This window comes from Gossypium arboreum, chromosome 10, assembly GCF_025698485.1.
Source record: "Gossypium arboreum isolate Shixiya-1 chromosome 10, ASM2569848v2, whole genome shotgun sequence".
Classification (NCBI taxonomy): Eukaryota; Viridiplantae; Streptophyta; class Magnoliopsida; order Malvales; family Malvaceae; genus Gossypium; species Gossypium arboreum.
Window position 1 is genome coordinate 35152957 of NC_069079.1, and position 144179 is coordinate 35297135.

The window sequence follows — 144179 nt, forward strand, 5'->3', positions numbered from 1 at the left end:
TTAATCTCAAATCAGTTTGTACCAAATTCTTTCTATATCGTATATTTATGCTTGTACCAATCATAAAAACTACTCATACCATACTACCATTTCTACTTAACATGTTTAAGTTCATTACATGATTAATTCATTACTTACACATCTAGGCATTAACATTTATACTAATAAGGTTACCATTTCTCATTAAACAATATACAAATAATAACATAAAATCAATGTCTATATGTGATCAAATTTATACATGGCTTTTAGCTAATTCTGAGTCTGAGACTTCCTCGTTCACATTCAGCCTTTTTAGAGCTCGTTTTCAATTCATTTTGCATTTACCATTCATATTGCATATCATTCTTAACATCATCAAAGTAATTCATTATAACACCCCCTAACCTTTATCCGTCGTCAGAACAGGATTATAGAGCATTACTGGACTTTTTAGATCAAAAACGAACATTTGCATAATCATTTAACATATACATCATAATTTAATCATATTGTCCCTCTTTTAAACCTTCGAGGCCTAATTAGAAACAAATCAAGACCAATTCGGGTACTCTAGAAATTTTTCTTGAAATTTCAAAATTTTTCCTAGGTGCAGGGGTCGCACGCCCGTGTAGCCATTAGACATGCCTGTGCCTCAGGCCATGTCCTACCCCGTGTAACTCCTTGACTTAAGTCACACAGCCAGCCACACGCCTATTTACTAGGCCGTGTGCCTCACACGACTAAGACACACGCCCGTGTCTCTACGCGTGTGAAATTACCTGAGCATTCTGTTTTGAAATTTTTAAGTTGCAGGGGACACATGGCTGAACCACACGCCCATATGATAGCCATGTGTCTCACACGGTCCAGTCACACGCCCATGTGCCTGGCCGTGTGGACTCAAAATGAACCTTATACATCAAGTTTACCAACCCTGCAATCTTGAACAACAAGCAATTCAAAAACCAATCATTCAACCAATCCAAAACATAATTAAATACGTCTAAAACATGTCCAAACAATCAACCTAATGACCTAACCAATATAAATTCATAGATACTTTACATATATTATCAAAACAATTCATTTAACACCATACAAACCAATTCTAAGTTTATACCAATTTTAATTCAAAATAATCTATATTATGATCATTCATTTGCTAACTTAAGCATGCCATAGTTTAGCCTCAAAATAACATACATATTCATTTACATGAGTAACCAATATCATCTTATAATATCATATACATTCACTTTCCAAAATGACAACTTAAGACATCCTAAGTAAATGCCATTACCAAAAAGAAATATACATCACCACGTTATGAGATCGGGATTGTTGTGGATGTCGAATCGACGTTCAACTTTAACATCTAACCTGCGCATGAAAAACAAACCGTATGCTAAGTATGAACTCAGTGGTATTTCTATAATCCGGATGCTTTAAGGTAAATATTAAATCATATACATTATAACATACGATATGCATAATCATATAATTAATCATTTCATAGATAAAGCATTTATAACTCATTCAATTCTTTCCAAATTGCTATCCTAGATAGCTTCTCACAATATGAACACAATTCATATGTTTCGATCCATATTTCAATTCATCATTCAAAGTCAATCATAACTTTGTTTTATTCAATTTAGTGCCTAAAACTAGGACTAACATAACTCTCAATTTAAAGCTCTAAATTGAAATTCGATTTCACAATTATCCATTAGGGACCTCTTATTTCTTATTTCTAAATTCAATTTTAAATTTTATTCATTTTAGTTCCTAATGTACAAAACTATCAATTTAGCTTTGCAATTTAGTCTTTTTTCACATCTAAGCTTAAAATCTATCAATAACACGTAAAACTTTAATAAATCAAGAATGGACGTTTCCTAAAACTTTAATAGTTTTATAAATTGGTACATGGGCTAGCTAATTCAAGCTCTCATAACCTCAAAAACATACAACTTTTAATAAAAAAACTTAATTACACTAACCAAATTGTTGTCAAAAGCTTAAAACCCTTAAAAGCTCCCTTATTTTTCTTTTAGTGTTTAAATCGTTGTGGAAGATGAAGATAAAGACCATTCTACTCTTTCCTCTCACTTAAAATCCCTTTTATACTTAATTTAATCTATTAATTAACTTAATTAATCTTATCTTTAACTAAACAAATTTTAATTAATTAAGTTAATTAACATATAATGTCACCGTCCACTATCATGCTTTAAAATTGGTCTATTTACTATTTTAGTCCTTTTTTTAATTGCAATTTAAGTCCTCAAGACATTTTTTAATTAAAAACTATAGGGATTGAACTTTACAATTTAATCCTTAAACCCTAAATAAACACAATTTCAACTAAATTTATTATCCAAAATTCAATTCACCAATATAATAACTCTGTAAATTTATTAAATATTTACAAGCTCAGTTTACAAAAACGGGTCCCAAAATCGCCTTTTTCAACACCACTGAAATTGGGTTGTTACAATTCTCCCCCTTAAAAAATTTCGTCCTTGAAATTTACCTAGAAAGAGGTGGGGATACTGGAATCTCATTGTCTCTTTCGATTCCCAGGTCATTTCTTCTATGCTGTGACTAAGCCACAAAACTTTCACGAGTGGTACGTGTTTATTCCTTAGCTCTTTTACTTCACGAGCTAATAGTTCAACCGGTTCTTCTTCATAAGACAAATCAGGCTAAATTTCAATTTTTTTTATTGGAATAACATGAGATGGATCAAAATGATATTGTCTGAGCATGGATACATGGAATATGTCATGAATCTTTTGCAATTCCGACGGTAAGGCTAGGCGATATGCAACAGATTCAACTCTCTCGTTGATTTCATACAATCTGGTATACCTAGGACTCAATTTTCATTTACGAGCAATGCTAGGAACCTTTTTCCACAAAGAAACTTTCAAGAATACTTTATCACCCACTAAATACTTGATATCTCATCATTTCAAATCAGCATACAACTTTTGCATATCAAACATTGCTTTTAATATATCCCTAATCAACTTCAATACATTTTCAGCTTCCTAAATCAATTCCGGCCCAACGATTCTTCTTTCGTTCAACTTTGACCAATAGATAGGCTTTCTACATCTACGATCATATAAAGCTTTATAAGGAGCCATTTGAATGCTCAACTAGAAACTATTATTATACATAAATTTAACTAATGGTAAATAACGTTCCCAGCTAGATTCAAAGTCAATAACACGGGCTTGCAACATATCTTCCAATATCTGAATGACACGTTCTGATCAGCCATCAGACTAAGGATGGAATGTTGTGTTGAAATTTAATCTCACAAATAAATATTTATGCAATTGTTTCCAAAATCTTAAGGTAAAACGAGTATCTCAATTGGAAATAATAGACACAAGTATACCGTGAAATCTAACTATCTCATGAATATAAACTTCAGCTGGCTTTTAAAGTGGTCTATTAGTTCTTACTGCTAGAAAATAAGCAGACTTCGTTAGTCGATCAACTATTACCCAAAAATGAGATTTCTTTTGTTCGGTTAAACCGATAGACCACCACAAACTCCATTGTAATTCATTCGCATTTCCATTCTGGAATAGAAATAGGCTGTAACAACCTAAAAAGAACTTGGTGTTCGGCTTTTACCTGATGACAGGTTAGATATTTAGCGACATATTCGAAAATCTACCTTTTCATTCTAAGCCACCAATACGATTCTCGTAAATCACAATGCATTTTTTGCACCATCAGGATGCATAGCAAAAGGGTTATCGTGAGCCTCGTCTACAATCACTTCTTTCAATTCAGCATCATTGGGAACACAAATTTGTTTACAAAATCTAAGGAAATCATTTTCATCTACACTGAAAATTTTAACGATGCCTTACTAAACTAACTCCTTTTTCTCAGACAATTTTGAGTTAATCGAATCGATTTATTCGAGTTATTCGAATTATTCAAGTCAACTCGAATAAGAAATTTTGGATTTTGAGTTCAAGTCGAGTTGAATTTTTCCAATTCGAATAACTCGAATAATTCAAATGACAGATTAGTATAAATAACCTTTTGGTCCTTGTCAATTTTAAAAATGAGCAAATTGGTCTCTCTCTTAACAAAGGCTACAAAATAATCAAAATAATTTTCAAAATTCTAAATATTTATAAAATTCTAAATTTTGTATTTTTAAAAAATTATAAAATTTTAAAAAATCTAAAAATATATAAAAAGTTCAATTTTAAAATTTTATAAAATAATAATTTTGGAATCTAATAAGTGATTAATGATTCAAGTTTATAATACTAAAATATCTTATTTTTTATTATTTTTCTTTTAAAAAGTTATCAAATATATATGGTTTCAAATTTATGGACTCTAACATGGAAATAGTTATTTTGTAACAAGATTTAAATTTAACATTATTAATTTTTCTAATTTAACTAGAACAATTTCACTCGATTCGACTGAACGGTCACCCTTAATTCGAGTTATCCAAAAATCCAAATAAGAAAAGGCAAAACTACGTCGTTTTGATAAATGTTTATCTTTTCTAAAGTTAAAAGTCAAAACTATTAAGTTAAAAGGTAAAACTATTTTGTTTTGATAAATGTTACCCATTAGTCTTACATTCCTTCCCGAATCTCCCCACTTTCCCTTTTTTCTTTACTCAAAATTAATCTAAAAGCTTGTACTACGTTTACTAGTTAAATAATCAGCCTATGTAAACATAACATTGAGTATAAAAAATAAGATTCGTTAACTTGACTCGACTCGATTCAAAAAAAAATCAATTTGAGTTTGGTTGCTAAAATAGGATTTGTCAACTCGACTAACTCGAAATTTTTTGACTCGATTCAACTCGACTCGATTGAATACTCACCCCTAATAGGAGGTATTTAAGACTTTTGTGATCAATATAGATATGACATTTTTCTCTGTACAAGTAGTGTTTCCATATTTTTAAAACAAACACAATAGCAGCCAACTCTAAATCATGCATCAGGTAATTGCATTCATGCGGTTTTACTTGTCGAGACACATACGCAATCACCTTACCATATTGCATTAACACACAACCCAATTCATTCAACGAAGCATCACTGTACACCATGAATTCTCTCCTCGATTCAGACAAAATCAAGATCATGCCTTTAACGGTAGTATGGCTTCAATTTCTTCTTATTGGTTTGACATCTGCATAAATTGTAGATATAAAGGAACATTGAATTTAAATTACATTATAAGTGGGGATGGCAATTCGAATTGCAGATTCAAATATCCACAGATATTTGATCCATTTTTTGCGGCTTTGGATATTGTAGATTCAGATAATATTCATATTCAGATTTTAAAATTACCATCTACTTTGAATTCAGAGCTACTGCAAATAAATACATCGAATATCCAATAGTTTGCATTGCTTATTCAAACAATGAATAGGTGTAATAGCCTAAATTTTCAGTGGTGTCGGAACAGTGATTCGAGATCACTAAATCTGAAAAATGAGTAGAAAATATTAATAATTTAGTGAATATAAGTTAAGTGTGAAGTTAGGAAAATTTTTGAAATAGCGAATAGTGTACTAGAAAAAAATTTTCAAAAATTAGAATCGGAAATGAGATATCGAGAGTTTGAAATTTTTAAAACGAGACATAAATATTTTTATAAATATTTATGGAGTGTTAATAAGTTAGTATTAAAGTTTCGTTAAGAAATTTTAAAGTTTCGATAGTTAATTGAATAAAAAGGATTAAATTGTAACAAATGTAAAATTATGGGAAATGATTAAATAGCTTAAATGATAAAAGAAAGAGGGTTTAAAAGGGAAATAGACCCAAGGTCTATTTGGGCTGGACGGCAAGAAGCATAAAATCAACAGGAAAATTGATGAATTAAGGGCAAAATTGGAATATTGCAAAATTTACTTAATAAACCTAGGACTAAAGTGGAATTATCTAGATTTCTCATTATTTTTCTACATTCTCATCAGAAAAAACACCATAGAAGGGTTTTCTTAAGCTGGTTTTTCATATTTTTACTGCAAGTAAGTTCAATCCTTGATTATTTCTTGAAATTTTTGTGTTTTTATGACTTTTAGAACTAGGTCCACTTGTTGTATTCATTAGTTTTTGATTCTATGAAAGAAATTGGAAGTTGCTATGAATATGTGCTGGAAGTATATGATGATTTAGCATGGAATTAGAGTTTTAAATTGTTTATATGCTGTTTTTATTGAAAGAATTGAATAGAAAGTGAATGTTTGGGACCTAATGGTGAAAGAGTTTGAAGTTAGGGTTGTATGTGGAAATTATGAATTTAAATAATTGTGAAATAACTTATAATGTCTAGGTAAAGCATTAATTAGGAAAAATTAGCTTCATTAAGGGATTAATTGAGCAAGGACTGAATTGTATGAAATGTGAAATTTGGGGCAAAAATCGAAATCAACATTTGCACTAAAACAGTTTTGGACAGCAGCAGTAGTTTAACTTTGAAAAATCACCATAAATTTTATAAATCGAATTAGAAGATTAAAAATATATGAAATTAAATCTTATTGAGTCTAGTTTCTCATAGAAGAAACGGTGTAAGCAACGGAATTGTAGATCATGAGATATAATAGATTTTGTGAGAGAATATCAGAATGATTTCGGGTTCCCCTATTCTGAATTTGGAAAATCATCAAAAATTGGAGAAAAATAATTAGGGGCTTAAATTTATATTTTTAAAATACTTAATGAGTCTATTTTCAATAGAAACAAACATGGACATCATCTGAATTCTGTACGAAGAGATAATTAATTTTTAGTGAAGAAGGGTCAGAATTGTCAGACAGCAGAACAAGGGTGACTTTAAAGAATAAACTGTACTTATTGGCTGAACTAAAAATTCTAAAAATTTTTTGATAAGAAGATTTATGATTCTAGTTTCAAGGAAAATTAGCGGATCCTAATTTGGAGTTTTGTAGCTAAAGATAAAAATAATTTAGTGACTATGATACGGATGGACAGCATTGGAATATACATAAGTAAATAATTAAATTATAGATAATATTACTTATAAGCGGGTTGAAGATGAAGTCAATACTGATAAGTGAATAATTTTACAATGATAGATCGAGAACCCGAAGCAAGTCGAGGAAAAGAAAAAGTAGCTGATTAGTCCCTGAACTTTCACAAATTTTGCAAATCAACCCAGGTAAGTTCATATGGTTGAAGTTTAATGATTATATGTTAATTTTATGAATTATATAATGTAATATGTATGATGAAATATATTTATTGATAAATAGAGAATAAAATAACAACCCGAAAATCGAATAAATGATTAAATTGAGCGGAATGTCAGATTTGAGTACTTCTGATCAATGACAAGTGATAAGTGGTAGCCTCAGCTACACTTATCTGATCAGTGATAAGTGACAAGTGGCAAGTGATAAGTGGTAGCTTTAGCTACACTTATCTGATCAGTGACAAGTGATAAATGTGATCAGTGTAAGACCGTGGCAGGACTATGACTTCAAAAGGTGATAAGTGATCATACGCAAGACCATAGTTATACTATGGCAAAGTGAAAGTGAAGTACTCAATTTTTTGTAACCATTCTCTAATTTGGTTAAAGAATGATATGTGACAAATGGGCCCAAAAGAATTAAAGGAAATGGATAAGTGGTAGTAAGTTTATACAAGGGAACTCACCAATAGCTGTGGTTGACAGGTGAATTTAATAATTGTGTATATTGTATAAGTGTATAAATATTTGGTAAGATTTATGTTTTATGCCTATGAACTTACTAAGCTTCTATAAGCTTACTTGAGTGTAATCAATGTCTCTTATAGATTGACGTGAAAGTATACGGAGGATCGGATCAACACAGAGGATCACACTATCCAGATTATCTCCGGTAGCTTTTGTAAATTTCTTTTTGATTTATATGGCATGTATAAGGTTTGATGATTATATAAATACTAAGACTTGTTTAATAAATATACATTAAAGTAAAGAATGATGAATATGTTAAATAGTATAATTATAATAGTAGTATAATTTGGTATCAAATTGATTGAAATGAATTGGTTGGTTGGATTGGTCTCGGTTTTAAAATTTGCAGGGAAGGTTAGATATTTATAAAGGGGTTATATTGAGCAAAAAAAAAAACTTTGGAATTTTGCGAAAAATTTCCTATGGTTTCGATTTAATTCTGGTTTAGTCTCGAAGTATGTTTTGGGCTTTGGAGGCCCATCTAAAGGACGCCATGACATGTTTTAGTAAATGAATAGTATTTAACTCGTATTAATGGAAAATTAATTCGGTAAACTCCTGTAATGCCTCCTACTCTATTTCGGCGACGAATACGGGTAAGGGGTGTTACAATAGGGATTTGGATTCAATATCTGAATCCACTAGTTATAAAATGCTTATAATTTTGATTTTATATATATAAAGAAAAAGAATTTTAGTAGATTTGAATAATCAAAAATTATTCAAATTTAGATTTTTATTAATTTGAATGTTCAAAAATTATTCAAAAGTTTGAAATTAATTTTTTTTTTAGAATTTAGATAGCTTACGATAATAGTATTTAACTCGATTTTGATAGTAATACTCAAACAACTTGGATAATAAACAAATTTGGATTTTAAGCAAATTTGTGGGTTCAAATAATTAAAAAAATGAAGATATTCGACCCATTATTATTCCTAGTTATGAGATTATATTAATTAAATTAAACGAAATCAACAACATAGTACATAGTTTATCGAAGTATTCAATTCTCTAACAATTATTCCTCATATCAATACCAAATCACTCTATCATTATGTTGTATGATCATAATGCTCAAGCAAACTAATAAATTACAAAATGTCATAGGTATAAAACATTTAGAAAGTAATAGATTTTATGATTAAGAGTTCTACTTTTATCTTCTAGCAAGAGTGAAAGTGAGAGGTTTAGAGGTTATTACAATGAATGGAAGTAGATACCACCCCTGCAACATTTAAATTACATGGCAACCATTCACTTCCTCATTCCCTAGTCTACACCCATTGCACAATGCTCTATATAAGCAAGCCAAAAGGACAAAATCCCAACTATATGTACTGACCATTTATAAATTTGATAACAATGGGAGATATATTATATGAACTAAGTTGCTAGACTTTTTTGGCATTTGTATCAACACAGCGTCGACCAAGCAAAAAATGTATGCTTAAGCATGACAATCAATATCAATAAAGGTTGGATTCTCTAAGAGCTACTAGAATTACCTTTTCAACAAATCTAACTTCATCAAAAGCCTGTTGAAATAAGATAAAAGGTTGATATCACTATAAAAGCTTCGTAGAGGATATGCCTTGATTTGTGCTCAAAACTTCCCATTACAAGACACTCATCCATTAGAAGCCCCGTCAACAATATTACATCTTCTAGTTCTAGTGTTATTGTCGCTTCACCGCATGGGAGATGAAATGTTTGAGTCTTTGGTCTCTATCATTTAATTAGAGCGGATAAGAATAATAAAATGTAAGTAACTCTGACAATCTGACTTATATGGTACAAACTGAAGTTTGTTAATTGAGGAACGATTCTCTCATCATGCAAATTTATATTCATATGACCACGAAGTAGAGTTATAAGAGAATATTCCATTGTCATTGCATTTCAACCAACATCTCCTTTTTCAGGTTTCAATAAGTTGAAAGTCTTTATGGTACGATTGATAGTTGTACTTGGAAGATACTTATGTATGTAAAGTTTAGGATAAAAGGTAGAAAACGATTTATTTTAGTTTAATATAAAAAGAACTAACTAATTTGATTGTTTATTTATAAACAAGTTTATGCTAAAATTTTTAAGTGAAAGTCGACAAACGCAATGCAAGTGCCAAAACTTCAGTTTTGTGTCTATTAAGTTTTAATTAGGTTACTTATTTTTTAATTTTAAACTAAATTAAATTACTGTTATTTTTAAAATTTTACATTAAATTAAATTATTAAAGGTTTATAGCCCGCCCAACATGTTGCATGTTAGGATTTTTTAATTTTAAATTAAATTAAATTATTAAAATTTTATAATTGTCACTTTCAGTGATATCGATTCGAATATTTGAATTTATATTTATCTTTAAGAATACAATGTATAGTACAATTGTAACAAATATTAATAATGAAATATATAACATGAAAGTAAAAAAAAATCAATTTTCATTTTAGTTTGTATTATTTTATTATAGATTTCTACCAATGGGGATGAGGTTTTGTAAAGCTCGTCATATGATTATGGTTTTTATTATTTTCTTTCATTTTATTGTGTTATTTTCAGATAAAATACTGAATTTTACCTCATAACTATTTAGCTCCGGAACGAAAAAAAACAAAGAAAGAAAAACTTGAGATTCCTCTCCCTCTTTCACCCAAACCTCTCTCTGCGCTGAATACAATTCCCTATATTCTTTCTTACTTCAATATGGGGTTTTTACCCTTAATATCTTAAATCCAGAAAACAATTTCTCTCTTTCCTTTTTCTTTTTTTTTTTAATTTCGATTTTTCTGGGGATTTTTGAATCTGGGTATTTCTGAAAATGGGGAAAAACCAAGCCTACAAGGCTATGCAAAGAGCCAGGCTTGGCTCTTCCTCTGCTGGCCCTGAAGAGATCGAGGATGGCATGGTTTGTACCCTTCCTTGTTCAAACAATTCTATATATAAATATTCGATTTATGATAGTTACCTGCACTTATTTTTACGTCTGGGTGCTTTTTATTTCTTGATTTATTTCCATTTCATTTATATTGATGGATGTGTTTCTTGGTTGGTGCGTCCAATGTTTGGGAATTTACTTTTGGAGTCTTCTAAAATCTTTTTTGACTTATCTTGTGTCAATTGTTAGGTTAAATCTATGTAGTTTATTCAGTGTTGATAGTTGGAACTTAGAAGTGGTTTAGCGAAGCATTAATATTATACTCTTACTAATTGTTCAAATATCGAGCTCAAATTTGTCGGGCGTGATGGCATAGAGCTTTGCAAATAAGAGTATGTTATTTGTTTTAGTTCAGTGTAATATTGATTTGATGATGAGTCGTTCTATGAGGGAGCTTATGGTTTTGGATTCATCACTGTTTTTTTCCTATTTCCTGCTAATCAATGTGATCAATGTTATGCTTCTTTCAAGTATGCAATCATTCAAATTCTTACAAATTTGTTTTTGGTCTATACCAGTTTAAGTTCTTTTTTTGCTTGATAGCTATTACGTTTGCTAACTTTGAGTAATTGGATGAAGTACTTAAGAACATTCTGCAAATCGATTTTTGATGAAAAAGTTGCTTTCTTTTATTTTATTTTATTTTTTGCACGAGATTGTAGAATTTTATTGGAAACGCTAGTTGTATTCTTAATAATATTCGCTTTCTGGAACATTTCTGATGAGGAGAATCGCAGGTGGATGGTTCTTTTCATTCACCAGAGTGGCATGCTGCTCGTTTGGCCAGTCTTAAAACTTCTCATACAGTTACGTGGGAAGAGTTCAAAAAGAAACAAAAAGTAAGCTACAGAAAAGTTTCCTCCCTTGCTAAAGTAAATGTATTCGATCTTATAATGATTCATACTGATTGAATCCTGTGTTTCTGTTATTAGACATGCTATGCAAATCTATATACAATGGAAAATTTGTTAAGAATCGATTCCATATTTTTTTATAAACTTAAACGACAAAATCTCTCAAAAGTGATCCAAAAAACCTACCTGCTTCCTTCTTAATTTTAGTTGAATGTAATTATGTCATTACAGAAAGGGGGGGAAACTATTTTAGCGGTCTATCAATTTTGTTCTTTTCAATGGATCTTTGTGTTTGAGTTAGTTGCTAAAATATCGTCCAATTAAGCATTATTTGTCAATTACAGCCACGATACTAGTTTCAAACATTAGAGGCTGAGCTTTATGCAACCAAAATTCAACAGCTGGGAGAAATTAAATCAAGAACAAAGATGAGGCACTAAGAAATTGCTGTGTCGAAATTACCTGTTCATTTGCTAAATATTATGGCCATGGAACTATTCTCCGAACTAGTCTGGTTGTTTAATTGTATTGCTAACCCAGCAGTTTTTGGTAATGATACACGACCTGATTCATAAGGTGGGTTTTAACATTGTTTTGTGTATTTTGTTGATATGCTAGGAAGATGCATTGAGAAAAGGGGAATTAGAAGCAGATACGGATCGAATGATGCGAGAGTATAGAGCTCAGCTAGATGCTGAAAGGGCAAGCAAGCTTGCACATGGTAGAAACCACTCCAGTAGTAAATCTAGCCATAAAAAGGGTATGTGTAAAAGGCCTTAAAAAGGCTGGTATTCTCACGCTTGTGATTTAATTACTGTCTTTTTCTTGCTCTCTAAGGGTGTTGAATACATTGCAGATAGAAAAGACAAAGATTCAAAGAAACGCAGCAGCAAAAAAAGAAAGGTTTGAATAGTTTCTAACAACTTTGTAACAGTAATTTTACGTTTTGTGTATCATCCCCTGTTATTGTTATTATTATGAAAATGTGAACTGAAGTGCACTCATTAAACCTTTGATTATATGAAGCGTTCAAGACGGAGGTCTTCTGAGTCAAGCTCCTCGAGTTCATCCTCAGAATCTTCGAGTAGTGATGATGAAGAGAGAGAATCAAGAAGATCCAAGTCCAAGTCTAAAAGAGAGAAGAAAAAGAAGCACAAATCAAGAAATAAGAACTCAAGCACCGAGAATGAAGAAGGTGAAGGTCCAGTCCCACTGTCAAGATTTTTTGGTAGTGTGAAGAGTTAAAATGGTATGTTAGAAGATACTAAATTTGTGTACTTGATACTGAATTTCTGCAGTAGAAAAATGATTTTTCTCCCATATTTTCCGAATGGATTGAAGGCTTGTAATGATGTTTAATTCCCCTTTTTTCCTGCTTCATTTCTACTTTGTAGTCGTCATTGATGGATTGTATTCATGAAAATCTGGTAAATTTCTTCCACCAATCTCTATGCCTGTTAGCATTTAATGGTACTCTCAAGCAATGGAATATTGATAGTTTGTGCCAATGATGTAGCATTTAATGTTTTGTTCTTTTGATATTAGTTTACACATTGTAAAATCGGAAGTAATGCTATAGAAAGCAAAATCTTCAGCATCTTCCATTTACAAATTAGAACTCATGATACTGAGTGAATGCTACAAAGAAAAACATCAATCCAAGAGATTAAGAGTGAAATCAAAGACAGCCTATACAAACACCAATGCAACGGTAAGTTTTTGTTTCCTATCCTCTTCTGGAAAGAACATGTATGTACAGGAAGAAATCAATCACCAATTTTCACTACGGCCATCAAAGCCACAATTAATAAATGGCATGTCGAGTAAACGACTCATTACTGCAATGAATAGTCTGGGTTGAATGCAAGTGCCTCTTCATATACTAACTCCTTCATCTGCGCCATGGTTAAGGCATGCTGCTCAAAGTCAAAGCTAAAGGGGATCATGCAAACAGGCTCATCGCTTATGTCATGCAGTGCCGTTAGATAGGGGTGAGCAAGGGCCTCCTCAACTGCAATATATAGGAATTACAATCACATGGCTCCCAACTTCCAACTCAGAATGAAACACATTGCAACAAATCAACTAACCTAATTATGACCATTTTGCATGGATTGGAAAACTTATAGTATAACACACGCTGAATAATACATGATGTGCCGCATAAGAGAGAAAAAGAATGAAAGAGACTATTCTTTTGCAACAAACTCACCAGTAATCCTTTGTTTAGGATCAAATGTTAACATCTTTTGAGCAAGATCAATAGCTAAAGGATGGACATTTGGGAACTTCTCAGAGAAAGATTGTCGGGGATAGTTAGGAAGTTGTTGAATGTATCTCTTAGCATTTTCATTCACGTATTCCATTTCAGCCTCTGATGGAGTGCCAAGTAGCTGCAAGGCAAAGAGTTAAGTGCACACAATGAAATATTAAAAAGCATTTTTTTAGTTCACCATTTCTTTTTCCTAAAATGCTCATTGCACCCTATTTAGCAACTTATTTGTTTTCTTTTTATATAGTTTATATGGGTTGCAGGATAAAAGCAATTTACCTCCAACAGCAATCGCACCTGATGCAAATGATCCCTTCCCGGAAATAATGGCTTCCGAATAAACAGTTCCATAAAAATGCAACCCACTGACCACATATCAATGGCTGCAGAATATTGTGAAGAATATAGCAGCAATTCTGGAGGACGGTACCATCTAGTAATAACATACTCTGTCATAAAATCACTTTCAGTGTTGACACGAGCCAGTCCAAAATCACATATTTTCAAGTCACAGTTTTCATTCACGAGAAGGTTGCTAGGTTTTAAGTCCCTATGTAGAACATTTGCAGAGTGTATATACTTCAGGCCACGTAAGATTTGATAGATGAAATACTGCAAAGCACAAGGAAAGGTGGTTAATTTGATTTCAAGGTACTTCTAGTCGTTGCTTCTATGACAGTATAACTTGGTTTTTCGCTCGGAAAATTTTAAATTAAGAATGTTAAATATAGGATGAAAAAAAAAGAAGGCAAAATTTACTAGTTTATAGAACAGTTATGTCAGAAAAATGGAGTTGCCACATATTCAATGTTTAAACAAACCCCCCTCCCAACCCAAACTAAATAAGCATAGATATTTGCTTTTAAACCTAAAGTGCATACTGTCTCACATCAAGTATGAACTTTTTGAAAATTAGAGGCTTGAGGCACAAAAATTAGCTCTCTGAAAGCCTAAGAAAGTTCTCTATAGCATATTTGTGTCAAGCACAATAGAAGGGTGATGATTGCTTTATAGCAACTGATATTACCAATTCAATGAAGTAAGGAGATAAAGTGATTAGGAAGAAGAAAAGTTCTGTACTGGCTAAAGGCTTGGATTGGAGGGAGCAAAATTAAGGATCTAAATTAGCATGGTCAACTAGAAATAGCTGCACAGTAAAAACTTTAGCTAGTAATTAAAGGAAAATGACTATCATTAAAAGAAACCACGTGTATTTATTCCAACCTGATAATGCTCTTCATTGAACTTTTGATTACAACAGATTAGCTGATGCAGGTCAGTGTCCATCAGCTCATATACAATATAAACATCATTAAAGCATTCCCTCTGAGGAGGTGGAATTACATCCCTGATTGCAACAACCTGCATTAAATACGCGGATGAGACCAACTCACAATGATAACAAAAGATATATCATTCTCTCCCTCCCTCCCTCTCTGTATGTATATTTATTTTCATATGCTATAATTAACAATATAAATAACCTATGTTGCCAACAGCACAAGGGAGAAGTGGTGTTAAGGCACCTTGTTGGCACCCCAATGACTAGGGTTCAAACCCTATAGATGTAATCCCCATCCCCCGCAACTTAACTGCGTACAAAAAAAAAAAAAAAACCTATATTTGTGTCTATTCACAACTAGAGAAAAGAATTGACACAAAGAAAGAACATGTTATAACTAAATAATGTCAAGGGTTGACATGATAAGCTAAGGTTTAGACTTTTAGAGAAAAACATTAGTGGTAGCATTACAGAACACAAATCAAACAATATATTTCATAGATCTTAACAACCAAACAACTGAATTCAGAAAGTACAACCATTGTAAGATGGAATGAAACTGTTTTAAAACTTGAAAGTGCAATTTCAGTTGAGCGCTTTGAGGTTTTTATTAGTAATCCAACATCCCCGTCTAAAATAGTAATAAAATATGCCAGAGTTACATAGAAAAGATCTTACTTTCTGTTCTGCGCTTAAGGGAGGTTCTTAAATGCTGGTCACTACCAATGTAGCATGAGTGGCATGCAGTCTCTTTGGTAATTATAGAAACGTATTAATTATGTCTAGGGAAAGAATTAGAAGCCACTGGCATATGAAATAATAACCGGGCATATATCCTAAGTAAGCATTTGATATGTTATTAATTATGTTGCTTTGACTTTTTTCCTCTATCCCCCCCTTCCCCCCAAAAAAAAAAAAAGTACCTCATATTGAACGCTTCAAAGTGTAAAGGAAGTACGGTTCTGATCCTCCAAATATAGCAAATAGCTTTAAAAGGGATTCGAATACGCCAATAACACAGCCATTGACAACAGAAAAGTAGTAATAACAAATGAATTGAATTAAAAGCCAGTTAAAAGAAACCAAAAAAAGGTTACACTGACTGACGTTCTCATGGGCCATGTAGCGAAGCAGCTTGATCTCACGAAGAGTTCTCTTTGCATCAACCTTGTTACCAAACGCATTCACTATCTTCTTTATTGCCGCGCTTTCATTTGTCTCGGAATTCAACGCAGAACTTAAACCCAAATAATTGAAAAGGATCAACAGGATGACAAATCTTTAACTAACAAAAACCAATCAAATAAGAAAGAAACTAAAAAAGAAAACAAGAAGAATATTACCAAACGGTGCCGTAGGCATCTTCACCGATGGGCATAATAGGGGGTTTATATTTAGCAGTGACCTCGAAAATGTTGCCGAAAATGTTATACTGAGTAAACCTGCCGCCATAGCTAGGAGTGGCGGGAATTTGCATCCGGGGAAACATTAGAGGAAGTGCATTTTGGTAGACAGGTTGCTGCGGCGGAGCTGCCTCCGCCATCTGGGTGTCGGGCGGCTGAGGTCGCCCTCCCCCTTCCATTCTTTTACTTTGCTGGAAAAAGAGTAAGCAATTGGGGTGGTTGAGTAGACTTCGGAAGGATACTTAGCAGTCAATTGAACTGCTTGTTTGTTTTCTTTTTCTTTCTTACGCTGAAATTTATTTATCGTCCTTAAACAGTAAGACTGGCGCTGGCGTGGCGTGGCGTGGCGTGGCGTGTAAATTCTTATACGGATCGGTCCGGGTTGAGCCCGAAAACTCGTTTTCGCCGGAGCTTGGGCTGGCCGTGTTCGCTGAATTCAATATTTATTTTATAATTTAAAATGTTAAAATTGAAATGATTAATAATTCCGGTAATTTTATAGATCAAAATATCAAAAACTAATATTTTATTTTTCAAAAATTAAATGAGTAATAATTCAAGTCGTTTTAGTTATAAAAATCTTGCTTAAGTTCTTGATGTTTGATGAATGAAATTTTTCAGTTTTAATATTTTAAATATATTTGATAATTAAATTTTTACTTAATATAAAATTTTCAATTTTCAAGATAAAAGTATTAAACAAGTAAATAGATGGTATTTTAATATATATATATATTAAAAATAAATTGTTTTAAAAGACTATATAAATTATCATATTTAACTTCATTCCAAATAAATTCAAAGTATATAAAATATTATATTAATAAAATTAAGAATATAATTTTCAAAAAACAAGTAGTTTTACCAAATAACATAGTAGTAAACGTTTACTAACTTATCAAATAAATTTTAATATAAAATTCATTACTATAACTTCAACATTTAATTTTCCAATTTATCCAACAACCATTTATTATTTTCATTATTATTTTTGTAGAGAGTATCTCTATTTTTTATCCTTGATTAATTTTGATATTTTTATGCAAAAATAATCTTGATGTTCTTTTAAAAGGATAAATTTAAGCCTGTAGAGATAAAACATAAAAGGACTGTAAATAAAAATAGATTTTAGAGAATTAAATAGGTTTTAAAGCTTTTGAAGAGAATAAATTTAAAAAACTGGTATAGTAACCCAGATACCACCAGATAAGAGCTGTGCCACTTACAAACTTCTTATGGGTTTTAAATGAACAATTTGCCAATGACAAGCATTTAAGAGTGTATGCAACAGAGATAACATGATGATAGCACAATTCTTAATGATACAGTACTCTTACCTGATCTTTAGTAATTGATATAATTATTTTTGTACTTCATATTTTCTGCTTGTGCTGGGTTTAGATGGGGGAACCACCGGTTTACCAACTAAATTTGCATTACTATTACTAGGCAAAAGTCTCAACGCCATTGAGTTTTCCACAGTGTTGCTCTAAGTTCTGCTCTTCCCCCCTCCAATTACCGATTGGGAAAGCAATTCCTTTCTTGAAGATCTGGAAATCAAGCATCTATCACAAATTAGTAACACATGAATGATAACTTGCGTTTTTTTCTCCTATATCAATTTTAAAAATAAATGTCAGAAAAAAGAAAATTGAGGTCGAAATGTTGACCTGATTAATCTTCAAGCACACTATAGGGACATCAATGATCAAACAGCAAGAGAGGGGATTTGTTTCCTCTCTCTTTCCCTTTTAGGAGGGGGGAGGGGTATTCTTCAATTGTTTCAGAAAAAAACATAGATACGACTGCAAGGCAGTACAACCTACCATTTCGTGTCAGTACCACGGCAAGCTTTGTATTTGACCTTAAGGCATTAACATGGTAACAGCTGTGTATAATTTCTGCAGTCTCTTAACATAGAAATAGGACATAAAAGTCGTCTTGATATGAATTTGTTGTCATCTGAAGTTCTTCTAAACATATCTTCAGCTATTTTCTATTTTTTAACATCATTTTATTTTCACGACATGTAGGATCTTTAGTTTATGCATAACTTTATTAGGCAACATTTCTGTCTTATTTATTTGCACAAAGAAGCTTCCTTTGAAACTAATGTCCATACCTTTGCATTGCAGTTTAAACTTTAAACCATTTAAGAGGTTTCATTTTCTAAATCTTACACCAGAATGAGTTCATAAATGTAAAACCACTTAACATAGGACAGAACATGGGAGAATACATGACAGGAATAAGTTGTAACATGGGACAGAACATGGGAGAATACATACCAGGAATAAGTTCTACCATGCAAATGCTGGAAGGACGTATGTTGGATATGCATCATATTTGGCTGCAAGGGCCTTTACAGAGGATATATCTGCAACTTGTCCAAAACTATCCAATCCAAGTTCAGTTGCATGGATCCCTCCAGTGGTAAATGCTGACTGGATTCCAGCTGCATTTGCACCCTTAATGTCATGATGAAGAGAGTCACCTACAGCAATAGAATCAGAAGCTTCCATACCAACCATGGCCATGGCTGATTCATATATTATCTGAAAAGGAAAAACAGGTGTAAAAAAATGACAGTTCCATAGGGAAAATGTTCGTCGAAATACAAGATGAAAGAAACAGTGATATGAGGAGAAATAGTGGCACACCATCCATTAACATTTGAACATAAAGCACTCATGTTACATGCTTAACGGGTTGCCTTCTGATGCTAAAGTGCAAAATAAGATAACCATCCACTTAATAAAATTAAATAGAATAATCATAGAGAAGATAATTAAGTCAGTTAAAATAACGAAACATTATCTGACAGTATAGATCTATCAACTGCATTTATTTGAACATATAGGCATAGTTGCTTGGATATGATAAGTTTTAAATCCTAAACAAACCCACAAACAATACCAGTTACTGACTCAGCTAAATTTGTTTAACAAGGTGAAAAATTGTGAATTTATATATTAAGATAAAACTAGGAGGACAAAACAACCAGGTAATAAAATCCTATGACAATCACAAAAGAGGTATTATGTCCAAATATTTAAGATTGGTAGAATAAACTTGAATGCCTGTTTATTAGAGCAAAGAACAAAATGGCTATATCACCTTATCTGGTTTCCCCATCCATTTCACTTCACCACCAAGCTTCTCATATTTGGCTGCTAAGGTACCTAACGCATAAACCAAAATGAAATTAAATAACCCCAACCACAAAAATCCAAGGGCATAGAGGGATTGCAGGAGCAGAGAATCCATATAACTGCTGTTTTTTCATTAAAAATTTGAAGATAGAAAAGGTACTTATCATGACTTCAGAGGAAAAAGTATATTATTTTAAAAAAAAAAATTGTAGCGTAAGAGCATCAATCATCTAAATAAGTGGCAAGATTCAAAATTTTAACCGACAAGAATCACCATAAATGAAGTTGGTGTAAGGTTTCTTTAAGAATTCAAATCTTACAACTCTTTGGATTTTTTGGCATCCAAGATAAGTTTAACTTCTTTCATGTTCTCCATAGACTGAAGGAATAAGCAAATTGTTGAAAGATCACAGAAAAACCTTTGTCTAGAGGAAACTGCAAAACCTTGACAAAATAGGCCTTAAACAAACCTTAGCACTGCCTTTGAGAGTAAAATAAACAGAGATCTCAACTTAATTATTTCAAGATGATAAATCAAGTAACATTCCTGGAATATAAGAGTATGCAAAAATGCACACCCTCATTGTAAGATGAAGTGCATTGCAAGAAAAATAAAACCATTTTTATGTCTCTTTTAATTATAAAATACATTTTGGTTCAGAAAAACTTCATCAAAACGTGAAAGAGGAAAGCCATTTGCACGCTCATGGGAATAAATGTCAGAATATTGGTAGGAATCACAAAAAATGAATTCAAGAAACCAACCAAACAGATTTAAAACCATAAATATTCCTAAGTATATGAAATTTAAAAAGAAAAAAGAAACTTAAGTGAAATTAACACGTATAAAATTGGTAAGCATTTAATAGGTGTCAACACTGTGAAGGCAATATAACTGGGGAGATCAGAAGAACAACTGAAATGACATAAACAGAAATAGAATGACCTGCATTGCACAACTAAAAAGGAGATGGCTTTGAAATGCTAATACAAATAAAATGTATTTAACAGTAGAAGATGATGATGATTGTCTGCTTCTCAGTTATTGATGTTTTGTTTCTGGTTCCCGTAGTGTAAATGTAAATGTGGTTTAAAATTACTGCTATTGTTTTTTGAGTGAAAACTTATTGTTATTGTTATTCAACACACTGTTGCTGTTACGTAAATCTTTACCGCTTACCAGGCATAATACTCAAAGCTCTAGCTTCAACAGTCACAAAGTCCGGATTAGCTACCACCATTGGAATCTTTTTAGTTGCACAATGCTCTAATATTTTCTCAAGACCGTCAAGACTCATAGGACGTACCAAACCTGAAGGAAGCCCCAACGCTTCGGTGCCATGGGCTAAGATAAAATCAGCTTCTTCAACATTCTCAATAACTTGTAAGCCCAAACCCTACAAGAATAAATTGATATTTTACGGCATGTTAAATCAATCAAGCTGGCCAGCCATGAAGTCTTAGTACAACTGGTAAAGCAATGGAGAGGATAAAAGTATTTGTAATTGGGACACCAATGCATGGACTAGGTGTTTAAATCCTCCTTGAAAGCCAATGGCTGAAGTTGTAGTTTTTCAACAAAAGTCATTCAGTACATGGGGACATGTTTTGATAGTAAACAGGCTCTCAGTAAAGGAATTATTTGAGTTTTGGTGCTAATTAATTTATTAGGGCCTTTATGCAGACATCATTTAAATTCTTCAACCATAAATCCTAAACTTTGTAACTGGAATCTTCTCTGACCACAATCCTTAAGCACGTAAACTTTCTAATCTTCTTAAATGAGTTAGTAGCACAAAAAGCATTCATTTCATTTTAAAGTTGAAATGGTTTACACATCTCGTAAAGTCTCTTTCATATTAAACTGTCCATGGCTATTGTCAAGCAAACACAAAATTATGGCTTGATTATATTAGAAGCTAGTCACAGAAAAAGGTAGCAATAAAACAAATGTGTACTTCTAGTGGACCACAGCAGCTATATTGTATTTGTATTCAATTTGATGATATGCATATGATGATTACAAACTATCCAGAAGTCAGAAGGTAAGACTTTTAGTTTACAAGGCATCTTGGATGTTTATTAGATAGTAATACAGCATAAATTAGGAATATGTGGTTTTAATGCTACAACCTTCAAATGAGAAAGAGGAGAGAGACTACATGAGATTTCTTAAACTGGGGATGCTATTTGTGTAAAGCAATAAATAGGAAGAAAGAATAATTAAGAAACACTCAAAACAGTTTGCATACCTCAAGAGATATAGCACCCCTGTCACTCCAGGTCATATGAATGCAAGACCTTCCAAGAGCAGCAAACCAAGCATTGTCCCTCCTGAATGTGATAAATACTGACAGGTAAACTCTCAAGATGTATGTTACAGGCTTCCAGAATAAGAAGTTAAAAAACAAAGCAGTATATAACACTGCAGCTGCAATTGCATAATATAAGCATAAGAAGGCGCATCTGGAAAATCCATAAGACAAATTATTTTCATTTTAAGGTTAAAAAAGGTTGCATAGTTTCTTTTCTTTTTCTTTTTTAATTGAAATTCTGTAAAACAGGAAATCTTTATTCATATTAGAACATTGCATGGAACTCAACAGGTAGATGAATTTTGCAGTATCACAAATTTGGTCCAACTAATCTAATGCACAATGATTTTTTTTTTAAATGTGTTATAGATGTTGGGGATTTCTCCATACGTAAGAATAAGATAAATAGGGGCAAACCTTTGCAAGTACTGATGTGTTAATTCTCCGCTAGTGATGGCTCCCACAAAGAGAGAAGGATCAAAGCCTAGGTTCTTCAATTTCTCTATTGTTGTTGATGCACGTCTTGAAGAATTACTTATGATCACCATCTTGGCACCAGTTGTTGCCAGCTTTTCCACTGTCAGCCATAAGGATTGTATCTTTTAGGGAAAAAGGATCGATAAAGCACTAACATGCATCTCACCTAACATGTGAAAAATTCAGTATATCAGCAAAGAAAAATCTAACCACACTGGTAAAACTCAAATGAAAACATACATGTTGAAATCACGCCTGGGTAAGGTTGCTTGCCATCGTGAAGGACACCAAATTGATCCAAGAACCAAGCCTAGGAATGACCACCAAGTTAACCAAAAGCAACGAATATCTTAACAGTATGTATTAGTATGAGCAAATACACTCAAGGTTGGCGTAACTACCTACATTTATGTATTACATAAGTTAATTTTAGAAGCCTGTTGTGTCAACCCAGCTATGTGAAATTTTAGAATCCAATCAGCAGTTCCTGGTCAATAAATCCTATACTATGCAAGCAGCTACTCTCAAGGGAGATTAAGTGGAAGTTATTGATGAATCAAATATTTCTATCTGTGACGCATTTCTATGAAGGTCTACGCGTATTTACAATACGGATCACGTTCCTTAAAATAAATCATCCAAATTAAGTGATTGCTTGACATTCAAACCGGATAGTTACGTTTGGTTCAAAGCAAAGCATAGATTTACAATCGAAGTTTAAACTTTTAACCTTGCAAATTCTTGCAAAATCAATTTTTGATTTCATCTCCAAAGGGATTTTTTTTTGCTTTCCATTTCCAAAAGAAAAGGCAAATAGCATTTGAGTTGCATTGAAATTTGAAAGAAAAGCCTAAAGCAAAATGAGGAATTAAATTGTTCAGAAGTTACTGTCAATGCTAAAAACCTATATGAAAACACTTCAATTGTCCAAATTATAACTAAAATTAATACTTTGATTAGCTAAACGCGACTTCGATCAACAAGAACTTAAAATACAAATTTGGGAGGGAAAAGAGAAAAACTTGGAAATCAACTACCATTTGAGTACCTTGAAACGACGCGTTTCGGCAAGGTGTTGAAGGCCATTGAAGGTCTGAAACATAGGTTCAACGGAAGGAGCAACAGAGCATTTCGCCATCATCTTCCTCTTGTTTCTTTCTTTTGTTTTCGATTTTTTTTTTTTACTCGTTCGCTCTACGACCTGCACTCTGAGGTGAATAAATTTCGATCTTTTATCAATTCTTTTAGAGGCTGATTTTTCCTCTAACTATGAATTTTTTTGCATTTTGTTACTTAACCTTTTTCTTTTACTCGTTTTCTCCACTTAACTAATTTTCTTTTCTTTTTTTCATTTGGGTACGTACAAATTCCTTCATTGTAAAATTTTAGGTTAAAATCTGTTTTTAGTCCCTGTACTTAAAAAAGTTTAAAATTAAGTTCTCCAACTATTTTGATATAAAAATCTTAGTCAAATCATTAAAATTGTAAGTAGTTTCCATCAAAACTTGTTAATCTAGCATGTTGATTAAGCTGCCCACATGTGACATGGAATATGATTGATAAAAGATAAATATGTTAAGTTGATACAAACCACTAATGACAATAATAACTGGATTAGGATTTTTAAATTAAAAAAGTTAACTTTTGAAGTATATGGGCAAAATGTTAATTTCTATAGAAGTACAAAGACTAATAGCCTAAATTTTACTTTGAAAGTTAATCGTGTTAAAACATATATGGCATATACCCAACTAATAAGAGTGTGCCAATTGTCTGCCTTTTCTATGTCATTGACGATCCGGTTATCAATTGTTGATGAAGTGTTACTATTAACCAATCATTAACCAATGTTAGATCGATTGTTATCAACATTGACTTTTTTATGTCATTGGTGATGTGGCTATTAATTGTCGATGAAGTATTACTATTAATTGATCGTTAACCGGTGTTGATTAGTTGTTGATCAACATTAACTGATTGTTGATCGGTCAACTTTTAATTTGGTTTTTTTTTAAACAAATTTAGTTTCTAAATCAACATAAATTAGTTTGAGTTTTTTGAAGAATATATAATTTTCATATAATCACATGTGTTCTCATTTGTTTTATAATTTGAGGTTGATCTTGTTTGGGCTAGGGTGGTATTCAAGTAAAATTATTTCAATAATAATGATTAAAGTCCCCTTTGGATGCAAACTCGAATGTGTGCCATGACTTTTTATCTAAATTTTTATTCAAATAGTATTTAATGTGTTGTTTGGATCTAACCAATGAGATAAGATTGATCGAACACACTAATATTTTTTTACTAGAGATGAAGGCTTCCTTGGATGGCCGTTAGCTCCATTTGTATTTAAACCATTTTTTGAGTTTAATCTCATTGATGAGGTGTTTGGATAATACCTTTAGTTGCCCAATGGATTGATTCTCACTATGCTACACATCCACTGAAGGTCTTTGTTTCAGTACACTCAACGCAACCCTTTCTATTTTTTTAACCTTTCCTTTCTAGTTTTTTAAGGTTTCCTTTCTATTTTAATGTCTAAAGTTGAAAAGCCCAAGCAATCCATCTTTAGATTAGGTTGGATAAATACTTATATTATATAATAAATTAATAATTCTTATAATTTATAGGATAATAAGTAAATAACAATTGAGGTGTTTTAATATTATAACTATCAGTTAAATAAGTATAAATATTATAATTGATAGATAATAAATAAAATATCAAAAGATACATTTTAATATTTTATTAAATGAATTTATAAATTTTCATATTTTAATAATTTTATTAAAGTAAAATAATTCAAAAACTTCTATTATATATCATTTCTAATCTAATGTCTTTAAAAGTCATTTTCTTTTCTAACATTATTGCTACTGATTCGTTTAAATCCAAACATATATCCCACCATTGCTTCTAATATCACCAGAGGTAAAGACACCATCTATCTAAACTAAGCAGAAACCTCCAATGGGTGGTTAATGAGTATTTTCTTTATAGAAAAAAATTTCTAGGAATTGAATATTTTATTTAGATATTTTTCATTTTAGTTTTGTTATTTGAAATTAATTTAATAGATGGTGAAGATAATAAATTATGTGGAGGGAGATAGTGTTTTAGCATTGAAAGCTACTTTGAATAGCGAGCTCACTTTGACATTTTATGAACATTGTGTAAAAGATTTTAATGTCGGCAATAGACCAACAATTTATCTAAACTCAAAAAGATGGAAAAATGCTATTGTTGTTTTTTTTAAACTAAGAACACAAAAAAATTATAAAAAACCACAATTGAAAAATAAGTGATATACATTAAAAAGAGAATGGAGATCATGGAATGAGTTGCTTCAGTAGTTTACTCGTCTAGGATAGTGTCCATTTAAGAAGACTATTAATGCTACAAAAAAATGGAGGGCAAAAAAAAAATACAAGTTAGTATTACCTATATTAAAACTTAATGTGTTGGATTCATTGAAATAAATAAGTTACACGGTAGAAAATGTCTGGTGACGTATTATGTATGAAACCTTCGATTCGAATGAATTTAAAAAGAAAGGAATTAAATTAAGATCAAATGTGTTAATATGGTAAATATTAATTAAATCATGATCAAATGAGTTAATATGGCAAATGTTTGGTAACATAGTGGCTATTGGAGAATATGTATGAACACCTTTGTATTGGTAGATGCTACACCCATCGAGGGATCTAATGATTCAAATAAACATGATATCAAAAATGAGGATATTCATAATCTTGAGGTAGCTATAAACCCTTCTCCTGAAACTTCTACTTGACGCAAACGAGTGCTCAGGATTTGTACAAGATAAAGATAAAAAAAAATCAAAATTCAATTAGAAGATCAATAGAAAAGATATTAACTACTCAAATTGAAAAGTTATGTGAGAGTATGACTACTCAAAAGAAGTTTGTGAATGAAACTGTTTTTATTCATTCTCAATACATTGTTTTAAATTTTAAATGAAATAGATGCATTACATACTTCGGAAGATGAAATTTCAAAAAAGACAATATTTTTTTTTGTCACCAAAATATTTCAAGTCCTGGTAAAACGAGAGATGTTTCTAAATTTAGATCCAAATATTAGGACTTGGTGGCTTCAATGTGAGTATGAAGAACAAATTGGTAATGCACATTTTTTATCATTGCTAGCAACATCTTCATATGATTTTTAACATTTTCAAACACCACCTTCATCACAAGATCTTTAAGGTTATTAATGTGATATAGTTATGCTCATTATGTCTTTGAAAAGCTTGTTACGGTATTTTGAATTTTTATTTACTAAATTACTGTATGATACTTAATGTGTTTTTATATTCTTATTTTAAACTTAATGCGTAATTCTATCGTATAATAATTCTTATGCATGATGATATAATATAATGTTGTGTATGTTGAAGTATTTTTATTAAAGTTTTTTTTTCTGTTGGTATGAAATGCCATAAAATATACTCTTTTTTTTATTTGTTTACTTTTAAAAGTTATGGATGATTTAACAATATGTACAAGTGTTTTATATTGATTATGATAATATAGAACTAAACTAAGAAGATTAACAAAGAATAGCCACAATTATTACACAAGCCAAGCAAAATATTCATCATGAATTGGAAAAGAATGAAGTGACTAGTTTATTGGTACATCATAAAACTTGTTTCTCAACAACCTTGTATAGATTCAAATTATACAAGTAAAAAATGGGTGGATGAAGTATTAAATAGGCATGATAGTTGTTGCATGAATAGTTTTAAGATGCTAAAACATACATTTTACTACATATTACATTACTTACAAATAAATTATGGCTTAAAGCATGGGAAGATATCTACAATGGAGAAGTCAGCAATAACCTTATATATTATTGGAAATAGAGAGTCAAATTGGAATGCAAGAACGCAATTTCAACGGTCTGGCAAAATTTTTAGTTAGATTGTTACTGATATTTTGCATATATTTTCTCAAACGGGAATAGATATGATCAAACTTACTAAAGGTCAATATGAGGAAGTACCAAATCATATTCGACATGATACAAAATATTAGCCTCACATTAAGGTAATTTTTACATAATTTATATATAATTTTTATAAATTTATTATTGATTTTAATCATATTATTTATATTTTTATAAGATTTTATTGGGGTTGTAAATGAAATACATATAAAAGCATGCATTTCACCCTCTCAACAAATACCTCATATTGGAAGAAAGGTGAATCAATACAAAATATTATGGTAGTTTATGGCTTTAACATGTGTTTATTTTCTGGTTGAGAAAAAACGTGTTATAGTATTTTTTTCCAAGCACTTAAAGGTAGTACTTGAATTTTCCACACTCCCAACTAGGTTAATTTTTTTTTCATTAAGAATACTTAAAAACAAATTTAAATTTTTATAATTTTATACTTTTTTTATTTTGTAGAAAAAGATTGTTTTATGGATTTAACATATCCACATCTGACTTGTTTTCTAGGGCCATATATGTAATACCCTCTACCCGTATTCATTGCCGGAATAGGGTACGAAGTATTACCGGAGTTTACGATTTTTTTTATATGCAATATAGCCCCTTTATAAATATCTAACCTTCCCTGCAATATTAAATCGAGACCAATCCACATCAACCAAACCAATTCAACATATTTTCAAGATAAATTCATGCATATTTATATGATAACGTCATCACATACCCAAAACCAGGTTTGTTAACCATACTAATGGCTAACTTTACATCATTTCACGTTAACATTTACTTTATTAGCTTATATATGCCATTGATTTTCAAAATAAAGTTTCTTTATATACCGAAATCCTGAGGTTGATAGTGTGATGTGTCTCCGACCAAATTTGACTTCCGAGCTCTTAACACTACAAAACAGGGGAAAATGAAACAGGGTAAGCACTTTGTGCTTAGTAAGCCTATGTAACAAGAATTATACTTACCTAATATTTTCAATACAATACAATAAACATTCATATATCCATTCAATGCATTATTACCCTAACATGCACAAACTCAACATTCAAGTTAGTACAACAATTTCCATGTACCAATAATATATACTATGATTGATGAGCTCATTAATACCATGATTTCCATTTCCTTATATTTTTTTTTCATATTTATCCCGTTGAATTTCTTGGAATTTTCGATGGATTTTCAGAGGTACACTTTTAGTGTACATTTCCGGGTCCGTCAATTCATATTCATGTGCGCACATTTCCATTTCAGAGAGCACACTCTTGAAAACCTCATCCTTATAGCGGGATTACCAGTCCAGGCTAAATCCCCTGTAATATAAACTCATAGAGTATTTTCGGGATTACCATCGAGCTAAATCCCTATAACGACAATTACTCTAATAAGCTTGGATCTAAATTACAGTCCAAAGCTAAATTGAGACTCGATTCGGATTACCCGTCCGGCTAAATCCATTTTACACATATTCTTCGGAGGGCTATATCAGATAGGATCACCCGTCCGGCTAGATCCTTTTACCGTCAATTCCTTTTCGAGATCCATCGAAATTTCCTTTTATTCAACCGGGATTTCTTCCTCTTTTATCAAATATATCAATGTTTCATAAATTTTCATAAAATGAACTTTCAAATCATATTCACATCAATAACATACATTTCAAGCGTTTAAGAATATAATTCAAGTTACATGAACTTACCTTGATACTTGTTCGTGTACAAAAATCTACTAATCCTGAACTTTTTCCTTTCCTCGATCTAGCTTCGTATTTGAATCTTCTGGATTTTGAGCAAAAATTATGGAATACCAGCTTAGAGAACCCTCCTATGGCGTTTTTAGCTGCTGGAATTGAAGAGAAATGAAGAGAAATTTTCCTATTTAGTCCTAGTTTTATTTAGTTAATTTTGCAATATTCCAATTTTGCCCTTAATTTATCAATTTTCCTGCTGATTTCATGCCCTTGCCGTCCAGCCCAAATAAATTTTGGGTCTAATTGCCTTTTAAATCCTCTCTCATTGGACACTTAAGTTATTTAATCATCCCATCCACTTTTACACCTTTTACAATTTAGTCCTTTTCATTTAATTAACTATCCAAACATTAAAATTTCCTAACGAAATTTTAATACCACATTACTAACATTTCATAAATATTTATAAAATTATTTTCGACTCGGTTTTACGAGATAGAGGTCCCGATATCTTATTTTACCCAATTTCTTCAATAATTTCTTTTTCTAACTAACCACTAAACCGGTAAAATTTTTCTATCAATATTTTCATACGATTTTCCTATCATATCAATTTTCATGCAAAAATATTGAAATAAATTTCTCCTTAAATCGGATTTGTGATTATGAAACCACTATTCCGATAACATTGAATTTAAGCCATTACAATATAAGGGAGTATGATATCATTTACTTAATTTTCGTCGAGATATAAAAAAAATAAAATTTTAATCTTGCACATTTTTTATTGCGCTTTATGATTGAATAAACATTTGAAGTGTGGACAAAAAAACGACCGATATTATAAATTATTCAATCGAAAAGTAAGTTTAAATTGTTAATGTAACAATAGTTTTGCATAACTACATGTGGAAGCATGCGGAATCAAGTGATAAATATTTAGAAGAATTTAAAAATTATGCTTGACATGTCAACTTCTAAAAATTATTTTGATCAAGGTGAACCGAAATTTTCTAATAATGAAGGTGACATTAACATTACAATGTTAAGAGAAATCATTGTTACTAGACTAATAAATTAGCCTTTTAAAAAACTTTGTATCTTAATCTAATTCTCAATATTAATGAAACTTTATATATTTTATAAACATAGAGGAAAAATATAGTTGGCTAATAAATGCAGCATAAAAATTATTTTCAGGTTAAAATTGAATTTTTATATTTTTCATTTAGTAAAATAATATAAAATTAAATTAAATTTTAAAACATTTATATAAACATATAAATTATAATATTAAAATTTTATATGGTAAATATCATTGATAAATATAAGATAATGATCAATAGATTTGCATTAATGTAAATATTAATTTAAATAAAAATAGTTATATGAATAATAAAAATATTTTATACACTTTTTAATAATAATTTATGATAATAATTTTATTTTAAAGCTTTTAATATATTATTTTTAATTTCATCGCCCATTCAAAAGAGTCTTAAAAATTCGAATTTATTCCAAAAGCCTGAGATGAAGTCCACCTCCACTTATTCCATTTAGTTATTGGTTGAAAAATATATTTTTATTATAACCCATACATTATTACACGTACTTGTTAATCAATTCACAAAGAAGTAACGCAAATGAATTTATCTCAAAGGTTTTTTTTCATGCAGTTGTAACTCCATTTATTTTGTATAACTTGCTGCAAGGTGAAATTTTTTTCTTAAGGCAGCACCCCAAAATTTCAAAGATGTTACAAATACACTTGCATGGAAGAAATAAATGATATGAAGGCCTAAAATTAGAATAACTGAATTGTTCCATATCGAGTAAAAGTTTTGCATAATCTGGCAAATCTTTGACCGTAAACCTTCCTCAAAAACAAATATATAAATCTTAGTTTGCATAATTCTAAATGGATTCATGATCTACATCAATCTTTAATATCATCTAATTCGAGTGGACATCAGCTCTAATTAAACGGTATTATGTTCAATGTTTAAGGTAACTTCGATGATTTAGTTGATGACTGAAGATCAATTACAAGTTCAAATATTCTAACATTATGATATAAACAATATAACGCAAAATCATTGACTTCAAAACCTATTAAATATAACTTTTAAGAGTGTATATTTTTATATCGACACCAATTAAAAAAATCCTAAATATAACTTTATCCGTCTTAATACTTATTTGTCAGGGATTGTTACACTAAAATAATACTTATTTAAAAAAATAACTTTACCATGATATTATAATACACAGAAAAATACTTATTTATCAGGAATTGTTACATCATCATCGACAAATCATGATCTCCAAACTATTGATATACTTTTTATATTTAAAAATCAGAATTTACGGTATTTCTTTTTTTAATTTTATTACTTTAAATAAAATAATTATGCAAAATAATCGGTGCGTTAAAAAAATTGTTTTTTTTTCTAATGGATTGCACAGTCAACAATCCACGTAATGAGTTTACCATGTTGACGAAAGTGAATCTTCATTTGTCAGAAACCTTGGTCTTTGTATAGCTCCACTATCGCCATGGAACCCATTTTCCCCTTCTCCAGTGTCATCTCTGTCTGACCCCATTCCACCTACAACTTCCGATAGAAAGTCTAGGAAGGTTTTCACAGGCGCCATTATTGGCATTTACCAAGCTTTCATCATTCTCCTTAAGAAAATACTCTATTGCAGAATTAGCTTACCTTCCATATCGCATCAAGTTCTTTTGTTTTCTTCCGGAACCAATATAAGAATTCCAATTATATATCATCCATGTTTTCACCATGGGAAGAAATATGAGCACTGCACTATTCCCGTGGGTTTGGGGCGGCAATGTAGTGCATTTAGTTTACTTTTTGTCTCACGCTACAATATTACTATAATATCTAATTTCACCGCTATCGCTATTTTTACACTAATCGCAGATAAACCCACCACTTATTTAAACTCACCCTTAGCTTCTCCTTTACTTGCTCTATTACGTTGAACCTCTGTTTTGCTAGTGCTTTTGATACTGTTTTTAGGTTTTAGAAATGTCCCAAATCTCCTAGAAATTTGTTGTTAAAAGTTGCTTTTGTTTTTTATAGGTATTTTTCTACAGTTATATTATTATTATTATTATCAGACAACACTTTCCTAATCCTAACTTAAGCCATAGGGCATAGACAATTCATTCAAAGTATATGTCCTTTTTCATTCAGAGACTTGTTTGAATGATGCTTTTAGATTGTTTTCTTAACGAAAATGATGAAAGTTTAAAATTATAATGTGAATGTGAATATCAATATTTATTATTAGTATTAAATTTTTTTGGCAACCTGTATTACTGTAGTGTATATATATGATTTGATAATTTACTATTTTGAAAAAAACATATTTTAGCAATTTAAAAATTTTCAGAATTTTATTATTATTATTATTTGTTATAAAATTTAAATTTTAATATATTTTTGATTTCTAGAAACTATTTTAAATTTTGATAATTTTTCCGAGAATAATTAATTTACTCATTTTGATATTTACACTAATTTACTTTCAAGATTATTCAATTTTTCGAGTTTAAAATATTTACTCAAATTAAATTAAAAAATATTACTTATTTTAATTAATTAAAAAATCAAATAAATTAAATAACTTCATTCTATTATCTCAAAATTAAAAAATTAAGTTGTTCCTGCAAGAAAGTAAAATTTGAACTTAGAAGGGGGATTTAGGTAAGGAAAAGAATTTCGAGCTACGGGCTTTCTCTAAGGCTAATTCTTTGGACATTGGGCCTTGAAAAATGAGAGCTTAGGTAATTATATTGGGTCGTTAACACACGACGCCGTTTAACAACATTTAACAATATCAAAACATTGTAGTAGAAAGTGTAGAACCCTAACGATTTGAACATTCTCGACTCACTCTTCCCACTTCTTTGAAGTCTTTCTACTGCTGCAAATCCCTTTCTTCCCCTACTTCAACTTCTCCCCTCAGATCCCGATCTAGGGTTTCGCCGCCAATTATTTTTTCGCATTTCGATCGCTCTTTTTTCTTACCTTAAATGGCGATTGCAGCACAAGCTCCAGATATTCTCGGCGAGCGTCAATCTGGTCAGGATGTTCGCACTCAAAACGGTACCTTCTCTCACTCACTCACTTCCGTATATTTCCTCTTTCGTGCGTCATTTATTTACAAATGTTTATTTTCTTTTCGTTTTTCATTTGGGGGGCTTTTCGACAGTGATGGCGTGTCAAGCAGTTGCCAACATTGTTAAATCCTCACTCGGCCCGGTTGGACTCGACAAGGTATCTCCGCTAGTTTCTATTTAAATGCCGAATGAAATCGCGCTTGCTTTCGCTTTAGTTTTGTATTCATTTGCTGTTTTTAGAACAATTATTGTTAGAAATGAAGTAGTTATAGTTTTAATTTTAGTTGCGAGGTCGTGCTAGTGATGTTGCATTTGCTTTAATGTTTTATTGTTTGATTATTTCAGATGCTTGTTGATGACATTGGTGATGTAACGATTACTAATGATGGTGCTACGATCCTGAAGATGTTGGAAGTAGAGCATCCAGCTGCCAAGGTCGACAAATAGCTGGATTTTGCATGTTACTGATAAGACTTTTACTGTTGGCAAGTGACATCACCTGCTGTAATATATTTGAAATCTCCTTTGGCAGGTACTTGTAGAGTTGGCTGAGCTTCAAGATCGGGAAGTTGGTGATGGAACAACCTCTGTTGTTATTGTGGCGGCAGAATTTCTCAAGGTAATTGCATCTGTTCCTCTACAGGATTTGATCCATGCATGGAACATTCATTTTAGACTGAGTTTTCTTTTTAAGAATCTTACTTATTTGGTGATATGTGATTTTCTTGCAATTTTACAGAGAGCAAACGATCTGGTTAGGAATAAAATTCACCCAACATCTATAATTAGCGGCTTCAGAGTGAGTAACTTTATCTGTCTAGCAGAGTCACGTTTTTTTGGTTTAGAATATATCCATGTGGTAGAATCTGAACATGTTTTTGGATTCTTTTGTTTGTGCAGCTAGCAATGAGGGAAGCATGCAAATATGTGGAAGAAAAGTTGGCCGTGAAAGTAAGCATCTTATTGAGCACCGTTTGAAAAGTGATTGAATATGACCTTATATATTGTAAAGTATGAAGTTTTTAAAAATTGATTGAATTTTATTCAGTAGATATTTATTATTGCAATGTTATATAGCTTTGGTTCCTTTTATTCATCCTATGTTTTTCTTTACTAGGTTGAGAAGCTTGGGAAAGATTCTCTCGTAAACTGTGCCAAGACGAGTATGTCCTCAAAGCTCATAGCTGGTGACAGTGACTTCTTCGCTAATTTGGTATGATTATTGCCTCAGTTAAGTAATTAGATTTTTCAACTCTCCGCAATCTGGCAACTGGTTTAATCAATATATTTACCCTTTCTTTTTCCTGACCTACTTAATTCTTTTTCATAAACATTTCAAACATATATCTGTAACTTTCATTCCCCTTCCCACAGCAAGGTTTTCTGGTTTCAGCAGTAATGATTCTATAGTTTCAATTTTTACTATATCTTATTTCCTTGTTGTAGTCATCAAATGTTTTCGTTCCTATCTTTTATGAGATGCAAGGGATCAAACCTGGGTAAGGTTGTCTGTTTAGCTCGTATATTGATTTTGTTATATACAGGTTGTAGAAGCAGTTTTGGCAGTAAAGATGACCAATGCACGAGGAGAAGTCAGATACCCAATCAAGGTAGGTATTTTAAAACATTTCATATTAAAGGTCCTTGTTTGAGCTCATGCTGTGAGAGATTGTACATTGTCTTTAATTGGACCTTCATTTAGTTGTTTTATGTCATTAATTCCTTTTTCTTATTTCAGGGAATTAATGTTTTAAAAGCACATGGAAAAAGTGCCAGAGATAGCTACCTGCTGAATGGGTATGCGTTGAACACTGGCCGTGCTGCACAAGGAATGCCCTTAAGAGTTTCCCCTGCCAAGATTGCTTGTCTTGATTTTAATCTGCAGAAGACAAAAATGCAGTTAGGAGTCCAAGTCTTGGTCACCGATCCTAGGGAGCTGGAGAAAATTCGTCAAAGGTGATAAGTCATAAAGCTGTTAACTTGTTTGCAGAGTCATGTTTGCAGCTTCCCTTGGTGTTTTATTATTTTTATTTTTCTGGTCTGAAATATGTAGAAGTTCATCAGATTATCTAGAACATGCCTATGGTAAATATTAAAGCAGACATTCATATACATTAAATGTGGCACTGACGACATCTATATCTCAACAGAGAAGCTGATATGACAAAAGAACGTATTGAGAAACTTCTGAAAGCTGGAGCAAATGTTGTTCTGACTACAAAAGGGATAGATGACATGGCACTCAAGGCAAGTTTCCTTTGTATTTGTTTTTATCCAACTGCTTACTTTCTATTTTTTCTTTCATTTTCTTCCTAAAATCTTTATTGCTTCATCAGTATTTTGTGGAGGCAGGAGCTATTGCTGTGAGACGTGTCCGAAAAGAGGATATGCGCCATGTTGCTAAGGCAACTGGTGCAACCATGGTACATTCCTACTCAGCTTAGAAATGATAATTATGTCATAACCATATAAGTTTTGCATGCTTTGTGCTACGGTATAACTCATATTCATGTTCTTTCCAGTGCCGAATTGATTGATGGTTATGATTAATAATCAATCCCTTTTCTATGAAGCACCACTGTTATTAGGGCACGAGGCACGCTCTATGTGCTACCTTTAGGTGCTAAGCACAAAAAAAGAAGCTAGCTGAGTGAAGTGCAATATGTATATGTGCGCTTTTCTATGTTTTTATATGTATGGCATAAGATATATAATAAACTCTAAAGTCTGATCTATATCTACAAAACATGCAAATTTTTTATAGGTCAATATGCATGATTTTCTTGTGGTCTCTGTCTGCTGTTGAATGCTCAAATATTGAGAAGTACAAAGTTTAATTCTATCCCTTTCTTGTTAGTAAAGGAGAAATAATGAAAAAGTCAAAAATAAAATTAAGTAAAGAGAACATCAATTAGGTGGGCCGTTTCATGCCTATTGCCTTACAAAGACATGGCTAGGCACACCAGTGATGCGCTTGATAAATGGGCCTTGACCGAACAGTTCTGAGTTGCTTTTGTTGTCTGGTGCTAAGGCGCTAGGTGGAGGTGTGCCTATGTGCACTCCCTGACAATGCTGTGAAGGACTGTATTCTTCCAAAACTTAGTTGTGTTAATTTGATCTAATTGGAAGTTACTTTTCTCAGGGCTGCATCACTTGTAACTTGACTTAGTTCTTTATCTTTTTCAAATTTATTGAGAAAATAACTTTTTGATTATATTTCTCTTAACTCATAATACTTGAAATAGTCTACTAAGAGCTTTTCTTTTTTAATGTTCTTCCTCATTGATGGATATGTAGGTTTCGACATTTGCTGATATGGAGGGTGAAGAAACTTTTGATTCATCACTTCTTGGATTTGCTGATGAAGTTGTAGAGGAACGCATTGCTGATGATGATGTGGTTATGATTAAAGGGACCAAGAGCACAAGTGCGGTATGTTATTAGCAATCAAACTTAGGAATCTAATTCCTTTTATTCTTGCTGCAGTTCAATATCATTCTGATATCTATGTCTTTTCTCCTTTTATACTTTTTGTTATGTTACTGGTATTGTTGCAACCATGTTAAGCGAACATATAAGTTTTGAAGTAATGTGCGAGTTTAGTTTATTCATAGTCTCATGTTGTCTATATGCCTTTTGATTTCCAATAACTGCATGACTTGACACTTCTCTTTTCATCTTTTCCAAGGTTTCCATGATCCTCAGGGGAGCAAATGACTATATGCTTGATGAAATGGAAAGAGCTCTACATGATGCTTTATCTATTGTGAAAAGGACTCTTGAATCCAACACGGTAAACTTATTCCCACTAACAAATGATTATTTATTAGTTGCAAGATCCAACACTTACATTACTGAGAGAATTGTTCAGTTCAGCTTAGCCTGTTGTATTTTCAATTGTTAAAATCTGGACATTCCAGCGATAACATCTTTTACTGCAATGTGGGTATTTTTCACTTGCTTTGAATTCTTAGTTAAAAGAGTCTAGTGGTGTCTGTTTTTTCATTTCAGTATTCCTCTAAGTTCAAATCAATAGGCATAACGTAGTAGGTGACTATTTATGCTTCCTGCTAAGCTCCTTTTTGGTGTTTGCAATATTAGGTAGTAGCAGGTGGAGGTGCAGTTGAAGCTGCTTTATCAGTGTATTTGGAGTATCTTGCCACGACTTTAGGATCACGTGAGCAGTTGGCAATTGCAGAGTTTGCAGAAGCTCTTTTAATTATACCGAAGGTAAATTTAGTATTGGCTAGGTTGCAAGTTATGCGAATTGATATCCTTTTATTGGCTCATCTCACTTCGTGCTTTATATGAGAAGTAAATAGTTACGCAATAAAATTGATCATGCACAGGTGCTTGCAGTCAATGCTGCCAAGGATGCCACTGAATTAGTTGCGAAACTTCGGGCTTACCACCACACTGCTCAAACCAAGGCTGATAAAAAACATTTTTCAAAGTAAAACATAGACAATATTATGATAAAAAAAATTTTATTTCGATAAAAGAAAGTACTATAGATAATTGAGAGTTGTGGCACTGAATTGTGATGTTCAATCTTGTCAAATTGCAGCATGGGTTTGGACCTTTTGAATGGAACCGTTCGTAACAACTTAGAAGCTGGAGTCATTGAGCCTGCAATGAGCAAAGTGAAGATTATTCAGGTAATTGGAGTAATCAGGCTGTTTTTATTTTTGGTTTACATTATCCAACAGCGAGTTGCTAATATGGTTCCTAAAACGCTCTGTTTTACCAGTTTGCAACTGAAGCAGCCATAACGATTCTTCGAATTGATGATATGATCAAGCTTATGAAAGATGAAAGTCAGAACGAAGAGTAGGGGAGATGGGACTTCCGTTGATAAGGATGATGGTTGTAGGTTAATACAAAGGAAGGATTGGGATGCGGTTTTAAGAAAATTGAAGCAGGTTTTCATGTGTTTTTTTTTTTGTTGCTATATATCGTTTTATTGGGTTTAAAACGAATATAATGTTTGTTTTCAGCGATTAATAGACCAGCGTTCCGTTTTTTGTTGTATGCTTGTGGCACTGCATTGCGTAGTGTTTTTTTTTTTTGATGGGGATTCAAGTATTTTCCTATCAAGTTTCAATACACAGAGGAACCTTACATTATTAATAGTATGATAGAGATATATGATGAATTCATATTTAAATTTTATGAGCACAAAAGTTTCAATAAAAGTTTATTGTTAAATTTAATAATCATGTAAATGAAACGTCTACTTGGGTTTTTAATCAAGCTTTATCATTTTAAGGAAACAAAAGAAAACACAGTAGAAGATTCGATTTGTTTGGCTCACCAAGAATTGATTTGGGTTTTAGGCAAATCATTTTCTTATCTGGTTTAAATTAATTTTTATTAATTGTTTAAATTTAATGGTTTAAGGGTCAAAAATTAAATTTGCAAATTAAGTCTTTTAAGAAAGAAAGTTCATTCTATTCAGTTTTTAGTGATTCTAAAAATATCAAACAGGTCATTTTGTCATCGTTAGTTGATCGACTTGTCATCGTTAGTTGATTGACTTTACAATAATGATGTGGTATGTCATTTAAGATATTGACGTGGTATGTCATTTCAGTAAAAATATACATACATTTAAGATTAAGTAAAATTATAAAACTTTTAATTTTCTTTTAAAATTATTAAAATTACAAAAGAAAAGAAAAAAGTACCATGAAAGAATTCAAAATTACAAAAGCTTGTAAAAGTCAAACAAAAGTCATCATAGAATTCAAAATGAATAGAGTGCCATGCAGTCTTCTTAGTAGAGAGAGTTGAGAGAAAGATAAAAAGAATGAAAAGGAAAGTGAAAATATAAAGTATATATATAAGGATTATAATTCTTAATATTTTTATAAATTAGAGTATAGTATTGTATTTGATTTAGACAAATAGTTGTTCAGATTTATTTTAGATGTATATATTTATTTTATTAATTTTAAAATATTTTTATAAATTTTTATTTTTGTTAATGTGGCATGCTAGTTAACATACATAATTTTAAGTTTTTTGCAAATGTAATATATCATGTCAACATTATTGACATGTTACATACCATATCAAAGTCACTAAAATTAATAATTAAATCGGTCAATTGACGATTTACGAAGAGTTCAAATATTATCAAATAAATAATAGATTCTAATTTTTAAATAGGATAGTTCTAAATTCAACTAGAATCCATGATCCATGGCCATAGCACTAGTCTTTATCCCCGTTAAAATATCACAAAAACTTAGGTAAAAATGTGAAATGGTAGAAGCACTAACAAAATAAAATAAAATGGAAGCAGGTAGGCCATAGTCTGATTGACATTATACATGACCTGACCTCAGCCGTATCTGTATTCGTTCAGCTGATCTCCAAGCTTTTTCTCCCGTTCTTGATTGCCGATTCACAAATGGCGGAAGCTGTCATCACTGCAGCCGTAGAAGTGGCTCTATCAAAGGCCATCTCCCTCCTTGAAGACCAAGTCAACCTTGCATGGGATTTCAACGACAAGCTGAACAAGCTTCGTTCCTTACTAGTTCTCACTCGAGCTTTCTTGCAAGATGCAGAGAGGAGGCAAGTTGATGAGGCTGTCAAAGTCTGGTTGGAGCAGCTTAGGGACATCGCTTATGAGGCGGATGATGTATTGGATGAGCTTGCTTACGAACATGTCCGCCGGAAGGTGGACAACCAAATGAGTAAAAAGGCTAGGGATTTCCTTTCCCCCTCCAAAAATCACCTGGCATTTTCTCTAAAGATGGCTAAAAAGGTTGAGAATATTAGCCTTTCACTGGATGAGATTACTGATCGGGCCTCCAAATTTGGGCTCCAACAAAGACTTCAAAATACGACGGCTCCAGTATTTAGTGGAGTAGGAGGAGGCACCAACTCCTTCCTTGACTCATCACGAGTTGTTGGAAGGGAAGCTGATGTCTTAAAAGTAGTTGATCTCTTGATTAGCTCAGCCACTCACCAAAGTTTGTCAACAGTATCCATTGTAGGCATGGCAGGCTTGGGTAAAACTACTTTAGCAAAGGCAGTGTGCAATAATGGGACAATAAAGAAACATTTTAAGACAATAATGTGGGTTTGTGTAGCAGAGAACTTTGATGTCCGGAGGATTTTGTTGGAGATGTTAGAATCTCTAACTAGAAAACCCTGTGAGATCAAGAACGAGGATGTTTTACTTCGAGAAATTCAGAAGGAGTTGAAAGAAAAGACCTTCCTTCTTGTCCTCGATGATGTGTGGGATGAGGATATTAAAAACTGGTTGGACTTAAAAGGGCAGTTTGCTGGGCATGAATGGAAGTAAACAAAGTTGCATTCTGGTCACAAGTCGTAGTGAAAATGTTGCATTAGTAAGGGAATCACCTCCTTATCATCGGCATCATCTTAAGATGATGATAGATGAAGAGTGCTGGTCCATTATCAGAGAAAGAGCATTCGGAAACTCTTCAATATCTCCAGAATTGGAAGTTATTGGAAGGGATATTGCTTGTAAATGTGGAGGTGTGCCACTGGTGGCAACTGTTATAGGAGGGACGATGTGCAACACATGGTATAAAGATGAGTGGGTCTCGCTCAGGGATAGTTCTATTTGGGGTTCTTTGGAAAAGAATGAAGGTATTGTTCGTGTTCTGAAATTAAGTTTTGATCGCTTGCCTTCCTTGTATTTAAAGCAATGTTTTGCCTATTGTTCCATTTTTCCTAAAGATTTTAGGATACAAAGGGAGGAACTGATTCAGCTTTGGATGGCTGAAGGCTTTCTTCAACGATCCAAAGGAAGTTCACAACTGGCCTTTGAGGATATTGGTAATGAGTACTTCAATGACCTGTTATCAAATTCCTTATTGCAAGATGTGGAGAAGGATCTGTACGGACGTATCATAAGTTGTAAGATGCATGATTTAGTTCATGATCTTGCCCAGTCCATTTCTGATATCAAACGACAAAATGTGTTTGATGATGTGAAATTGTGGCACTCTTTGTTCTTGAATTCTAGCTTCACCTTCATTGGAAAAGACTTCAAAGGATTGCGGGTTCTTAAATTTGGCGGTGCTGATATTGTATCATTGCCAGATTCAATTGGCAAGCTAAGGCATTTGAGATACTTTGATATCTCAAGAACTCGCATACCTAGACTACCCAAGTCCTTTACTCAGCTCTACCTTCTGGAGACGTTAAGATTATTGAGCTGCGAAATGCTCAAAAAACTTCCTGAAGGAATGAAAAATTTAGTTAACTTGAGGCATTTATATATCAGTCATGGACGTCATGTTCCTATTGGGATAGGATGTCTAATTAGTCTTCAGACTTTGCCAGTATTTCATGTGGGTACAGAAAGGGGAACTGGAATTGGAGAATTGGGTTTTTTAGTTGAATTAGGAGGAGAATTGGTGATAGAGGGTCTTGAGAATGTTATAGACAAAGAAGAAGCTAGGGGAGCAAAAATGTGGGAGAAGAAGAAATTACACAAGTTGCGGTACCGGTACCGATGGGACAACCGGAAGGAAGGGTACTGTAATCATGATGAGGAAGTATTGGAAGGGTTGGAACCTCACTCAAACTTGGAAAGCTTAAGTATTGAGAGTTATAAGGGGGAGTACTATCCATCATGGCTGTTAGGGAACTTTTGTGGTGAGCCAAATACTTGTTTTCAACTCATGAATATGGTTGAGTTGAGACTATTAGATTGTAAGAATGTGAATGATCTTCCAAGTCTTGGGCAATATCCCAGTCTTAAATTTCTTGAAATAGGAGGTTTATACCGTGTGAGGTGTGTAGGAAATGAATTTTATGTGAATGTTTGTGATAAGAATAAGCCAATCATCTTATTTCCAGCATTGCAAAATTTCATCCTAAGGAATATGCCTGAAGTAGAAGAATGGTTAGAAGTGGAGCCAACGATTCCTGTGTTTCCTTCACTACTAGTGTTGGAAATTGTAGGTTGTGACCATCTGAACAGTATTCCAAGAATGAGTAGATTTTCTTCTCTTGAGACCATCATTATTCAAAACTGCGAGAAGTTAAGTTGGAGAGACAATGAACTGTTTCCCTCTAGGCTTAAAGAACTAAGAATAACAGACCGTTGGAACTTAAGGTTCATTCCAAGTGTAGAGGGTGGTATCTCTTTTCTTCAACAACTTCATGTGATGTGGTGTAAAAAATTATGTAAAATAGGAGAGGGACTGCTCACCTCCACATGTCTAACAGATGTGGACATAAGTGAATGTCCTAATTTGAGGTCTGCTCCTTTCAATGGCCAATCTCAATCTCTTTTGAGTCTTCGATTACGCAACTTTGAAGAATTACTGGAGATAGAGGGCGGATTATCTGCAAGCACAAGATTGGAAACGTTAGAGATTGCAAATTGTCCTATTATGATTTCAATTTCCAGCTTATATGGTTTCTCTTCTCTTTTAGAATTAGAGCTGAATAAATGTGAAGCATTAACAAGTCTACCATCTGGATTGTCAACTTGTACTTCTCTTTGGCGTTTGTTCATCTACAACTGCAATAATCTGGAGTCAATTCCAGAGGATGTAGGACAATTGCGTTGTTTGGAGGAATTGCGTATTTGTGATTGCCAAAGCATGAAAAGGCTCCCAGAAGAAAGCCTTGGGTGCCTCACAAGTTTGAAGAGATTAGAATTGGGTCCCTTCTCAGAAGAGCTAGAGGAATTCCCAGGTCTGGGTTCCATCCACCACCTCCACTCTTCCCTTAAAGAATTGACATTGTGGGGATGGGATAAACCATGCGCTTTGCCAAATCAACTTCAACATCTCACAGCACTTGAGCGATTATTGATTAATGACTTCAATGGACTGAAAGTTTTGCCGGAGTGGTTGGGAAATCTCTCCTCCCTTCGAGAGTTGAGTTTTGACCGTTGTAACAATTTGGAGCATGGGCCATCCAAGGAAGCCTTGCAACGCCTCTCCAATTTGCAATTGTTTCGTATACCCGATTTCCCAAGCAATTTAGGGGTGCTGACCGATTTTGCGGTTTCAGGGAAAAGGTAAAATTGTAATATAATTAGTTTATAAGGAAACACTTGCACATATGGTTCGCTGTAATGGAATAGAGTTGTAAAGGAATAAAGTTATAATCAGTAATTTAATTGTTTGGTTGAATGGAATGGAATAGAATTGTAATGATATTCTTATGTTTGGTTGCACGTTTGGTTCGCTGTAATGGAATAGAGTTGTAATAGAATAAAGCTGTAATCAATAATTCAATTATTTAGTTGAATGAAATGAAATAGAACTGTAATTATATTCTTATGTTTGGTTGCACGTTTGGTTCGCTGTAATGGAATAGAACTGTAATGGAATAAAGCTTTAATTAGTAATTCAATTGTTTAGTTGAATAGAATGGAATAGAATTGTAATGATATTCTATGTTTGGTTGAATGAAATGATTTTATAATAGTATAAGAAAAAAGCTAAAATGATCGAGTACTCTTAATGATTTTTTTAAGTACATAATTATTATTATTAAATTTTACTAAGATTATTATTAAAATGATAAATAATTTAATCATGTTTTAATATAATTATTACTAAATATAATTAAATAAAATAAAAATAAATAATTTAATTACATTTTTAATATAATTTTATTAATATATGAATTAATAAAAATCATAACATAATCTTATGAGATCATAGTTACCAAAATTACAAATATTGATCCAAAAGTAATAATTATTCTCATTTTATATATATATGAAAAATATCAAACATTTATACACCAAACAAATCCATGTTTTAACATAATTTAAAATTTAATAACATACTTAATATAATTATTTTGTATTAAATTATATTAAAATATTTCATTTACTCCTTTTAAAATAATATACTATTATTATTATTTGAATCCATTGCTTCTCAAGTTATGGTCATTATAGTTGACACACAACAAATATATTTTGAAAGAAATGGTACATAGAAGGAAACCTATCCTTTAGGCTCCAATTTATAGTTAACTAAGTTTAGGAATTGACTAAGAAAAATACAGGATATATAGATAAAAATATCAGTTAAAATTCATACACTAGAGTCAATTCTAGGATTAATTATGTCCCAAAGTAACTTCATTATTGATTCAGTCTCATCCGAGTTGCTTGCATCGAAAAATGTAATAACAGCCAAGCAACCAAGAATCTGCGCAAGACAAGAAATTTATAACAAAAGCCCATGAAGCATAATCATGAAAGAGCTATCTAAAAAATCAAATTGCGATTAATTATCTTATCACTAGTGTTACTTCCAAGGTCTTAGATTTTAGTCCTCCCTGGGAAAGTGTAGTCAACACATCTTCATATGCTTCGTGCCCCTTCTCAACAAAAGTAGTAATCATTGACAACAATCCTACAAGAAGAATATGTACCAAAACCGTAAGCTAAATTTTAAAGTTGAACAAATAACATCTAATAAAATTTGCACTTCATGAAGGATGAACCTACCATTAATATGTGCTGCTTGCTTCATCTCTGTAGGCGAACCCTTTTTAATGAAATGCAAACATTGATACACTAGTGTTACAAAGCTGCAACAAGACGATTATAATTGTGAGCATTACCTGGTTAAAATGTATTATCAGAAAAGAAGATCGAATTTGCAAGTTTTAGAGACAATGGTTAGGTACATCTTAAGAATGAAATTCTGACTACTAAATTCTTTAACGTCAAGTTATTTATCATTTACACATTATATAAAAACCCTGAAAAGGAAGTAATGCCTACTTCAGCTCTACAAATTTTTGCTCTATGTTGAAAGTTATAGCCTTGAGAATTGTTGAAAGTGCTTCCTCTCTTACCGATGCCCTGCGTTTTAGAAATAAACCAAAAATAGTTTTAAATCGAGTTGTGATGCAATGTTAGTATCATGTTGAAACCACTTAAACAATTTAAATCTAATGAGTTACTAAAAGTAATTCCGAAACACCAATTTCAGACAAGAGAAGTATGATATACCTTTTTCCTGACAAATCTATGAAGTAATCAAGAAGAGTCTTGCGTGGACCCTGGAAATTGTGCAAATCACCTCTAGCATCACCATCATCATCAAGTAGAATACCTCTTCTTGATCGTTGCCCGCCTTCACCTACAATTAATGATATCAATAATATAAAATTGACTAAGATCAATTAAAAAAATTATAAAACTAAACCATATATCCAATGCATATGAATAACTCTGCTATATGCATATATATATTCAATGCATAATTGTTGGACTTCATTCATTCAAACAACTAGTATTAATTTTCAACATATTTTCACAAAATTTCCTTCTTACCACCTTACCATATAATTTCATGGCAAACGTTAACAAATCTCTCTCTAGATATATATATATATATATAATAAAGCATAGTTATCACTTATCACTTTAATGAAAAACAAAGGGATGTTAGGATGCTAGCTAGCCACTGTATAGAAGCAATATTTGAAAACGGAATTTCACTATTTTTCCTACTAAAAACATGAAACAGCATCAAGATACATCTAAAAACACAAATTATAATTGCAGGTTCATATTGCTTACAAGCTTCTGATTTGATGTATTCAGGAAAAAAGCAAAGATAGCAACGACAGCTTTATGATATTGGAAATCTATGTCGAGAAAGGATAATGAAACTTACTATTTCTCCTCTTGTCCGTTATCTTCTTTAACTGAAAGAGATCAAGTAAAACCCCAAACTTTTATAATTGCTACAAAGTTAACGTTAACTACTGCATATATAAACATAATGTACTTTAATACAACAAACGATTTTAAAAAAGGCTTACAAAAGATGGTAGACATATATATCAACAACAAAGGAATATAAAAAGGTAAAAAAAGAGAACTACGAACTCAACCAAAAAGATCCTTCAATTGAAAAGCACTTTTGCCAAATAGGTCAGGTCTCGAGCAGTATGATGTTCTAAACAATGTTATCAAACAGATATTCTCCTAGTTAAAGCTCAGGTTTCAAACATAGAGGGGACAAGACATGATTACTAATTTTATTATAATAGAAGTCAGATGAAGGTCGAAGAATATATAATAGAGGAAAGAGCATTGTATCTAACTTGCAAAAGAGAAATTTCGACCAAGAATTCAAACTTATACATAAAACTAGAAACCAACAGAAGAAGCAGATGAAGTACTTACATTGGAGCTGATGTCTACTTTGATAACTTTGATATCAGTTATAACATTCTTAGACTTCAGTTGGTTATTAACATCAGCCAAGAAAAGATCACCTTTCTTTGTTCCGGCGGAGGTAATTGCCTGAAAATAAAGGGAAAAACAACAAAACAAGGCCAAATTAATTCAAGTTCTCATAGCAGATAGAGAAATCAAACATCTTCCATGATACATTGTATCTAAAATATTGAGATAACCATGGTAAAATTAACTTGGAATTTAATTGTATTACCTTAAAGTCTTGGGCAATTTCACGAACGAGCCTTTGGAAAGGCAGTTTCCTGATGAGGAGTTCAGTACTTTTCTGGTACTTTCGGATTTCACTGCATCCAATGGAAAAATCATAAGTTCAATTCGTGTAAACAAGAATAAAAAAACGTGATTTGATGACTAACCGCAGAGCTACAGTTTCAGGGCGATATCGGTGAGGCTTCTTCACACCTCATGTTGTCGGTGCTGACTTGCGAGCAGCCTGAGAAACATATAATAGAAAAAAAAAGAAATTAAAGAAGATTGAGCAGAAAAAGTCTCAATCGAACTTAGGATTGAAAAGGGAAAAGAAAAGTTGAAAGAGGTGAAAGAACTTTAACTAAAAGGAATCAGGAAAAAGAGGAAAAAGAAAAAGTACCCTTTACAATATTTGGGGAGATGAAGACGAAGGGCGAATGGATGCTTGATTTGGGGAGGAAGAAATCTGGAGAGAATTTTGCGAAGAAGAGAGGCAGGCTATTCTGGTCCAAAAACTATGGTGTGGTAGGTATTCAGACCCCTAAACCCTAAATACCTAAACGGTGAGCGAAGGGAATGAGATGTAATAGTAATTCCGTGGAATCACTTAAATGGTGAATCAAACGACTGCTTTACTGTAGCGCGCGAAATTAGGGCAAATGGAATAACAATTCCATCCAATCAAACGTAGCGTTATAAGATATTTCGAGTATCGAGATTGCTAATTGTAATATAATTAGTTTATAACGACTGTTGATTAGGTATACTCTTTCGATCTTATATTTTTTAGACATATAAATAAAAGAATAAGGAAGAAAAAGCTTATTGGTGAATCAATTTAATAGTACGAATCTGGAACATTCTCTGCTCACAATCGACTCAACTTTAGAATAGATATCTTTTTACTAATAAAAAACATAACCCCTAACTTAAGCTCAAGTTTGTTCTCCTAACATACTGTTTTGAGCTGATATATATAGTAGTTGTGTAGTATGATCTATTTAGGTCAATTCCAGGTTGATTAACAAGTTAAATATAATTGTACGGACAATAACACAATTGCATTATTTTGGGTCGTGTTGAACTGGTGTTGTGACACCTTATAGCTTGTGTCACGACATTGAACACCAAATGCTCCCCCTCTCGGTTCAAAATTGGGTGTTGCGACATTGGTGGCTATATGTTCCCCTCTTGATTTGAAGTTTATTATTGCGATATTTTCTCTGAATGTTGTGACATCTGAGGCAATTCACTAACTCATCGACCAAGAATATTGTCTTGCACACTTAATCAACTTGTTAATATTTTTTTAAAATTCAGATTAACCTAACAGATCATAAAACAATATTAAAAACTCAATTTATTCAATTTAAGTTTAAAATTAAATAATCTAGAAATAAACATAAAAAACCTAAAATTACTTAAATCTACCCTAACCTTAAGGAAAAGAGCTTAATTTGTCACATAAAATAAAGTCTAGAGTAACAGTATTGCGTTTTCAATAGCAAAATGTATGGTGGTATAAAATTCCTAAAACTTTTTAAATAGCAACCAGTTTTATTCTTTTATATTTCAAAATATTCTTTTAGCTGAAGCTATATTTTCTATAACGTTTTCAAAAAGCAGCAATCAATGTAGACTTATCTCTAGGATAGCGGATTTGGGTTTAAGAGGATTTAGTCATAAGCAATTAACTACTTTTTCTTTATCACAAATACAGTAATTATACGTTCCTTTGTTTATTCATTGTTGCATGATATAGTGGGAAGGAACTGAGATGCATCATTGCCGATGATTTGGCAATTGGAATCTTACCTACATATTGGTAAAAGATTCAGAAGCTAATCTCTTTTATACCTTAGAGATAATGAAATGAGTAGGATACTAAGCACAAGTGTCCCAAGTTGACTGAAAATATACCTTAAAAAAATCTAGTTCATTCACTTAGATATCTATTTTCTTCCATAGACAAAAATGTTTTGCAATCTTTTACGCAGCTGCAGGGATTAAAACCATTCAAAGTGTAGGCACTATTTTTTACCAGGAAATGCTGCAGAGTGAAGTAGCCAAACTAGGCAGGCTCGTTCTTGACATTTGTGAAAATAAAATAAAATAAAATAAAATAAAAAATAAAAAATAAAGAACACACAGATTTTTACTTGGAAACCCTTTCGGGAAAAAACCACGGGCAAAGGAGAGGAAAATTCATTATGTCGAATTCGAATAATTACAAGAGAAATAGACTATATCTATTTATAAGCTTGTAAAGCCATATTTTAGTAAGACTGAACACCTTATTCCGATCAATATCAAATAGATGGAATTTAATAAGGTTTAAAAAACCTTATTCTAAAATAAAATAAAAGAAGTGTAATTCTATATGGATTCTCCTTTTATTTTATTTTACCACTGTATTTTATTTAAATAAGGATTCGGGTCACTTAATTCTAACAATCTCCACCTTGACACGAATTCTCAATGAAAAAGTTCTTCATCGCGAACTCTCAACGAACAAGTTCTCCACCTCTTCCATAAAACCCCTTAAGGGTTTAACTTCAACAATGAACACCAACCAAGTTTTAGCAATGCTCAAACTTGGTTATAGGAAGTGACTTAGTCATCATATTTGCAGGATTTTCATGAGTACTAATTTTGCTCACAACAATATCACCACGAGCAATAATATCACGAACAAAATGATACCAAACATCAATGTGTTTTGTTCTCTCATGAAACATTTGATTTTTTGTAAGAAAGATGACACTCTGACTGTCACAAAATACTGTGCTGATTTAAAGGTCTTCATTGAGTTCACTAAAGAGTCCCTTCAACCAAATAGCTTTTTTACAAGCCTCAGTAATTGCTATGTACTTAGCTTCAGTGGTAGACAAAGCGACTGTAGTTTGCAAAATGGCTTTTGAACTGATTGCACAATCTCTGATTGTAAAGACATAACCTGTGAGAGATCTTCTTCTATCAAGGTCTCCAGCAAAATCAGCATCAACATACCCAATGACTCTATCTTTAGTTCTTCCAAACTGTAAGCAAACATCAATAGTACCTCGTAAGTATCTTAAAATCCACTGAACTGCTTTCCAGTGTTCTTTACCGGGATTCGCCATATATCTGCTAACTGCACTGACTGCATATGATAAATTTGGACGTGAACAAACCATAGCATACATAAGAGATCCCACTACACTAGAGTATGAAACATGTGACATGTACTCAATCTCATCATCTGATTGTGGAGACAAAGCCGATGAAAGTCTGAAATGGGCTGCTAAAGGAGTATTAACAGGCTTAGCACTCTGCATATTGAACTTGCAAAGAACTTTCTCAATGTACCCCTTTAACTTAGGTACAATTTACTTGTTTTTCTATCTCTGAGAATCTCCATACCAAGTATCTTCTTTGTTGGTCCTAAATTTTTCATCTCAAATTCTTCACTTAGTTGGGCTTTGACCTTTCTTATCACTCCTTTATCTTTTACTGCTATCAACATGTCATCAACATAAAGAAGTAGATACACAAAAGAACCATCACTGTTTTTCTTAAAGTAAACACAACTGTCAAAACTGCTTCTTTTGAAATCATGAAAAGTCATAAAGGAATCAAACCTTTTGTACCACTGTCTTGGTGACTGTTTCAAACCGTAAAGGGACTTTTTCAGCAAGCAAACATAGTCCTCTTTTTCTAAGACTGTAAAACCCTCTGGTTGTTGCATGTAAATGTCCTCCTCAAGTTCTTCATGTAAAAATACAGTTTTTACATCTAACTGCTCAAGCTCCAAATCATTCATGACCACAATACCAAGCAAAGCTCGAATCGAACTATGCTTCACAACTGGGGAGAACACATCTGTGAAGTCTACTCTTGGAATTTAACTGTAACCCTTTGCAACAAGCCTTGCTTTATATCTGGGTTCTTCAACTCTTGGAGTCCATTCTTTCTTTTTAAATACCCATTTACAATGAACAACCTTTTTACCTTTAGGAAGTTTCACAAGATCCCATGTTCTATTTTTGTGAAGTGATTCCATCTCCTCTTCCATAGCAAACATCCACTTTTCTGAGTCTTCACAGCTAATTGCCTCAGAATAATTAGATGGCTCTCAGTTTGCATCTATATCTTCAGCCACATTTAAAGCATAAGTAACTAGATCAGCCTCGGCATACTTCTTTGGAGGTTTAATTTCTCTTCTAGTTCTGTTTTTGGCGATAAAGTATTGCGGTGAAGAAGCAACCCTATTCTCAATTTTTGTACTGGCTTAAAAAGTTGACTCTGTATTAATCTGATGCTCCACCTGCTTTTGATTTTCTTTATTGGAAGAGTCTTTAAGAGATAAGTTAGGTAGCATAGCAGTTTCATCAAAAACAACATCTCTACTAATCACAACTTTTCTATTTTTAGGACATCATAACTTATACCCATTTACACCATCTTTATAACCAAGAAAAACACATTTAATGGATCTCGGTTCTAATTTTCCATTATCAACATAAGCATACGCAGGACACCCAAAAATCTTTAAATCAAAATAATTAGCAGGATTACCAGACCATACCTATTGTGGAGTCTTTTTCTCAATGGCAACGGATGGGGATCGGTTGATCAAAAAACATGCAGTAGAGGCTGTTTTGGCCCAAAATGACTTTGGTAAGTTGGCATTTGACAACATACATCGAACCTTCTCCATGATCATTCGTTCATTCGTTTTGTAACACCATTTTGCTGTGGAGTATGGCGAACTGTCAAGTGTCTCACGATCTCTTCTAACTTGCACAATCTATTAAACTCATCAGAACAGAACTCTAAGCCATTGTCTGTACGGAGGTATTTTATTTATTTTCTCGTCTGTTTTTCAATCATAATTTTCCAAGACTTAAATGCAAAAAACACATCGCTTTTCTGCTTCAAGAAGAACACCTAAACTTTTCTGGAAAAATCATCAATAAAGGTTAGCATATAATTATCTCCACCTCTCGAAGGCACTCTGGATGGCCCCCACAGATTAGAATGAATATACTCCAACGTTCCCTTCTTGTTATGGATTCCTTTGGTGAATCAAACTCTCTTTTGCTTCCCAAAAACACATGCTCACAGAAATTCAGTTTACAAATTCTTTACCCATCAAGAAATCCTCTTTTCCTCAATCCTGCCATGCCATTCTCACTCATATGCCCTAGGCGCATATGCCAAAGTTAGTATTATCATCATCTGACAAGGAAGAGGAAGCGACAGTTGCATCACCAGTAATAGTAGAACCCTGTAAAATATATAACTTGGCAGTCTTTCTTTGCCCTTTCATCACAACAAGAGAACCTTTGGAAATATTTAAAACCCCACTTTCAACTGTGTATCTGTACCATTTTGAATCAAGAGTACTCAATGAAATTAAATTTCTTTTCAATTCTGAAATATGTCATATGTCACTGAGTGTTCTGACAACTCCATCAAGCATCTTAACTTTAATTGTTCCAACACCTGTGATTTTACACGAAGTATTATTTCCTATCAAAACAACACCTTCAGACACTATTTCGTAAGTTGTAAATCAATTCCTATTAGGACTCATGTGAAAGGTACAGCTTGAATCAAGTATCCACCTCGCTCACTTTAGAATTGTTGATAGGCGACTAGAAGTTCACCATCGTTGTAGTCTTCTACAACATCGGTTTCATCGAAATTTTTGGTTGTTTTCTTTTGATTCGTAGCCTCCCTTTTAATCTTGTTCGTAGCTTATAGCACTCAGATTTAATTTGTCCTTTCTTCTTGCAGAAGTTACAAGTTTTACCTCTGTTTGAAGACTTTGATCTACCTTTAGATTTGCCGTGAGAATTTTGTTCCTGTGTCCTTCCACGATAATCATCAGCATTCTGATCTTGTCTCCCACGAACAATGAGACCTTCTCCTTGAGAGTCAGGTTTAACCACAAGATGTTTTATCTTATCATACGAGGTCATAGAATCATAAACCTCATCAACTGTAAGAGACTAATGGCTATATAAAATTGTGTCTCTAAAGGTTGAATAAGACGGGGGCAACGAACAAAGTAGAATCAACCCTAGATCTTCCTTATCATACTGAACCTCCATGGCCTCCAAGTTTGAGAGAATTTCTTTAAACACTGTTAAGTGTTCGTGTACAGGCACACCTTCCTCTAAACGATGAGTATAAAGACACTGATTCATATGCAACTTGATTGTTAGAGTTTTTGACATACATATTTGTTCTAGCCTTTTCCATAATGCAGCGGTGGTCTTCTCTTTCATCACATCCTGCAAAATTTCATTGGACAAATGCAGATGTAATTGTGTTAACGCCTTTCGGTCCTTACGCTTATTATCTTCATCTGTTAATATCGAAGGCATCTTATTTATCCCTAGCAGGGCATCCACCGATCCATCTCGCAAGAAGCGCTTGTATCTTAATCGCCACAATGCAAATCTGGTGTTGCGATCCAACAATGAAATTTCATATTTCAAAGACGCCATTACCATGATCGAGATGAACAACCCTGAAGCTCTGATACCAATTTGTGAAAATAAAATAAAATAAAAATAAAGAACAAACAGATTTTTACGTGAAAACTCTTTCGGAAAAAACCACGGCGATGAGAAGAAAATTCACTATGTTGAATTCAAATAATTACAAGAGAAATAGACTATGTCTATTTATAGGCTTGTAAAGCCATATTCTAGTAAGATGAAACACCTTATTCTAATCAATATCAAATAGATGGAATTTACTAAGGTGTAAAAACCTTATTCTAAAGTAAAATAAAAGAAGTGTAATTCTATATGGATTCTTCTTTTATTTTATTTTACCACTATATTTTATTTAAATAAGGATTCGGGTCACTTAATTCTAGCAACATTTTTAGGCCCTAAGCGAAATAATAAACTTTTGACCCCTTTCACCTTGGGCTTTGGATGGCGCACTTCTAGACGACCTCCAAGGTTGCAAGTAGGTGATATCACATTGCTCATACGCCATAGATCGTCTGAATTGAATCGTTACATATGTTATAAAGTGAGTTCTTATGAATCTTTTATACATGTGAAACTTCTCATAAATTTTGATTATAGATAATTTTCTCCGAGTTTCAAACCGCCTTTTCCGATAACACTAAAAATCAATTGTTACATTTAGTTTTAATGTAAATGACAATCACTAAATTTATTAAATGGAATTTTTACGAGTAATATGTGGAGATGACAAGCTAACATGATATCACATATGCAATAATATATTTGATACATCCAAATTTGAAAATAACATAACTTAACTTGTGAATTTAATAGTTTTCATTTAATTTGGATTAAAATTTGAAATTCTAAAAGTATATGGATTGAAAATGACTAAATTAAATTATAGGTACTAAATCCACAACTTATTCAAAGTATAGGATCTAATAGCATAATTTGACTAAAATAAAAGCAAAAAAGGGTTTTCAAGGAATTTTATAATTCCCAAACTTTGAATAAATAACTTACACCTCGTATTAAGGGGCTGTTGCCAAAATGGATATTAACCATATGCCACTGGGATCGGACTCCAACAAGAAGTCAGAATCTAGTGAAATAAGGGGCACCCATTGCTTTGTTGGAAGGGAAGCTGATGTCTTTAGAAGTATTTCATCTTTTTGGATGAATTAAATTAATTTAGAGATGAATTAAAATATTAAATTATTTTAGAACTCCTTTATTTATAAATGATTATCTTACCTATAATAAAAATTAATTTAATTAATAAATAAAAACATATAAATCATTGTTATGGATTCTACAATTAGCATTATAAAAGTGATAAACTCCAATCCATACAAAATAAGTTCAAAATGGGTTGTCTAAATAGAATGTTTTTAATATTCAAGCCTTCTATAAAATCTTAGAGATTGTATTCTACAATTAACATTTAAATTTTAAACCAAACTTTCAAAAAACAATGAGAAACTAGCCCTAAGTCCACTTGATGATGGCAATGGTAGTAGTGATAGTGCTAGTGTTGGTTTTAATGGTGATAAGATGAAATTAGGTCTATTAGTGTATATGGAAGAAATTTTGAGCTTGGTACTACTAGGCATTTCTGTAATAAGTAAGAATTTAAAGGAAATGTGTTTGTTGAACCTAAGAGAGATAAAAGTGAACATAGAGATCCAGCCAAAAGAAAATGCAAGAAGAATACTTTTAAAGCCTCTTTGTCTTGTAGGAGATTGAATTCTAATAACCTTGGGTATAGTGATTCATATATTAATACTTAAGGTTATATCCATTTGATCGACCTCCATTTCTCTAACCTCCTTATGGTTATGTACAACAAATGCACTGTAACAAAATAGGCTTACCGCGACAATTTTTTTTATCTAGGATGATACAAAAAGGGTAGTGTAAGGCCCAATTTTGGCCCGGGCCCAAACCAAAAACGAAACCAAATAATAATAAACCAAAAAATAAATAATTAAGTCCAAAATACAAACAAATTACAAACCCATTTCACAACCATCTTTGCTTCCCAAAACACATGCTCACGAAATTCAGGTTTACAAATTCTTTACCCATCAAGAAATCCTCTTTTCCTCAATCCTCGCCATGCCATTCTCACTCATATGCCCTAGGCGCATATGCCAAAGTTAGTATTATCATCATCTGACAAGGAAGAGGAAGCGACAGTTGCATCACCAGTAATAGTAGAACCCTGTAAAATATATAACTTGGCAGTCTTTCTTTGCCCTTTCATCACAACAAGAGAACCTTTGGAAATATTTAAAACCCCACTTTCAACTGTGTATCTGTACCATTTTGAATCAAGAGTACTCAATGAAATTAAATTTCTTTTCAATTCTGAAATATGTCATATGTCACTGAGTGTTCTGACAACTCCATCAAGCATCTTAACTTTAATTGTTCCAACACCTGTGATTTTACACGAAGTATTATTTCCTATCAAAACAACACCTTCAGACACTATTTCGTAAGTTGTAAATCAATTCCTATTAGGACTCATGTGAAAGGTACAGCTTGAATCAAGTATCCACTCCTCGCTCACTTTAGAATTGTTGACTGAAGCGACTAGAAGTTCACCATCGTTGTAGTCTTCTACAACATCAGTTTCATCGAAATTTTTTGGTTGTTTTCTCTTTTGATTCGTAGCCTCCCTTTTAATCTTGTTCTGTAGCTTATAGCACTCAGATTTAATTTGTCCTTTCTTCTTGCAGAAGTTACAAGTTTTACCTCTGTTTGAAGACTTTGATCTACCTTTAGATTTGCCGTGAGAATTTTGTTCCTGTGTCCTTCCACGATAATCATCAGCATTCTGATCTTGTCTCCCACGAACAATGAGACCTTCTCCTTGAGAGTCAGGTTTAACCACAAGATGTTTTATCTTATCATACGAGGTCATAGAATCATAAACCTCATCAACTGTAAGAGACTAATGGCTATATAAAATTGTGTCTCTAAAGGTTGAATAAGACGGGGGCAACGAACAAAGTAGAATCAACCCTAGATCTTCCTTATCATACTGAACCTCCATGGCCTCCAAGTTTGAGAGAATTTCTTTAAACACATTAAGTGTTCGTGTACAGCACACACTTCCTCTAAACGATGAGTATAAAGACACCGATTCATATGCAACTTGATTGTTAGAGTTTTTGACATACATATTTGTTCTAGCCTTTTCCATAATGCAGCGGTGGTCTTCTCTTTCATCACATCCTGCAAAATTTCATTGGACAAATGCAGATGTAATTGTGTTAACGCCTTTCGGTCCTTACGCTTATTATCTTCATCTGTTAATATCGAAGGCATCTTATTTATCCCTAGCAGGGCATCCACCAGATCCATCTGCGCAAGAACTGCTTGTATCTTAATCTGCCACAATGCAAATCTGGTGTTGCGATCCAACAGCGAAATTTCATATTTCAAAGACGCCATTACCATGATCGAGATGAACAACCCGGAAGCTCTGATACCAATTTGTGAAAATAAAATAAAATAAAAATAAAGAACAAACAGATTTTTACGTGAAAACTCTTTCGGGAAAAAACCACGGGCAGATGAGAAGAAAATTCACTATGTTGAATTCAAATAATTACAAGAGAAATAGACTATGTCTATTTATAGGCTTGTAAAGCCATATTCTAGTAAGACTGAAACACCTTATTCTAATCAATATCAAATAGATGGAATTTACTAAGGTGTAAAAAACCTTATTCTAAAGTAAAATAAAAGAAGTGTAATTCTATATGGATTCTTCTTTTATTTTATTTTACCACTATATTTTATTTAAATAAGGATTCGGGTCACTTAATTCTAGCAACATTTTTAGGCCCTAAGCGAAATAATAAACTTTTGACCCCTTTCAGCCTTGGGCTTTGGATGGCCGCACTTCTAGACGACCTCCAAGGTTGCAAGTAGGTGATATCACATTGCTCATACGCCATAGATCGTCTGAATTGAATCAGTTACATATGTTATAAAGTGAGTTCTTATGAATCTTTTATACATGTGAAACTTCTCATAAATTTTGATTATAGATAATTTTCTCCGAGTTTCGAAACCGCCTTTTCCGATAACACTAAAAATCGAATTGTTACATTTAGTTTTAATGTAAATGACAATCACTAAATTTATTAAATGGAATTTTTACGAGTAATATGTGGAGATGACAAGCTAACATGATATCACATATGCAATAATATATTTGATACATCCAAATTTGAAAATAACATAACTTAACTTGTGAATTTAATAGTTTTCATTTAATTTGGATTAAAATTTGAAATTCTAAAAGTATATGGATTGAAAATGACTAAATTAAATTATAGGTACTAAATCCACAACTTATTCAAAGTATAGGATCTAATAGCATAATTTGACTAAAATAAAAGCAAAAAGGGTTTTCAAGGAATTTTATAATTCCCAAACTTTGAATAAATAACTTACACCTCGTATTAAGGGGTGTTGCCAAAATGGATATTAACCATATGCCATGGGATCGGACTCCAACAAGAAGTCGAATCTAGTGAAATAAGGGGCACCCATTGCTTTGTTGGAAGGGAAGTGATGTCTTTAGAAGTATTTCATCTTTTTGGATGAATTAAATTAATTTAGAGATGAATTAAAAATATTAAATTATTTTAGAACTCCTTTATTTATAAATGATTATCTTACCTATAATAAAAATTAATTTAATTAATAAATAAAAACATATAAATCATTGTTATGGATTCTACAATTAGCATTATAAAAGTGATAAACTCCAATCCATACAAAATAAGTTCAAAATGGGTTGTCTAAATAGAATGTTTTTAATATTCAAGCCTTCTATAAAATCTTAGAGATTGTATTCTACAATTAACATTTAAATTTTAAACCAAACTTTCAAAAAACAATGAGAAACTAGCCCTAAGTCCACTTGATGATGGCAATGGTAGTAGTGATAGTGCTAGTGTTGGTTTTAATGGTGATAAGATGAAATTAGGTCTATTAGTGTATATGGAAGAAATTTTGAGCTTGGTACTACTAGGCATTTCGTAATAAGTAAGAATTTAAAGGAAATGTGTTTGTTGAACCTAAGAGAGATAAAAGTGAACATAGAGATCCACCAAAAGAAAATGCAAGAAGAATACTTTTAAAGCCTCTTTGTCTTGTAGGAGATTGAATTCTAATAACCTTGGGTATAGTGATTCATATATTAATACTTAAGGTTATATCCATTTGATCGACCTCCATTTCTCTAACCTCCTTATGGTTATGTACAACAAATGCACTGTAACAAAATAGGCTTACCGCGACAATTTTTTTTTATCTAGGATGATACAAAAAAGGGTAGTGTAAGGCCCAATTTTGGCCCGGGGCCCAAACCAAAAACGAAACCAAATAATAATAAACCAAAAAAATAAATAATTAAGTCCAAAATACAAACAAATTACAAACCCATTTCACAACCAATTAAAACCCAATTACATGCCAAATTTTACAATTACAACAAATCCAAAAGTACAAAGCCCAATAGGCCCAAGACATTTGGAATTTTTGGAAGAACCCTAGGGTTCCCTTTGCGCCGCTCCTACAGCCCCCTCGCCCTTGCCTCCGTATGCGCTAGATGCCCTACCACGTCGCCTTTTTACCTGCATAAAGGACAGCAACAACAACAACAAACGCAGCAGAAGAACAAAACAAAAACAAAAAAGATTGTAATCATTTGGCTATAAAGCCAGAAACATTTTCATTGTATTTTTTTACAGGAAATCAACACACAACAAAAATACATTTCAAAGGTGGTCCATTTATTCATCGCCGCTTTTATTATTCTGTTTTTATTTTCTTTTTCTTTCGTATTTTCATTCGAATCTACCACACAAATATGTAAAAAAGGGAGATTTTTACCCATTGTTCGGTCTTGGTGTCATTGGCGTTTGCTTCTTTGGTCCGAAGGCTGTCGGATCCCTAGGGATTCGGTTGAAGCCACGGTGGAGAAGGCCAAGAGTCGAAAGTTTTTTTTTTTGTTTTAAGAGTTTTGAGGGGTTTGGTTTTGAAATTTTTGGGTCCTAAATCTATTTCTACATGAAAAAAGCCTAGATTAAGCATCGGGTGTCTCTCTGACCATTACCGACGGTGGAGCCACGGTGGAGGCATGACGGTCCCCTATGGCCGGAGTAAAAAACCCTGCAAAGAAAACAAGAAGCTTTTTGAGTTTTTTAAAAACTTTCGACTAAATTGAGTTTTTTTTTTTAAATTTTTTCTGTTTATGTAGCAAGAAGAAACGATGCCGTTTTGAAGATTAATTTCAAAGGCCAAAACAACTTCGTTTTGGCCTATGGCCTGAAATCCAACCCGCCCATTAATAAGATCTGTGTTTTTTTTTAAAATGGTCTATTTGCCTTATAGGTCCTTCCACTTTTACAATTACTTTAATTAGATCCCTTTGGTCTTTTTTTTTTTAATTTGGCCCGATAAGTTCGATGTTGTTTCATTTTAGTCCATACTGAAACTTGTGAGTTTTGAGGGCTTGGGATATTTTCCCAGTCAGTCCTTCTCTTTTTCGCGCGCATTTATTTGGATCCTTTTTGTGTTTCATCATTTTTTTATTTTATGATTTGTATCCCATATTTGTTTTTGACTGCAAATTAATCCTTAACTTTCTATAACTCCAATTTCTTTTATTTTTTTATGTTAAAAACTGTTTATCTAATATTTCATTTAATACTTTATTTATTTGTTTATTTATTTCTTCAAGCGCTTTTTCTTATGATTAAAATTCATTTATTATTTTGTTTTTTATATTATTTATATTAAGTTGTTATGTATTCTTATATATGTATTATTTATTCCAAATTACTTTTTATGTAATATTTATTCTAAATTCTCTTTATGACATTTTAAAATGTTTTATTTATTTTAAGTTCCTTTATATGTATTATCTTATTTTAGAATGTGGTATATTAATCATCATAAGTCGCCTGCATTATGTATTTCAAATTACATTTTATAGTGTCTATTTTTAAACCTTTTATTTATTTATTTAAGATTGTTTTATTATTTATTTCAAATTTTATCATTTAGATAATTTTCTTTGATCATTAATATTGGCATTTAAATGATGTATACTACGTGATTATTGCTATCATATACTATGAATCGTTTATTAGTACACTCATCTTGTTGTAATTGTTAGCATAATACTTTATTCGCATACCATTTTTAGATATTATATCAATTTTCACCCTAAATTCATAAAAAAAAGAGGATTCTTTAATAAAGACAATATTCTGTGTTTGGAAATTCGAGAGATCGTGCCCTAACGTACTGGGTTTCAATTTTTCTCGTTTGACCCAAATGTTCGAATATCCTTTTAAAATTAAAATGCATGAGTTTTGAAAATCAAAAGACAAGCTTATTCTCGAGGGTTTAAAATGTCGTGTCCTAACGTACTGGATATGACATTTTATTACTTCGGGACAAGAAGGTTTTTAGCATCCGCTTCAGTTTATCCAAATATTTTTTTTGTAAAATTAACGTTAATAAAAAAGAGAGGATCGTATTTTAAATTCTTTTTGAGTTTTTAACTTTCGACTTTTAGATATTAATTAATCAATTAGGTACCAATTTTGGGCATTACGAGGGTGCTAATCCTTCCTCGTACGAAGCCTACTCTTGAACCTATTTTCTCGAATTTCGTAGATCAAAATTGTTGTTTTAGTAAATCAAAACGTTTTATTAAAACGATCGATCATGAGGTGACCCGATCACACCTCATCAAAAAAGATTGGTGGCGACTCTCATTTTTCGTTTTCTTTTTAAATAAAAGTCGACAGTTTTAAAAAAAAAAGGTTTCGATAGTTGGCATAGGTCATCCCAATGATTTCCCCAACGCTTCTGAAAATGTCATTAGCATCATTGGCATAGTTTGCACCTCAAATGTATCACTCGCATGCACCTCATATATATATCCTCAACCTCAAGTATATTATCGAATTCAGTTGAATCAATATTAAGGTAGGAGTAAGAAAAACTCAATTCGATTTGAAAAAAATTTGAATTTCAAGTTAATTGAATCAAGTAGCTCGAATAATTCAAATAACTGATTGGTGTAAATACTCTTTTGGTCCCTATCAATTTTGAAAATAAGCAAATTGGTCTCTCTCAACAAAATTACAAAAAAGAATTCAAAATATTTATAAAAATTTCAAAATTAGTATTTTTAAGAAAAATTATAAAATTTTAAAAAATTCTAAAAATATATAAAAAGTTATAATTTTAAAAATTTCTAAAATAATAATTTGGGGACCTAATTAATAATTCAAAATTATCATACTCAAGTCTATTTTATTTATTAGTTTGCTTTGAAAAAATTTCAAATTTATGTGCTCCAATATGAAATTAATTATACTATAATAATATTTTTATTTGGCGTGTTTAATTTATTAAAATTTAACTCGAACAATTTCATTAGATTCGACTCGACTCGACTCAATTCAAAAATTTTCAAATTGAGTTAGGATGATAAAATGGGACTTGTGAACTTGATTAACTCGAATTCTTTTCACTCGATTCAATCAAATGCTCATCCTTAGATTAATGAGAAAATGTTAGGTTCGGTCATTTTCTTGAAAATATTTTCTATTTTCATTATAGAAACAACTTTTATTTTCTATTTTAAAATATTTAAAAAACATGTGTAATAAATATAAATGAAATTTTATTTTCAATAATGAAAACATGTTTAGTAACTCTCTTTCTATAATAAAACATGAGAAATAAAATAAAAATATTTATATGGATTCGAGGTAGAGTACAGATTTAATATTTGAAATATTGTTAAAAAAAGAATATTTATGCGTTTATATAGTTTTCAGCCATGATCAAATTCATTTAAAGTTAAAACTCTTCTTTTCGATGATTTTCACTTTTACAAAACATTTTTAGTGAAAACAATGAAAACAACTTTTTATTATTTCTAATTTTCACATAGTTTCATTTTCATCTTTCAAAAATTATTTTTAAAATTTTTAAACTTCAATGTTTTCCATTTTTCAAGAAAACGAAAACAAAAAAAAAGTGACTATTTCCTAAAACCAATCAGAGTTTTTTTTTATGATATGTTTTTGAACAAAAAATATGAAAATCGAGTCAATGTAGCTCTCAAAGCGAGGGTGAAAGATTTGATCACGCTCGTTATTTCATTATGTGGTGAATTGAATTGTACCATTATTTGCAATGTATGATTTTTTATATTTATGGTATTTAAATTTGTTTCAAAATTATTACATATGATGAATGCTTCATATTTAATATAAATTTATTCTTAAAAACTCAAAAATAAGGGCAATTTACTAAAAAAAGCCCTTTTATTTCGTTATTTACCGAAATGGCCTGACTTTTTGATTATTTACCGGAAATGACCATTTTTCCCAAAAGTGCGTCCACGTCAGCGCGAAGTCAGGGGACGTGTCAGCAAAATGCTTCTCTAGGGGAGCGTTTTGCCCCTTTTTTTAGGGTTAGGGTTTTTTTATTGTTTTAAGGTTAAGGTTTAGTGGTTTATGGATTTTTGGGTTTAGAGTTTTAGTATTTTTTAAGAGAAAAATTAATTTAATTAGAGTTGAGGGTTAATTAATTAAATTAACTATGAAATTAAAAAATCAATTAAATTAGGGTTTAGGGTTAATCTTTTGCTATAGTAGTATCTGAAAAAATAATTTTGAGAAAACGGTTCTGAACAAATAGTGTCAAAAACACTTCAAGAAAGATGCACTGTCAGCAAAATTACGGAAAAAAGCTCCCACGTGGACGCTCTTTTGCTATAGTAGTATCTGAAAAAATAATTTTAAGAAGATGTTTCTGAGCTAATAGTGTCAAAAACGCTTCAAGAAGGATACACTGTCAGCAAAATTATGGAAAAAAGCTCCCATATGGACACTCTTTTCTACAGTAGTATCTAAAATGGGCTTAGACTATAAATAAGTCAAATTTCATTCTCAAGTTGCATAAGTTATATAGTAAGAGAAATTGAGGCTAAAGTAAAATAGAAACTGAAGATGAGCGAACGTATTAGTGCTGTTATTTACTATGATGGCGAGGTTCGTGACACCGAAAACGGTGTTGTTTTTTTATCGGAGAGCATAATGCGACTGGTTTTTAACCAGAACATAGATTTGATATAACTTCATAAAAGAATTAGGCATAAAATCTTTGGAACGACGCCAATGAAAGTTTTGTCTATTAAGTATCGATTTTGTACTTCGATTAATCTCGTGAGATATGACTCATTCGACATCAAAGGTCCTCGTAGCTTGGAGGCAATGGTACAGACTTATCTTGCTAGAGGATCACCCTGTTTTGAGTTATATGTACAATTTTCATCGCCAAATGATGCATTTGCGACTTCAACATCTAATGCTGATCGAGAGGAATACACGACCCCTTCCCGACACTTCATTAGTGGGTGGCAAAACACGGAAGCGCCCGTTTTTGGTAGCAGTATGAAATACACAACCCCTGCACGACACTCTGTTGGTGGATGGGACATGCACCTCGGTAGGTCGAAGTTTGATACTGGAAATACATATTGGGGAATGACATCAACTTCTAGTGGTTGGCAATCCACATCGGATTGGGGACATTATGAAACATCCAGAAGAAGGGATGATGTACTCCCTATGACATCCGCCTGCGGGGGGACTTCGTTCGTTGCAGATGATGGTGGGTGGAACGATGAGTCCGATGTGGATTCACCTCGAGAGCCCGGCCCCGATGGTACAAAAGTTGGATTATTATTTGAACCGGAGCCTGTTCCAACCATACCTGAAGATGTTGAAGGGGGTTTAGATGAAGAAGAAAAAGATCTGCGATTCAGGGTGTATTCACCTTCAGCCTACATACATAATGTCGATCTATCTCAAAATGATGCGTTGGACTTTCTAGATCTACCACACAGAAGGCGTAACCATACAAGTTCGTCATTGGATTCGGGTGAAATTGAAGTTGGTAGGGATTTTTCCAATAAGGATAGTTTTCTTGCTATATTGAAACAACATAACATCATGAACGGGGTTAACTACAAAGTGGTTAAATCCAAATCCGATAAGTTTGAGGCCAAGTGTGTAGTGGAAGACGGTACATGTTCATGGAAAATCATGGCCTCATTGAGGAAATGGACAAGCTTGTGGGAGATAAAAAAAGTACAGAGGTCCACATACATGTGTTGGCGATAAAGTATCACTAGATGTTTAGGGTTTTTGAATAAAGCTGTTATCACGTAATGTTGCATTATTTAACATACTTCGTTTGATAGGTGTTTCATAAGATCATCCCAAGATGGATTCAGATATGTTAGTTAGCTTAATACTAGCGACACTGAAGGTGGATCCGAAGACTTTAGTGCTGGTCTTAATTGCCAATATTCGTAGCCAATTGAAGTACACGCCCTCTTACTGTAAGGTTTGGATAGTTAAGCAGAAGGCGTTGGAAAATATGCATGGTAGGTGGGACACTTCATATAATGAAGTGTGGCAGTGATGTCAAGTGATGGAGAGATATGTCTCAGGTTGTATAACAGACCTTGAAACGGCACCTGCGTATTACAACGACCTATTTCTCCGTGGATGCCAAGTGTTCAAGCGTCTGTTCTGGAGCTTTAAGCAATGTCGGGACACATTTATATACTGTAAGTCATTGGTACAAATTGACGGTACCTTTATGTATGGTAGATATACCCATGGCTATTGCTAGCTGTGGCACAGGATGGCAGTGGGAGAATCATTCCAATTGCGTTTACAATAACACCGGGGGAGTCAAGTGATAACTGAGATTTCTTTATTTCTAGGTTAAGGAGGCATGTCTGCCCCTAACCTGATATATGCGTTATATCGAAGTCGCAATTGAGCGACAAGGAAGCCAATGGCATCGCACACACCATCGGTATTACCTAAGGCACGTTGCGTCCAACTGCTACGGGCAATATTTATCTACAACTGAATGACAACAAGTGACGAACATGGGTTTTTAATCTTTATTAATACAATTTTGTTTGTAATATTTAATTTATTCTGAATGGAAGAGTGGTATGTAATTTTCATTATCAACTTATATTAGTAGGGTATGAGATAAGTAATGACCGTTTTCATGAGATGTTAGCAGTTTTGCGTTCAGTTAACGAAGAAGGCGCAGACTATCTTTGTAACATACCTTTCGAACAGTGGACACAAGCATACGACGGCAGCCTACGATATGGTCATATGACTTCAAACCTGACTGAATGCATAAATTCTATTCTAAAAGGAACAAGTCATTTGCCGATAACAGCCATTGTGCGAGAGACATATTTTCATTTAGTGACACTATTTCCAAAGCGAGCAGTGAGTTTTAAAGGCAAAATGCAGGGAGGCCATGTATGGTGCACGAAGGTATTGCGAGAGATTAACAAGGCGAAGGCACGAGCCAACACCATGCACATAGTGTGTCAAGATCGCGACAACCTATGGTTTCGTGTGACAGAGTTTGACAGACCGAACCAAGGTATTATTGGCAGGCAATATTGTGTACACTTGAGAAATAGGACATGCGACTGTGGGGTGTTTGACGCACTACGTTATCCATACGCTCATGTAATTGCAGCTTGTTAGAATCTCCGTTTGGATCCCATTACGTATGTCGACCAAGTGTACAAAATAGAATACATGTACAACGTGTGGAGACACGTATTCCCATCGATCCCAGATGAACGTAAGTGGCTGTCTGTATCGCTTGCTCCGTTTAAGCTGTTACCGGATAGAGAATTGCGTTGCAAACCAAAGGGTCGACCTTACTCGACTAGAATATGTAACAATATTGATATCCGAGAAGTAACAACCAAAAGAGGTTGTGCGGATGGTGTAGGAACCCAGGCCATATAACTCGATCATGTCCAAATCGGAATAGCTTATAGTTGTTGTAATAAAATTATGTTGCATTATTTATATTTTATTAAAAATATAAAAAATATTAAAAATATTACCGTATTCAAAATAACATTTATTTTAATAAAATTATTGGCTAATTTAAAAGAACATTTATTGTTTTAAAATTAAAAAAGTAAAGTACAATTAAAATATTAAAAACAATTTTTATTTTATTAATTAAAACTATATAAAAATAAATATAAAAATAATAAAAAATTGGATAATTTCAAAGAACATTTATTTTAATAAAATTAAAAAAGTAAAGTACAATTAAAATATTAAAATAACTTTTATTTTATTAATTAAAATATATAAAAATAAATATAAAATACTAAAAATATTGGCTAATTTAAAAGAATATTTATTTTAATAAAATTAAAAAAGTAAAGTACAATTAAAATATTAAAACGACTTTTATTTTATTATATGAAACTATATAAAAAAAGTTTCTACAAATATATTAAAAAAATCAATGTTGGTGCCGGTCAAAATTAGTGCCACATGGGGGTCGTCAACGGTTACGCACTGGATTCCTCCTTGGTTCAGCTTCCGGCGAGGGTTGTAGTTGGGGATTGTGGTTCCTCCTACAGGGGAGCTGGTTGTGGGTGTTGGGAGGATGGCCCACCTTGATAGAATAATGAATGCGGAGCAGTTTGCATCACCCATGGTGAAGGTGTTTGAATCCCATAAGGCGATGAGAAATGGTAAAAAGAAGAGCTCTCCGACGCGCCTCGTGCGATCCCTCATGCGACGGTGGCCTATTGATCGGTGGTTGACTCAGAGTAATTGAGAACGGATATGAACCGGGTCATGCATTTCAACCTGCCATAGGACTGGGAAAAGAAAACATAAAAGGGTTAGGATACATATAAGGGCTAGGATACGTACCTGGCATAATCTGAAAAGGCTATGATATGGGTGTCGTCGGTTGAAGTGTTGGGCCAGGTGGCTGTGTGGGCACTGCTGATAGGCCCGCGTCGTCATCTCTTCTTCTTGGATTTAAAGGGCCCGTCGTTTCCTTTGCACACGAATTTGCCGTCGCCTCTCTTCTTCCAACTGTAAATATGGCTTACCATGGATCCTAAACCATGGCATGTATTCCGACACGCATGCTAACTCAGGAACGATGATCGGTTCCCGAGTAGGTATATAGTCATACCGATTTTCCCACATTTCGATATATTCTGACCAATGTCTCGGCCAATCCGTATTTAATAGCCGTAAGTCGACTTTGTGCTCATCATTGAGCACCTCAGGTTCCACGGGAATCAGTTGTCGGAATCTAAATTGCCATAATACCCAATTTGACTAGTACATCTCCACAATAGCATAGTTGACCAATGGGACCTTCACATGCCAAATGTTCGGATTTTGAAAAAATTCATCTGAAATTACTGCCCGAATTGTCGAATCCTCGTTTGGTATCCATTGAAACTATATGAACATGATAAAAATATTAGTTATATAGGTAATACTAAATACTAAATACGAAATGACTATTTTATTATGTATATATATATATTTTATTTTAATACTTACTTATGTTTCCGACCGTTGGTCTAATAGAACCCGTATATCTTCAAGAGATGTGGGTATTCCAACATAACTCGCCGAATGGTTCCACCTAATTAAATAATTTTTTAGCATACAATTATATTTTAAATCTATATAATAATTGTAAAATCTAATATAAAATTTACCTCATTATTAGTGGGAATGTATATGGGTGGTTCACTCGAGGATGTAAAAATGGAAAGCGAAACCGTGCTTATGATTGCAGTAGTGATAGGCATCCTCCAATTTTGGATTTCTTCAGTCGCGTCGCCCCGCACATCTCCCGGTACAATGTTGTTAACACGATAGACCCCCAACTTAATTCACCAGCTGCTCTAAAATCAACGAGTTTCAGCAGCCATCTCGGATGTAGGCGGTTTTGTGACAAGTCCGACATCAGATAACCTCCAATCATCTCAAGAATGTATGCCCAAGCATATCGTATTCTTTCTAATTCAGTCGAATCATTATCCGGCTCTAGAAATGTGTCTTGTAACCAACCCATCTCGATCTGACCTCTGTTAATGTTATATGAAATAGCACCCAAAAGCTCGTAGCATACGGCCCCCCAATCAGCAAATTGAACGGACCCGGTGACTGCATACCCATCAACCGGCAATCCCAATTGCAATTGCACGTCTTCCAGAGTGATAGTACACTCTCTGCATGGAAGATAAAAATTATGTGTCTTGGGTCTCCACCTCTCTATCAATTAGAGGTATACATGGGCCAGGTCGGGCCGGGCCCAACTAAAAATTTAGGCCCGTTTACTAGGCCGAGCAGGAAAATGGGCCTAAAATTTTGCCCAAGCCCAGCACGAATAAAAATGTTAAAACCCAGGCCCGACTCGGCCCGCTCATATTAAATTTTATTTTATTTTTATATAATTTTAAAATATATATAAACCATCAAAAATACTAAAAACATCAAATAAATATTTCTTAACAAATTGAAAATAAATTTTAAAAAATATGTATACTTAAATAATACTAAAATAGATACAACTTAACAAGCAAATGTTTCTAAAATAATAACAAAATTAACAAATGTCTTTAAAATAATGAAAAATTAACAATAAAATAAGTTTTATACAATATCCAAACAATAACAACAAAATAGTAGCAACATAATAGTAAAATAGTAGCAAAATAGGGAGAAAACAATAAGAAAATAATATTAAAAAAATTTGTCATATAGTGAATTCGGGTCGGGCCCAGGCCAAAAATGCCTTACTAGAAGCCCGGCCCGTTTTTTAAACGGGCCTTATTTTTTTGCCCAAGCCCATTTTTCGGGCCTATATTTTGTCCAAACCCTCTCACATTTTGGGCAGGCCTTCGGGCCAATGCCCTGATTAGTTTCGGGTCCAACTTGCACCCCCAGCCTATCTTGGCCATGTGCCAAAAACCCACTTCTCGCAGGTAATTCTCTATCAACGGCGATGGAGGACCAGACATATTACGGATATAGCATTGCAACATCCGATCTACAGACTGTTATAAAAAAATTATAAAATAAATATTAATTAAAATTACATAAATGAAAAAAAATTAAATACTATTCAAAAATTAATTAAACCTATCACTTACCATTGTCATTTGATCGACAGAGATGTATTTCGTATCAAGACAAATTAATTCTCCAGCCATTGCTAACACAATCGAATATATTTGTAATTTAAAAAATAAAACTAATTCAAAAAAATTTTAACAGAGCTTTTTTTGCAAAAATTAGAGATAGCTTTGACAAAAATTGAAAGAATTTAGAAAGAATTTAGAGAGAATTGTGATAAGACTATTGTATGAAAAAATGAAAGGGGGGATGGGCCTTTGATTTTTTTTTTTTTGACCGTTGGAGTTTGGAGTTCAAACGGTCATGTGACCGTTTGGGGCAAAACGCTCCCCTAGGGAGGCATTTTGCTGACACGTTCCCTGACTTCGCGCTGATGTGGACGCGCTTTTGGGGAAAATGGTCCTTTCCGGTAAATAATCAAAAAGTCAGGCCATTTCAGTAAATAACAAAATAAAATGGCTTTTTTTTAGTAAATTACCCCAAAAATAAACATGACTTTAATTATACAGACCGTAGCCATATAAATAATGTTGTTACATTTTTAAAGTAGATGCGTGAATTAAAAAAATCATACTCATGATGCTTGCAATGACTGCAATAATAATATTTGTTATGTCCTTAATTGCGATAAAAGTAAGTCCAACCGCATTTTAGTCCCCACTAATATATAGTATAACAAGTGATTTGCTAAACTTTCTTGTTCATATGGTGTGGACACTGGCAGTGCTGCACAAGGAATGCCCTTAAGAGTTTCAACTACCAAGATTGCTCGTCTGTATGTTAATTGTCCTCAGATGGGAGTCAAATCCGTCAAATCATAATGCTTTTAACCAGCTCAGAAATACATGGCTTACAAAGTAATCACTTGAATGTGTTCATTAGATTTAGTAGCGACGTTATTATGAATGATTCGTTGAGTTCTTAATTTATCCCTAAAAAATTTACAAAATAATGTGAACATCTCTAGGTCTCCCATCCCTACCTCAAATGTTTTATCTTTGTTGGTGTTTGATTGCATATTCATGTTAGTTGCAGTCTTAGAAATACTCATAATAAATAAAAAATTGTAAGTTGATAACGTTCAAATCCTAATGACGCTTAGCTCCATTCAAAATAGAAAATAAGAAAATTACACCCATCTACATATTATCGACATAGCTGAGCTGAGCCTCATCTCCATTATCTAAAAACTGATCTCCAAGCTTTTGTTTGCTTTCTTGACTGCCCATTCACAAATGGCTGACGCTGTCATATGTGTAGCCTTAGAAGTGGCACTATCAAGGGCTTCTCCATCCTTGAAGACCAAATCAACCTTGCACGGGATTTCAAGGACAAGTTGAGCAAGTTTCGTTCCTCGCTCACTCTCACTCGAGCTTTCTTGCAAGATGCAGAGAAGAGACAACTCGATGAGCTTGTCAAATTCTGGTTGGAGCAGCTTAGGGATATCGCTTACGAGGCAAATGACGTGTTGGATGAGCTTGCTTATGAACATGTCCGCTGGAAGGTAGACAACCAAATGAGTAAAAAGGTCAACAATTTCTTCTCCCTTTCTAAGAATCCCATGGCATTTACTCTAAAGATGTCTAAAAAGGTTAAGAATAATGACCTATCCATTAAGGATATTAACCGTTAGGCCACTGACTTTGGACTCCAACAAAGACTTAAAATTTCGTCTCCAGTGTCTAGTAGAGTAGGATGAGGCACCTACTTCTTTGGCGACTTGTCACGAGTTTTGGAAAGGAAGCTGATGTCCTAAAAATAGTTGATCTCTTGATTGGTTCAACCACTCACCAAAGTCTGTCAATAACCTCCATAGTAGGCATGGCAGGTTTGGGCAAAACCTGTGTGCAACAATGACAAAATACAGAATTATTTTAAGAAAAAATATGGGTTTGCGTGTCTGAAAACTTTGATTCTCAAAGAATATTTCAAGCGATGCTTGAATCTCTTCGTGGGAGAACTCGTGACATGAAAAATAAGAATGCTATACTTGAAAATATTCAGAATGTGTTGGAAGGAAAAACCCACCTCCTCATACTTGATGATGTTTTGGGATAAGGATATTAAAAATTGGGAGGGCTTAAGGGATAGTTTGCTGGGAGTAAATGAAAGTAGACAATGTTGCATTCTTGTTACAAGTCATAATGAAAATGTTGCAGTAGTAAGGGAAACACTTCTTGATCATAGGCATCATCTTAAGGTGGTGGTAGGTGAGGAGTGTTGGTCTATTATCAAAGAAAGAGCATTTGGAAACTCTTCTATCTTTTCAGAATCGGAAGTTATTGGAAGGGATATTGCTAAAAAATGTGGAGGTGTGCCGCCGGTGGCAACTGTTATAGGAGAGACGCTATACAATAAAAGGGATAGAGATGAGTGGTCTCCCTCAAGGATAGTTCTGTTTGGGGTTCTCTGGAAATGAACAAAAGGATCGTCGATGTTCTGAAATTAAGTTTTGATCGCCTGTCTTCCCTATTTTTAAAGCAATTTTTTGCATATTGTACGGTTTTCCCAAAGGATTTTAGGCTCTGAAGGGAGGAATTGATCCAGCTGACATTTGAGGATATTGGTAATAAGTACTTCAATAACTTGTTATTAAATTCCTTATTGCAAGATGTGGAAAAGGATTCATACAGACGTATCACAAGTTGCAAGATGCATGATTTAGTTCATGATCTTGCATAGTCTGTTCCTCATATCAAACAACAAAATGAGTTTCATGGTGTGAAACTGTGGCATTCTTTATTAATTATTATTAAATTCTGGCTTCATCTTCATTAGAAAGAACTTCAAAGGTTTGCGGGTACTTAAATTTGGTGGTGCTTATATTGTATCTATTGGCGAGCTAAAGCATTTGAGATACTTTGATATCTCAAAAACTTGCATTCGTAGATTACCAGAGTCCATTGCTCAGCTCTATCTCAAAAACTTAAATTTGGTCTATTGAACTACATTCACTACTGGAAAGGTTTTAACCTTAAATTATGTATATTATGTACCAGAAGTTAGAAAGAATTTAGTGTATGGAAGTCTGTTGAATAAGTTTGGTTTCAAACTTGTTTTTGAGGCAGATAAGTTTATTTTGACTAAGGGAGGAATTTTTCTAGGGAAAGGGTATATGTATGAAAGTATGTTCAAACTGAATATTATTAATAAGAATAAAAATACTATTTCTACTTATATGGTTGAATCTTTTTTATGGCATTATAGATTAGGTCATTTGAATTATAGAAAATTGAATGACATGTATAAGTTAGATTTAATTCTTATTTTTAATAATAATATTGAAAAATGCAATACATTTATGTTGACTAAAATTACAAGAAACCATTTCCCTAAGGTTAAAAGAAAAACAAAATTGCTTAATTTGATACATAGTGATTTATGTGACATGCATAATACTCCTACATTAGGTGGAAAGAAATATTTTGTTACTTTTGTTGATGATTGTTTTAGATATTGTTATGTATATTTATTGCATTCAAAAGAAGGAGCGCTTGATAAATTTAAAGTTTATAAATATGAATTTGAACTTCAGTGTGAATCATTTATCAAGTGCTTAAGATCGGATAGAAGTGGAGAATACTATAATCAAGTTATTTTGAATCCACTGATGTGATGTAGTTGAAAGGAAAAATAGAGTCTTGACTAAAATGGTAAATTCAATGTTATCATATTGAGGTCTTGGACAATGTTTTTGGAGAGAAGCTGTTCTAACAGCTTGTCATATATTGAATAGAGTTCCTAATAAGGAAACTAAAATAACCCCTTATGAACAATGGAAGAAAAGGAAACCAAACCTTAACTATTTGAAGGTTTGGGATTGTAGAGCTATTGTCAAAGTTCCAACACCTAAACATAAAAAGTTAGGTGAAAGAGGAATTGAGTGCATATTTATAGGATATGCACATAATAGCAAGGCATATAGGTTCATGGTAATTGAACCAAATGATTCAATCTCAATTAATACTTTTATTGAATCAAGAGATGCTATTTTTTATGAAAATAGATTTAATTCTATATTAAGACAATTACAGCCACAACAATTGGTTCATTCTTCAAATGAGAATGAGATTCTAGTGGAACAAATTGATAATAATGATGAATCTTTTCAAGAATTAAGAAGAAGTAAGAGGATTAAAAAGGTCAAAGATTTTGGACCAGATTTTATTATGTTTCTTGTAGAAGGAAAAGGTCAAAGTATATGCAATAAGATACCTTATTGTTATAATACAGAATCTGATCCTATTACATTTGAAGAGGCAATGAAATCTCAAGACTCTGCTTTTTGGAAAAAATACAATAAATGACGAGATGGATTCAATAATGTGAAATCAAACTTGGATCTTAGTTAATCTTCCAGCAGGTTCCAAACCAATAGGTTGTAAATAGATCTTGAAAAAGAAAATGAAGGTCGATGGAACCATTGATAAGTTTAAAGCAAGGTTGGTAGCCAAAGGTTTTACATAAAAACAAGGTATTGATTACTTTGATACCTATGCTCCAATAACAAAAATTACTACAATTAGACTCTTAATATCACTTACCTCTATATATAATTTAGTTGTTCACCAAATGGATGTTAAAACTGCATTTTTAAATAGTGAATTGGAAGAGGAAGTGTACATGGAACAACCGCAAGGATTTTTTGTTACAGGACAAGAGCATAAGGTATGTAAGCTTGTTAAATCTTTAAGTGGACTTAAACAAACACCAAAACAATAGCAAAAAAAAGTTTGACAATGTTGTTTTAGCTAATGGCTATAAAATAAATGAATCTCATAAGTGTATATATAGCAAATGTGAAAATGAAAAAGGTGTCATAATTTGCTTATATGTAGATGATATGCTCATTTTTGGCATGGATTTGGAACAAATAGAAAACACAAAGAAATTCTTGTCAAACGACTTTGCTATGAAGGATATGGGCGTAGCAGATGTTATTATTGGGATTAAAATAACCCGAGATGAAAACACTATAGCTTTATCACAATCACATTACATTGAAAATGTGCTTAAAAAGTTTGATCTTTTCAACTGTATACCAGCATCTACACTCATGGATCCTCAAATAAAATTAGTATCTAATACTGGTAGGAAAATTGATCAATTGAAATATGCAAGTCTAATTGGTTGTCTTATGCACATAATGACTTGTACAAGACCAGATATTACATATGATGTTGGGAAATTGAGTAGGTACACAAGTAATCCAAGTAGTTTGCATTGGTAAGCTTTGAATAGAGTGAACATCCTGATTTTGAGCCTAGTCAGAATAGTGGTTTTGAGACCATAAATACAAAGTAGAAATATTTTTTTTATGATTGTTTTGAGGTCCATGACATGTTTTCATGATTGTGTGAAGGTTTCATGAAGAAATTTTGTGACTAAGTGTCCAATTTAACTTTTAGGACTAAATTGTAAAAGTTGCAAAATATGAGATTCTAAAAGCTTTAAGTATGAAATATCTTTGGATTATTAATTAAAGGTCCTTAAATATAAATTTTCCCAATTTCTAATTTTATGTACAAAAATGGACATGCATGGATAAAATTTGAAAGTTTAGTAAAAAGGGCATTTTGGTCATTTGGTTAAAAAAAGATTAAAAAGGGAAAAATCAAGAAAAATTTGCTCGTCTTTCTCATGTGGGTGCCAAAATTTCTAAGAAACCATAGCTAGGGTTTCTTCACTTTTCAAGCTTGATAGTAAATGCATCCTAGCCTCGTTTTTAATGTTCTTTGCATTTTTGAAATTGTCATCAATCTATCTAGCTATTTCTACCATTATTTTGAGCTAGGGTTCATGTTCAAAAACTTACCCATGTGGCATGTATGTATTTTGATGTTTAATAGAGGAATATGAAAGTTTGATGTGTGATAAACATATTTTACAAAGAGATTTCACGAAAACACCTAAAAATGACTTTTTTATAAAAGTTGTAAAATAAGTGGTAAAAATCTGATTTGAAAGAAAATGTGGGATGTTATAAGTATGATATAGGTTCGGCTAGGCTTGAAGAACAAAAAAAATGAGTACATTTCATTTTATGAGCCTAGGGACTAATTTGTAAATATGTAAAAGTTTAGGGGCAAAACTGTAATATTTTTAGAGTATGAATTATGGTCTGTTTTGAACAATGTAATAATTAAATAATTGAAATTTGCTATTATAGATCAAGAATAACGAAGTTTGGTTCTAAACCGAGGGAAGAACAAAGTTGTGGACTAAATAGAATAGTTAGCCATATTTTGGTACCGAGGTAAGTTTGTGTGTAAAAAATTCAACATCATGTTATTATGTATTTAATGCTTTGATATTGCATGAAATGTATATTTGTCTCTATGGATTTGTTTAATAATGACTCGATGACAATCCGACGAAGATTTGGTACTTCGAAATCCCAGTTGAACCTTAGGAATAGAGAAGATACAAATGTCATGACATTAGGGTTATTGAGATTCTGTATAAGACCATATCTGGGATATGACATCGGCATGCGATTTAATGTAAGACCACGTCTGGGATATGGCTTCGAAAATGAGACTTCGTATAAGGCCATATCTGGGATATGACATCGGCATGCGATTTCATGTAAGACCATAGCTGGGCTATTGGCATCGATATGTGATCCAATGTAATACTATATTTGAGATATGGCATTGGCATCTTACTATGTGTATGAGATTTCTCGGGTATCCTTTAGTATTCCAAGTGGTTTAACGGGTAATCTAAAGATTATGTCAAGGAAATGACAATGTATGATCATGTTGGAAGGGTACAGGTATGTACAAAAAGCTCATAAATATTGAGATTATGAATCGATGAGACCTCGATAAGAAGTCAATGAATGAATCATGATCATGAGTTTTATTGTACACTATGTAAATGACATGATTTAAAATGTATCTATGATACTTGATGATATTGTGATAAGTTATATTATGTTATGTGTATAATAATGCATGACTAATGTTGTTAATTATTTACATGCTAACTTACTAAGCTTAAAGCTTACCCCTTTTCTTTTCATCCCTTATAGTGACGCCAAGCTAGCTCGTGGATCGAAAGTCTTCAGAGCATCGATCACACTATCAACTTGGTCATTTGGGTATAATTGGTTTGGATACTTTGAATATGGCATGTATAGGGGACTTGGTCTTTTTGTTTATGTGTCATATTAATATGCCCAATGTGTTGGCTTATAATCATTTGATGATTCATTTTGTATATGGCCATGAGATATGGCCTATATTGATTATTGGGTTGTAAGCCTGTTCATATACGCATGCATGTGCCAAGGTAATACATGATGTGGTTAAAATTTCTTGGCATGGTTGAATTGTGGATATGATCATGGATGTTTGATGATGAAATTGTAAGTATATGGCATGATGACAACTAAGATATGAATGTGTAAAAATGGAGTAAATTGAGGTTACATATTGCGTGTGATATGGTAAGCTTGGATTAATAAGGTATGGTAACTTGGGCACGTATAAGTTGATATAGTGTTGCCAGAAACATATCTTATTTGATGATGTTTAAGTACTTCATTATGCCATGTTAAATGCTTTTGAAGTCTTGTATGTGTTGGTGCAAATAAGGGTAGCAATTGGCTTGAAAAATAGCCTCAAAGTTGTCCAAACAGGTAGACACACGGGCATGTGTCTAGGCCGTGTGTGACACATGGTCTGCCCCATGGGCGTGTGATCCAACCGTGTGTCCCCTACATCTTAGTTTTAAGAAACAAAATGTCCAGTAGTAAACACACAGGCACGAAACACGGCCTTGTGAGGGACACGGCCTTGGGACATGGGTGTGTGCCTTGGCCGTGTGAAGTCTGTACCTTATTCATGAAAATTAAATTCGCTGCACGACCTAGCACACGGGCGTGTGACTTGGCCGTTGGACCCTATTATGTTGATGACATCATAAACAAAGAGTTACACGGGCTGAGGACACGGGTGTGTCCTAAGCTACATGGGCGTGTGTGTGACCACACGGCCTACCCACATAGGCGTGTGACCCTCTAAATCAAGAAAATTTTTCTAAGTGTTGTAAAAGTTCTGAAAGTTCTCGGTTTAGCCTCGAGCCACACCCAATGTAAGTTTTGGGCCTCGTAGGCCCGTATAAGGGGACAATATGCATGTTAATGAATGGTTTTAATTTAGACAAAATTTTATGTCTCGGTTTTGTATGAATGTTTATGTTTTAATCTGGTAATACCTCAAACCTTATCCCGGCGTCGGATACAGGTAAGGGGTGTTACATAGAGTACTTAGGTACTTAAAGAAAACTATTAACGATGGATTGTGTTATAATGGATATCCTCCAGTTTTAGAAGGGCATTCGGATACTAGTTGGATTACAAATTTGGAAGATTAAGCATCTACTAGTGGATGGATCTTCATTCTTGGCGGATGAGCCATTTCTTGGGGTTCCAAGAAACAAACATATATTATTGATTCCATCAAGACAGCAGAATTGATTACATTAGCCACTGCATCTAAATAAGCAGAATGGTTAAGAAATTTGCTTTATGATGTATCTTTATGGCCTAAGCCAATTTCACCTATTTCTATCCGTTGTGATAGTGAGGCTACTCTAGCAAAGGCATATAGCCAAGTATATAATGGAAAGTCTAGACACATTGGATTAAGACATAGTTATGTCCAACAATTAATCTCTAATGGAGTGATCATTATTAATTATGTGAGGTCAAGTGAAAATTTGGTAGATCCTTTGACAAAAAGTCTTTCTAGAGATGCAGTAAAAAAGGACCTCAAAAGGGATGGGACTCAAGCCCATTAGTTAAAGTCACCCATGATGGAAACTCGACTCAACGCTTGGTATAACGTCAAGTCTTAAGTTCAATGAGACAAAATACATCATTAGTATGTGACTGTTAACACTAGAAATAAATTCATCCTAATATTAAAATGCTAGGTACCCATAATGATAAGGGAATGATGAGTAATGTACTCTTAATGGACCCATAATATAAATATGTTAGAGTGTTATAATTACGGGAACACTCTTGATGGGATCTACCTATTTAAGTGGAAGTGTGGCCGCTTCTAAGAGCTCAAAGGCTTGGCTCTAACAGCACTATGAAAAGAGGACACAGACACATGGTCATAATAGTGTCCCTAGATACTATGCGTTGATCGATGTTGAAATCATTATGTGAGATGTGTTCGATTAACCAAATGGAATAGTTGGTTCAAAGCTTACTCTACCCTGCAATTTCGATTAACTTTAACATATTTTCACTAAGTGAAGGTTCAATCGTAAGGTACCTTCATTTATGCAAATTGATTTCCAAAAATATTAAAATCTAAATATTTTGAAAATGGGGGGAGATTGTTGGAACATTTTCAAATATTTATAGTGTTCCAATAACTATAAATGAATGGGTGCAATTAATCAAAAGATTATACTATTTGATTTTTGAAAAAAGTTATAACTATTTAAATAATATTATTTGAATAGTTATAATATTAAATGAATAATTATGTGTTTATTTTAAAGACATTATTATTTAGAAAGACACCTATTGATGAAAAAAGTCTCTATGAAGAGACATGAAAATTCCTATAGATAGGAATGATATTTTATTTGGAAATCATACCAACAAATTCTAATATTCTTTCTTTCATTCATTCATTTTCTAATATTATTAGATTATCCTATAAAGTATTACTGTAGAAATCCTTTATAGAAATTGAATTTCTTGTCATACATTGCTTAGTGTGTAGTGGGCTATTCTCGTCAGTGCAAAATGCAAATAGTCATTGGCTTCATTATATCCTCGATGTTAATTTTCTTGGAACTCGTTTGCACACCGAAGATAGGTGGGGGTGAATATAACCTTAAAGATAGTAGCTTGATACACGCCTTGAAGCCTTGTCCTATTTCTTCTTCTGTTCGAGTTTCATTCGTGTGTTCGAGATTTTCCTCACCGGAGATTTGTACTAATAGTCAACTTAAAGCATTTATGTATCAGTAATAAATTTCATGTTCCTAATAAGGTAGGATGTTTAACTAGTCTTCAGACTTTGCCAATATTTGATGTGGGTAAAGAAAAGGGAAGTGGAATCAAGGAACTAGGATGTTTAGTTGAACTTGGAGGCGAACTGGTCATATATAATCTTCAGAATGTTAGGAACATAGAAGAAGCTAGGGCAGCAAAACTGTGGGAGAAGAAAAAATTACAAAAATTGGAATATAGATGGGAATTTCCAAGGGAAGTATTAGAAGGGTTGGAACCTCACTCAAATTTGGAAAGCCTAAGCATTGTAAATTATATGGGAGAGTACTATCCGTCATGGTTGTTGGTAAGCAAGACTGTTGGTGACCCACGTGCTTCATTTCAACCCATGAATTTGGTAGACCTTTGACGTTGTATGAATATGAAGCATCTCCTAACTCTTGGGCAATATCCTAATCTCAAATTTCTTGAAATAAGAGTTTTAACTAGTGTGAGGTGCATAGTAAATGAATTTTATGGTAACAATAGCAATGGTGATGAAAAGAATCAGCCAATCACCTTATTTCTAGTATTGGAGGTATTCACCTTGAAAAATATGAAAAATGTGACAAAATGGCTACAAGCACCACCAAAAGTGGTTCGTGTGTTTCCTTCATTAATGGTGTTAGAAAGTACATATTGCAACAATCTAAGTAGCATTCCAATAATGAGTAGATTTGCTTCTCTTGAGAAACTCTCTCTCGAGGAGTTAAGTTGGGAGGGCGATGGATTGTTTCCCTCTACCCTCCAAAAATTAATAATCCGAGGTGTCATTACTTAAAGTCCATTCCAAGTGTGGAAGGTGGTGTCTCTTTTCTACAATAGCTTCAAGTGTCGTATTGTGACGAATTACTTAAAATAGGAGAAGGGTTACTTTCCTCCACATGTCTAAGAGATGTAGACATATCATTATGTCCTAAATTGATGTCAACTTCTTTCAATGGCGGATCTCAGTCTTTTGTGAGTCTTCAGTTAAAATGGTGTGATGAATTAAGAGAGATAGAGGGTGGATTATCTGCTGGCACGAGCCTAGAAACATTAGAGATAGAATGTTCTAGGATGATTTCAATTCCCAGTTTAGATGGTTTCTCCTCTCTTGTAGAATTAAAAGCAGATAAACTGCCAAGGATTAACAAGTCCATCGTATGGATCGTCAACTTGTACGATCTCTTGGGTGTTTGTCCGTACGCAATTGTACTAGTTTGGAGTCGATTTCAGAAGATGTAGGGCAATTGCATTCTCTCGAGGAATTGTTTATATATCGTTGTCAAAACTTGAAAAAGATCCCGAAGGAGAGCCTTGGGTGCCTCACACGTTTGAAGAGTCTGCTAGAGGAGTTCCCGGGTCTTAGTTCCATCCACCACCTCCATTCTTCCCTTAAAGAGTTGCATTTGCATGGATAGGATAAACTATGCTCGCTGCCAAATCAAATTCAACACCTGACCGCACTTAGGCAATTATGTATTTATGACTTCAATGTACTGAAAGCTTTGGCAGAGTGGTTGGGGAACCTCTCCTCCCTTGAAATTTTACATTTAAGGGCTGTGAAAATCTGCGGCAACTGCCATCCAAGGAAGCTCTGCAACGCCTCTCCCATTTGCATTCGTTTTATATCCTCAATTGTCCGCGATTATATGAAAACAAATTCGAGCTGTCCAAGATTTGCGGCATTTCAAATTTCGAAATTCCAGCATATTTTTAATTTTCTTAAGCGTCTCAGACTTGTTTTAATTTTTAATTTTTAATTGTCAGATTTAATTTTCAGGTTTCTATTTTTGTTTTTTCAAGAAATATATGATAGTCTCATTCTGTTCTTTGCTCATTATAAGCATTTACTTCTGTTCATCTTTTTCTTGTTGCAACTTTTACAAACATTATAATTGACAAGAACCGATGATTTTCTCTGTACAGTTTGCTTTTGAATGATCTAGTGCATGAAAGATTTTCAAACCACACTGCACAAAGGCTTTGGACCTCTTAAAATGAGATAAATTGCTTCAAGTAGCAGTTTTTTTTTTTTTTTAGTAAGAGCTGCATCCTCTCTTCTTATTTGAATTTTTTACATGAGAAAACTTGAATTTCAGTTCTATCATTCTTTGAGTCAGAAGCTATCACCTAACTCGAAAGCCTGATGAAGAGTTTTTATTTTAGTTTATATTTTAAAAAATTAACATGCGTTTTAAGTCTAATCTGATCTAAAATATGACCTAAAGTTTTGTCCAGACCCTTCCATTATTATAAAACATTAATCCAAATTCATTTTAGGTTCTGTATTATTTTTATTTTTTAAATATTTATATTATTTAATTTTATATATTTTCTATTTATTAAATTTTTTTATATTGTCATCTTAACATTATTTTAATGTTTACATTAGACTATATTATATATTTAGTATAGGTTTATTTTTTAATATGTTATAAATTACATAATATATAAATATAATATAATATAAAATATTATAAATTTAAAAAAGGCTCAGGCTAGGCTTAGGCCTTAAATGTTCAAGCTCGAATGCAATCCCTATTTTAAATAGGCTTAATTTTTTGCCCAAGTCCATTTTTCGAGTTTAATATTTTTGCCAAAATCCTCCCAAATTTGGGGTGGACCTTCGAGCCTGGGCAAGTAGCTCGGCCCATGAATAGGTGTACACACACCTCATGACAATTCTCCTCACTTTCGATTCTTAAAAATCAATAATCTCACCACTAAATTCATTCCTATGCTCTCAATAAGTAAAACAGTAATACAAAAGGTTTTACTAACAATTTGCACTCTAATAAAAGTTCTTCCCTTACAATAGATTTATGTTCGAGACTTACTAAATAGAAGATCAATAACAATCCCAATAAAACAGTAATACAACGACCTATTTATAACATAATAATAGAGAATAAAACAAATGTGAACTCTTGACAGCTAATCAGATAAAGTTCCGATCCAATTCAAATGTCCAAGTTGCAAGGGATTGACTTGGGTGATTTAATTCAATCTAATATTCAATATGTGTTTTCCAAGTAATATGACTTTTATTAATGGGCTAGACACAATCCATTCAAATGGTTCAATAAATTATTAATACTCAAATATGAAAAATGTTACTAAACAACTCTAGTGCTAAGAAAGTGGACACTTCCTAACACTTAAAAATTATTTTCATATTTATCAACATTTATTTATATAAAATGACATTTTATTTTATTATGAAATAATATATTTAAAGTTATTAATTCATTTGTTAACTTGGGAATTGATTTAATATTAACATATGTTTCAAGCAAAACAAATATTTAAGTAATTATTATTATTTTTTAATTTTTAATCAAGTATAGAAATGATTTTTTTATGCATTTCCTTCTATGTCCATTTAAATTATTCATGTTTCTAGGATTATTATCCTATCAATTTCTACTTAAACTTTTTCACTCTACAACCAAAATTTAAAATAATTCTTATAAAAATAAAGTTGAATCATGCATTTAAGGGAGTTAGTAGTATTTGTCCACAACTCAATAAAATTTTTTTAATTTAAAATAATATATTCAAAACAATTGTTTTTATAAATCATCATAAATTCAACTTTAACAATAACAAAAATAATATTATTAATAGTCATATATTTAATCTATACATAATTTATTTGTATTTTAAAAATATTGAAATAGTTATTTTGTACATTTAATATCCAAATTTAACCCATTTGAGAATTTTTATTTTTATTTTTACATTTTGCTTTAAATTCTGTATTTAAAATTACTTTCCTAATGCCTTAGAAATCATTTTGATGAATTTAATCAATCCTAATAAATTTAATTTTCATAATTAAAAAATAAAATATTAATATCAAATGAATTATGGACAAAAAATTATAAATCCCAACGTAAAGGCTAGATAAAGTTTGAAAAAAAACTAAAAATATATTACCTTACAAATATTTCAATCTCGACAGACTTTAAAAAGAAAATTTAGCATAGCTTGCAAAATCAAGGAAACATATAAATGAAATATAGGTAATAATATTTATATTTATATGAATTTTATTACATTGGTTGTTTTCTAAGTTATAAAGATTTCATGGATTTTAAAAACAAATTTTGTATCATATCTAATTTATCATAAAATATGTGTTTTTATAATAATCTCATTATAGATTCGATCATATTTAGTTTTTTTTTTGACAAAATGCTTAAAATTACTCATAGCCCTCCTCCAACCCATAAATAGGAAAGATAATGCGTTTCAGTGCATTTGAACCTATGTCTTCCTTCATTGACAACAATATTCATGCTAATCGAGTTAAGACTCAATCAGCAGAAAATATGTGCTATTAAATTTAAATTTGAGATAAATAGATATATAAGTTCATTATTTTTTAAAAAATCTATTTAAGTGTCAAGAATTATGGTATAAAATTATTTTGCGTAAACTACATTAATTGTCCCTAACCTTTGATTGAGATTACACTCAATTTTTAAAAGTTACATAATTGTCACTAAAGTTATAGAAATGTTACATTTTGGTCACTTATCCGTTAACTTCCATTAAGAAGATGATGTGGCACGTTAATTTAAAGGGCTAAAACCAATTTAACCCCTAGACTATAATTGAAATATCAATTTGATACTTTTAAAATTTTCTTTAATAAGAATTTTAAAAAATTTTAAGGGTGAACTACTTAGATAGTCACCCAAGTTTTAATGCATTCCTATTTTGGTTTTTGAATTCTTTTTTTTTTTTGTTAATTTAGCCACTTTTGTTAGATTAATTAAAATTTTTAGTCATTCCACCATTAAAATGTCTTGACTATGAACACTTTACACATTTTGTCAAGTTGACCCTAATTCTAAAAAAATCAACAAATTTAACCCTCAATGTTTGTGCATTTATTAATTTGGTCCAAATTCAAAAAATATATATTTATTTTAGAAATAGATAAAAGTATAGAAGATATCTGGGATAATTTTCCAGCACATGCCATAAACAGAAGCAATGACGTGTAGCAAGAAACATTGCAACAACAGTTACTTTTATGGCATTGTTTTGATGAGTGAGCATCACTTGTGGAGCCCGTTCCCCGTTGCTATAAATCAAGTTTGCATCAGCAAAGAAAAGTATAAATTGTTTCAAAAGTGCAAAAAGTAATTATATATATATTTTTAATATTTTATATTTCTTTAAACATAGTTCAATTTCTTCATGTTTAACATTTTTTTAATAAATTCTTTTTAAAAAATTTAATCTGTAAATACAATTAACTGAAACTAGAAAGGTCATGTCAATCCCTTGTGTTTCTGAAAATAAAAACCGTAACTGAAACTATAGCTTCTCTTTTCTTTGTTTACTTTACAAACAGAGACTAATCCAAATTTTATGTGTCATTGTCTTTTTCCTCGTACTTGATTATCCTGCAGATATCATTCATTGTTGTTCCTTTCAGTGCTGTTTTTGGCCACACCAATAAAAACACTTTGTGCTGGTATTTCAAGGACAAGCTGAACAAGCTTCGTTCCTCATTCGCTCTCACTCGAGCTTTCTAGCAAGATGCAAGGAGGAGGCAAGTTGATGAGCCTGTCAAAGTCTGGCTGGAGAAGCTTAGTGATATCGCTTATGACACGGATGATGAGTTAGATGTGTTGGAAAATTTGGACATCACATATATAATAAGGATAATTACATGTTATTATTTACTATCATGATAGGTTAGCCCAAATTAAAAGTAATCTAATTTGGTTAGAATTTTATTGGACTTTTAATTATTAAATAAAATATGGGTCAAATATGTGTAGATACTCTTCTAATTAAATTCTAATTAATGATGGGCTAATTAGAATTTGATTAGAACTAATATACTAAGGTTATAAATATTAGGGTTATGGTCCCCAAATTATACACAAGATATCTTTTCTAATATCCCATCATTAGAAAAGAAAGAGCAGATATTCTCTGAGTTTCTTGTGTGCTAATTTGGAAGATCAAATCCCCAAGTTCCAGAAAGTTTCAAGGAATCCATGGATTCAGGTACGCTTCCGCATCTAGTTTTGTTCTTGATTTATTCTTAATGATTTGACATGACAGATCCTGGTTTATTAAGTTATATTGTAGATTTATTTTATAAATTCTAACAAGTGGCATCCGAGCTTTATCATGTTGAATATTGAGAATGAATTGATTATTTATTAATTTTGGATTGATTCGTTTTCTTTTTTAATTTTATGGATTTGATATTTTAATTATATATTATGTTGAATCTTTGAGATTCTTGATAAATTTTGGGTTTTGATTCTTTAAATAAAGTTTTAAGATTTTATAAATATAATCTAGTTTAATATTTGCATATGCTATTGAAATATGAAGGTTTATTTATTTATTTATGTATAATCAATTCATAAAAATTGATTTGTGAGATTTCTTTCTCTTCTTTTCACACAATTATTTTAAATATTTTGGTTTTAAATTTGGTTATATAATTTTAGGTTTTGGCATCTTATGGTTCCAAATATTTGGTTAAATTATGATGATATGGTTTATTGTATGAATTGTGGTATATGCCAGCTATTATGATTTTGTTTTTTTTGAGATTTATTGGCTTGAAAATATTTTTCAAGTATTTATGTGAATATCTGTTTAATCATAAATACAACTTTGGATTTACATGGTAAATTCAGGGTAAGTTTTTCTATTTGATTATGAATACATGTATATGCGTGAATTGTTTTGGTGTTTTTATCCATGTCAAAATTATGAATACATGTGCTTGTTAATTATTTAGCTTTTAACCACTACATTATTTCTATTTGGTTTTGATATATGATTTGGGAACAAAAGAAAAAAGAAAAGAAAAGAAGGAAATAGTCAAAAAATTAAGGTTTTCGGTTTTTTTATTACATTATTAAGACAAACTCATTTTGGGTTATTTCAGAGTCTATAAAGCAATAAAAAAAATTAGTTTTGACATTTGACTATGGGGAAATTTAAATTTGAATATTGGTATGTTTATATATATTTTAAAATAACTTAATTGAAGCAAAAAGTCACCAAAGTGATTTTTTTTGTATAAATTGTTTTGTTTTAAAATATAAAAGTTTGTGTGCATGTAACTTAAGTTATGTTAATATTGATTGGCCCAAGTGAAGGTTAATAATATTACATGTGCAACTATGGTGATAAACATGTGACGGTTATTCGGTTATACATGTGAGTAATAAATTGACCCAAAGGAAAATTTATTATTCGACATGCTCTTATTGTCAATGTTTGATTACTACACCAAGATATCACTTACAAATTAATATTTTGTCCAAAGATGAAATATTAATGGAGTATCGGATATCTTAAAATGAGGTTTACCTTTACTCAAATTATTTTGGTTTAAATTTGAAGTCTTATGTGAAGTTGTTTATGGTTTATGATTTATTCAACTATTATTATATTTGCCAACATCATTGTATGTTGTTTTGGGATATATATATATATATATATATATATTATCTTTTAATTTGATTGAAAGATGAAATTAAGGTAAATATTTTGAAACAAATAAATTCAAATTTTGACTTTTAATTAAGGATGTGTAATATTTTAAATAAATTAGTTGAAACAAAATGCCGCCAAAGTGACCTCTTTTGTGTAGATTAGTTTATTTGAAATATTAAGATGATTATATGTTTTTGTGATTCATGCGTTTATTAATTTACCCAAAGGTAAGTTAATATCTGGCAGAATTACAACGACATCTGTGGTGATAAATGTGTGACAATTATAAGGTATTTTATGTGAGCAATAAGTTAATCCAAAGATTAATTCATTGTTTGACATAGTTTATTGTCAATGTTTGATTGCTATAACAAGAGTACCGCTTACTGTTAATATTACTGTCCAAAGACTTGATATTAATATTGTGTTTGGTATCTTGAGATGCGATTAGTCATTATCCTGAATTTATTTTTTACTATGAATATTGATGTGAGCTTATTTTTATTTATTTTTTGTTCTATATTCAGCTAATTCATATTCTACTGCCACAATATCTGCTAATTAAATTCTATACCCATACTTAATGGGGCTAATTTCAATGAATGGAAAAGGCACTTACTTATAGTGCTTGGCTATATGAACATAGACCTTGCACTAGAGGAAGAACTACTCGCACCTCTCACTGCGGAAAGTACCCCCTATGTTAAAAGGGATTTTGAGAGGTGGAATCGTTCAAATTGCATGAGTCTAATGATCATGAAGCACAACATTTTAGAAGCCTTTAAGGGCATAGAATCTGAAAAGATTACTCAGGCCAAGGTTTCCTTGATGAAATTGAGAAATGTTTTGCTAAAAAAAAAACGATAAGGTTGAAATGACATCACTTATGACTTCTTTGATGTCTGTAAAGTTAAGGGTTAAGGAAATTCTGAGCAATCTAAGGGCTATGAATTTTATGATCCCACAATTAGGAATATTTTTGAGACGAGAATTGTAACATTCTTTTAGGATGTTGAGTTTGGAGGGAGAAATAAGGTTAGAAACATTGCTTTTGAGGAGAAATTGGATTCTAACTCAGTTCCTACTATCACTTTTGATGATGTTTAGACTCTCATACCTATCATTGATTAAGAAGTGAATCTAGAACCTCAATAAAGACAATGTTAAACAACTCCCTATTCAAGATGAGGTAATTGGTCCAGAAGAACAAACTCAACAACCTCAAGAATGAATGTTATTAGAAAGGTCCACTAGAGAAAGGGTTAAAATGGCTTTAGTGGAGTGTTTTGACTTTAAGCTACATCAGATGAATATTAAGTTAATGGTTTCTCAATGGTAATATTGATCATACATTTATATGGTGCAATTAGAAAACTTTGTGTCTGATGATACAAAAGTAATGATTTGCAAATTAAAGAACTTCATCTATGGGCTTAAGTAGACTTCTCGTCAATAATATTATAAAATTTACCAAATAATTATCTCATTCAGTTTAGAGATGAATTTTGTTGATAATCGTTTATACCATAAGTTTAGTGGGGTTAAAGTTTTATATTTGGTTTTATATGTTAATGACGTACTGCTTGTCAATAATAAGTATAGCCTCAATCAATGCCCTAAGAATGATATTAAGATTACAAAAATGCATTAGATTTTTTACATTTTAGCAGTGGAAAGTCTAATGTATGTTCAGGTTTGTATACATTGAAATCTTGTATACACTATTGGGATGTTAGGCAGATATTTTAAGCAACCCTGGTTTGGACCATTAGATAGCATCCAAGAGGGTTATAAGGTATTTTCAAAGAACAAAAAATTACATGCTCACATGTTGGAGGTCTAATCAGTTAAAGATCATCAGGTATATAGACTCCGATTTTGATGGAATATGGATACAAGATTTTTTCACTAAGGTGCAAATTGTGAAAACAAATTGCAGTCTTTTATTCCAATAGCAACATGACACATTAAAGTCAAAACACATAGACTTTAAGTTCCTGGTTGTTAAAGTAAAAGTTCAGAGTGGTTACGTGCTTATAAAGCATATTAGGACAAACTCCATGATTGCGGATCCGCTTACTAAGGAACTACACCTAATATTTTATAAGAGCACATTGCTCATATGGGTGTAATGTCATTTAAAGGATATTTGGTTTTAGTGGGAGTTTGTATTTTTAAATGCTTTTATGTTATAGACACATTTTCAGTTATTTCAGTTTAAAGATAATAAGTTTATTTTCTGCAGAAATAAGTTTATTTGGTTTATTCACACTCTGATTTTGGTAAAATTTGATCTCACTAAGGAGGACCAGTTGGAAATAGACATGTTTGGATCATATTGCATGTAATTTCCATGCTACACATCCATACTTGATCTATGTCATTTGGTTGTGTTAATATATGTGATCATGGATGGATTTAGTTACGATATTTGTAATGAAAGTCGCCTTGGTTCTATGTTAACATAATTAATAGACGAGATTGTACGGAATGCCTTTTGGATATGATAGTAAAATTTTGAGCTCATAAGGTTATATAATGACATGTAATTATAAAGTAATTAGTATATATATGTGGTCTAAGTGGGAGATTGTTGGAAAATTTGGACATCACATATATAATAAGGATAATTACATGTTATTATTTACTATCATGATAGGTTAGCCAAAATTAAAAGTGATCTAATTTGGTTAGAATTTTATTGGGCTTTTAATTATTAAATAAAATATAGGTCAAATATGTGTAGATACTCTTCTAATCAAATTCTAATTAATGATGGGCTAATTAGAATTTGATTAGAACTAATATGCTAAGGTTATAAATATTAGGGTTATGATCCCCAAATTATACACAAGATATCTTTTCTAATATCCCATCATTAGGAAAGAAAGAGCAGATATTCTCTGAGTTTCTTGTGTGCTAATTTGGAAGATCAAATCCCCAAGTTCCAGAAAGTTTCAAAGAGTCCATGGATTCAGGTACGCTTCCGCATCTAGTTTTGTTCTTGATTTATTCTTAATGATTTGACATGACAGATCCTGGTTTATTAAGTTATATTGTAGATTTATTTTATAAATTCTAACAGGATAAGCTCTTACGAACATGTCCGCAGGAAGGTGGACAACCCAATGAGTAAAAAGGTCTGCAATTTCTTCTCCCTTTCCAAGAATCCCATGGCATTTACTCTAAAGAAGGCTAAAAAAGGTTAAGAATATTAACCAATCCATTAAGGATATTAACCGTCAGGCCACTGACTTTGGACTCCAACAAAGACTTCAAATTTCGTCTCCAGTGTCTAGTGGAGTAGGAGGAGGCACCCACTCCTTTGGCGACTAATCACGAGTTGTTGGAAGGGAAGCTGATGTCCTAAGAGTAGTTGATCTCTTCATTGGTTCAACCACTCGCCAAAGTTTGTTGATAGCATCCACAGTCGTCATGGGTGGTTTGGGCAAAACCACTTTAGCAAAATTTGTGTGCAACAATGACAAAATAAACAATTATTTTAAGAAAATAATGTGGGTTTGCATGTCTGAAAACTTTGATTCTCAAAGAATATTTCAAGAGATGCTTGAATCTCTTAGTGGGAGAACTTGTGACATGAAAAATAAGAATGCTATACTTGAACATATTCAGAATGAGTTGGAAGGAAAGGTCTACCTCCTCGTACTTAATAATGTGTGGGATGAGGATATTAAAAATTGGGAAGACTTAAGGGATAGTTTGCTGGGAATGAAAGAAAGTAAACAAAGCAGCATTCTGGTCACAAGTAGTGAAAATGTTGCAGTAGTAAGGGAAACACCTCTTGATCATAGGCGTCATCTTAAGGCAATGGTAGCTAAAAAGTGCTGGTCCATTATAGGCTTTTTTTCAAAAACGACTCTAAATTATCTATTATTTATGAAAATGACTCAATTTTGAAATTAAAATGACTCAATTTTAAAATTAAGTATGTAAATGACTTATTTTGAATAGTAATCTTCGGTGCTGCCGTTACACTTGGCTGCACCAACGTCAAATCGGCAACTAATCCTTGGGTCTTGGATTAAAAAAATATTTTTAGTAGGTGTCACCGTTATCATTGGCAACACTGAATAATGACAGGTAAAATTTTAATTTTTTTTTAGTGTAGCCGTTAATGGTGTTTACATCGCTTTTTTGTGTTAGAAGAAGTTTGATTTTTTTTATCATGCTACCAAGATATTTTTGTCAGGAAATTTTGAATTGAAATTAAAAAAAATTAAGAAACAAGAAATGATAAAAAGGAGGATGAAAATTAAAAAATAATGAAAATAAAACTGAAAAAAAAAAAGATAATGGAAGAAGGCAAAAAAAAAATAAAAGTAGGATAGATTAAAAAGAAACAATGGTTCAAATGAGAAACTAAAATATAAAGAGTCAAATTCAGCCAAGGGTCTTAGGGCACTAAACCTACTACCTGACTCGATTTGACCCTTCAATTCAGGACATATATATATTCATATCTTTTCTTAGCCGTTCAAATCTACCCATCACTTGTACTATATAAATACATACATTAGACATGGTGTCCCTCTTTTTTTTTCTTTAAAAAAGAATTATTAGCCTTCCCGTTTTTATTTTAATGTTCTGAAAAAGACACTAAAAAGAAATTGTGAATTTAAGCTAGAAAAGAAACTTCTAAGTTTCAATTCAGACGGAATTTGATATTCTCAAATTGTGTTCCGTGATTACAAATTTTGAATAGATATGTGGGTTTATTGTTGTTATATTTGGTATATAGAATAATGGTTTTTTAAGTTTAATTACTTCTTTAGAGTGATTATTAATTTTTAAATAATTTTGTAGAAATCACAATGAATTATCTCTTTCAAACAGTGGGTCACATGATATTAACGATTAAGGAGGATGTAAAATCCAACAAAGCGCACTCCTGGAGAGCGTTTTGTGCCACATTAGCAAATCACGCCTACGTGGACGGTTTTGCTTACATGGCATAAAGCGCTCCCCCAGGGGCACGCTTTGTTAACAGTAATGGTAATTTTTTTGAATTTTTTTTACCGTTGAGGGGTCTAACGGTAAAAAAAATTATAAAACTCCCCCTTCTTATATTTCACACTTAATTTCTTCAAAATTTAGCCAAAAATCTATAAAAATTCGCCTAAAGCTTTCAAATTTCTCATTAAATTTCTCAAAGCTCTTTATAATTAGTTATTTACTTTATTTTTTATAATTTCAAAAATATTTGATCATTTTAGCAATGGCCGGGGAATTAATTCATCTTGATCATAAACATATCTCCGTCGAACAAATGAAAATGGTAACGGTTTATTTTAAATGTTAAAAATTATTTAATATTTTTTCATTTATGTAATTTTAATTAATTTTATTATTTTCATTTATGTAATTTTAATTAATTTTTATTTTATATTTTTTTATAACAGTTTGTAGATCGGGTGTTACAATGTTATATTCGTAATATGTCTGGTCCGCCATCACCGTTGATAGAAAATTACTTGAGGGAAGCGGGTTTTTGTCACGTGGCCACTATAGGCCAGGGGTGCAACTTAGACCCAAAACTCATCAGTGCGTTAATAGAGAGGTGGAGACCCGAGATGCACACATTCCATCTTCCATGCAGAGAGTGTACTATCAATTTGGAGGACGTCCAGTTACAATTAGGATTGCCGGTGGATGGGTCTGTAGCCACCAGATCTATTCAATCTGTTGATTGGGGAGCCGTATGTTACGATCTTTTGGGTGCGATTCCAGATAATATTTATGGAGGTCGGATTGAGATAGGCTAGTTACGAGACACATTCCCAGAGCTGTGGAAGGATTTGACTGAAGTAGAAAGAATACGATATACTCGAACATACATCATTGAGATGATTGGAGGTTATCTGATGTCGGACTTGTCATGAAACCTCGTACATCTGAGGTGGATGCTAAAACTCGTTGATTTTAGAGCAGCTGACGAACTTAGTTAGGGGTCTGCCGTGTTGGCAACATTGTACCAGGAGATGTGTGGGGCAACGCGACCAAATAAAGCTAAAATCGGAGGTTGCCCATCACTACTACAATCATGGGCTCAGTTTCAATTTCCATTTTTATGTCATCGAGTGAACCACCCATATACATTCTCACTTATAACGAGGTAAAATTTTTATTTGATTTTACAATTATTGTATAGATTTAAAATAAAATTATATGCTGAAAATTTATTTAATTAGGTGGAACCATCAAAAATTTTATTTGATTTTACAATTATTCCATAGATATAAAATAAAATTGTATGCTGAAAATTTATTTAATTAAGTGGAACCATCCGGCAAGTTATATTGGAATACCTACTGCTCTTGAAGATATACGGCTTCTATTAGACCAACGGTCTGAAGCACAAGTAAGTATTAAATAAAATATATATACATAAAATAGTCATTTCATATTTAGTATTTAGTATTATGTATATAACTAATATTTTTATCCCGTTCATATAGTTTCAATGGACACCATACGAGGATCCGGCAATATAGGCAGTAATTTCGGAAGAATTGTTTTAAAATCCGAACATTTGGCATGTTAAGGTCCCATTAGTAAACTATTCTATTGTCAAGATGCACCAGACGGATAGTGTGTTGCGACAATTTGGATTCTGACAACCGATTTTTAAGGAACCTAAGGTGCTCGATGAGTAGCACAAAATCGACTTACGACTAACGAATACAAATCGGCCATTATTCTAGTCGGAGTATATCGAAATTTGGGAAAATCGGTACGATCATATACCTGATCGCAAACCGATCATCGTCCCAGAGTTAGCGTACACCCTGGATTACATGCCTTGGTTTAGGATTCATGGCAAGCCATATTTGCTGTCAGAAGAGCAAAGGCGTCGGTAAATCCGTGTAGAAAGGGAACGATGGGACCCTTTAAAGCCAAAGAGAATGGATGATGGGACGAGCCCATCAATAGCGCCCACACAATTATCGAGCCCATCAATAGCGCCCACACAATCACCGGGCCTATCAACAGTACCCACACAATCACCGGACCCAATGCCTCAATCGACGACACCCACATCACAGCCCTTTCAGATTATGCCAGGTGCTTATCCTAGCCCTTATATATGTCCTAACCCTTATATGTTTCCTTTTTTCAATCCTATGGTAGGTTAGAATGTATGGCACAGTGCATCTCCTTTCCTGATGACTCCAACAACTCAAACGACGATATAGAGGCCATATCGCCGGAGGGATCGCACTTGGTACCGTTGACGAGCTCATCTCATTACCATTCCTCATCATCTTATGGGATTCAAACACCTCCGCCGTGGGTAATGCAAACACCTCCACATTCTTTATTCTACCAAGGTGGGTCATCCTCCTAACACCCACAACTGGAACAACCACTGTAATGACCCAAATTTTTACAGTTATCAAAAAAGTGCATTTTCGGGTCTCCGTTTCTAAAAAATAGATTTGTAAATATTTATTAAAAATATTTACGAAGTTAAGAGAGTGATTAATTAAAGTTTAATGAAGCAAATTAGCTTAAATAAAGGATAATTAGATAAAAGGATTAAATTGAATGAAGTGTGAAATTTTAATTATAGAATAAAGAAATTTAAAAGGACTAAATAAGTAAATAAACCAAAAAGAGTGCCAAGTGTATGGCAAAATAAAATACAAGTATAATAAATATAATACACACATTTGTAATACATATATTTATTTGCTTATTATTTAAGTAAATATTAATGTATTTATTATTATTAAATTAATATTATATGATAAATAAATAAAAGTTGACAAATGTATGGTATGTATAGTGACATGTGTGATACTAATATACATACATTTGTAAAATACATGTATATTTACTTATTATATAAGTATATTATTAAATTATATATTATTATTAAGTAAAAGATATTTATATAATAAATAGATTAAAGAAAGACAAATGTAATAATATATGTGTATACAAATGTAAAATAGATATTGGATATTAAATAGATATTTTATTATAGCTATTATTAAGTTATTATAATATATATATATATATATAAAGTAAAAGGAATAAAAAAGAAAAAGAATAGAAAAAGAAAGAAAGGATGAAACGAAACAGAAAGCAGGGGGAAGGAAAAAAAGAAAGAAGGAAAAAGAGAAAAATTGGGATTTCAAGGCTTGAAAGTTAAATAGGTAAGTCAATTTAGCCTTTTTTTACTTAATTTTGATGTTTTGGAAGCTTTGGGACAAGGTTTTGATGAAATTAAGTGAATATTTTGAAAGTTATTAGATTTTTAAATATTTTTCATGTTGAATAAAAAGATGAATTAGGGGTTAGATTGATAGGAATTCAAGTTAGAAATGAAATAAGGATTGAATTGTAAATTAATTCATAAGTTTTATGTTGTAGGGACTAAATTGATGAAATTTCGAAATTAGGAAAATATGCTGGAAATTTAATAGTTAAATATGAGTTTAGTTAAAATTGAGTAGAAATAAAGTATGAATTAAGATGGAAAAGTAAGTGAATTTAGTTAGGATTAAATTGAAATTAAAAGTAGAAAATCAACATTTTGCACTAAGACTATTTTGGACAGCAGCAGTAGTCTAACTTTGAAAAATCACCAAAAATTGTAGAAATTTAATTAGAGAATTAATAAAATATGGAATTAAAGCTTATTAAGTCTAGTTTCTTATAGAAGAAACTTTGTAAGAAATTGAATTTTAAATTATGAGATATAATGAATTTTGTGAGACAAGGTCAGAATGAATTCGGGTTCCCCTGTTCTGACTTTGAAAAATCACCAAAAATTGAAGAAAAATAATTAGAGGCTTAAAGTTATATTTTTAGAATTCATAATGAGTCTATTTTCAGGAGAAATCAATGGGAATATTATCCGAGTTCTGTACTATAAGATAATTAATTTTTAGTGAAGAAGGGTCAGAACTGTTAGACAGCAGAATAGGGGTGAATTTAAAGAATAAACTGTACCTACTGGCTAAACTAAAATTTCTGAAAATTTTATGGCAAGAATATATATGAGTCTAGTTTCAGTAAAAATTAACGGATCTTAATTTGGAGTTCCGTATCTCGAGTTATAAATAATTTAGTGACTATGACACAGATGGACAGCTTGAATATTCATAAAAGTAAATAATAAAAATTATAGATAATGTTACTTACAAGTGTGTTATATACACTAAGGATGTGGAATGGAGAGGAGGAGAAGGAAAAGTATGTATGAATATTCATCTAGCATGGCTAATTTGCATGTTTTAGGCTCAGGGACTAAATTGAATAAAAGTAAAACTTTATGGGTAATTTTGTAAAAATTTCATAAATGACCAAATTGCATGAAATGGATTATTTTATTATTTAAATTACAAAATTGAATGAAATTATTAATTTAGTTCAAGATCGGGGGAAAACATGTTTTAGGGATTAAATTGAAAAGTGTTGAAATTATGGAAAATTCTGATATTTTATAGAATTCATGGATTGTTATCAATATGTATGAGAATAATATCTAGAAATAAGGATTAAATTGTAAGAATTTTATTTTCCTGACCCTAAGGATGAAATCATCATTAATTAAAAGTTTAGGGGCAAAATGATAATTTTTCCTGGAGCATTAATTAAATGCATTAGAATATGAAATGAATGAAAATGATGATCAAATTTATTTATAAAGATCCGGACGACTCAAAAATGAGACTTGATCGTGGAAAATAAAAGATACCGGATTAATGAAATTACAAACACAAACAAGCAATGAGGTAAGTTTGTGTAACTTGAATTGTATTTTAAATACTTGAAATATGTGGTTATGTGATGAAAATATGATTTGAATGTTCAATTCATGATAATTGATGAAATATTGCTAATACTCGATACAAATTGAAAATAAAGCCCGGTTGAATAAAAGGAAAATTCGATGGATCTCTGAAAAGGAATTGACGGTAAAAAGGATCTAGCACGGACGGGTGATCCTATTATGATCTGACCCTTCCGAAGAATACGTGTAAAACCGGACGGGTAATCCGAATTAGGTCTGAATTTATCTGGACCGTAATTCAGATCCAAGCTCATTAGAGTAATTGTCATTGCGAGGATTTAGCCTGACCGGTAATCCTTGTAAGGATGAGGTTCATGAGTGTGCTCTCTGATATGAAATGTGTAAGACCATGGTTGAAAGATACCATGGCAATGTGATATGAAATGAATAAGACCATGGTTGAAAGATACCATGGCAACGTGACATGAAAAGAATAAGACCATGGTTGAAAGATACCATGGCAACTTGATATGAAATGAATAAGACCATGGTTGAAAGATACCATGGCAACGTGACATGAAAAGAATAAGACCATGGTTGAAAGATACCATGGCAACATGACAGAAAATGAATGAGTAAGACCATAGTTGAAAGACACTATGGCATCATGTCAAAGATAAATAAGACCGTGGATGGGAGACACTATGACATCTATTGAACAATTGATATTCAGGTAATACTTATCAGATGACGAATGGTTATATGAAATGGTTGTGTGAAATGTTTACAAGAACTGGTCATAAGGAAATATATGTACATAATAGTTGTATGGAATAATTATGAAGATAAATAAACAAAATAAGTATAAGTACATGGAATATAATTTATGCCAAGTTTGATATAAACTATTACCTAATAAATATACATAAAATATATGGAAATGATGGAGCATGAAATATTGATATAATGAAATGAATGATATATGCTTATGAAGAAACGGTAAGAGCATGATATGTTTCATGACATGTACATATATGATTATCTTTGATATGTTGATACAAGGAAATTATGTAAGTTGAGACTATTATTAAACTCAAGTGCGATATGTAGAGAAAATAAGTATATCAATGTTGAATTTAGATGAAATGTATGCAAGTATACTAACAATGATGTTGTTTGTCGCTTAGACAAGTGCCAAACTATTGATTGAACAGTAACATGTTTAATTATAAGGAGCATTGAAATAGTAAGTACTTAGATGAAAATAAAATTTAAGATTTTGCGAAATTTTTTTATAATCTCAATTTAATTCCGGTTGGTTTCTAATGTATGTTTGGGGCTTCGAGGGCCCAATAGAGAGGCGTTATGATTATTTCTAAAATATGAATAATAAATGACTCAGAATTATCTCAAAATGTTCAGTAAACTCCGGTAATGCCTCGTACCCTATTCCGGAAATGGATACGGGTAGGGGGTGTTACAACCACAACCCCCGCCAGAGCAACTAATGAGGAATCCAGCGCGTAATTGTCGTCCACCCCCATGTGGCACTGATTTTGACCGACATATACATTGATTTTTTATTCTACTTATATTTGTAGACGTTGTTTCTATATTGTTTCATTTAATAAAAAAAAGTTGTTTTTAATATTTTGATTGTAAATTAATTTTATATTTTAATAAAATATAAGTTCTTTTGAATAAGGCGGAATTGAAATAATGCAACATCGTTTCATTACAATAATTATCAACTATTTCGGTTTGGACATGATCGAATTGTATAACCTGGGTTCCTACACCATCCACACAAATTTCGTTGGTTCGTTCTTTCTCGGATATTTATATTATCACGTATTCTACTTGAACAAGGTCAACCTTTCGGTTTGCGACGCAAATCTCTATCCAGTAATAGCTTAAACGGAGAAAGCGATACAGACGACCACTTACGTTCATCTGGGACCGATGGGAATACGTGTCTCCACACATTGTACATGTTTTCTATTTTGTACACTTCATCAACATATCTCATGGGATCCAAACGGAGATTCTAATAAGCTGCAAATGCATGAGCGCATGGATAACGAAGTGTGTCAAACGCCCCACAATTGCAAGTCCTATTTATCAGGTGTACACGATATTACCCGTCGGTAATACATTGCATTGGTCTGCCAAACTCTGTCACACGAAACCATAGGTTGTCGTGATCGTAACATACTGTGTGCATGGTGTTGGCCCGCACCTTCGCCTTGTTAATTTCTTGTAATACCTTCTAGGACCATACATGACCTCCCTGCAGTTGGCCTTTATAACTAGTTGTTCACTTTGGAAATAGTTCCACCAAACGAAAATATATTTCTCACACAACTGAGGTTATCGACAAATGACGTGTTCCTTTTAGAACAGAATTTATGTATTCAGCCAGGTTTGTGGTCATATGACCATATTATAGGCTGTCGTATGCTTGTGTCCACTGTTCGAAAGGTATGTTACAGAGGTAGTCTGCGCCTTGATCGTTAAATGAACGCAAATTCCCTAACATCTCATGAAAACGGTCCTTATTGATCTCGTACCCTACCAATATAAATTGATAGCGAAAATTACATGCCAATACTCCATTCAGAATAAATTGAATATTACAACTGAAAGTATATTAATAGAGATTAAATACTCATGTTAGCCACTTGCTTTCGTTCAGTCTTAGACCGATATTGCTTGTAATAGTGGGACGCAACGTGCCTTAGACAATACCGATGGTGTGTGCGATCTTAAATGCTTCTATGTCGCTCAATTGCAGCTAGTATTTCAGTGCCCCGACCTGATATAACGCATATATCAAGTTGGGGGCATACATGCATCCTTAACCTAGAAAGAAAGAAATCTCAATCATCAGCTGACTACCCTGATGTTATTGCAAATGCAATTGGAAGGATTCTCCCACCACCATCTTGTGCCACAGTTAGCAATAGCCAATGGGTATATCTACCATACACAAATGTACCGTCAATTTGTACCAATGGCTTGCAGTACACAAATACATATTGACATTGCTTAAAGCTCCAGAACAGACGTTTAAACACTTGCATCCACGGGGCAATCGGTCGTTGTAGTACGTAAGGACTGCAACACCCCTAACCTATATCCAACACCAGATTAGGGTTGTAATGGCCTAAATTCAAAATTATCGGAACAGTGGTTTCGTAACCACAAATCCGATTTAAAGAGAAATTTATTTCAATATTTTTGCATGAAAATTGATATGATAGGAAAATCGTATGAAAATATTGATAGAAAAATTTTACCGATTTAGTGATTAGATAGAAAAAGAAATTATTGAAGAAATTGGGTAAAAACAAGGTATCAAGACCTCTATCTCGTAAAACCAAGTCAAAAATAATTTTATAAATATTTCTGAAATGTTATTAATGTGGTATTAAAATTTCGTTAGGAAATTTTAATGTTTGGGTAGTCAATTAAAGGAAAAGGACTAAATTGTAATAGGTGTAAAAGTTGCTAGAATGATTAAATAGCTTAAAACTCTAATGAGAAAGGATTTAAAAGGCAATTAGACCCAAAAGTTATTTGGGCTGGACGGCAAGGGTATGAAATCAGCAGAAAAAATTGATAAATTAAGGGTAAAATTGGAATATTGTAAAATTAACTAAATAAAACTAGGACTAAATAGGAAATATCTAGATTTCTCTTCAATTCCAGCAGCTAAAAACGCCATAGGAGGGTTCTCTAAGCTGGTATTTCATAATTTTTACACCAAGTGAGTTAATCCTTGCCTTTTTCTTGTAATTTTTGTGTTTCTAAGACTTTTACAACTAGGTCCTACTATTAAATTCATTAGTTTTTGATTTCATGGATGAAATTGAAAGTCACCATGGTTGAGTTCCGTAAGTTTATGATGTAAGTTTATGATGAAATAGAATGAAATTAAAGCTTTAATTTGTTTATGATATGATTTTATTAGGTAATTTCAATAGAAATTGATTTTTAGGACCTAATTGTGAAAATGCTTGGAATTAAAGTCTATTGCTGAAATTCTGATTCCTAAAGGTTGTAAACTAGTTTAAGGTGATATAATAAAATGTTAATTGAGAAAAATCAGCTCAATTGAGAGGCTAATTGAGTAGGGACGAAATTATCATTTATTAAAAGCTTAGGGGAAAAATGGTAATAAACAGCTTGCACAAAAACAGTTTGGACAGCAGCAGTAGACTAACTTTGAAAAATCACCATAAATTGTAGAAATCAAATTAGAAGATAAAAAAAATATGGAATTAAAGATTATTGAGTCTAGTTTCTCATAGAAGAAATAGTGTAAGCAATGGATTTGTAAATTTTGAGATATAATGAATTTTGTAAGACAAGGTCAGAATGAATTCGGGTTCCCCTGTTCTAATTTTGAAAAATCATAAAAAAATTGAAGAAAAACAATTATGGGCTTAAATTTATATGTCTAGAATCCTTAATGAGTCTATTTTTAATAGAAATAAACGAGAACATTATTTGAATTCTGTATGAAGAGATAATTACTTTTTAGTGAAGAAGGGTCAGAACTGTCGACAACAGAACAGGGGTGACTTTAAAGAATAAACTGTACTTATTGGATAAACCAAAAATTCTGAAAATTTTATGGTAAAAATATATATGATTCTAGTTTCAGGGAAAATTAACAGATCTTAATTTGGAGTTCCATATCTCAAGTTATAAATAATTTAGTGACTATGACTCAAGTAGACAACTTTGAATGAACTATAAATAATAGTTGAATTATAGAGAATGTTGCATATGAACATGAAATGTATTAAATTGATAATTAAATTTATTTATTTAGATCTGGAAGATTCAAATACGAAGCTAGATCGAGGAAAGGAAAAAGTTCGGGATTAGTAGATTTTTATTGTTTACAAACAAGTATCAAGGTAAGTTCGTGTAACTTGAATTATATTCTTAAATGCTTGAGATTGTATGTTATTGATGTGAATATGATTTGAGTGTTCATTGTATGAAAATTAATGAAACATTGATATATTTGATAAAATGGGAAGAAATCTCGGTTGAATGAAAGGAAAAATTCGATGGATCTCTGAAAAGGAATTGACGGTAAAAAGGATCTAGCCTGGACGGGTGATCCTATCTGATATAGCCCTCCGAAGAATATGTGTAAAATGGATTTAGCCGGACGGGTAATCCTAATTAGGGTCTCAATTTAGCCTGGACCGGTAATTCAGATCCAAGCTCATTAGAGTAATTGTCGTTCTGAGGATTTAGCTTTGACCGGTAATCCAGACAATACTCTATTAGTTTATATTGCGAGGATTTAGCTTTGGTGGTAATCCATTGCAAGGTTGAGGTTCACGGAGTGTGCTCTCTGAAATGGAAATGTGCGCACATGAATATGAATTGACGGACCCGGAATTGTACACTAAAAGTGTACCTCTGAAAATCCATCGAAATTCCGATAAATTCAACGGGATAAGTATAAAAAAATAACAAGGAAATGGAAATTATGATATTGATGAGCTCATCAATCATGGTATATATTATTGGTACATGGAAATTATTGTACTAACTTGAATGTTGAGTTTGTGCATATTAGGGTAATAATGCATTGAATGGATATATGGATGTTTATTGTATTGTATTGAAAATATTAGGTAAGTATAATTCTTGTTACATGAGCTTACTAAACACGAAGTGCTTACCCCGTTTCCTTTTTCCCTGTTTTGTAGTGTTAAGAGCTCGAAGGTCGGATTTGGTCGGAGACACATCACACTATCAACCTCAGGATTTCGGTATATAAAGAAACTTTATTTTGGAAATCAATGGCATGTATAAGCTAACAAAGTAAATATTAACGTGAAATGAATGTAAAGTTAGCCATTAGTATGGTTAACAAACCTGGTTTTAGATATGTGATGACCTTATCTTATAAATATGCATGAATTTATCTTGAAAATATGTTGAATTGATTTGGTTGATGTGGATTGGTCTCGATTTAATATTGCAGGGAAGGTTAGATATTTATAAAGGGCCTATATTGAATATAAAAAAAAAAATTAATTCGTAAACTCCAGTAATGCCTCGTACCCTATTCTGGCAATAAATATGAGTAGGGGTATTACATTTATTGGTATCAGAGCTACGGTTTAGCCGGTTCTAGGACTGATGTAGCAAATACGGATTAGCTATACATGTCATTCAAATTATTATTGATAGTGTAATATCTCCGACCATTTAAAATGTGTTTTCTTATAGTAATGCCATCCGACCGAGCTCAATCGAGGAGGAAGTGGAGTCATGCTCCCGCTTCAGACAAAGAAGAAGAAACTAGCGATGAAGGCCGAAAGCAGAGGGTCGAGGGAGGAGGCAAAACGACCTTCTTTCAAATGATGAATGAATGGTTTAATCAATATTTAAGAACTAACCACAGTAGTGCGACAAGTTCAAGCTCCCCTCCCGCTCCTTCACCGATTCCCGAGATCCCACATGGTACAGTCTTGAATCATCGAAAAGGAAAAGCTTGATAGATAAAATTGAAAATATAGGTAGAAGAATTTGAGCGGCGATTGATGATGATTACGAGCGGGCTGAATTCGGTTAGAAAACACTACTCGGGTTTTGGAAGAATTATCTTGTACACGGAAGAATGTAAAAATGTGTCGTCTCATCGCTAAAAGACACGACTTACCATTAGTGGAATACTAAAGCTTGGTTGTTAGAAAAGAAATTATATGGAATTCTTTCGAATCGAGTTCGAAAAAATTTTATCGACCAGAGGTTTCTCGATCGAAAAGAAAAGAATTTCTTGAATTGAAATAGGTAACGATCGATGTCGAATATGAAATGAAATTTGTTCGATTGAGTAAATATGCTCGAGAATGGATACAGTCGAAGTGAAATGTGCAAGCGATTCGAAGAAGGGTTAAATGAAGACATTAAACTCTTGATCGAATTCTTGAAATTGAGAGTTTGCTACATTGGCGAGAGAGCTTATAGAGCGAAGAATTGAGCAAAGAAAAGAAACAGTGAGAGGAAGCTCGAATTTTAGTAAAAGACCGATGGGAAAATCCGGTTTTACGCTTTAAAGAAATTGAAGAAGTATCGGGATCGTTCTACTTGACCATTGGATATTCGAGCGAGAGCGAGGTTCTCAACGCACTAATCCAAGACCTTCTACTCCATCGGTGACCGTCTTTGGTAGTGTTGGCACTCTAAGCCGACATGCGATCTTGTAATAAAGCTCATTTTGGTAAATGTCGATTAAAGAGCGGGGCTTGTTACCGATGTGGTTCTTTTAACCATTTCCTCAGAGATTGTCCAGAAAGAGGTGAAAAAGTAGCTGAACAGATATCGAAGCCGAGTAATCCAGTTTCGAGAGGTAGACCACCTCGACAATTTGGTAATGTCAGTGGTAGCCGAGGAGCTACGAAAGATATTGCAGGCAGGTCTGAAGCACGAGCACCTGCTAGGACATATGCCATTCGTGCCAGAGAAGATGCCTCAGCACGTGATATTATTACTGGTACATTTTCTTTACTTGATATTGATATTACTGTATTAATTGATCCTGGTTCTACGCATTCATATATATGTGTTAAACTTGCAATTGTTAAAAATTTACCTGTTGAACCTACTGAATTTGTGGTTAAAGTCTCGAACCCCCTAGGCCAGTCTGTGTTGGTGGATAAAATTTGTAAAAGTTGTCCATTGATGGTAAGAGGTTATTGTTTCCCAGCTGATTTGATGTTACTACCATTTGATGAATTTGACGTGATATTGGGCATGGATTGGTTAATATAGCATGATGCGGTAGTAAATTGTAGACAAAAATATATTGTGCTAAAATGTCAAAATGGTGAGTTGCTCCGGGTTAAATCTGATCAGATAGAGGGGTTATCTGATGTGATTTCAGTAATGGCAGCACAAAGGAATGTCAAAAAAAGGTATGATGCTTACTTGGCTTATGTACTCGACACCAAGGTATCTCGAGTTAAGGATACTGAGCGATTCGATGGTATGTGAATTTTCCGATGTGTTTCGGAGGAATTACGGAGATTGCCACCGAAAGAAAGTGGAATTTTCTATAGATTTGATTAGGGAACTATTCCGATCTCCATAGCTCCATATCGTATGGCTCCTCTGAAATTAAAGGAGTTAAAGACACAGTTGCAAGAACTTGTTGACAGGGGTTTTGTCCGACCGAGTCATTCACCTTGGGGTGTTCCGGTTCTGTTTGTGAAAAAGAAAGATGGGTCTTTGAGATTGTGTATCGACTACGGCGACTTAATAAAGTAACCATAAAGAATAAGTACCGTTACCCGAATTGATGATTTATTTGATCATGAAAGGTGCTCTTGTGTTTTCAAAGATTGATCTTCGATCGGGTTATTATCGATTCTGGTAAAGGAGTCGATGTGCCAAAACAACCTTTAAAACCGTGTACGGGCATTATGAGTTTCTAGTTATGCCGTTTGGGCTAACTAATGCACTGCGAGATTCATGGATTTGATGAACCGGATATTCGAACCGTGCTTAGACAGTTGTAGTAGTATTCATTGATGATATTTTGGTTTATTCTCGAGATGAAGAAGAACATGCGAACATTTGAGAATTGTGTTGCAAATTCTGCGAGAGAAGCGATTATATGCTAAATTCAAGAAATGTGAATTTTGGCTTCGAAGTGGGTTTTCTAGGACATATTATATCTACCGAAGGCATCAGGGTAGATCCAAGTAAAATCTCAGCTATTGTCAATTGGAGTCCACCGAAGAATGTACCTGAAGTTAGAAGTTTCTTGGGTTTAGCTAGTTATTATCGGAGATTTGTGCAGGGATTCTCTATGATAGCTTCTCCAATGACTCGATTATTGCGAAAAGATATAAAGTTCGAGTGGGTGATGAATGTCAATAAAGTTTCAACCGATTGAAAGACCTATTAACGAAAGCACTGTATTAGTGCAAACTGAGCCGGTAAGGAATTTGTTATTTACGGAATGCCTCATTAAATGGTTTAGGTTGTGTTTTGATGCAAGAAGGTAAAGTAATAGCCTATGCTTTAAGACAACTTAAACCACATGAAAGAAATTACCCAAGACATGATCTTGAATTAGCTACTATTGTATTTATATTGAAGATACTGGTGGCATTACTTGTCTGATGAGAAATGTCATATTTATCTTGATCATAAAAGCTTGAAATATTTTATGACACGAAAGATTTGAATTTGAGACAGTAGCGGTGGCTTGAATTGATAAAGGACTATGATTTGATTATTGATTACCATCCGGGTAAGGCTAATGTTGTAGCTGATGCTTTGAGCCGGAAATCTCTGTTTGCTTTACGAGCTATGAATACTCGGTTTTCATTGACTGATGATGGTTCAATCCAAGCAGAATTAAGAGCTAAACCGACATTTTTACAGCAAATATGTGAAGCTCAGAAGAATGATGAGAAGTTACAAGTTAAGCAGACGCAGTGTGAGTCGGTAATGATTCAATTTGATTGGTTCGATGGTTATTTATTATTCGAGGTAGGGTATGTGTACCTCGAATTGAGCTCATCTGAGAAGATTCTACGAGGCTCACAAGATTACTATGTCTACACATCCGGGAGTAATAAAATGTATAATGATCTGAAAAAGATGTCTTGGTGGTCGGAATGAAACGTGATATATCTGAGTTTGTATCAAGGTGTTTAATATGTTAGCAAGTTAAAGCTGAACATCAGGTACCTTTGGGGTTACTTCAGCCAATTACTATACCGGAATGGAAATGGGAAAGAATCACTATGGATTTTGTATCGGGTTACCTTTGTCTCAGGAAAAAGATGCTATTTGGGTGATTGTAAACCGATTGACAAAGTCACTCACTTTATTCCTAATGCGTATGGATTATTCTTTAGATAAACTATTTGAATCGTACATATCTGAGATTGTCGGGCTACATGGAGTGCTGTCTCCATTATATCGATAGAGATCCCGATTTACGTGTCGTTTAGGGACAAATTGCAAGAAGCCTTGGGTACTCAGTTGTATTTTAGCACTGCATTTCATCCTCAGACAGATGGTCAATCTGAGCGTGTAATTCAAGTATTGGAAGATATGCTCCGATGTTGTATACTAGAGTTTGAAGGTAATTGGGAGATGTATCTACCTTTGATTGAATTTGCTTACAATAACAGTTATCAGTCCAGTATTAAAATGGCTCCTTATGAAGCTTTGTATGGTAGAAAATGTAGAACACTGTTATATTGGACAGAGCTTAGTGAAAGGAAGATACATGGGATTGATTTGATCCGGGAAACAAAAGAAAAAGTAATGGTTATTCGAGATAGTCTAAAAGCAACTTCCGATCGTCAAAAATCATATGCCGGCCTTAAAAGAAAAGAGATTGAATTTCAAGTAGGTGACAAGTTATTCCTGAAAGTGTCTCCTTGGAAGAAAGTCCTTCGATTTGGTCGAAAGGGTAAACTGAGTCCAAGTTTTATCGGGCCATATGAAATCATAGAAAGAATTGGACCGGTCGCTTATCGATTGGCATTATCACGAACTTGATAGAATCCATAATGTTTTTCATGTATCTATGTTACTGACGATATCGATCAGATCCTTCACATGTTATTTCCCGATGAAGTGGAGATTCAACAGGATATGACTTACGGTGAAGAACCGGTCAAGATATTGTACGAGAGACAAAAGAGCTTAGAAATAAAAGATAAATTTGGTGAAAGTATTATGGCAAAAACACGGGATTGAGGAAGCGACATGGGAACCGGAGGAGGCAATAAGGAAACAATACCCAAATCTCTTTACTGGTAAGATTTTTGAGGACGAAAATCCTTAAAGGGGGAGAGTTGTAATGGCCTAAATTCAAAATTATTGGAATAATGGTTTCGTAACCACAAATCCAATTTAAAGAGAAATTTATTTCAATATTTTTGCATGAAAATTGATATGATAGGAAAATCGTATGAAAATATTGATAGAAAAATTTTACCGATTTAGTGATTAGATAGAAAAAGAAATTATTGAAGAAATTGGGTAAAAACAAGGTATCGAGACCTCTATCTCGTAAAACCAAGTCAAAAATAATTTTATAAATATTTATGAAATGTTATTAATGTGGTATTAAAATTTCGTTAGGAAATTTTAATGTTTGGGTAGTCAATTAAACGAAAAGGACTAAATTGTAATAGGTGTAAAAGTTGCTAGAATGATTAAATAGCTTAAAAGTCTAATGAGAAAGGATTTAAAAGGAAATTAGACCCAAAAGTTATTTGGGCTCGACGGCAGGGGTATGAAATCAGCAGAAAAATTGATAAATTAAGGGTAAAATTGGAATATTGCAAAATTAACTAAATAAAACTAGGACTAAATAGGAAATATCTCGATTTCTCTTCATTTCTCTTCAATTCCAGCAGCTAAAAATGCCATAGGAGGGTTCTCTAAGCTGGTATTTCATAATTTTTGCACCAAGTGAGTTAATCCTTGCCTTTTTCTTATAATTTTTGTGTTTCTAAGACTTTTACAACTAGGTCCTACTATTAAATTCATTAGTTTTTGATTTCATGGATGAAATTGAAAGTCACCATGGTTGATTTATGTAAGTTTTTGGATGAAATAGAATGAAATTAAAGCTTTAATTTGTTTATGAGATGATTTTATTAGGTAATTTCAATAGAAATTGATTTTTAGGACTTAATTGTGAAAATGCTTGGAATTAAAGTCTATTGCTGAAATTCTGATTCCTAAAGGTTGTAAACTAGTTTAAGGTGATATAATAAAATGTTAATTGAGAAAAATCAGCTCAATTGAGAGGCTAATTGAGTAGGGACGAAATTATCATTTATTAAAAGCTTAGGGGAAAAATGGTAATAAACAGCTTGCACAAAAACAGTTTGGACAGCAGCAGTAGACTAGCTTTGAAAAATCACCATAAATTGTAGAAATTAAATTAGAAGATGAAAAAAATATGGCATTAAAGCTAATTGAGTCTAGTTTCTCATAGAAGAAATAGTGTAAGCAATGGATTTGTAAATTTTGATATATAATGAATTTTTTGAGACAAGGTTAGAATGAATTCGGGTTCCCCTGTTCTAACTTTGAAAAATCATAAAAAATTGAAGCAAAACAATTATGGGATTAAATTTATATGTCTAGAATCCTTAATGAGTCTATTTTTAAGAGAAACAAACGAGAACATTATTTGAATTTTGTATGAAGAGATAATTAATTTTTAGTGAAGAAGGGTCAGAACTGTCGACAGCAGAACAGGGGTGACTTTAAAGAATAAACTGTACTTATTGGATAAACAAAAAATTCTGAAAATTTTATGGTAAAAATATATATGAGTCTATTTTCAGGGAAAATTAACAGATCTTAATTTGGAGTTCCGTATCTCAAGCTATAAATAATTTAGTGACTATGACTCAAGTAGACAGCTTTGAATGAACTATAAATAATAGTTGAATTATAGAGAATGTTGCATATGAACATGAAATGTATTAAATTGATAATTAAATTTATTTATTTAGATCTGGAAGATTCAAATATGAAGCTAGATCGAGGAAAGGAAAAAGTTCGGGATTAGTAGATTTTTATTGTTTACAAACAAGTATCAAGGTAAGTTCGTGTAACTTGAATTATATTCTTAAATGCTTGAGATTGTATGTTATTGATGTAAATATGATTTGAGTGTTCATTGTATGAAAATTAATGAAACATTGATATATTTGATAAAATAGGAAGAAATCTCGGTTGAATGAAAGGAAAAATTCGATGGATCTCTGAAAAGGATTTGACGGGTGATCATATCCTGATATAGCCCTCCCGAAGAATATGTGTAAAATGGATTTAGCCCGGACGGGTAATCCGAATTAAGGTTTGAACTTAGCCTGGACTGGTAATTCAGATCCAAGCTCATTAGAGTAATTGTTGTTGTAGGGGATTTAGCCTGGATTGGTAATCCCTCTGCAAGGTTGAGGTTCGCGGGAGTGTGCTCTCTGAAATGGAAATGTGCGCACATGAATATGAATTCACGGACCCGGAATTGTACACTAAAAGTGTACCTCTGAAAATCCATAGAAATTCCGATAAATTCAAAGGGATAAGTATAAAAAAATAACAAGGAAATGGAAATTATGATATTGATGAGCTCATCAATCATGGTATATATTATTGGTACATGGAAATTATTGTACTAACTTGAATGTTGAGTTTGTGCATATTAGGGTAATAATGCATTGAATGGATATATAGATGTTTATTGTATTGTATTAAAAATATTAGGTAAGTATAATTCTTGTTACATGAGCTTACTAAGCACGAAGTGCTTACCCCGTTTCCTTTTTCCCTGTTTTGTAGTGTTAAGAGCTCGGAGGTCGGATTTGGTCGGAGACACATCACACTGTCAACCTCAAGATTTCGGTATATAAAGAAACTTTATTTTGGAAATCAATGGCATGTATAAGCTAACAAAGTAAATGTTAACGTGAAATGAATGTAAAGTTAGCCATTAGTATGGTTAACAAACCTGGTTTTAGATATGTGATGACGTTATCTTATAAATATGCATGAATTTATCTTGAAAATATGTTGAATTGATTTGGTTGATGTGGATTGGTCTCGATTTAATATTGCAGGAAAGGTTAGATATTTATAAAGGGGCTATATTGAATATAAAAAAGAAATTTAATTCGTAAACTCCGGTAATACCTCGTACCCTATTCCGGCAATGAATACGGGTAGGGGTCGGTAATGCCTCGTACCCTATTCTGGAAATGAATACAGGTAGGGGTATTACAAGGGTTATGAGGCATTACTGGACACATCGAAACATTTCGTAATCACTTTACAATCAAAAGTCAAACATCGTCATATTATGATCAAACATAAACATTAAGTCCCTTTCTTAGGTCAATGAGACCATAAACATACATTAGTAAGAGGTCGGGACTAAACCGAACACATTCATAAATTTCATCACATAGAAAATTTTTCCATTCTATTAAGGTCACACGCCCGTGTAACTAGGCCGTGTGTTTCACACGGGCACCAAACACACCTTTGAAACCCAACCGTGCCAAAATAGAGCTTATATACTATCTTTTCCCCACGGCCAATAGACATGCCCGTGTGTTATAGCCGTGTGGTTCTTAGCTAGCTACTGACTTAAGCCCACGGCCAACAGACATGCCCATGTTCTATGGCTGTGTGGTACAATGCAGGCTTGGTTTAAGCCAAATTACCACCCATTTTTGGGTCAACCTACAAGCATGGAAACAAGCATATATGTATAATCCAATCAACCAATTTTTCATGCTAAAACACATATCATTCATACCATAATATTATCAACCATTTACATACGTATAAACCTTACCTATTTATAATGAACATAATGTAAGATTATATCAAATCATCATATAATATCATTCTATGAATTCACCACACTTACCATTTTCTTTATCCAACTAAGCATACTACAATTTCAAATTAACATCACATGTCATAAACCATTATCAACTAAGAGTTTAAACACAAATTAGCCAATTCAAATGGCTAAATATATATACATCACAAAACATACTTCCACAATTACTAGCCTATACATGCCATACTTCAAATATATATACATTTTCAAAAGTACCAAAATGAAGTTCGATAGTGTACTGATGATCCTAGATGATCCCCGAGCTTGCAATAGCTTCGATATCTACAAAACAATTCAAACACACATACACAGTAAGCTTTTAAAAGCTTAGTAAGCTCGTACTCAAATCATTAACATTATATGAAACATATGAGTATTTGCACAATGTCAATCCATAAGATCATATCAACTCAATGAAATTCACGTACATAATATCATCTACCACTTAGGTATCATACATACCTGGATCTTCTCGTACTTATTCACTTTCCTACTTACTTCTTGTTGAAGGTTATAAGACTTTCTATACCTTATTCGTATTTTAAACATCCGCACACATAGTGCTATAAGGTTAGCCGAAGCTAGAATATTTCCGCACACTTAGTGCCATATCAAATAACCGAGACTAAGTCGGTATCGCACACTTAGTGCCTCAAGTAGCCAAAGCTAGTTTAAATCGCACACTTAGTACCAAAATTAATTTAAACCGCACACTTAGTGCCAAATCTTCCGATTCATCATCATATCCATTCATCTCAATTATTTAAACATCTATGCATAATCAAAACAGAAATATGTACTTATAATGTCATATTCTACGTACGAACTTACCTCATACTCGAAGTTGTCGACTTGAACGTTTATTCTACCATCTTCGACTTCCCTCGGTCTAAATCCGAATTCCTCTTTTCTTAATCTAAATGTATTCAAAATTAACCCTTTTATTCACCAAATCATTCAAAACAATCCATATATACAAAATTAGGGCATTTTGCAAACTAGCCCTCACATTTTTGCATTTTAACACTGTAGTCCTTATTTTACAAAATTACAAAATACACAAAAGTTCTTTGCACACATGCCTAGATGAATATTTATACTGTTCATATAAGCCCTCACATTTCATTTATTTCATATTTTAGTCTCTCAAAATAATATTTTTACAAATTAGCCCAATTTACTCAATTTCATCAAAAATTCAAAGACAACATATGTCAACCCAAAACATACCTTTCATAATTCATCAACTAACATCACAAATTTCATAGTTTCATCAATGACATAACTCAAAATCATCAAAAAAAATTAAAAATTGAGACATGGGCTTTATAGTACACTAAGCAACGATCACAAAAACGTAAAAATTATCAAAAACCGATCAAAAATTATACCTAAATAGAGCTTTAACCTAGCCGAACCCTTAAGGCTTCTTTTCTTTTATTTTATTTGTATTTTTGGCAAGAACAAGGATGATAATGGCTTTGTTTCATGTTTTATTTTATTTTAATTACTTAAATATACATTTTCTCAAATTACCCTTATCAAAACATTAATATGCCATCCACTAATGTCCACTATTGTCATTTAATCATAAATTTGGTCAAATAACTACCTAAATACATCACAATTATAAATCCAAGTCAATTAAGCACTTTTAACATCTAGCACACAGCTTTTACCTTTTTCGCGATTAGGTCCTTTTTGAAAATTGAGCACACAAATAGTTAAATTTTTACACAAGATTTTTACACATGCCAATTTACTTATAATAGACACAGAAAATAATATTAAAATATTTCTCTAACTCGAATTTGTGGTCCCGAAACTACTATTCCGACTAGGGTCAAAACCGGATTGTTATAGGGACCGTTTCAAGGTCTGTTATGCAACTTAGGACGTACCTCTCCAGCACCTGACACCACTGCCAAACCTCATTATATGAAGCGTCCTGCCCACTATGCATCTTTTTCAGTGCCTTTTGCTTAGCTATCTAAGTCTTGCGGTAAGAGGGCGTGTACCTCAATTGGCTACGAATACTGGCAATTATGCATGACACAGAAGTCTTAGGATCCGCATTCAACATCGGTAGTATTAAGGTAGCTATCATGCCTGAATCTATCTTGGGATGATCTTATAAGACACCTATCAATGGATTACGTTAAATAATGCAACATTAAGTAATAATATTATTATTCAAAACCCTAAACACCCAGTGATACTGTACCGACAATACAGGTATGTGGACCTTTGTATTTTTTTTATCTCCCACAAGCCTATCATTTTCTTAAGAGAAGCCATGATTTTCCATGAACATGTATCGTCTTGCACTGCATACTTGGCCTCGAACTTCTCGGATTTGGATTTAACCACGTTGTAGTTAACCCCGTAATTGATGCTATATTGTTTCAAAGCACCAAGAAAACTATCCTTACTGGAAAACTCATTACCAACTTTCAAATCACCTGAATCAAACGGCGAACTTGTACGATCACGGGTTCTGTGTGGTAGCTCTGGAAACTCCAACACATTATCTGTCGACATGTCGATATTATGCAGGTGGCTGGAGACGAGTACGCCCTGAATCGCGAATTTTCTTCTTCTTTATCTGAACCCCTTTCAACGTCTTCAAGTTCAGATGGAACAGGCTCTGGTTCAAAAAATAAAGCAAGTTCTGCACCATCGGGGCCGGGCTCTCGAGGTGGATCCACATTGGACTCATCATCCAACCCACTATGATCTGCAATGTATGAGGTCCCCTCACTGGTGGACGTCGTAGGGAATACATCATCCCTTCTTGTGGACGTTTTGTAACGTCCCCAATCAGATGTGGGTTGTCAACCACTAGAAGTTGATGTCATTCCCCAATACGTATTTCCAGCATCGAACATCGACCCACCGATGTGCATGTCCCATCCACTAACCGAGTGTCGTGCAGGATTTGTGTTTTCCATACTACCACCAAACACAGGTGCTCTTCCGTGTTCTGCCTCCCACTAACGGAGTGTCGGCTAGGGGTCGTGTAACGACCCGAATTTTAAGGTTATCAGAAAAATGTATTTTCGGGTCTCCATTTCTGAAAAATGGATTAGTAAATAATTATTAAAAATATTTATGAAGTTAGTCGAATGGTTAATTAGAGTTTAATGAAGTAAATTTAGCTTAATTAAGGATAAATGGATAAAATGATTAAATTGAATGAAGTGTGAAAGTTTAATTATAGAATAAAGAAAATTGAGGGGATTAAATAAGCAAATAAGCCAAAGTGAGTGCCAAGTGTGTGATAAAAATAAAATACATGTGTGATAAATAATGTACATACATTTGTAATACATGTATGTATTTACTTATTATTTAAGTAAGTATTAATGTATTTATTATTATTAAATTGATATTAAATGATAAATAAATAAAAGAAAGACAAGTGTATGAAAATGATTTGATATAAGTATTTGATAATAAATAGATATTTATTTAAATATTAAATTATTGCTATAATTATTAATTAATATTAATATTATATTATATTATGAAATAAATTAAAATAATGACAAATGTGTGGTAATTATAAAATACATGTGTAATAAATTGAATACATACATTTGTAATATGTATATTTAATTATTAGTAGATATTTATTATTTATAAAAGATATTTATTAATTAAATATTTATATTATAAGATTTTTATGTAATAAATATATTAAATTATGACAAGTGTGTGGATAATAAATGGATACAAATGTAAAATAAATATTTGATATTAATTAGATATTTATTAAGTTAACATATTATATATATATATAAAGTAAAACAAAAGAAAAACAAATGAAAAATAAAAGATAGAAAAGAAACAGAATGAAACGAAACAGAGAGCAAGGAAGGAAAGAAAAGAAAGAAAGGGAGAAAAGGGAAATTTTAGATTTCAAGGTTTGAAAGTTTAATTGGTAAGTCAATTTAGCCATTTTTACTTAATTTTGATGTTTTAGAAGTTTTGGAACAAGATTTTGATGAAATTAAGTTGATATTTTGAAAGTTATTAGATTTCTAGATAATGTTCATGTTGAGTTAAATGATGAATTAAGGGCTAAATTGATAGAAATTCAAGTTAGAAATGAAATAAGGATTGAATTGTAAAGTGATTCATAAGTTTTATGCTTTAAGGACTAAATTGAAAGAATTTCAAAATAATGGTTTTATGATGAAAATATATAATTATGTCTAAGTTTGGTTAAAAATTGAGTAGAAATAAAGTATGAATTAAGATAGAAAAGTAAGTGAATTTAGTTAAGATTAAATTGAAATTAAAAGTAGAAAATCAATATTTTGCACTAAGACTATTTTGGACAGCAGCAGTAGTCTAAGTTTGAAAAATCACCAAAAATTGTATAAATTGAATTATAGGATTAATAAAATATGTAATTAAAGTTTATTGAGTCTAGTTTCTTATAGAAGAAACAGTATAAGCAATTGAATTGTAAATTATAAGATATAATGAATTTTGTGAGACAAGGTCAGAATGAATTCGGGTTCCTCTGTTCTGACTTTGGAAAATCATCAAAAATTGGAGAAAAATAATTAGAGGCTTAAAGTTATTGTTTAGAATTCCTAATGAGTCTATTTTCAGGAGAAATCAATGGGAATATTATCCGAGTTCTGTACCGTGAGATAATTAATTTTTAGTGAAGAAGGGTCGAAACTGTCAGATAGTAGAATAGGGGTGAATTTAAAGAATAAACTGTACTTAATGGCTAAACCAAAAATTCTGAAAATTTTATGGTAAGAAGATTTGTGAGTATAGTTTCAGAAAAAATTAGCGGATCTTAATTTAGAATTCTGTAACTCAAGATATAAATTAGTAATGTATTAATGATTATGAATTGTATTAATTTCGTAGTCAATGTGGTACCGGAAATCTCGGCTAAGAAAGGACAAGACAAAGTCAACGGGAGTTAGCTCAAAAATTACGGTTTGTATTTCTATAATCCGAATCTAGTTATTAATTGTTATATTTTTTTTATTCAATGCAATTAATAAATGTTGAAGTGAGAATTATTGTGTCTATAATGGAAATGGATTAATTTAGTGTGTTATAAATTTATATTGAATTGATTTATGAATATATATAAATGTTTGAATTGAAATGAATATTGATGTAGAAATTGAATAATAAATATTTGTTATATTGGAAAATATATGTAGTTGGAAGTGTGATAAAATTGATAGAAAATTGTGATTATTATGAAATTGAATATTTATTAGTGAAAAGTGAATGGAATTATATTGAATTGAAAATATATAGTTAATTAATTAAAATATGAATTAATTGAAAACTGAAAATGAATTAAATACCCTATTAATTAGTCGGACTAGTCGGATATAGTTGGCATGCCATAGGATATGGAAGAGTACGGGTTTTGCTTGGCTTCGATCGAGCACTTATGTGCCGACTACTATTATCATATCATTCATTACCGATTCGGCACTTTGTGTGTCGGATATTGTTACTGTTACCATTACTGTTACTGTTTTGGATTTGTTCTGATGAGGTACTCTATGTACCGTAATGTTCTTATTCTTGTTTGAATTTGTTCGATGAGGCACTCGTGTACCATCTTGCTCTCGTTATCTTTATTCTTTTTTGACGGCCGATGAGGCACTATGTGCCGTACTAGTGTGTTGGTTGGATCCGTGTATCCGTCTGAGTCCGAGTCATGTTAATAGGGATAAATAAAGGAACTGGAAAGATCGACTGTTACTGAATAACTGATTATTATTGAATAATTGATTGTTACCGAATAATCGATATTCTTGAATAAATAATCATTCTGATTGATTGGTTGTTAATGAATATTACTGATTGATTAATTGTTATTGAAAAATAATAAATGATTTTGAATTTAAAGTAGACCAAAACATTGGTTGGAAAGTGAATGTTTGAATACTCATTGAGTTTGAATAGTTCAATATATAAAATTAATATGTTTTATAATTGTTTAAGTGTTTGGATTATAGAAATACCACGAGTGTATACTCGTGTCACGGTTTGTTTACGTATGCGAGTTAAGGTTAGACCGTTGAATCAGTATCCCAGGCCAATCCCGAATTTAATGAGGTAAAGTATGTTGAGTATTGGTAATGGCATGTACCTAGGATGTCTTATGAGAGTCATTTAGGTTGTGAAAGTATTGATAAAATAAGTAAATTATGGTTGGCAAAGGTATATAGTATGAATTTGAAATTTGAAAGAAAAATTCGTAGTAATTCAAAATTAGTTCCGAATTGATTTTACTGTTCATATTAGACCGCGAGGGCCCATTAAAGGGACGACATCTTAAAATTATGATGAGTCTGAACGTTTATATTTAATTAATGTCTGTATAGTACTGTACTGACTGGTAATGTCTCGTAACCCTGTTCCGGCGACGGTATGGGGTAGGGGACGTTACAGGTCGTGTATTCCTCTCGAACAACAGTTGATGTTGAAGTCGTAAATGTTTTATTTGGCAATGAAAATTGAACATATATATCAAGATAGGGTGTCCACTAGCGATATGAGTCTGCACCATCGCCTCAAAGCTACAAACACCTTTGATATTAAATGCATCATATGTCACAGGATCAATCGAAGCACAAAATCGATACTTAATAGAAAAAACCCTACTTGGCATCGTTCCAAAGATTTTGAACCTAATTCTTTTACGAAATTCTATAAAATCTATACTCTAGTTAAAAGCCATTTGAGCTGTGTTTTCTGATAAAAAAAAACATCGTTCTCGGTGTCACGGACTTCACCATCATAGTAAATAACAGCACTAATACATTCACTCATCTTCAATTTTTATTATGTTAGTCTTTCTAATTTTTCTTGCTGTAACTTATGTAACCTGAGAATGATATTTGCCTTGTTTATATAGCCTAAGGCCAAGCATGAACTACTATAGAAAAAGGGCGTCCACGTGGGAGCTTTTTTTAGAAATTTTGCTGACAGTGCATTCTGCTTGAAGTGTTTTTGACACTATTTGTTCAGAAACGTCTTCTCAAAATTATTTTTTCAGGAACTACTATAGAAAAAGGGCGTCCACGTGGGAGTTTTTTTCAGAAATTTTGCTGACAGTGCATCCTTCTTGAAGTGTTTTTGACACTATTTGTTCAGAAACGTCTTCTCAAAATTATTTTTTTAGGAACTACTATAGAAAAAGAGAGTCCACGTGGGAGATTTTTTTCTATAATTTTGCTGACAGTGCATCATTCTTGAAGTATTTTTGACACTATTTGTTCAGAACCGTCTTCTCAAAATTATTTTTTCGATGTCAAAATAGTCAATTTTGTTAAAAAAATAAACCCAATGTCATTTTTAAAAAAAACTAAACCCTAATTTAATTAATTTTAACCATAAACCCTAATTTAAATTATTTAAAACACTAGAACCCTAATTTAATTTATTTATTTAAACACCATAAATCTTAGTTTAATTTATTTAAAACCCTAATTTTATTTATTTAAACCTTTAAACCTTAATTTATTAATTTATTTAAAATCATAAACCCTAATTTAAATATTTTTATAAAATAAAATCTGATTTATTTTAAAAATCTACTAAAATTTTAAACCCTAACCTATTTTTTTTTAAAAATAACCACTAAATCCTAACTTATTTTAGCAAAACCCTAACCCTAAGAATCCTAAAAAACCTTAGGACTAAACATGTAAATATCCCTAAATATAAAAATCCAGCAAAGCGTGCCCCTGGGGGAGAGCTTTGTGCTACGTCAGCAAAACGCGTCCACGTAGGCGCAATTTGCTGACGTGGCACAAAGCGCTCCCCCAGGGGTGCACTTTACTGGATTTTCCCTCCTAAAATGCGGTCACGTAGACACGTTTTTCCAAGACTGGCCATTTTCCGTAAATAATTTGTTAATTGGCCCATTTTCATAATTTTGTTTGGAAATGGATCTTTTTGGGTAAATGGGTCCACATATCTATTCAAAAATTGAAATCACGGAAGACAAATTTTGAGTATCAATTGAAAATTTCAAGTTTTTTTTCTAACTTCCGGATGAATAAAATCCACAATTTCTTTTATCAATTGCAAAGAATTTAGTTTTTTTTTTCAGAACACTAAAATAAAAACGAAAAGGTTGATATTCTTTTTAAATAATAAATTGAGGGCTGGAGGGGCTATGTGGTGTAGTGTATGTATTTATAATGGGAACAGTGGGGGAGGTTTGAAGGCCGTGACTTGAAGGGTCAAATTGGGTTAGTGGCAGGCTCGGTGCCGCCAAGATCCTTGTCTAAATGAGCTTGCCACCTGACTTGAGTTGACCCTTCAGGTCATGGGCCTAACATATATATTATTTTTTCCTTTGTTTTTTTTTTTTAATATTTTCTTATTTCAAGCATTGGTAACGATGACACCTACCAAAATTATTTTATTAGTCCAAGACCCAATGATTGGTTGTTGATTTGACGTTGGTATAGCCAAGGGTAATGGCGGCACTGAAGGTTATTATTCATGTAACATCCCGCCCGATGTAGTCCTTGTTGGTGATATGTGTGGGCGAGTGTTGGTTAAGTATAAGTTAGGGAAGGCTGATTTATGCCCTATCTCTCAGTGTTGTGTTAAGTGTTGGTTGTCACGCCATGATTAGTGGACTGTTTGGCTAATCGGGTAAGTCTATAATAACTTGGTTGAAGGATTCGTCTTTTGACGAAGTATAGGTTACATGTCCATATGTGTTGGCGTGGTCATTGTGGGAAACCCGCCAAACAGTGGATTCTTTTAGTAAGTTTTGTGTAAAGGACCTTCCTATTAGTATCTGCCAATGACGGATTGTTAGGTTGTGAACCCAATAATTTTTGGTATAAGCATGTGAGTATACTATATAGTTTTAGTTGGTTTCTACCTCACTAGACGAGTTTTTGTTAGAGTTTAAGCAACTCAAATTATTAAGTAAGTTTAATTTAAATATCTATATCTTAACTTGAGGAGAAAGAGAACATTTTAGTTCTTAAATTTTAACAAAATGGAATAAATATTTGAAAATTTTGAGAATGGTTTTGGAAAACAAAAAATATTTTATAAAATTTGAAAAAATTAAATGAGTTTTAATTTTAAATTTAATTAATGAATTCACCTTAATTTAAATGTCAGTTTTTTATTTTATTTTTATCTTTCTATTCTAAAAAATAGGGTACCAATCATGTTTTTATGTTTTATAATTGAAAATAAAAATTATTTTTAATTAGCAAAATGTAATTTTCAATTTAAAAACAATAAAAATCAAAAGTAAAAAATAAAAAACATAATAATATTTTCAAAAATCAAACTCATAGACTTACTTTTAACATACAAGTGTAATTTGAATGGAAGTCCAACCATTCAATATTTACCTCAAATAGAATTCCAACCGAAACTCAATTCATGTCTCTAATTTCAATTAAAGTTTCTTAAATTTGCCTTTAGTCTTATATAAGAAAGATAATGGTGACGTGTCAACTCGTTGGTTTGACCAATCTGGTAACAGTCAACGACAAGCGGGCTTTGAGTTTGGGCTTCTCCAGATTGTGTCTAAACTAAAACTATTGAGAGACCTCAGGAAACTCCTCGAAGCCTTTCCTTTCTTACATTTGTCCGCCGTTCTTCTCCTTCTTCGTCTCCGCGGCTGGCTGATATAATATTACAAGATCGAAGAAAAAAGGAAACCAGACAGAGATGGAAGGCAATAAAGAGAAAATAGTAGACGACGTCGGTTCAGTAGCTGAAGCTATATCTGCTGATGACGATAACGCCGCTCCTCTTTATCAAGTCGAAAGCCTCTGCATGCGCTGCACCCAGAATGTACTTCTTTCTTTCTCTCTCTCCTTTTAATATTTATTATGAATTTAGTTCTTTTTTTTTTATTTCATCATTGTTGTTTGTATTTATTTGATTTTTTTTATACAGGGAATAACAAGGTTTTTATTGACCTCAATTCCTCATTTTAGGAAGGTAATTATCAAAGCGTTGAACTCTTTTCCCTTTTTTTTTAGTGATTTATGTTTTTTGGCTTTCAGGTCTTGCTCTCTGCTTTTGAATGCCCGCATTGTGGTGAAAGGTAATCTCGTTTGTTACTTACTATATGCTTAAAACTGATGTTCCTTTTGAAAAGTTTTTTTAAACGCTTCTATTTGTGTATATTAGGAACAATGAAGTTCAATTTGCTGGTGAAATTCAACCAAAGGGATGCCATTACCGTTTGGAGGTCCAACCAGGAGATCCCAAGGTTGTCGTTAGTTCTTGATTCTAATATAAAGTTCAATGCTTTCTTTATGTTTTATATTGTTTTATGTGTTTTTCCGTAAGCTTTGTCTACGATTTGAAGAAGCACTAGCTGTAATAAGTGGTAACTACGCCATACTAATACGTCTCTTTAATGTAGTTGTTTAGCCGACAAGTGGTGAAATCCGAGTCTGCTACCATAAAGGTACATTTTCTTGCAATGATCATGAACTCAATTTTATATTTCTGTTTATGTTTCATCGAGGATTGGCTCCAATATATATGTCTCAACTAAAATATTTTGAATTGTTCCTTTTTTCCTACATGGTTTATTTCTTCTTGTAGATCCCTGAACTGGATTTTGAGATCCCTCCTGAGGCTCAACGGGGAAGTTTATCAACGGTATTTACTCGATTCTCTTGCCTATTACGTTTATGCTGTATTTATCTGTTCGGTGCTTCACAGAGGCCACCCATTTATCCAATATATATTTTGGATTTTCTTCATCTTATTTTTGCAATCAACTCAGATATTGTCTAATGCTTCTAGGTGGAAGGAATACTAGTACGAGCTATAGATGGACTGCAGGCCCTTCAAGAAGAACGCAAGGTTTATTTTGTGATTGACATTTAATGTTGATTGATGTTATGTAGTTTTCGGTACTTGACCTGATTTGATTTTACTGGACAGAAAGTGGATCCTCAGACTGGAGAGGCAATTGACCAGTTTTTGTTGAAGCTGAGAGCTTGCGCAACAGGGGAGTCACCTTTCACCTTCATCTTGGATGACCCTGCTGGAAACAGCTTTATTGAGAACCCGTAAGAGGAAAAACTTTATTTTTTAATGACCTTTTATGTTTTTATTTATGTGCTTATGCTTTAGGCATGATGGATTGTTCAAATGAAAAGTAGTCGTTTCCATGTAAATGATCAGAGTGTTTGTCACCGGACAAGAACTGAAATTTTAAATTCTTTTTGCTTATTTTTTAGCTTGAACTAGAAAATTTATTTGACTAGCACTTTTGATTGGATAGCTTTAGAGTTTTAGAAATTTTAAAATCTTAAGTTGCCTTAATCTAGCTTTCATTAGAATGTTGTAATGTCATCAGGTTTGCTCCATCTCCTGATCCATCATTGAGCATCAAATTCTATGATCGAACTCCTGAACAACAAGCATTGTTGGGATATCTTGTTGACCCGTCACAGTTGAATGCTGATGCAGCTATGGAGGAAACAAGCAATGATGTTGATCAAATAAGAAGACAACCACATGGATCAGTAGGAGCGGCAGCTGGTCAAAAGGCTATTGCTCAGAGTAATAGTGCTGAAATTGTGGAGGCTTTATTCCGGTATTCTGCACCAGAAGAGGTAAGCCAATTTCAACTGTTATATTTGTTATATTAGATAGATTCATGGGAAGAAATAAAAGAACCAAATTGATGAGAGGTGAAGACAAGTGATTTTAAGTGTAGTGCATTAACCTCTTATTGTTTGAATTCCAAAAACAAAGAAAGATAGGAGAGGGAGAGAGGGATTGTGATTGGCACTGGCAATTTAGTCTCTTCCTTTTCACTTCTCTCCTTAAAGTTGCTATCTTCATTTAAATGAAAAAGAAAACACACACACCCCTCTATCTAAGTATGCTTAATTTTATTGTATACTAGGATTTACCATTTTGTCTTAAATTCCCCTTATACCTATTTTTTCTGGTACTTTTTCTTGCCTTCAAGTAGGTGATGACTTTCCCATCAACATGTGGAGCCTGTGCTGCCAGATGTGAGACTCGGATGTTTGTAACTAGTATCCTCTGTAATTGTCATGGTTATTTCTGCTACATGATCTGATCCAGTTTTAGTACTATACATGATGAGTGTATCTGAATTTGATTAAAAATGACTAGTTATTTGTTCATTGTGCTTTCCATTTTTGTCTTGCTCATATAAAGTATGGAAGTTGTAGATGTTTCGAATATTGATATGTTGCTTTATCATAGCAATTATAGAGGAGGTGAAGCAGATTCTAATGGTTCTTCATGAGTACTGTTAACATGAGTGTCAAGTGGAAAGATGCTTGCATCTCAGATGTCTGATCTGGAGTAATGATTTAATGATACATTTATCTTATTTTATGGTCACGACAAGCACATATCCCCCTCCCTGCCCAGACCTCTTGGTCTGTTGGCATCTTGGTTACAGACTTAAGAATATTGTTGCAAAGCCATTTTATCTGAATCAGGTGTCGTCACATATGGTCTATTACAAAGTTTTATCTATAACTTTGTTGAGCTTAACCACATACAGGGATTCCATATTTTCAAGAAGTTATTGTCATGGCATCCACATGCGATGCTTGTGGCTACAGAAATTCTGAGGTTGGTGATGATTTTGCTCTTACTAGTCTTTTAGCCCAATTACTTTGTCGTTATTAACCATGCTTAACTTGCAGTTGAAACCTGGTGGGGCAATTCCTGACAAGGGAAAGAGAATAACCCTGTCTGTGAAAAACATCAATGATTTAAGCCGTGATGTTATAAAGGTTTGTTCTGATGACACAATATCATTTTTCGTAGTGCATTGTGTTAATGACTAGTTTCTCAACAAAATGCTGCATTTCCTACTTGTTTGTTTGCGCAAGTTAAATTCTTTATGCCTACATAGACTGGTATTCCCTTTTTTTCCTCTCTTTTTTGCAACAATGCACGAGTTAACAAGACAAATATAGTGCGTTTGTTTGCAATAGTCACTAGTTCTTAATTCAATGTTTAAGAGTTTTTAGATCTTTGCGGATGTAATTTGTTGAGGTAAATCTACAAAGTTATGTTTTGGCCAAGGCAGCCTTCCTTTGAGAAGGGTGTCTAGTGGCAATTTGTATTTGATGTAGACAATTTTCTTTTCTGAATATGAGAGTGAAATGTAAATAAACAACCCGAGCTTCAATTAGAGGGAAATCAAGGGAAAAAGGAAATATAAGGTTGTAATAGGGATTGTTAGCAATCACACTTAAAGGCTGATTGCATCCACAGTATTATCATATCTTGGCCATATAAAATATATTTTCATGGCTGTAACAGGTACTAATATAGTCATTAATTTAGTTTGCCCATTTAGCAATTTAAGTTAACATTGCATCCCCTCAAGTTTTTGATACTATTATTACACTGGGCGTCACCTTTCCCTCAAGCATGTAATGAACATTTCATGGGATTGAAATGGCATGTTCTGCCCGTTCTTTTTTCCATGCTTATGGTAAGTTATCTAACAAGTGGTTTTTTAAGTTTATCAGTCAGATACTGCAAGTGTAAAAGTCCCAGAACTTGATTTGGAGCTAGCTAGTGGCACACTTGGTGGGGTTGTTACAACGGTTGAAGGTTTGATTACCAAAATTAGTGAAAGTGAGTACTTTATTACTCATTTAATTTTTCCATGTGAAACTCTGTTTGATTGTTGATTCTGTTATTTATAGTTCTTTTTCCTTCATTGTTTGCTAAGTTTGAGCACTTCACCCTCAAATTGTTCTCTTCACAACCTCGTTTAGGTGTTCCGGAAGAGAGTGAGACTAAATTTCGTTTGCTTGCTGATTCTGTTGTTTATAGTCCACATCCACTTTTATTTACAAAGTTTGAGCCTTTCACCCTGTAATGACTCTATCTTACAAGCGATGCTTTATATTTCTAGAGCAGAGTGAGGCTAGTTTGCTACCATGTACAGCGTAGACCTCCACATCTTCATTTAGCTAGAACTTTTGCTTCATTCCTAGGTTATTCAACCAAGTTCCCTCTATTTGCTTCCACATTTTTTTTTTATTTGATGTTCTTGGGCAACTGTCACTACCTTGTTTCCTCATTGCATGAGTTTGACATGAGGTTCTTTAATTATGTATCTTATGCATATTAATTGTACTATTCCCAAACTCTGTGTTCAGGCCTTGAGAGAGTGCATGGATTTACTTTTGGAGATAGTCTTGACGAATCTAAGAAAAACAAGTGGCTAGACTTTAAAGCAAGGTTGAACAAGGTACTATCTCAACACTGCCTCTGGTAAAATTTTATGTAACCTGGTTACATAGAATACTGGTTCATTTCAGCTCTGCCAGTCGGTATGCCTGTGTGCCATTTCAGTTTCTTGATAAATACGAGTGCCTAGAATGCATGTTCTTTATCAATTAATAACTTAAATTTAAATATGATGGATACTTGGTGTATTTAAAATCGAGGATAGATTGAGATGTATAGCAATAAACATGCAAAATTAACGATGAAGATTACTGCCTCATCTTCCTCAGACTTAAACCATACATATGACCCATATATTTGTTCTTATGTTTTTGTTTCATGTATATGGGAAGGATATGGAGATGCTTTGCATACGTCAGTCGTTGACACTTTTGCAGAATGAGATAAACATCAAATGATCTGTACAAGTAAAGAATGAAAACCTTAACCTTTTTTCTTCTCACGGAGGGGTCTGGTTGCTATTTTGCAGATTTTGAGCATGACAGAACCTTGGACTTTAATTCTGGATGATGCATTAGCTAACTCTTTTATTGCACCAGCAACTGATGATATTAAAGATGACCATCAATTAATTTGTAAGTTCTCTAATCTTGACAAAGAAGTGCTACCCCCTTTGCCATTATTTTCCAATAATTCTTATGTTGGCTCTTTTCCTTTGTACAATTCAACAAATTTGGATTGTTTCTGCAGTTGAGGAATATGAGAGATCATGGGAACAAAATGAAGAACTGGGCCTGAATGACATCGACACCTCTTCAGCTGATGCTGCTTACAACTCAACAGGGGTGACATCCAATGAGAACCCCCAAGAATAAATGAACTGCAAATGATGTGTGATCGAGAGCAAGCATTGGATCAAACTGTGCTGTGCAAAACTATTCATACTGGCTGCTGGACTGAAACAATGTATTCCTAAAAGATTTAGAGCCAGACTGCAATTTTGAGGCTTCATATATACTTATTACTGTAAAATTATACTGTAAGGAATTTTTTGTCTACTATGACTAAATTTTAGAATTATGTTTGCTTTGATGTTTCTACTTTGTCTTTCATATATTTTTGAAGAGCTGACAATTTCGGATTGGATACAATTACAAGTCAAAAAACCCCCCGTTAAGGCCTTAATGTTCTTGCCTGAGCACATACAAAATCATACACACACAAAGCAATGTTGTGTAATGTTTAATCAGTAGCCTTTTACTCTCTTTTTTTCCTATCCAATTTTGCCCTAGAATATGAAGATCCTTAAGTTTTGAGAAATACCCAAAATGAATAAAAATTGTATTAAAGTTGCTTATTAAGAATAGTACAAAGTTCCCTTTTTAATAAGGCATGTACATTTTCGAACTCTATTCAGATGGTGGTGATGTGCCATCAACAGGTTTTCCTTTCTCCCTCATCTTGGCCATAGCTTGTTTCATTGCTTCCTTTCTCTTCTTGCTAGCTAACACTTTCGCCTGCACTCCACTCACACTCGGGTCCTTTTTCTCCTCTGGTGGTGGAGGTGGCGGCCTTCTAGCTGCATTTGCTTGCCTCTGGTCACCAACATTCAAGCTCAGCATTGCCCCTGCCAAGCTCAATGTCACAGCCCTGCACCATAGAACCCAACCCCACAAACATAACATAATGCTGCATTATTTTCATCCTCCATAACATAAAACGGACAATGTTGGAAAGTTATAATTTGTCTGTTTGAACTTCAAACCCAGAAGTTTAACAAGTTTAGCAAGTATCAGTCAGGGTAATTCTCTAGCTTAGAGAGTAAAGCATAATATTTCCCCTCACAAGTCACAGTAAAACACCAGAAATTAAGGACTAAACCCAAACATTTAGACCCTTTCTATGATGCTGCAAATTTTTCAAACATGGGCATATTAGTATATGCGTACAATGATACAATATAAAAGGGCTTCAATATGCAAACCTGCGATGAACTAGTTTATCATCCAAGACATGATGGGGTGTCTGGTAAGAAGCTGACACCGTCTGCAATCTTAAAGTAGGAATGTGAGATGCAAGCTTGTTTGATTTGGCAATGGGGGTTATTGCAGTGGCTGGAACAGGAGTTAGTGAATGTGCCATTGACACTCGCTCTGCCTCAAGTCTCAACAACTCCAATAAATAAAAGAGCCAACATTTTTTTTAAAAGGACTTAGTTATAGTCGAATTGTGACGTGGAATGAGAGTGTTGAGCGGATAGTGTTTGTACGTTTGGAAATAAACAGATAGGAAAACTCATTGGTTGCGACTCGATAAGGTTGTTTTGTTGTGGGACCCTTTTATGACCTTAAGATATCTCTGTTCGGTCCTTCTGCTTATTTACAACATAGCATAAGAGTAATTATTTTATAGTAAAGATTTTAGATTTTGGAAAGTGTAACATTTATTTATATATATTTTATTGTATTTTGTAATATATTTGTCAAATTATTTATTTATAGAGTATAATGGACTATTATTTTGTACATTGAGAGTATATATTTTTATTCTACAAATAGATTTAAAATTTTGTCATATGTCTCTATTTTTGAAATATTTATTTTTAATATTTAATTATATTTTTATAGGACATTTACTAACTCTTGACTTAGTTTGTGAAATTCAAAATTCTATTGATAGTGTACCAAATATTATTTTATATTTAATATGAAAGTTATCTTGTAGAGTTTTTAAATTTCATAAGCATATTAAGGGTATTAAAGATGTTGGTACATTATAATTTTAACTATATAAATCAACGGAACACTTGTCACACTATTAACCATGGTAGTTAATATCGTACCAGTTAATATGTATCATTTGATCCTAAATCGGTATTAAGTCTTGTATCTTTCTATTTAATCAACATTTTGGTGTATTTTAACCTATTTCGGTCAATATTAGTGCATCTTGATTGGTGCAATAATTTTAAATAATTTTAAATTATTGATATTTTAAGCCAACTTTTTTTTCTTAACTAATTTAACTTTTCTAAAATTAACAGTTATTAAATCAAATTATTGAACTTAATTAATAATTTTAAAACTTATATTTACATATAAATATATTTAAATGAATGTAATGGAAATATATATGCATGTATATAAAATATATAAGGGTTAGTGTTTAGTACATAGGCAGTGTATTTTTTATTTCACAAGTAACCTTACAAAATTATCATGTGTATTTTTTAAATATTTAACTTTTAGAATTTTACTATCTGTTTGTAGAACACTTGTAAACTCTTTACTCGCTTTTGGAATTTAAAACTCCACTAACACTATATAAAATATTGTCCTAATATATAAATTATTTTCACCAAAATAATATATAATTTATTAAAAACTAAAACTTAGACAATAAACATATATACAAAAATATTTAAATATATATAATTTATCAATAAATTAAAATTATAAATATATATGACAAAAGTTTTAAAACATTGATACATTAAAACATATCAATACCAATACACATCAATATTAAAATAAAATAGTACACTTATCGATAGAGTCTAACTAACTTGCTCTTAACGCATTACGTTAAGTCTAAAAAGCTCCACGTGTATCAAATAATTACTCCTTTATAGATGAGTTTAAGGTATAACATACGTAGATATAATAAAAATTAATATATAAAAATAAATAAGACATTTGTCATTTGTGGAGAAACTTCATAAGTAGATAGTAAAGAGAGTTAAAAGAGAACTTCATTAATATTTAAAAATATAAATATATAAATAACATAGCATATAATAATCCTTTAATAAAATACAAAATTTAAACACAAATATATTAAAACATTCCCTTCAAACCAATCATCTTGATATAAGTTTTGGCTGAATTTATATAAATTTTCTTAACAATCTTCAATATTTGGTCGACATACCATATTATTTCAGTATAACCCTCACTTTAGGTGGCATTTATAGTCAAAACATTCTCTTTGAAATTAGGAAACAAGTAACCTTAAAATGTAACTAAATTTTTACTTTGAGACCTTCATAAACCTTTTTAATTGTTAGTGATGAAGTTTTGCAAAGCTAGCCTGTGACTGGCTAAAATTGCATTTCACAAGCAACTAAATATCCAAAAATCTAATAATTCAATTACACTAGAATTGCAAAAAATAACAAAAATTCTTAACAAAATTGAAACAAAATGCGAAATAAGTTCAACCCCTTACAAAATGCAACTCAGTTCTGGACAAAACTGCAGTCAACAGCAATGTATAATAAAGAAAAGCATGGAATAATTTTAGTGCTTTGAAATGAGCATTCCTACATTCAATCCTCTTCCTCTGAATCAGCACCAGCAGCGGCATTAAGGGTGTGTAACCGTTCAATCAATTTAGATTTCCTTTCCTCGTATGTTAGCTTCTTCAAGTTGAACCTGCAACAGAGCACACAAAAATGGTAAGAGATTCATAAAGAAAACTAAATACAAGTTTTAATGGCATTCACACAAGTTGCACTGCACTGAACACTGACCTTTTGTGCTGCTTAGGAGGCTCCTTTTCAGTCTTCTTTGCAGTTGGATCAGCTCGGATGGCAGCATGAACGTTCTTGTACAAGGACTCGATGTTATCAGCCTCAATTCCCCTCTTAATATACTCGCTGAAGTGAGATTGATACTTCTCAGGTTCATCTTCCATCAAAGTCTACAAAACAATAATGTACCATTACGGACGGAAAAGGAATAAAAAATGAATCGTTATATCACCGAATTCAATGAAAGAGAGATACTATTATGGATAACATCTTTTACCCTCATATATGCAGCAACATGGCCACCATATATGTACTTGCTATGAACCTCAGCATCAAGCTGCTTGTTGTCCTTGGAGAACCCAGCAAACCTCTTGTCGCTATGAGGAATATCCAAACCAGCATCCAAGGCTCCCTGTTAAGATCAAAACCAATTCTATTAATCGAAATGTCAGACTTCAGTGAATAAAAGGATCTGATCCTCTACAATTACTTGGATTCTCGGGCTGAAATCAAAATTGAATGTTTCAAAAATATGTACTCGAATAGTTGGTCCATTGAAGGGGAAAGGTACATACTAGAAAATGGTATTATTTCAAACAGAGTAGAACCGAAAATAAATCTTTTATGATACCTTTAGAGCACCAAAAACACGATTGCCAGTGGTTGTCCTGATCAGCCCTACATCAAGGAGAGCACGGAAAGGTCTCCTTGTCTCAGTTGGCTCAACTGAGAAATCCTCTCCAGTAGCCTAGTAATATATAATCCATCAATAAAGAAACATCATGTAGGAAACAATATCTATTTTTTTTTTTTACCAGAAAATGGTGGAAAGGCTGTATATATAATACCTCTACATTGCCCTGGTACTCATCATCCATTTCGAGCATCTTAAGCACACGGCGCCCCAACAGCAAACCAGTGCAATAAGCTGTTGGAATTTACCAAAAGCATGTTAAAAAAATAAATTTTTATTTTACAGATAATCCAAAGTCAATAAATAGAATACCTGCAGCATAGTTTGTAAGACCCACTTCAAGCCCATATCGTGGAAGCTCATGTGAGTAAGCAGAAGCAAGAACCATATCACCAGCAATATTAGCAGAAACTATTTGTGCGGTGACATCTTTGTTGCTCTAATCAAAACGTCAAGGTCTACAAACTAGAAATGTCTCCAGCAAACGAATGAAAATGTCTTCAATGAGAACATCAGAATAAAAATAAAGCACTAAAAGTAGAGTTATTAATCAAATACACAGTACTTCAATTGGATTACTTCATTTTCATGTCACAACATATGCTAGGCTAATATTTCTGCAATTAAACAAAATTAGAGTTTGGTAGGAAATTTCCGATTTTGCAGCTGTTTGGTTGCTGACCTAAAAGTATAATGACAATGTAACAATATACAACTTTAAGGATACAAATCGGACAACGAATCGGTACTTAGGAGTGTTGTACTTATTCTTGTCTTGATTGATTAGGCGAATCCTAGCCCGGTAGTCAGTCTTTCCCTCTACACATAATAAATTCAATAAATCATATCAGAAAGTCGCTCAAGAGCCAGAAGATCAAATAGTATTTCTAAAATTATAAACACAAAGTAACCATTATACAGAAACAAATACCTCTCCTTCTCTTGTATGGAACCTGAAACCGCTTAAAGTAAGCTTTGGTTTTCTGAGCCTTGACAAATGCCTACAATGACCAAAGAGAACCTTCATTATTCTAGCACCTTATAGTAGAAACAGTGATTAAACCCCTTCATTTTACTATAAAATGACTACCAACAAATCGCAAATCAAAATAAAACCAACCTATTAAAAAGAAAATTAAAGAGTGATTACTGGGTGAATGAAAAAGACCTAGAGTGGAAAAATGATCAATACTCAAAAAGCCATCAGATTTCATTAATATCCAAGCAGTTTGATAAAGTTTTCTTAAAGCCCTTCATACGAAGAGAAATATCTTCAAGTTGAAAAAGATGGGAGAGCGTAGACGTTAGAAAGACTTACCATTTTGAAGCTTTGATCTGAGAGGGAGGGAGGGAAAGACGGCTAAAGAGGAAGGAGGAGGAGATAGATTATATAAAAGATAGTGTAGAACTTAAAAACCCTAATATAGAGACACCATGATAGACTTCAGATCAACGGCTAAGATCTTCTTCTTCTTTTTTTTTTTTTGCTTAAATTGCTTTCTCTAGGGTTTTGTTTTGGGCGTATGGGTTTATGAAAGGGCGTAATAGTATTTTTGGTCATTTACTCAATTTAATTGGGTATTAACTAATTTCAGGACAGTAATAAAATAATAATAATTTGAGGTGAAATTTTGATATCAATCTTTCTACTAGATGTAACTCAATTTGATCAAATTTCTTGTTGAAAGAAAATAGGTAAATTTACTTCATGTATTTGTCACATTGCTAAATTTAAGTTTTTATGGATTTCGAATTTTAAAATTTTAGCTTTAATCCAAATAACAATAGTAAATTCGTTACGTCAAATTATGTTATCAGTCAACAGTCATACACAAGTTGTGAATTTAATTTATATTCTTTAAATTGTTCATTTTTAATTCTCACACTTTTAAATTTTAAAATTTTAATTCTAACTCAAAACCGTAGCAATTGAATCATTAATTAAGATGATATTATTTTTGTGAGTATTATATAAAAATAATAAATTAACATAGCATTATATGTTTGATAAATCATAAATTTTAACTTAATTAATTTAAAATTATCGTTTAATCAAGACTAAAATTTAAAAATTAAAAATATAAAAATTAAAAATAATCAAATTAAAAATAGGGAGTAAATTTGTAACTTATGCGTAATAAAAGAGCCAGCAGATGGTGAGGATGTACATGGAAGTGGATGAGCCAATTAAGATAAAGGAGAGCTTAGAACGCTAGCATATTGGACACAAGCTTTTTAAATTATTCTTTTAAGGATCAACTCTACTAATGAGAACATAATTTAACTATTAGAGAATGAAAATAAATATAATGATTTTGTTATAATTATGGATATCAATAAGTAGAAAAAGGGTGTTATAATTATTTGTTTACTTGAAGAGAGAAATTAAAAAAAAAATGTAATGATGGTTGTACAATTTAAACCTCACTTTTAATGAATTTATTAATTAAAAGGGAATTGTTGTACATTTTTATTATGAAAATTGTGACTTGTTAACATATGAAGTAAGTGACTTCATAAGGTGATGATTTTAAAAGCCAATGTGGAAAGATGAAACATGTTCCATGGCTTAATGGTTGACTTTTGTGTTGTTGCCTTCCAAGTTGTGATTTGTATCAATTTTCATGTCATTGTTAAACAATGTTTTGTTGTCTTTATGTCCAAATTAAATCCTTTTGTATATTGTTTGTCTTGTTCAAAAAGTATTACTTTTTTGTTGTTGTTATTTTTGTTATAAGATATACAAATTTTATGGAAAAAAAAGTTGAGTTAAAAGTAATTTTTTAGTCATGGTATATATGTTAGTAATTTAATACTAATAAAAATATTTTTGAACCTAGTTTCTTTAGTTATTAGATCAATATGTTAGATCGTTACTAAATTAACGACAAGAGTGACTAAAATATTTAATTTTAAAAAGTTGAGTGACTAAATAAACAAAAAAATTAATAGTTGAGTGACCAAAATAGAACAAACTTAATAGTTGGGTGACTATTCTCGTACTTTACCCTATTTATTATTAAATTATATATGAATTTAAAATTAAACACTTTTACACATTATTTATAATAATTATTTTATGTATCACAAACATTAATTAAATTAGGGTAAACTATACCATTAGTCACTAAGCTATGGGTAAGTTTTCTTTTTTATCACTTAACTAAAAATGATTACAGCATAGTTACTGAACTATTCAAAAGTTTTTACTTAAATCACTAGGTTGTTAAGTTTTTTTCTAAAAAAGTATTCCACTAGCGAGCTCCAAGCGACAATTTGCTGACTAGTAGGGTGGATTAATACCATCGAAGACTAGAAAAACATACCTTAGATCTAAGTTAATCTTACGATCAGTGTCGGAGATCAAAAAAAAATATTTAAATTTTTGTTCGCAAATTCTTGACGTCTAAAGTTGTTTCATAAAAAAAACTAAACTATAAAAGATAAGGGAAAAGAGAGTTTTTTGTTGGTGCAGGCAATATGAACAGAGAAAATCATATAATATCGATTTTAACAATCTCATAACTTAAATGAAAACTTTCAAATAGTTCAGTGACCAAAACAAAAACTTACTTATAGTTTAGTGACTAGAGGTGTAGTTTACCCATTAAATTATTATACTTACACGTGTTATACCTACAGCCCTCAGAGACATTCTCCACACTTCATAAACACTCCTCAGACAACCCCTCAGAGACATAATCTCTCGAACACACCCCTCGCAACTGCTCCTAGACTATTCACCCATGTGAGCCTCGCTCATTAACAGTCACTTCTAACGTGAACTGTCATTTCTCATTCAAAATGATTAACAATGCGTCTAATCAACACTCTACTTAGACCTAAGGAAACAAACACTTGGCCAACTTGCCTCAGACTCATCTATGGGAGATGACATGTGACACTTCAAGATCATGACTAAAGGTATAAACCCATAGCCCCTACTGAGAAGGGGGAAATGAAAGTACATAACAGTTCCTGGTTTCACTTCAGGCAATCTATATTCCACGATGGTCACCATGTTGTATCCTACTCCATCCTGTAAAATGAATATATGAGCAAAAATAATGCTAAATGAAAAATAATCGCACTCTATATTCTGAGAAATGATTGTAAGGAGTGAATTGACATTAAAAGAAAATAACATGAACTGGATTTAGATGGTACCAAAATAATGCTAAATGAATATATGAGCAAAAATAAGCAACAGCAACATGGCTCATGCAACATGCATGTGTTTACGAGTAATCATCATTAACCAGAATTTGCACTACCGAAACCAACGTCTGTAAGCACAATTGAATAGATAAAAGTAATATTTCACTCATAATATGGACCTACGATGTTTAGAGAGGAGACTAGGGGCTAAACTGTAGAGTTAGCAAAGTTTTTTAGTACGAATAGCATATTGTCAATAGTTATTTATGGTGGTTGAAATAGAATGGTAGTTTATTCTCTTTCTTTTCCTAGAGGAATGAGCTATTAGTGAAATGGGACAAAGGAAAGATCCCTTGGTGAGTGAAGGAAGTCATAACTATTTCTGAAGGAAGACAGGTATATCCCCAATTGGCTATTAAAACCCAACAGTTGTTGGGTTTTTATGGCCCTTGGAGAAATGTCACTCTTTATGGTGTTGTTCTAATAGGGTTGGAAGCGTGTAAATTATTGTACTAAAAAATCACACAAAGTTCAATTCCCAGGGAAGAGAGGTGGATCACAAGGATCTCTTAAATACCAAGTTTTTCCTTAGTCAGAATATTCCTTCTAACGTAATTTAATAGCACAATTAAATACTACTATTATACCCTCAAATATTGAAAGAAAAATAGGACAAAAAGAACACAAGAGTTTTAACGAGGTTCGTAAATTATACCTACGTCCTCGGGCACTAACACCGGATGATAACTTTACTATCTTCAAAATATTACAAACAAATAGAATTCCTTAAGAATTCTCAAATGGGAGAAGAGAAAACTAAGAGAAAAGATTGGTTGGGATGATGAAATGAGAATGAGAAGGCCTATTTATAGTTGAGGTTCAAGGACCAAACTATAAATAGCCCATTATCTCAAGGACCAAAAAATTATCCCATGCCACTTTTCCAAAGTTGGTGGTTGTCATTTTGATTGTCTCCCATTAATGTTAATGGCAACCATTATTAATTGTCTTCCATTAATGTTAACAATCTCCACCTTGAAGATTTGATTAGGATAATCACATCTTCACACACTTCCTTCAACTCCCAAATTCGATAAAGCTATCTTTTGTAGTGCCTACAAATGCGCTCTCGGCGCCATACACTGAAGGTGCTCAAATTCTCAGGATGTTAATCAAATTCAAACAATGATTAAACTTGATTGTTGTTACCACCTCGGTCATCGTATCTGCGGGATTATCTGCTGTCGGAATCTTCTGAAGTAGAATTTTTCCTTTTTCAAAGACTTCCCGCACAAAGTGATATCTTACATCGATATGCTTGGTTCTTGAATGATAGACTTGATTTTTCGCTAAATGAATAGCGCTCTGTTGTCACAATATAGACTAATGTGACTTTGATCAACTCCCAAGTCTTTCAACAATCCATTAAGCCAAATAGCCTCCTTAATGACCTTAGAATCGCCATATATTCGCCTCTGTAGTAGACACACTCATCAGAGATCGTAAGGTAGACTTCTAACTCACTGGGGCTTTCGCAAGAGTAAGCAGATACCCGTAGTTGAGCGACGTTTATCTAAATCACCAAAGAAAGTCGAATCAACATATCCAACTACAAACCGACCAAGTGCTTCATCCTGCTCAAAAATTAAACCAACATCTATGGTTTTTCAAGATACCGTAGAATCCATTTCTGACTTGCCAATGTCCTTTTCGGGATCATGCATATACCGCTCACAACTCCAACAACTTGTGAAATGTCGGTCAGCAGACACACCATCGCATACATCAAACTCCCAACTGCATTTGCATATGGGACTTTTGCCATATATTCTCTTTCTTCTTCAGTTTTCGGAGATAATTGAGCACTAAGTTTCAAATGAGAAGCAAGTGGGGTACTTACATGTTTTGTGTTTTCATTTACACCAAAACATTGTAATACCTTTTTCAGATATTGCTTCTGATTCAAGCAAAGCTTGCCTCTCTGTCTATCTCTACTTATCTCCATGCCGAGAATCTTCTTAGCCTCACCTAGATCTTTCATCTCGAACTCTTGATTCAACTGAGCCTTCAGCTTATCTATCTCTTTTTGGCTCTTCGAAGCGATTAACATATCATCAACACACAAGAGTAGATAAATGAAAGATCCGTCATGTAGCTTTTGCAAATACACACAATTGTCATATTTGCTTCTTGTGTATACGCTTTTCATAAAGCTATCAAATCACTTGTACCATTTGCCTCGGGATTGCTTCAATCCATATAGCGATTTGTTCAACTTACAAACCCAATTTCTACCACCAGCATCTTTGTATCCTTGAATGAGTCATATAGATCTCTCTTCTAACTCACCATGCAAGAAAGCCGTCTTAACATCAAGTTGAGCTAGCTCCAAATTCAACTGTGCTACCAAGGCCAACAAAATTCTAATGGAGGAATGCTTCACAACAGGGAAAATACATCATTGTAGTCAATTCCTCCTTCGGCGTAGCCTTTAGCTACCAACCTTGCCTTGTAGCGAACATCTTTCTTGCTAGGAGATCCATCTTTCTTTGCGAATACCCACTTGCATCCGATTGCCCTTTTACCTTTGGTAATTGCGCCAACTCCCAAGTATTGTTCTTCAGAGAGATTGCATTTCTTCATCCATGGCGCTTTTCCATTTATCACTTTCTAAGCTTTGCATTGCTTCTTGATAAGTGATAGGAATATCATCATCAACAACGGGAAGGCGTAGGCCACCATATCGATCGTCGAGCGGGTTTACTGAATTTCTCTCATTGGCCTTGCAACGCAATTGGTTCGTGTACTTAATGGTTCTTGGGTCGAACCTCTTCAACCTCTAATTCCTCCATTGTGGTGGAGAATTAGACTTATTAACTGGAAAAATCCCCATCTGCTCAAACTCCACTGTTTTGGAGTACACTCCACCGCTTGTGGAGTATCGCTCGTCTGAATATCTTTATCTGCTACCTTTTCAATGTGGCGATTCATCAAAGGTAACATCTCTGCTCAGATCATTTTCTTTGTGTCTAAGCACCAAAGACGAAATCCCTTCACTCCGTAAGTGATTCCCATAAAGAGAGCTTTCTTTGCCCTCGGATCTAACTTTGACTCCTTCACATGGTAATATGCGGTGGATCCAAACACATGTAAGGAATCATAATCAGAGGCGGTTTTCCGACCATACCTCCATAGGAGTTTTCTTTCTAATGCGAGATGATGGCAAGCGATTAACAAGATGGCTAGCGTATGTCACACCCTCGGTAAAAATTGCTTGCCCAACCCAAAGATTGGACAACATACATCGAACTTTCTCCAAGAATGTTCGATTCATACGCTCTGCCACTCCATTCTGCTGCGGTGTATCCCTAAGCGTGAAGTGTCCAACAATACCATACTCTTGGCACACATCGAAGAACGGATCACTTATATTCGCCTCCATTATGCATTCTAAGCCGCTTGATTTTCTTGCCGGTCGGTTTTCGATCATAATTTTCCATTTAAGAAAAACTCCAAGCACTTCATCCTTAGTTTTCATGGTATACACCCAAACTCTTCGGAAAAGTCATCAACAAAGGTAACAAAGTAGTGTTTTCCTCCCAACGAAGGTGTTTTGGAAGGCCCCACACATTTGAGTGAATATATTCCAAAATACCTTTTGTATTATGGATAGCGATCTTGAACTTCACTCTCTTTTGCTTTCCCGAACACAATGCTCGCAAAATTTTAATTTGCAAGCCTTTGCACCTTTCAACAATCCTTGCTTTGCGAATTTGCAAGGATTTTTCATTGCATGTCCCAACTTCATATGCCACAACCGCATTGAGTCCAAGTCTTTATTCTTTGGAAGTTGCAATGATTGCTCCAATAACTGTACTACCTTGGTAGTAATACAAGTTATTTTTCCCGATGCCCTTCAATATCACAAGTCGCGGATGTCACTTTCAAAACCCCATCTCTCATAGTAACAAGCTGAACCATTGGATTCCAAGGCTCCCAATGAGATGAGATTTTCTTCAAACTAGGCACGCATCAACATCGTTAGAACTCGGTTGATCCATCTTGATTCTTTAATTGGATTGAACCTATCCCAACAGCTTTCTGAGCATTGTCATTGCCCATATAAACAACTCCTCTATTTTGTTCTACTAAATCGAGAACCACTCCGGTTAGGGGACATATGATAGGTACAACCCGAATCCAATATCCACTCATCCGAATGGAATGACGATGATGATGCAACCATGATAGTTAGTCACCGGTATCATGCTTTACAACACAAGCATCTACAACTTTTCCCTTATTCTTGACTTTGGACAATTTTTCTTCCGGTGGCCTTTCTCATGACAAAAGGCACATTCATCTTTCCCGAGTCCGGACTTTGACTTTGATCTCCCTTTTGAGTTTTCTTCCGAGTGTATGAACGACCTCGGACTACTAAAGCTTCAGATCTCGATTGAGTTTTTCTGTTTGTCCTTCTTTCTCTGCTCATAATCGTATAAGGCCGCATGAGACTCGCTCGAGATATATCACTCTGCCATGAAGTAGAGTAGTTTCTAGGAACTCAAACTCCTCGAAGTGACCCCAACAACATCAAAGCCAAATCTTCATCTTTGAATGTCTCATCCATATTCAGCAAATCAGTGACTAACTGATTAAATTTGGTGATATGATCATTCATTGTGGTACTTGGGACGTATGTGAAGCGAAACAGTCTTTTCTTCAAGTGGAGCTTATTTTGACTGTTTTTCTTCAAAAATTTTCTTCAAGTGCCACCCACAACTTATTTGCGAAGTCTCCTTTGAAAAAGCATACCTCTGCTTCTCGAGAAAGGCATGATCGAATTGTGCCACATGCCAACCGATTGATCGCCTTCCAATCTTTCTCCTGTACATCATCTGGTTTCTCTTCATCAATGGCAATGTCTAGACCTCTTTGAAAAAGGGCATCTAGAACCTCACTTTGCCACATACCAAAATGGCTCGTGCCATCAAAAATCTCCACGGCCAATCTTGCATTTGCAATTGTCGGTCTTGTCCATATGGACGATGTTGAAGCTCCTACACCGACCGTTTTCTCCATAATCTTTCAATATACCTAAGGAAATCTTTTCGATGTGGAAGATCGGTTTAAAGCGCAACCACAGAGCATACTACGATTAACCTTCTACTCGATACCACTTGTTGTTCTAATAGGGTTGAGCGTGTAAATTATTGTACTAAAAATCACACAAAGTTCAATTCCGGGAAGAGAGGTGGATTACAAGGATCTCTTAAATACCAAGTCTTTCCTTAGTCGAATATTCCTTCTAACGTAATTTAATAACACAATTAAATACTACTATTATACCTCAAATATTGAAAGAAAAATAGGACAAAAGAACACAAGAGTTTTAACGAGGTTCGTAAATTATACCTACGTCCTCGGGCACTAACACCGGATGATAACTTTACTATCTTCAAAATATTACAAACAAATAGAATTCCTTAAGAATTCTCAAATGGGAGAAGAGAAAAACTAAGAGAAAGATTGGTTGGGATGATGAAATGAGAATGAGAAGGCCTATTTATAGTTGAGGTTCAAGGACCAAACTATAAATAGCCCATTATCTCAAGGACCAAAAAAAATTATCCCATGCCACTTTTCCAAAGTTGGTGGTTGTCATTTTTGATTGTCTCCCATTAATGTTAATGGCAACCATTATTAATTGTCTTCCATTAATGTTAACATATGGCAACAGAGTTACTGGAATGTTAAATTTGGTTAATGGAGGCAAAGTTCAAATACTTAACTACATGATTATCTTTAGGTATAAAACCAAACATTTGGGTACAGTTTAGGTGTCAAATGCATTCTTAAAATAATATGAATTCAAAGATGCACAAAGTACAAATAGGAATTCATGTTTAAATAAGGAAATAGATCATCACCAGACGATGAAAGATACAGTCAATGTGTTTCATAGTCTGGAAAGGTAATGGTAGCTAATAAGCATGAAGCAGCTGGAGATGATATATCCTTCTTGATTGAAATTGAACTAATAAAGATGCTTAGCAGCAGACGCTTTCATGCCAATACTTTGCAAACCTGGTTATTTTAAGAGAACCATTCAACTTATCCAGATACTGCATCAATGAAAGAACAATGTAATGGAAACTCGGCAAGTGATTCCTCCCCAGCAAGTAATTGTTTCAACAGTACTTCAATAGCAAACAGACGATTCCTATCAGAAAGGCCATCCAGGAGTGAGGACCCTGTAACCTCATCCAAAGCTTTATAGGCTGCAGTATCAGCATGGACTCTTCTTCGTGAGCTGATCAATACCGTAACATAGTCCAAGACCAATGCATCAAGAACTATGGTCGGATAAGTTCCTATAGACAACAGAGTTCTATCTCTGTCAGCAGCAGAAATATTAAGCTGGAGACGTTCAACTTCCAATTTCATTGCTTCAAGGAAGGTTAGCTTTCTTTCCAGCAAAATTGGATAAATCGCATGGCTAAGTTGTATATGTTTTATCAACAGTCAACCATTACATAGTATTGATAGCTGTTTTTCATGTTATTCTGCCACGTGTCACGTCAAGATTGCTGCATGTGGCAAAAATTAATATTTTATATTTAAATTTAATAAAAATGTTAAAAATTATAGAAAATTATAAAAATATTTAAAGATTATAAAAAATATATAAGTGCAACAAAATAAAATTAAAAACTTATAAAAAATATTATAAATGACTAAAAATATATAAATTATAAAAACTATTTGTTTAATTTATATAAACTATAAAAATATTATATAATTATGAAAAAATTGTAAAATTTATGAAAATATATTAAAAATATAGAAAATTATTAAAATATTTTAAAATTAAGTTAATTTAAAATATTAAAAATATTATTAAAAAATAAAAATCATAAAAACCAATTATTAATGAAAGATATTTAAAATATTAAAAATATTAAAATTGATTTAATTTGTAATGATATTTTTATAATTTTATATATATATTTATAATTTCTGCACTTTAAAATAATTTTATAATATTTTAATAAATTTCTATATTTTAAAATATTTTTAAGAATTTTAAAAAATTTAATTAAAATTTTGTGATTTTTAATATTTTTTATAATTTTAGTCATTTATAATAATTTTATAAGGTTCACAATTTTATATTTATATTTCTTACACTTTTATATATTTTTGTAATTTTTTTTATTTTTAATGACTTTAAATATAAAATACTCAAAATCACGATAAACAATCTGGTAAGCATCATTCTATTTGTTACAGAATAGGAACTAATTATTACTGAATAGATTGTAATCAACAAAATCATCGGGATTAGTGTGTAGCAGAATTATAGGGATTAGATTTGTAAATAAGCAGATATTTAGTATTTAATAGTTGATTCTTTCCTATTTTAGGAGGTTACACTGTATATAAATAAGTACCTGATCAGTTGAATGAAAATATATTTCGCTTTCTTCTCCCATTCTGATGTACATGGTATCCAAGATTACTTTTCTCATGTCTAACTTGTTTCAAACAGCCCCAAGTAGTTCCACCAACAACCTCTACAAAGCTTGATCACCAGATTCCTAGGAACTGGCTTCCATAAGTCTCTGCTCTCTTCTATGTTTGTTCCTTATTATTGGTGGGATAGCGACTATGTTTCTTTCTTTCTTTCTTTTTTGTGGCTATTGCCGGGTATTATTTTGTTATTTGGATTTGCCTTTTGTGTCTGGTCTGGGATTATTTGCTGGAATTTTCAGGCATTGTCAATTGTGATTAAGGTTGTATTGCAGACGTTGGCAATCTTGGTTGAGTGTTGTTGGGGGTTTTATAAATGATTTAGACCAAGTCTTTGATGGATGTTGTTCCTGTAATTACAAGAATTACTGAGCATGAGCTGGTTCTAGTTTATTTGGATTGGAGTAAAAGGATGGATCTTTATTTAAGAAGTATTGATAAGAATGATCATCTTATTAATGACCCTTCTAAGGGTAATACAAGGCAGATATGGATTAGAGATAATACAAGATGAATCTCTCACAACTTATGCTTATTATGACCTTTTTTGCTCCAAATCTCTGGGTCTGAGATTTTCACTTTACGTGACACCTTTAGAATAGTAGTTTGTTTAAGAAATTCACACTCATCATAGCTGAATAATAGTTCCCTTGTTGATCAAGGTAGATGGAATATATGCCCGATAGAGGAGGGGTATTGAGCAACCATTGAAAATCACATGCAAGAATCAAGAGGAATTGCGTGCTACTACTGTCAGGAGCTATAGCAAGAAACTTCAGAAAACAACTCACTCAATGAATCTTTTGTAGCCAATTCATCTTTGAGAAGCCCATTCTAGTTTTTGTTGACGAGTTTGTCTGATTCTCTCAATACCAAGAATCATTGAAAGCCACCAATTCATCTCCTTTTACCACTACTAACACTACTAACATCAAGTCGAGTGTGTGTTATTTTTTCCTCATCCTAATAAAGATGTCTCTTTTCTTCATTTGAACCAACTGAAAAGTATATTTTTGTACTTGGATCTAGAATTTACAATTTTACATCAATTTATTTGTAATTGGTTTTGAGTTTACCTATATGAACTTTAAAATCTTATTACAAGATAAATTATTGGAAGAATTTAAGAATTTGAGGATTTTCAATATTTAATAAGTGTTGAGATTCATTGTATATACTATTTGAAGTATGTTAATTAGAACACCTTTCTTTATTGACCTTGAAAAATTATGTTCAAAATTTTTCAAATAGAATGATTAATGTTGGCATGCAAAACATTATCGTCTTATGTATAAGGTACATATCCTATTTTGTCTAACTCAGATTTTAAGCATTTTGTTAGTTTTATTAACTTGGTTTGGTTATATCTTATGAAAATTTATCTTTTTCAATTTGATTTAAAAGTGATTTTCATCACACTGAGACATATTGTAAGTCATTCCCATGTCAAATAATTAATAACAGCTTACATTAAATCTTTTTGATTAAATTGTATTTTAATCCTCTAATTTTTCAAAACTTACAATTTAATCAATTTTCTACATTTTTAATTTCATAATCTTTCAACTAATCAATTTATTTCCAAAATTTATTAAAATTCCATTGCGTTTGGTCTTGGAACAACACCATTTATTATTTCAAAAATTCAGAGCGTTACAATATTACTTCATTACAATATTTATGATCTATATTTATACTATCAATATTTTTTATGAAGTGTTTTACTAAGTTGATGTCACTCTCGATCTTATCACTAATTTAGATAGAAAAATTATAAAATGTCTTTTTACAATTAAAATAAATTATACTATTTGAGGGTATTTTAATCTTCTCATTTTAACAAAAACTAATAAAAATATGCATATTGTGAAATTTGAACTTTCGTCATTTGGATTAGTAACATTTTAAATTCACCACTTAACCGATTAGTTTTAATGTTTTTATATGTTTTCTTAATATGCACAATTTATTATCTTTATTTTGATTACAACAAATGATAAATAATTATAGGGTATTTAGTATTGTTAATTTGTTGTATTTATATGTTTAAATTTCGTTTTACTCATAATTTAATCT

At 32.6% G+C, this 144179-nt stretch overlaps 9 protein-coding genes, 1 long non-coding RNA gene and 1 pseudogene across 11 annotated transcripts; 5 read left to right on the forward strand and 6 right to left on the reverse strand.

Moving 5' to 3' along the window:
* The first annotated feature begins 10300 nt into the window (after positions 1-10300).
* LOC108489581 (uncharacterized) lies at positions 10301-13009 on the forward strand. 2 transcript variants are annotated; one of them, XM_017794230.2, is made up of 5 exons: positions 10303-10657; positions 11425-11526; positions 12160-12301; positions 12398-12444; positions 12568-13009. In XM_017794230.2, the coding sequence occupies exons 1-5, from the start codon at positions 10571-10573 to the stop codon at positions 12784-12786; spliced, it is 597 nt and encodes a 198-aa protein (XP_017649719.1). In that variant the 5' UTR covers positions 10303-10570; the 3' UTR covers positions 12787-13009. The 2 variants fall into 2 exon arrangements, with proteins under 2 accessions (XP_052876013.1, XP_017649719.1); XM_053020053.1 differs by lacking the exon at positions 11425-11526 and having other exon boundaries at positions 10301-10657.
* Positions 13010-13094: 85 nt separating this feature from the next.
* On the reverse strand, positions 13095-16972 carry LOC108489580 (mitogen-activated protein kinase homolog MMK1-like). The gene is made up of 6 exons (XM_017794228.2): positions 16439-16972; positions 16203-16332; positions 15038-15175; positions 14093-14425; positions 13754-13934; positions 13095-13552 (listed from the first exon to the last, which is right to left on the reverse strand). Exons 1-6 carry the CDS (start codon positions 16675-16677, stop codon positions 13377-13379), a joined length of 1197 nt encoding a protein of 398 aa, XP_017649717.1. The 5' UTR covers positions 16678-16972; the 3' UTR covers positions 13095-13376.
* Positions 16973-17668: 696 nt separating this feature from the next.
* LOC108487354 (uncharacterized) lies at positions 17669-23791 on the reverse strand. The gene is made up of 8 exons (XM_017791671.2): positions 23491-23791; positions 22683-22752; positions 22383-22542; positions 21903-21984; positions 20831-21047; positions 19616-19680; positions 18787-19053; positions 17669-18048 (listed from the first exon to the last, which is right to left on the reverse strand). The coding sequence occupies exons 1-7, from the start codon at positions 23581-23583 to the stop codon at positions 18799-18801; spliced, it is 942 nt and encodes a 313-aa protein (XP_017647160.1). The 5' UTR covers positions 23584-23791; the 3' UTR covers positions 17669-18048; positions 18787-18798.
* A 9191-nt stretch (positions 23792-32982) lies between these two features.
* Positions 32983-38450, forward strand: LOC108489062 (T-complex protein 1 subunit alpha). The gene is made up of 17 exons (XM_017793315.2): positions 32983-33269; positions 33376-33440; positions 33629-33718; positions 33816-33902; positions 34023-34082; positions 34184-34234; positions 34401-34496; positions 34828-34893; positions 35022-35239; positions 35434-35530; positions 35620-35706; positions 36581-36715; positions 36972-37076; positions 37385-37513; positions 37633-37736; positions 37851-37941; positions 38034-38450. Exons 1-17 carry the CDS (start codon positions 33197-33199, stop codon positions 38115-38117), a joined length of 1638 nt encoding a protein of 545 aa, XP_017648804.1. The 5' UTR covers positions 32983-33196; the 3' UTR covers positions 38118-38450.
* A 980-nt stretch (positions 38451-39430) lies between these two features.
* LOC108488238 (disease resistance protein RGA2-like) lies at positions 39431-43657 on the forward strand. The gene is given in 2 exon segments (XM_053020122.1): positions 39431-40589; positions 40591-43657. Coding segments are annotated over 2 exon segments (3606 nt in total). The 5' UTR covers positions 39431-39698; the 3' UTR covers positions 43306-43657.
* Positions 43658-44286: 629 nt separating this feature from the next.
* LOC108488237 (uncharacterized) lies at positions 44287-62626 on the reverse strand (annotated as a pseudogene).
* A 5298-nt stretch (positions 62627-67924) lies between these two features.
* On the reverse strand, positions 67925-69356 carry LOC128282030 (protein MAIN-LIKE 2-like). Its single transcript, XM_053020251.1, has 3 exons — positions 69297-69356; positions 69022-69200; positions 67925-68372 (listed from the first exon to the last, which is right to left on the reverse strand). Exons 1-3 carry the CDS (start codon positions 69354-69356, stop codon positions 67925-67927), a joined length of 687 nt encoding a protein of 228 aa, XP_052876211.1.
* Positions 69357-114761: 45405 nt separating this feature from the next.
* LOC128281840 (uncharacterized) lies at positions 114762-115924 on the forward strand. Its single transcript, XR_008272109.1, has 2 exons — positions 114762-114922; positions 115873-115924. It is a non-coding gene; the product is annotated as an uncharacterized LOC128281840 (long non-coding RNA).
* A 1145-nt stretch (positions 115925-117069) lies between these two features.
* Positions 117070-126652, forward strand: LOC108489494 (uncharacterized). Its single transcript, XM_017794086.2, has 17 exons — positions 117070-117090; positions 120503-120816; positions 120922-120966; positions 121032-121072; positions 121159-121240; positions 121397-121441; positions 121582-121638; positions 121786-121845; positions 121927-122054; positions 122345-122603; positions 122969-123035; positions 123536-123606; positions 123681-123770; positions 124518-124626; positions 125157-125248; positions 125717-125822; positions 125938-126652. The coding sequence occupies exons 2-17, from the start codon at positions 120691-120693 to the stop codon at positions 126060-126062; spliced, it is 1503 nt and encodes a 500-aa protein (XP_017649575.1). The 5' UTR covers positions 117070-117090; positions 120503-120690; the 3' UTR covers positions 126063-126652.
* Positions 126498-127404, reverse strand: LOC108489495 (uncharacterized). The gene is made up of 2 exons (XM_017794087.2): positions 127172-127404; positions 126498-126837 (listed from the first exon to the last, which is right to left on the reverse strand). The coding sequence occupies exons 1-2, from the start codon at positions 127327-127329 to the stop codon at positions 126597-126599; spliced, it is 399 nt and encodes a 132-aa protein (XP_017649576.1). The 5' UTR covers positions 127330-127404; the 3' UTR covers positions 126498-126596.
* A 1857-nt stretch (positions 127405-129261) lies between these two features.
* LOC108487062 (60S ribosomal protein L5-like) lies at positions 129262-131916 on the reverse strand. Its single transcript, XM_017791286.2, has 9 exons — positions 131731-131916; positions 131344-131413; positions 131140-131231; positions 130725-130851; positions 130567-130646; positions 130350-130466; positions 129996-130130; positions 129719-129888; positions 129262-129620 (listed from the first exon to the last, which is right to left on the reverse strand). The coding sequence occupies exons 1-9, from the start codon at positions 131731-131733 to the stop codon at positions 129515-129517; spliced, it is 900 nt and encodes a 299-aa protein (XP_017646775.1). The 5' UTR covers positions 131734-131916; the 3' UTR covers positions 129262-129514.
* Positions 131917-144179: the final 12263 nt, after the last annotated feature.

Excerpts from the sequence above, each read along its gene's own strand:
- LOC108489495 (XM_017794087.2), bottom strand. The coding sequence starts at position 127,329 with ATGGCACATTCACTAACTCCTGTTCCAGCCACTGCAATAACCCCCATT. Across the intron at positions 126,838-127,171 it reads GATAAACTAGTTCATCGCAG|GGCTGTGACATTGAGCTTGG; the intron begins GTTTGCATATTG and ends TCTATGGTGCAG.
- LOC108487354 (XM_017791671.2), bottom strand. The coding sequence starts at position 23,583 with ATGATGGCGAAATGCTCTGTTGCTCCTTCCGTTGAACCTATGTTTCAG. Across the intron at positions 22,543-22,682 it reads CCCAGGCGTGATTTCAACAT|TGGAAAAGCTGGCAACAACT; the intron begins GTATGTTTTCAT and ends TATGGCTGACAG. Across the intron at positions 19,054-19,615 it reads GGATGGGGAAACCAGATAAG|ATAATATATGAATCAGCCAT; the intron begins GTGATATAGCCA and ends TTTCCTTTTCAG.
- LOC108489494 (XM_017794086.2), top strand. The coding sequence starts at position 120,691 with ATGGAAGGCAATAAAGAGAAAATAGTAGACGACGTCGGTTCAGTAGCT. Across the intron at positions 121,442-121,581 it reads CCGAGTCTGCTACCATAAAG|ATCCCTGAACTGGATTTTGA; the intron begins GTACATTTTCTT and ends TTCTTCTTGTAG. Across the intron at positions 123,607-123,680 it reads GTGGCTACAGAAATTCTGAG|TTGAAACCTGGTGGGGCAAT; the intron begins GTTGGTGATGAT and ends CTTAACTTGCAG.
- LOC128282030 (XM_053020251.1), bottom strand. The coding sequence starts at position 69,356 with ATGGCTGGAGAATTAATTTGTCTTGATACGAAATACATCTCTGTCGAT. Across the intron at positions 69,201-69,296 it reads CTGTCGATCAAATGACAATG|TCTGTAGATCGGATGTTGCA; the intron begins GTAAGTGATAGG and ends TTTTTATAACAG. Across the intron at positions 68,373-69,021 it reads CCTGCCCAAAATGTGAGAGG|AGAGTGTACTATCACTCTGG; the intron begins GTTTGGACAAAA and ends TCTTCCATGCAG.
- LOC108487062 (XM_017791286.2), bottom strand. Across the intron at positions 130,467-130,566 it reads AGTACCAGGGCAATGTAGAG|GCTACTGGAGAGGATTTCTC; the intron begins GTATTATATATA and ends ATATATTACTAG. Across the intron at positions 130,131-130,349 it reads GTGTTTTTGGTGCTCTAAAG|GGAGCCTTGGATGCTGGTTT; the intron begins GTATCATAAAAG and ends TGATCTTAACAG.
- LOC108489580 (XM_017794228.2), bottom strand. The coding sequence starts at position 16,677 with ATGGAAGGGGGAGGGCGACCTCAGCCGCCCGACACCCAGATGGCGGAG. Across the intron at positions 16,333-16,438 it reads GATGCCTACGGCACCGTTTG|TTCTGCGTTGAATTCCGAGA; the intron begins GTAATATTCTTC and ends TTTGGGTTTAAG. Across the intron at positions 13,553-13,753 it reads TCCTAAACAAAGGATTACTG|TTGAGGAGGCCCTTGCTCAC; the intron begins GTGAGTTTGTTG and ends TATATATTGCAG.
- LOC108489062 (XM_017793315.2), top strand. The coding sequence starts at position 33,197 with ATGGCGATTGCAGCACAAGCTCCAGATATTCTCGGCGAGCGTCAATCT. Across the intron at positions 35,531-35,619 it reads TAGATGACATGGCACTCAAG|TATTTTGTGGAGGCAGGAGC; the intron begins GCAAGTTTCCTT and ends TTGCTTCATCAG. Across the intron at positions 36,716-36,971 it reads GGACCAAGAGCACAAGTGCG|GTTTCCATGATCCTCAGGGG; the intron begins GTATGTTATTAG and ends ATCTTTTCCAAG.
- LOC108489581 (XM_017794230.2), top strand. The coding sequence starts at position 10,571 with ATGGGGAAAAACCAAGCCTACAAGGCTATGCAAAGAGCCAGGCTTGGC. Across the intron at positions 10,658-11,424 it reads AAGAGATCGAGGATGGCATG|GTGGATGGTTCTTTTCATTC; the intron begins GTTTGTACCCTT and ends GGAGAATCGCAG. Across the intron at positions 12,302-12,397 it reads TAAATCTAGCCATAAAAAGG|ATAGAAAAGACAAAGATTCA; the intron begins GTATGTGTAAAA and ends AATACATTGCAG.